Below are 144179 nucleotides of genomic sequence, written 5' to 3' on the forward strand. Positions count from 1 at the left end.
ACCACGTGCGACGAAGTCGGGCACTACGCCTGTAGGTAGGCAGCTCAATGTACCCTAAGAGACCCCGTGTATGTGAATGCTCACTGTTGCCATATGGTTCGTCGCCAATGTATGATGTATTGTCTGAACCTCATGCGGTGACTGATTGCTGTTTAATTTTGCTGTTATGTCACTTGATTATGGTCGCAGTGTTATGTTTTTCGAATATTGCGGCCTGGTCGGTTGAACTGGGAAGCAGCCTCTCGAAGTAAGAATTTGATCCTGCAGTCTGCACAGCGACATAGACTCCCAATTTACGCACACCGTGATTCGTGCTCCCCATTCACCCTTTCCTGCTGCAGCCATGGGCAAATTGTGCCTCTGGCCTTTCTCGGCCGCGATTAGGCATGAACGGAGACCAGCATAAGTGCTTACGTGGTCGGACCTGTATGAAGTTGGGTGGAAAGGCCCGCAAAAGTGGCTGATGAAGGTGATGCCCACGAAAGCGACTTGTCCATATTGAGACAATGTGGGACACCAAGTGTGAGCCACACATTAGCGGCCTCCAAAAGAAAGAAACATGCAGGCTGGAAAGGTGTCAATGCTAAAATGATGGGTAGTCCATGTCACTGTGTAGGCTGCGGCAGCAGATGCCTGCGTCACCCGACTGCTTTGCACTGCAAATTGCTCATCTTTAACAGCGACTGTCGCCGCAAACAGGTGGGACACTCTGTCCAATCTGTTTCTGCTGCTGGTTGTTGCTCGTTAGTAGACCACCACGTGCGACGAAGTCGGGCACTACGCCTGTAGGTAGGCAGCTCAATGTACCCTAAGAGACCCGTGTATGTGAATGCTCACTGTTGCCATATAGTTCGTCGCCAATGTATAACGTATTGTCTGAACCTCATGCGGTGACTGATTGCTGTTTAATTTTGCTGTTATGTCACTTGGTTATGGCCGCAGTGTTATGTTTTTAGAATATTGCGGCCTGGTCGGTTGCACTGGGAAGCAGTCTCTCGAAGTAAGCATTCGCTCCTGCAGCCTGCACAGCGACATAGACTCCCAATTTTCATGCACCGTGATTCGTGCTCCCCGTTCGCGCTTTCCTGCTGCAGCAATGGGCATATTGTGCCTCTGGCCTTTCTCGGCCGCGATTAGGCATGAACGGAGACCAGCATACGTGCTTACATAGTCCGATGCGTATGAAGTTGATAGCTACATGGGTGGAAAGGCCCGCAAAAGTAGCTGATGGAGGCGATGCCCACGAAAGCGACTTGTCCATAGCGAGACAATGTGAGACACCAAGTGTGAGCCACACATTAGCGGCCCCCGAAAGAAAAGAAACGTGCAGGTTGGAAAGGAGTGAACGGCTAAAATCTGGGGTAGCCCATGTCGCTGTGTAGGCTGCGGCAGCAGATGCCTGCGTCTCCCGATTGCTTCGCAATGCAATTTTGGCATTTTTAACGGCGACTGTCGCTGCAAATAAGTGGCACACTCTGTCCAATATGTTTCCGCTGCTGGTTCTTGCTCGTTAACCTGACCACCACGTGCGACGACGACGGTGAGCCGTTTACGAGCTCGCGTCAATGATTCCAGCGTATCTCGACATGCAAATTTTATTTCTGCTATTGCACGAGGATGTACACTGCTTGTCTTCTGCCAATAAAGTCGCGCGTTCTGTTCACTCACTTGTGGCTTGTTTGTATGGGCGTCAGTAGAGGCTCTTGGCAATTAGAACGCACCAGCTAAGCGGCAGCGAAGGCATTGAGGCATGCCGCATAGCCTGCAGGGCAAGCACGGCACGTACCAGCGTACGCGACCGGCAAAAAAACGGCCATATTGAATTTTGCGCTAAAAAAAAAAAGTTTGCACTTCCGCTTCCAGATTGAGCAACGTCATCTGGCGTCCCCGAAAGTTAGTTCCATGCGCTGCCGCTGCTTATTTTCGAACCACTGCCAAAGGTACAGTTTCCCTTCTCTAAAGTTGTTCTTTATTCTATGGTGTATTCTGTGGTTCGTTGTTGACGGCGGATTTCAGCAAGCATGTCATCCTTGGAACTGTAGCCTTCGCCGAGTTTCTTAAGAATATCAGCTGACGATGCCGACGTGCTGCGTACCTGGCTGCATAGTCCGCTATCGGAACGATGTCAACAGTTTGGCGCACCACTTTTTCTGTGCTCCCAGCAATGCGATGCTTCGCTCGGCGTGAAAACGAGCGATTCCTCGTGCCGACCGGGAGCAGTTGTTGTTGTTGTAGCCTGTGATGCGTGTGGCTCCTACCCACGATGTGGCATTGGCCAAGAAATGGGTGGATTATTCGAAATTATTATGGAGCATAAATTTCCTAATAGCTATTGAAATAGCATTGAATAGCGCAGAATTACCTGTTAAATAAAATCAGGAAGGTCATATTGAATGAGTAATAATTAATTTAATAGTAAAAACAAAAAGAAAGGAATTTAGCAGGGCATTCGTGTAGATTCCGTAAGGAATGTTCCGACAGCGAAGCATGCATCCCTGAGGCTGAATCCCAAAGTGGACGCTCCGAACGAAAGAAGACCGGGAACACTGCGAAATCAACGGCACGCGCTCGTGCCACTGCTCCCGCGTTCGTCGTCGTCTTCCACAGCTGGCTGCGTGGCCGTTCATCTTTCCAGCGTAGAATTTCGCTTCACTTCTGTCGTCGTAACGGGGAGGCCGCGTTTGCGGGGGCCATTGCTTAAGGGAGTATGAGCCACTCATTGTCTTACGTAACGGAAAGATTTAATTTTGAAGAAATTTAATTTCAAAGAATCACAAGCGGCAAATCGCAGGCGATGGCTGCTAACCACGCCGCCGAGCAAACTCTAGACATCGAATGCAAGCGACAACTGCGAACTGCGGGCATACCATCAGTGACGTCGTTCTCTCTCGCAGCCGATTGTGTGTGTAACCTCATAGCTGAGAAATACTTTAATGAACCCTCGGGATTAACCCAGTGCTAAACACAGGGGCCGCACGTTTCAGCTTCGCTGATTAAGCATCTTGACGGAATGAAAAATCCGGCTTCTTTTTTTTTGTGTGTGTGTGTGGCTTGTGTGTACAAAGACCGACCTCATCTTTCTTTTTGTAGCGCTTCTTTGGCGTGGTGACAAGCTTCGGTGGGGATGAAGATCATCCTAAAATCACGCACTTTGGCCAGATATTCAGGCTCCTGAGCCTAAACTGCGCGAAACGTTAAGACGACAGGAAGAAGCACACGACATTTAGAGACGCAGCTTCTGCGCTTCGCTGTATGCGTTTCTTCCTTTCGTGCAGTTTACCCTTCTTTGAGTATTAACGAACTGGTGCGATAAATCTTATTGGTGTAGGTGGATATCGCTTTCTCGTGGTATCACTAATTCGGACAAGGGGAACGCCAGCGAGCGTGAAACACGCACCAACGGCGGCCCGTCCGCACGAGCTCAAGGCTGTGACGAGGCGTCTGCAGTGGAGCCCGATGGAACAGCGTTGCCCTCTGGCGGCTGTCACAGAAGTGGCGACAGCGGGGTGTATGCGCGCGGGCGGGGAGTTTTACAACTGAAGCTAGTCTAGTAACGTTGGCCTGAACGGTCTAATTTCGCCTTAATTAACCGCAAAGGTCGTGGGTTCGACTCCCATCAAAAGTACAGGGTTCGCAGCCGAATTTGGTCCATCGTTTGGTCACGCCGACAACGCCAGATTTTCCGCCTCATGAGCCATTTAATGTTTTCGCAATTATAAAGACGGGGAAACGATGACGACGGCATGCATGACGACCACGTACGCAGTGTTCAAGCTGGAACTCACGTCTGCGGATACGTACTGCAACCCTGGTCCGACTAAGTTAATTTAGCTCTACATCCAGTGCACATTTGCAATATGTCCAGCCGCCAAGCCACCACGGTGGGTGACAGTGTATATTAATAGTCTAGACCAGTGGTAGCGTGTTCTGTGTTTACTATACGTGGTAATACAACCTGATAATCAGTGCGGCAAGTGCTCCACCTGAGCGCCGCTGTCCAGAGAAGACAGCATCCTTCGTACGCATCTACAACGCCGGTATGTCGACCGACTCAGCCGCCACGCCAAAGCAATGGCCAGACACGGGAAAGTAGACACTGAAAGCCCCATTGTTTGCAATGACGCAAGTTTTCAGCGCTGGTTCTCTATATGCTCTAATGCTGGAACGAGGTTGCATCGCCACCAAATGCGATTTGCAAGAAGTCTCCAAAAAGTACGTCCATAAATGCTACGTAGGAGGCGAAAAAAGACGACGGACCTGTTTTGCATGTCTCGCAAATGAAGTTTCTTTCCTTTTTGTTGGACAGTATATTTAATTAAAAAGTTAAGTTTTTCTTTTTTTCTACTGCTATGAACATAGCTGGCTTGAACAGAAGTTTCCTTTCGACACCCTGCCACCATCAACCTCAGCCTGCGAACACCAATATGAGGTTCGAGCCCTCTGAATAGATAGTGAAAGCAATCGAGCAGAAATGTTTAGCCTAAGGGCATTCGCACACAAAGGGTAGAGCCATCTTGACGTCGTTTACGACGATTAAAACCGCTGCCTGTTCGATGAAGTTCGATTTTGTAGTTCGGTGAACTGGAATTTCGCGCTGCCTGTAAAATAGTTCTTATTTGCACGTCGGCCGTCGCTTTTGCTTCCGGCACCCGGTTGTATACGTAATAACATCCGATGTGACGTACCGGCGCTGGCGCACATAGGTCCATAGGTGTCCTGTGGGCGCGCTCGCTACGTGTGTGTATGCGTGCTGGTGTGCGTGCTGGCGCCGGTGGTTCTGAACATTTTGCGTATTGAGCTGGCCTGCAAAGAGAAGCTTCGCCAGCTTTATTTTGCAGCGTGTGAGGAAGCAATTAGGTGTGTCCTACGAGATGCGGTCAACGCGATTCCGTTGCGCGTAGTTGTGTACTGCTGTGTGCGGCGGTGTGCTCAAGACTGGCATGGTGGGATGGGCAGCAAGTGTGCAGTGATGCACCGGCTGCTTCAAGTGCGAAGCATTCATGCAATTGAAATGCGGATAAACATTGCAACGAGAGTTGCCTAAGTAAGTGCATGGCGGAAGTAAAAGATTGGAAGTGGATGTGTGTGTGCGTGAAAGCGTCGGTATACGTGCTAAAATTGCGCGACCTTTCCTGTGTTCGTATTACGTTGAAACGGAAAGTAATAGCAAAATCCAGTTACAAGGAAGTTGTGCGTAGAAAATAACGACCGATGGGAACTTAATGTCAAGCACAACCTTCCCGTAAAACAACAGAGTGGAACAGTCGATTGCACAGACTGTTATATTTTAAAACGTGGTATATTTTGTATGTAACGGAGAAGCTTTGTTCAGATTTAAAGATTACCGCGGGTGGTTGGTGATTGCCGTAACTTCGTAACTGCATAACGAAACACAAACCAGCGTTTTCAAACGCAGTTATCCGCCTCATACGGCGTCACTAGTTCATTGGAGAACTTCGTTCTTTGGGATGCATGCTTGTTGCAGACGTACGTTTGCAACAAGCATCGCTTAACCGAGCAGACGTCTGCTCGATTCAGTGCTCTATCTGGAAAGGGACCCTCCGTTTCCGCCTGAAACTTTATTTAAGTTCTGCTCTTGGTGTAGTTATGAAAAGAGTCTACACCACTGGACTGCCAAAACAATTTGCGTCTGCGTGTCAATTTGTGCTTTATCCTGTTCGAACACCGAACGAAATTCTCTTAAATTCCTTACGTACAAAACTCGCGTTAAAGAGCAGCAAGTGCATCAAGAGGAGTGCGTACAAAATGTGTGCACATTTTTAGTGCAGACCAATTAAGTACAAGGCATGCAAAGTCTGAAGAAGTTTGTTCGTCATAGAAAGCACACGATGCATTAATATCAGATTCGCAGATATTTTTCTTCCTTGCCAGCTGTGATGAACGAATAAAGAGTGCTCACGGGGACAGAAGCAAAGATGTGAGCACAGCGCTCCACCTATAATCAGTGCTGTGGTTATCAGCGCTGCCTCTGTCCCCAGGTCCATTTGATTCGCTCTACACTTCGGGAACTAGTTTACACCAGTTCAGTGCCACAGCGCTCCCCCTATGATCAGCGCTGGGGTCATCAGTGCTGCCTCTGTCCCCAGGTCCATTTGATTCGCTCTACACTACGGGAACTAGTTTACACCAGTTCAGTGCCAGTTCCTGTTCATGCATAATTGGCCTGGCACTATCTTGCGCAAGCCCTGCACTACCTTTTAAACGAGTGCAAGATATGCTGTTAACTTGCACTGTGTCAAATCGATGGTGACTCGCAGATGCTGCATGTTGAACTGGTATATGGATTAGCGAAGTGCAGCTCCTTCTGAACTTGTTCTGGAGTGCAGGCGATTTGTACAGACCTCCTGTTTTTGTGTGTGTGCTGTTAGAGATGCACCAACAAGCCGTAGTCTACTTAGCAAGCTGTGTTTGTGGTTGTTGTGGAAGCAGTGGCATTACCCTGCAGCTGTGTAACTCTGAAGTCCACTAATGAGAGCATACTTTCTTGTTCTCACCCGCCGTGGTTGCTCAGTGGCTATGGTGTTGGGCTGCTGAGCACGAGGTCGCGGGATCGAATCTTGGCCACGGCGGCCGCATTTCGATGGGGGCGAAATGCGAAAACACCCGTGTACTTAGATTTAGGTGCACGTTAAAGAACCCCAGGTGATCGAAATTTCTGGAGCCCTCCACTACGGCATGCCTGATAATCAGAAAGTGGTTTCGGCATGTTCTCCAGGTATGGCTCCCTTTGTAGTCAAGACGATGGGAATGGGACCTCCTCATAGACCTGTGACCTCCTGAGGGTCCCCCTTGGAAGATTATGAGGTGAGGAACTTGGAAGATCGCAGAAGTATTTGTATCACAGTAGCTTGGTGCTAACTACGCAGTTGTGAAGGCAGTAGACCTTGCTTTTATAAAGAGCACTCGATTCTGTTTTGAATGAACTGCTTTGAGCATTTTTGAAGCATTGTGGGGCATTGTGACCAAAATTTAGAACACTCTCTCCATGCATGACAAGTAATCAGTCACAAACAGAGTGTTCTAAATTTTGGTGTAGATGGCTGCTTTTCTCGACAGTCACCATCTTGCGTTTTCTTCCAAGGCTGATGTGGATGGCAAGGAACATAACTTCTAGTGGACGGCGTCAAAGTGCGCAAACAAGGCTAGTTTGCATGCTCTCTAGTGATCTGATGGCATAGGTGAGGGACACTACAGCGAGCTGCAGTATGCAGTGGAGTGCTGTTGAGCCAGAGATATCCTCGTGCGACCACTTTTACATTGTTATGCACATTGCCGTCAGCCCTTTTCAAAATTAACTTGGAAGTGAATAACTAAAAAGTTGTGGAAGCAGCTTAAGCATATTCTTAAGATAGCCGTCAGTTTATGTGAAAAGTGACGCTAACTTGGTCTAGATTGTTTCGTTGTCACAGACAATGAAAAGTACCCCTTAAGTTTGTTTAGAATACCGCAATTTGAGATGAAAATCGAGAATGTAGCATCAACATGCCATCCTATCGTATGTGCATTTGTCTCGGTGTTTGTTAATAGAAAAGGGGTTGTTATGATAGGAAATGTGAGCGGACGGTTTTGTCTCTACATACGTGTGTGTGCATCTTTCCGTTAAAAGGTGTGGTACTGAAACAAAAATTTTCATTTTCACAATGTATCAGGCAGTAATAGAAACTGACTTGAAAAGCAATCATTTCCCTGAGCTGTCTTTGGGTCTAAGGAGGGTATAATTGTGTTGAAGGCCTGTTGATGTGGCTGAGACATCAAACATTATACATAACTGCTGTATAGCCAAGATGCACCGGTCTTCAGGAAATACAGGTTTCTGAAATAGAAGTGTGCAAGTTGTTATATTAGGTTCATTGTAACTTGTCATCACTTAATACTCCGATTAAACGTCACTAAAATAGGATGCCAGTGAAATTGTAGTGAATTCCTAGCTTTTTCATTTTTTTCATGTCTGGTGTACTAAGGAACGCAGCGGCCAACCAGTTTTATTGCAAGACTGAGCAGCCCACTTGCATTGAACTCACAAAAGCGATTTCATGTTTGGTGCATGTCAGCCTTTAGGCGAGAAAAACTTGTGTTGTCAAATTGAGAAATTGAAATTGTAAACTGTTCAGGACAAATCGTCAAATATTGTGACGATTTTGTGGCCATGCACTTTTAAAACATTGGAAACATTGTGGCCAATGCACTTTTACATTATTTTTATTTTAATCAGCCATACGAGACAACGTAAAGAATAAGCCGTTTGACGTAAAATACTTTATGTCGTGCCACTAACTGTGATGTATTACCAGTGTTCCTAGGTTTGCAATATGTGCAATACAAATTGTTGGATTGCTTTCTAAACTATTGAGTAATCTAGACAGCTTGTGATGCAAACCTCTAAACGGTTGACCCATGCCTTGACCATGAGTTATCCTGAGCCACCTAAATTCTTTTTTCTAAATTTAATATCATGTACGGAACACAAGTCAAACTACTCTAAGCCTTTGACCAAGGTACTTGATGGGGTAAGGGAATAAAAAAGTTACATCAAATGTCAAACCAAGTTATTTCAGCTTTGACAGGCAATTAATGCTTGTACAAGAACAGCTCGTACGTCAAGCTCTGTGCAAATAGAGTTGCTTAGTTCATTAATTATTTTTTTAATGTCTATGAAAACACTCTAATTGCTTTTTTTTCTTTGTGGAGAAAAAAATTTAATTAGGGCCAACCACATAAATAATTCAAATATGTCTCTCTCCTAAAAACAACCTCCTATTTTGTAGCTTTCATGCACCGATACTGTGGCAGTGTCATTCGTGAGCTGACACAGCTTTGAGGTGAAATGAAGTTCAGCCAGAAGAGATCTGGTTGAACAGTGTGGGCTCAGTGACGACCCATGTGGTTCTCCATATTCTCTGGGCAGAAAATCACTGTCGCTGCTAATGGTTAGAACAATTTATCATTTACTTCAAAAAAGTGAACCAATGGGCTTCTGATACAAGCTCAATTTCACACCCTAAACATTTCTTCCGTATTATCTTGTGATCACAGGTGTCGAATGCCTTCTGTAAATCTTTAAAAATGCCCATACTATATTGCTTTCATCGATTTCTCCATTTACGAAATCGACAATGTCCTCTTGGAAAGGGCTTGTGTTCGTTTTTTTATACTGTGAAATTTGGGCTGAAAGCCTGAGATTTTGTCGCAAAATGAAACCATTTCAGCATAAAGGAGCTTTGGAATATGCAGGCAAAATAATGATGAAACTGCTGTAAGCTCGTAATTTGTTCTGAGTTGCTTTATTTTTAATGGTTTTTGTAGATAAGACTAATTAGGGATATCTTCATAGCCTATCAGATTGGTACTGGTTACAATATCCCACAACAAATTTATGTCATGAGCGTGTTTAACATGTCTGTAATGTTTCTGTTTCTAATGTCTCTGACACAAGCATCAAGACCTCGCGCATGAAGACCTCGAAGTACTCGACAAATCTTTTATTCAGTTATTTCACTCAGCTAAGTCGAATAAGTGTTAGATTTTCTTATTAGCATTGCTTTTTTAGTAACGCTCATAAAACATTGTTTGAATTCATCGCCAAGCTCCCTAACTTTTCTTAGAGGAGAGTTGTTGCTGAGCACTTCATCAATTGCCTACCTGACCATTCATGATATTCAATGTCTTTCTTAAATACTGGAAGTTGTGATTTATTTTACTTTCATAATATTGCCTCCTTTCTCTGGAGCTGTTACTTGCTCTACAGGCATTGCTTTGCCACCACTGTTTTTCTTTAACATAACAGCAATTTATTAATTGCTTAGTTATTCAAGGTTTTCCAAACTTTTTGTTATTTGATAAAAGCCACCTTACAACACCTATAGAATATTGATTTCAGTTCAGTTATTAATCCTTCGTATGCTTATACTTGGCCCTAACTTGAACTGGGTCCCCAATCGAAGTTTCTTTCATTAAGTCATCATGTGGTTTGAAAATTTTATTCTTTTGCCAGTTCACTGTAGCTAGGAATCACTAGCGAGTGCATCTACAGCAACAAATAAGTTTTTCTTGTATAACATCAGTTCTCGTTTGTAACAACCTGTCTGAGTATATGATCTATGCATGACCTTATGAACTTGCTTCCAAGAAGTTATTTGCCTGTGAACCTTACCATTTTGTGTTCTATGCCTTGCCCTGATATAAATGTTAAGCAGGAACACAGGACGAGGCATGCTTTCTTTTGAAAGCATGCTCAGAGGAGACGGGCTGATTTCTGGCTGCACCGGTGTCATGGATCTGATGAACAAATGAGATGTACAGCTGTGGGTCACATATGAGAGCTGCCTGTACAAATTCCACACGGAGCCATAGGCGACTTGGGGTGGAGCGCATTCCCAGTTTCTTGCCTGATGTTTCCCTGATTGCTAAAAAAGCTTCCTCAAAATATTTTTTTTTCTTTTCATTGGTTGTGCTTCTTGATGTGTTTTGCACATTCAGATAGAAAATTAAAATTTTTTTTTTCTGGTATTTATATGTCCCGTTCTTGAAGAGTTAAGGGGGCCCTGGAATGCTGTTTCTGGGTTGCCATATTTGCTCTAGTTCTCTTCTCAGCGTGTTGTAGAACACAATGCAAAAGGAATTATAAAGATTTACCTGCACAAACCACAATTATTGGTCTGAGAAAATTCAGAATACAAGCAAAATGAGAGTTACCCTCCACTTGAATTTTCGCACCTTTAAGGTGTACATTTCACTCTCCCATAACATCAAATGGTGACAACCATTATAAGCAGGGCATTAGTGGAAGTTGGCATGCCATGGTTACCAAGCCCATTCAATTTGTTGATGGTGTTCCGTGGCTTTCTCATAGCCTCTGTTATCGTGCAGCATGTGGTCTGATTTCATAGGCCATGGCACCATGTTTATGGTTGCAACAGCTCCCGTTAAGTGGCCATTGGTGTGCCATAGTGCTAGGCATGTGGTGCCTCATTCCTATGGTTCCAACATTTTGCCTGTGACTCTGCAATACCTAAAATCGTTGTAAAATGCAATGCCATAGCATTTACTTGCAATAGTGTGTCAAACTCTTACATCACGCCCTGTCTACGAAGTACACAACATCGCCGCTATTGGTACTGCCCAGCAAGATTTCCCTGGCAAGTTGCAGGACGCTTTTAACTATTTCTTAACTGCAGTTTTTCCTGGTGAAGTCATTTCAGTGTTGATGTTCACTGCCAAAATCTCATTGTCCTGTTTTTCTATGTTTGATAAAGGTTCCTGTAATTCATTGAGGAATTCTGGTATCGTTTTGGTGGATGGTTCATAAACAGGGCGTAGTAAAAATCTTGCATTCTTGTTTTGTGTCATAAGCAATAGCACCTGAGCTTCTACAAATGTCTTAGTGTGTGGTTCACACACGCAGTTCGTGGGGCAAACCTGTATCACTGTGGAAAATCTGTATGCGAAGTCAAATGTGTGTAGATAAAATACATTGACGTAGGCCAGCTGGTATTTGTTGAAGTCTGCATAGTGCGAAGGATGGGACAAACAAAACACAAATGAAGGCAGGATTTCCTCGTTTGTGAGGTTAGTTTTTTTGGCAAGAGTATATTGAACTCATTGAATGAAAACAAGACTGTTTGCTAAGAAAAACAGCAGGGGTAAAAATATATTTCCAGAAGAGGGTTATAGCGCCGAAAAAACACAACACACAGCAAGCGAGACAGCACAGGCGCAACTTCCAACTGTTTATTCACTGCGTATGCGAATGAATATAAGGACAAACAAAGATGGGTAGCAAGAACCACACTTGCACACGAGGTTTTTACAAAAAGCGGATAAAGATAGGTGAGGTACACGCGTATCTCGCGCCCATATATCTAAAAAAGCAGTTTCATTCTTATATATGGAGATAGATGGGGCGCTAACACAATCGCTACAGTTTCTTTCAATATAGTAGGCCTCCAACAGTTCACGGGCTGTCTGGTCCTTACTTCTGTTTAAAACCTTTGCCTCTTTCAGCCTTGCCACACACTTAATCTTCCTTTCTTCTCCGCAGGCTTTACAATGATGCAGCAAATGAGAACCAGTGCCATTTTTAAAATCACGATTCTGTTCCGCTAATCGGTCATTAATACAACGGCCGGTTTGTCCGATGTACTTCTTTCCACATGTGAGAGGTATCTGATATACGACACCCACGGCACATTTAACAAGCGGGGCTGCATGTCTCTTTTTACAGTCAGTTTTGTTTACCTTGTTGGGATCAGTTTTAACGCACAAGCCAGCGAGTTTCTTTGGGGTGGAAAAAACCACAGGAACCTTATATTTTGTCGCTACATGCTTCAAATTGTGCGCTACCTTATGGGTGTACGGGATGACAACCGGTCTACTTTTGCTTTTGGGGACGTCATCTTGGTCGCCCTTCTTTGTACTTTCTTTTTTCAATTTTCGCAGCAAGGCTTCCGCTACTCTGGTTAAGATGGAGGTTGGAAAGCCTGCTTTTTCCAACTTCCGAATCTGGGTGTTAAAGCTTTCCTCTGCCTTATGGCAACAAGATTTTTTCAGCGACGCTTCCAGGCACATCTGAGCAATGGCGCGCTTTACTGTCTTTGAATGGGATGAATCATAGGGCATTAGTTCTTTTTGTGCGCGAGGGCGATACATCCAGCTAAAGCTTTGGTCATTAAGGGTGATGTCGATGTCTAAAAACTGCAATCTGTTGCCTTGGGTAAGCTCATGAGTGAAGTCTAAACCTTTTCCAAGTAGTTTAAAACCAGATAAAACTTCTTCCACTATTTGTGGGTAAGATGAGGAAACCTGTTTCTTTAAAATAATTAAAAAATCGTCAACATATCTAAAAGTTTTCAGCACTTTGGCTTCGTCGAAAGTATCCGCCAGTGACCTGTCCATCTGCGCGAGAAAGATGTTACATAGCACTGGATCAACGCAGGAACCAATGCAAGTTCCTTTTTTCTGAACAAACAGCTGGTCTTCAAATAATACCACCATGCAAAGCAAGTAATACTCTAACAATGCCAAGAAATTCGCAACAGAAACACCAGCACAGTTCTGGAAGGAAATCGTCCCATTCTTTTCAATGCACGACTGTACAGCGGCTAACAACTCAGTCTGTGGGATAGAATAGAACAGGTCAACAACGTCAATGGAGAACATATAACCTGAAGACTTATTGTCATTCAAAAATTTAGCAACATCAAGAGAGTTCCTGCAAGGAAATGGGTCTTCGACATCTAACCCATTAAGTTGCCTTAACAGGAAACCACTAACATGGCTCTGCCAAGCCCCTCTTTCACTCACGATACAACTGAACGGGATTCGTTCCTTATGTGTTTTGCAGTAAAAAACGCGTGTAAGCTATTTCCTTTACAAAGCCGAATACCTTTAGCAATTCTGTCCAAGCCAATACTTTCACACAGAGAAACCGCATTAGATTTCAGCTTTCCCAGATTAACCACAGTCTTCCGGAAATTCCTGTGCACAGCTTCATGAGCCTTCTCGTTGAACATACCAGACGGAATGATGATGAATCCGCCCTGCTTGTCCGCTTGGGTGAGTCGCAGCTTCTGGTCGGCGAAGAACTCGACGACTCTTTTGGTGGTCGACTCATGTCTAGCTCCGTTGATGGGCGCGGTCCTGTTGAGGCTGTCCATGCCATCTAGCAACCACCTTTCCTGGTCTTCTGGGTCAGCTTTACTGCCAATCCTTCGATTCAAGGAAAATAGCTCATGCCCTGGAATCCTAGGTTCGATGCTGTACTTCGGGCCCTTCCTAAGGATGGCAACTACATCATCCGGGATACTAGTACCCCCCAGAACCCTGAGTGCCATGCTGCTGTCTTGGTTTCTTCTTTCAACACATTTTGATAGTACTGGCAATGTCTTTTTCCACATGAATTCACTAGTTTGGGCGGCCAGCCGCCTGAAGGACTGAAGTTTCACGCCTGCAATGTTCGCAGAATTCTGGGAAAAACATATCCATTGCAGCCAATCGTACAGAAGACATACCTGACGCCAGAGTTCCGCGCATAAAATTCGGCATATCCTCTTGACGTGGCCAAGTGAAGGTCTGGTAGAACCAAACAGGCAGGAGATCTCGTGTGGGACTAGGCCTTTTCTTATGCAGAATCCCATCTTCCTAGCGCGGCAGGAGATGAGGGCGATATGGCTAACTAACTCTGAAAGAGGCAGTGGTCTTGCAGAAGGAACACAAAGAAAGGGGCCCACTGTAGAAGAAAGGTAACTGAGTAATACTTGTTGGGGGGCTAGTTGGTGCAGTTGGAAGTTGCGCCTGTCCTGTCTTGCTTGCTGTGTGTTGTGTTTTTTCGGCGCTATAACCCTCTTCTGGAAACATGCACCAACTAGCCCCCCAACAAGTATTACTCAGTAAAAATATACTTTGAAGAAAAGAAAGTTAATATTAGTGCACAAGAATTAACAAAGGAAAGTGGCACAACTTGCGTAAGGGAAACCAACAGCTGCACATGTTAACCAAATGAGAAAAAAAGGTATGCCTGTACGAAAACCAAGTGTTAACTACTGAAGTCCATAACTGAAGATTCAGAGAATGCAGTGGCAATGTACTGTAGTGAATGGTGAGGACAGCTCACCGAATGATGGTCGGATGTCTCTGGCATGAAGGCTGTAAGGATGGCAGCGGTGCAAGTTTCCCGGTCGCTCCTGCAGCAAGCACCGGGAAGTCTCGAAGTAACTTGGAGCCATTTGGAAGCCACAAAGAAGAGTTGTCTAGGTTCCGGTAGGGGTGAGAAAGCTCTGGCCCAAAGCCCGACGGCTCTCCAGCTTCCGATGGGCGTTGACGCTCCTTGGCGTATGAGCACAACCGCCACATTCCTATCCTTCTGTCCTACTTCTTATTGTGTCTTCCCCTTCTCACAACCCACTTTGGTGAGGGTGCCTGATTGATTGCCCTTTTCTATATTTTTGCTTCTGATTCTTCTTCTTTCCAAATCTTTTTCAGCTCTGCTGTACGTCCTCAAGGGTATTCATCTCTGTCGGTTGTTGATGTTGTGGCACCACAAGCACTGTACTTGACAGTTCTCGCACGCTACACTCTTCACAGTATTCTTGCTTGTCCTGTCCTTCACGCTCTTCAGACTTAAATCAAACGCAGCTTTCGTAACAAAACTTCTTAAGAAAGTGCTAGAAAGCATCATATTTGAGCAATGTATTAAACTATGTGGTTTAATTTCAGGCAGTTGAAATTCCTAATGCAGCTTGCTTGAAAGAAACAGCTTTGCTGGTAATTGGGCTATGATTGTGCAAGGCCACATAAGTGTGCTGCCTGCCTTAAACATCTACCTTAGGACATTCATTTCCTCCCCTCGCGGCTCATCTAATTTCTGAAGAACATTGTCTTGTTTCCGCTTTGCAGTTAACCAATCTATACAGATCTGTCCAAACAACCTAACCTGTTATTGAGCTTTGTCAACGTGGTTGAAATACTGGACATAACATATTCCAGTGAAGGCCCCCCCTCATCAAGCCACCGTCACCATTGCTTGAGTGGTTACTAAGCATTTGCTTCAGTCACTGATTTGCTTCCGTTTTACATGTTTGAAAAGTCCACCAATGGATGTGACTTCTGACAAGGTTTCGACAAGAACTCCTTGTTGTTTTGACAAGAAATGACTGTGTGCTCCAGGTTGTGGTGCTGTCTGGTGGTGATAGTGGCAATCAGCGGTGTGTCCGTGCTGGTGCTGCTACCACTGGTCGAGTCACCTGGGCACCACCCACGGCTACGGTCACGCCAGGGCAGTGCCTCCCGACTCCACTTTCGCGTTGGTACTCGAAGTACAACCAGGGTGAGCATCCCCACTCAATGTGGAGGTTCTTTACCTGATGTAGTGGGCCTTCTCGGTGCCCTCGTTTTCTGATAATTTTGCCCCTCTTGTAGTATTGCTTGTTGTTATTGCTTTGTTTGTGAGCACAGACCTTTGCAGGGCTTTCCAACTCATTTCAGGCTATGTGTGTAACATGTAGGGCCCTATGGGCTATACACAACAGGGAAGTGGAGAGTGCTGGTTAAGAGGAGGAAGTCACACCTCCAAAGGGCCATCTGGGTCATGTACGAGGGCTTTGTTACTTTGCCATCTTTGCAGGAGAGCCGCAACCTTAAGTCTCTTTTCAGTGCTGATGTAGACAACCTTGAGGAGGTGACATTGCAATTGGCAGGTGAAGAGTTGAAAGAAGAAAGGACAAGACAATTAGGAAACAGACACTCACTGTAGCCTTTGCAGTCTTCAATCATTTACTGCCATAAACTTGAAGTTGTTTTTGCTCATTCCACTTCCCTCACTGCTCCTGCATGGATTTCGCCTTCACTAAGGCATTTATGAGACATTCCTGAGTTGTTCCTGCATCAATCTTTTGCAGCCTTTGTATGAGCTTTGCTTTCACCCGGCCTTCACTTATTCCATTTGTAGAGTTTAAAGGCACACTAAAGGCAACTATTAAGTTGACGTGTACTGTTCAAATACCATTCTGCAAACCTTGCGACGTTTGTTTTGTGCCAAGACTTAGTTTACAAGAAAATTGTGTCTGAGGAGTCTGCATACCTTTAGCACAATTCAAGTCACCCACCCCTTGAGCAGGGAGGGGTGACGTATACGCTATCACCGCCCTTTACTGTCATTGGTGACTAAAATGGCGCCCGACAGACAGCGCTATGCTTTTCTGTACAAAATGCAAACGTGCGGCCACAGAGAAACCGAACCAAGACAGAACGTTGGATTCGCTGCTGCAGCTGCTCTTGGTCAAGTGGCATGGACCATTCAAGAATCCCGTTACATCGCATGGACGTGGCATTCTCTGCTACTTGCAATTTGTGTGAGCTTTGTGAGCCAGCAAAACCAGCGCGTCACTACGCGATAATGAAACAACTAAAACGCGAAAACACTGGTGGTGCATAGTGGAGAAAACAAAACCTTTTGATCACCCGCGTCACCGTCAGTGGTAATGTCAATGAGTTCTTTTTGTAAAGATCGAATAGAACTGAACAAGTAACATTTTCTCTCGTCATATAATGCAATACAATCTTTTTATTATGAATGGTTGAATACTAGAACAGAATTTTAATGAGGAGTGCCTCCGTCATTGGGCTAGTACTTGAATGTCCCTGGGGAGTCTCCAACCGTGTCCTTCATTTACCTCAATTTCTTGATTACTAAAGTTCTTTTCGTGATAACATTGGCATCTTAGATGTTCTATAGCACTAATCTTTCACTTTAGCTTTACTTTGCGTTTGCCTTTAGTGCCCTTTAATTGCAATGATATTGTCACATTGTCATGATGGGAATAAATAAAACACTGCCGGATGCATGACTTAAGGAGGTGACTTTTTATTGGTTGAACTTGTGCCCAGCAAAACAAGTAAACACTGAGAGCAGAATGATAGCAAGTGCAGTGTTCGATCGTCGAAATGTGATCTATGGATCAGGCACATTGGCTATTTATGTACGGTTCATCGTACATTACAGTATTATCATTGGTGCTTGCATATGCTCTAGAATGTGCACTACTATCCTTGTTCCCCATGCAATCTGATTACAGCCAAGATTCTTTTGCTGTAGAATCAGCGGCAACATTCAAGAAAGTTCTAGTTCATAAAGGTGTGCTTTGTGCTGAGCCTTAGCATTGTAATAGTCGTGAGCAGGTGAAAAGTGGTCACCAGAAAAAGGGAAGCAGTGTGCACATGTCAATATTGATTGCCTCACGTCATTGAACAATTGCAAATTGTATCATTGAATGTTCGGCTATCAGCATTCCAAATCTTATTACTGTACTTCTTATTTTGCTCACGATGACTGCTCATGAAAGATGTTCAAATAAGCTTGATGTGAAGGGGCATTCTTGGCACTCACCTTGTTTTCTGGGCTATAAGTTGCAATTTTTCCCCCAAATTTTCTTCACTGCACGTTATACAATGGTGTGACTTATATGCGCAAAAAACCATGCATGTTGACGCGACCCATATGAGTGTTCTTTGTTTTGTTTTTTCGGAACAAGTCGTGCTGCAGAAGCAATACCCGCAGTGTGTTGACAATTCCCAATAAGAGTTATTCAGAGATCAACAATGGTCACCCAGCGATGCTGCCAGCTGAAGTAGTTGGACTTTTTAACTGCATCGGAAGACTTTGATGGCTTCAAGTGAAGTGCATTACAGTTGATTTTCTGTGCCTAAGAGGAGTTTTAAATTTGTAAGCACTTCTATGCCTATCGAATGAGGAAAACTGTTTGTCCGCCTGTCTGTCATGTCAGATGAATCGCTATAAAGAAATTAATGTATAAAACAAAATAAATTTGAAAAGAAAAATGGTAGTGATGGTGAGGTTTGATGGTGAGATAGTGATAAGGATGATAAGGAGTGATGAGGCATTATATGGGTCTCATCATGGTTGTTAATGGTTTGATGCAGATGGATAAGATGATTAAGAGCGACAAGGGCTTACAGTGGTCGGAGCAATTCTGATAAGCTTAATAAGCACCGATAAGGGTCAGATCATGGCCAGTAACGTTGATAAGAACAGGTAAGCGTTGATAAGGATCAGATAGGTTGCAGTAAGGTTGATGCCAGGCAATAAGGGTTTATAAGGCTTGGATCAAGTCCGAAAAGTTGACAGCAACCCGCAAGGGTTGATAAGGGTCAGTTCTAGTCTGATGAGGTCGATAACAACTGATAAAGGTAGATAAGAGCTTGTACTTCTCGGATCAAGTTTTATAGCAGATGCGCAAGTGGCACAATACGCATGCTTAAACAACTCCTAGAGGGGTTTCTGCATGAATCTTTTTCTGCTAGAATTTGCACCTCATAAAAATTTTCTTTATGGAAATTTAAGGCCTTGAAATGGGTAAGTACGACATTTTGCAATGAGTGTACAAGTGTGCGTAATTGTTTTATCATGCTCACTGAGTTGAGATAGCTGCATCTTGTATAGCAACTTGTGAGGGGTGCGACTTATACAAAAGTGCAAGTTATAGTCCAGGAAAAACAGCAATTGCACCAATTTGGATAGCTTCATGTCTTTGAAATATTGCTGTTAAAATCTTGAGATTGTCATCTCTATTTCATATCTTGTCTCCACATCTCTTCCTGTCAGCACGCTTGGATGCACACTGCTTTTTCTCGTAAGGTGTAGCAGAGGCATGAGCTCGTGGAGAGAGCTGGTGTGCACTGGTGTGTGCACATCTGCAGTCTCCACTTAATGCAACATGAATGCAATGCTAATGGGATGTGTCTGCACCTAATTTGCTTCGTTATGTCCAATTCCATTGCATCAGCCAATCAGCATGTCCAGAAGGGCATCCCAGATGACCTTTTCGATGAGCTTTATGTGCTTCACGAAATTGTAAAAACAGGAGGACAATGACGCTCTCTCATGAACTCTTTCTACTACCAGAAGTGCTGCATGTTGTTGTCATTGTCATCAGGATATTTTAGGTTCACTGCAGGATGGTGGCTTCTCCCAGCAACCTCCCACTGCCCTTGTGTTTTGTCAGCTGGTACCACCTGTAAATTTCCAAACATTGTAACACCACCCATCCCTCTGCCAACCTTGGCTCTGCACCCCTTTCCTAGGCACTCATTCTGCTACTGTAATAGTAGATCACAGATTATGTGTTCTTTGCCATTTATACTTCCTACCCAACTTCAATATTCCTGTTGATCTCAGCTAGAATCTCAGTTGGGCTTGTTTGCTCTCTAATACGCAACGCTGCCTTGCTTTGACTTCAGCGCTATGCCTTCTGTCATTTTACATTCCATCTGTCATTGCACGGTCCTTAGATACTTCTCCAGTTTCTTTCTTATACTACAAGTTCGTGCCCTGTAGTGTAGTGTTAGAAGAATGTGCTGGTTATATACCCTTCTTTTCGAGAACATCTGGGCTGCTTTTCATGACTTGTATGTGTTTGTTGGGTGTAGCGGTGTGGGAATATTGGAACGTTTCGAATAATGAATTGAATATTTCTCTATTCAAATCACTCCTTCAATTGAAGAGCCACTATTCGTAAATGAGAATATTTTTCGAATAGTTTTTGAATGCTTCAAATCTCCAAATGTGTTCTGATTTCTATTCCGGCGACCATAAAAGACGTAGAACACAAGAAATGGCTGCTCATTATTCGAAAAGTATTCGATTCGAATCATGTTTGATTTGGTTTCGAAAATTACTAATTCATACAACCATAGTTGTTTGCACGTCAGCCAGTTTATTACTTGTCTAAAGATTACCTGCTGATGGATCGGGTATCTGGTTACTGCAATTCTTGTGTATCGCAGTGCACTGTTAAAGGGAACTGTGTGAGTGTAGAGCTTGTACGAATTTTTCCCTCTCGCAAGTGCATGTTTATGCTTGACACAAAACAGTGCTATCAGAGACGAGATCAAAGAAGTCAAGACAGGTTCACACACAAGTGCTGCCTATTTTAATTTCTTAACCTATGTTATGATTTGTCGGGCATGAACGTACGCCAACTTGCCAAGTTTTCCAGCTGCTGCAGGTGTATGTTTGCCCCATTCTGCAGCAGATAATTTGTGGTTGGTGGTGCTGGCACTTTTCCAGGAACCTCTACATTGCATTGACATAGCTTTGACTGGCACCTGCAGCTAGAGTGTCAGCAGTTTCAGGGTCATGCGTCAGAGAGTGTGTTTTAACAGTGATCTCCACTGCACATACTCCTGCACATACATCGCTTGTCACGCAATTTTCTCTACGGTCAACTTCTATAGGAAGCAATCAGTTTGAGAATTCAAGGAATGATTACGCCAGGTTATATCTACAAAGGCGGTGGCAGTCAAGTAATTTTCCAGCCTGCCTTTCACATTGCAGTATGAGATGCAAAATGCTAGATTCACTGAAATAAGCATGATTGAACGTGAGCACTCCTTGCCTTCCAAGATGCGACAATACATTGTGGGCTCCTTCGCAGGCAGGCGATGTCGGAGCTGCTGCAGTCCCCGATGCCTCACGACTAGGGGCAATCTACAATGCAGAGGATCAGCGGATCAAGGTGACTTGCCATGATGACATAACACAGTGGTCAATGTTTCCTTGTGTCACTTGCTGCCACAAGGTTCAGCATTTTTTAAGGGAATATTTTACAGAACAGTTTTTAAAGTTCAACCCTTTCAACCTTAATAAGATAGAGCTGACAGAAGAAGCAGAGGTGGTAAAATAACAAAATTTCACCTTAGATCGAACATAGTAAAGTTTCAGTTAGCCTTCAGGGTGGTTTTACTGGACTGCCATTTTTAAGCAACTGTCGAACTTGTACTAACACTGATTGGTTGGGCAAAGGCAGCCTTTTCTGCATTTTAATTGGTATTGAAACCATTTGAGATCATTCTAGTGCATGGTATTATGATCTTGTGAATCTGTGCGGCAGTGTCGCCAGTGTGATTATGACAGTGCCTGTGTGAGCTTCCTTCTCACAACAGTATTGCTGTAGGCATGCATCTAAATAAGCCTTGTATGGGTGTAGAATCTTGCCCCACATTTGCATGGAATAGCTGTTCAAGGGATAGCCTCTTCAGTGTTGTAAAGACTGTCCCACAAAACATCCTTCAAGTCACAGCTGTTGCAGCACGAACACATTCATTTGTTTGCTTAGCCTCAAGTAACCCATCAGTTCTTGTATGGAAGTAGCCTACACAAACATACACATAAAGTTTTCTTTACATGTTCATCAAACTTTTTTTTTGCTTTAGTTGCGAGCACTGTAGTGCAATGCATGGTTCCAGACAGCTGTGCATGTTCACTTCTGTCAGTGTTGCTTACAGGTCCCATTAATTCGTGATTTTGCTGTACTCCTCTGGGATAACATTTTCTGTGATGAATTCGCTGATGATAATAAACATAGAATTGAGCTTTGTGGTAATGGCTGTTTTATGTTATGCTTAATGTTAAATACTCTTGGCATTGCAATCCTGTACCTAGCTCTACATTTAGTGTTTTATGAGTTTTCCACAACCTCCGTTTGACATAATCTAGTGCAGCTCATGGGTAAGCATACGAACATGTTGAATGCTCAAGGAACTCGCAACAGCTACAACCGTAAGGTGCATGGGTGTTGTTTGGTGGGCTTGTACATGCACACACCCTTCCAGTCTCTTGGGGAGGAGAAGCATGCAGTGTCTAATAATGTGAAATCCAAACCATGCTAGTACAGATTTTTCGTTTTGTTTTGAATGGTTGTGCAAAGTCTAGCAGATGTTCTCCTCAGTAACTATATTTGTTGTTGTTGCAACTACTTCATGGTTGAAGGTTAGTGCAGGTGTTTTGTGTGATACCCGGAAGTTCTTGTTCCTCCAGAGTGCGTAATTAATTTTGAGACTGCATAACGAATTGCTGGTGCACTATATTTGCAGTGAGTGCTGCATAACCAAAAACCAACAAGTTTGTTTAATAAATATTGCTCTGCAACTTCTTCTTTATACAGACTTATTTCATCCTTGGTTTACTAAACAGTGCCTGTCTGCCCCAAATCAATTTGATATATTGAGCAATTGGCCAATGCATGATTGTTTGGCTTTCAGGATCCTTTTGTGGTTGCAATGTGGTTGACTTCTATTGATACGAACCTGATATGGCCGACAAAACTGCTCGAATTATCCGGCAGGTTGAACAAAAGGCAGAAAACACACAGAAACATGCTGTTGATTCACTCGTCAGTATTTGCCTTTAAAGTTAGATTCGCCACAATACAGCCTTGTTGTGAGGTGAAGCCTACCAAATGGGCAGACATGTCATTGTTATGGGACAAGGCACATGTTAATTTACACATGCACATGTGACGTTTGCGGTCACAGTACGAGCATGCTTTACCGCTTAACAAAGCTCTATTAAGGTGAAGCAGAGCGGTCAAGAATGAATTATTAGGTGAAGGCCAATTTCGAGATAGAAATAACAGAAGCTTGAACCCTTAGAAATGTGTGGGCGCTGGCCGGGACTTTCGGTCTAGATCAAATTGACCAAAAAATCGAATTAACTAGAGACGAATTAATCGAAGTCTACTGCATTTTTGTGTGACATTTGATGCCATGCCTGCTCTTTCTGGGGCATCAAATGCTCCTCCACTTTCGTGGAGTTGTCAGCTGTTGGCAATTTTAGTCAAACCAGCATTCCAGCGACTTGTGTGCCTGACAAATGTGAATTGAACTCTCTTGATCGGAAGGTGGAGGGCTACCACCAGCACGCCTTCAACATGCTCATCAGCAACCGACTGGGAAAGGTGCGCACCCTGCCAGATACACGCAACCCCCTGTAAGTTTGAACACTGCATACGTCGCTGTGGTTAATTGAGCTTAACATTCTTTTCTTTACTAAAGTTACAAAAAGAACTATGCTAAATGGGCAAGCACGTGGCATGAAGTACAACTATCAAGTTTCTTGTTTCAATGAGAAAAGGCTTCACCATTTCCCTTTTCTCCTAAGTGCCGCCTTTTTTTTTCACAGAATTAAAACGTGTAATATTGTGTTGTGTTGTGCTCCTTTGTTGCTGCTGCTGGTGTACATCAGAAAATCTATTATTGCTGAATAACTTTAATTAACTTAGTTTCACAAATTAACTTTTCCTAATTTAGCTGCATTGAGTAACTCGTCGCAATTGCCAAATTGAACCCAATCAGTGTGCTGGGCACGTTCACCTGATAGATGTGTACTTGTCCTAATGGCACACAATTACTCTCGCATCATCGGAAATATTTAGTGCTGATAAATTTGAAACAGCGCCGTTTTGTGAGACGTTGTTAACCCCTTAAGTGTTTTATTATTCTGACCAAGAGTGACCTTATTTTTCATTTTTTTATGGCTTATTTTCAAACTTCATCAAAAATCCTTATAAAGCTTTTTCAACCAACTTACTTCATGTTTCAAGTGTGTAAACTTTGTTCTATTTCTCCACTGTTCAATATATATGTACTTGTCATTGCCACAAATGGTACAGTTAGAAGTGATGAACCATGTTTTACTTTATTCTGTTTCTATATCAGCTACTCTTTGAAGTGTGTTCGTTACCGAAAATTTTTTTTTCGTGCATTCCTGCACGATGATCCGCTTCCGGAAATGAAGGGGTGCTGTCCGTGCCCTTACTGCACCACTGTCGGGCCACCTCAATGTTGTTTTCGTTTTCCTAATCATCACTTTGGTACAAGAAGCGATGAGAAGACTGTCATTGTCCTTTGTTTGAAAAACAGTGCTTTAGTGTATAGCTTTCACCCTCACTTTCACTGTCAGATTTGAATGGTGGCTTTTTTTTTGCACGTGCAACTCGCGGGCAACTCACGCATGAGCCATCAGTGGCGGACGCCATCGTTCCAAATGTGCCAGAAAGTGCAAAAAACATGGCCTTTGAGTGCTTACAGAGTGCTGACATCTATATAGTAGAACACAAATACCGCAATAAACGTGCCCCTCCAGCGCTGACAAAATGGCCACTATCTGTGTTGTGCTACATGAAGATCAGTCAACTTGGGTTGCGAAGTGCTGAAAAATCCCTGAGATTTACGCAGTCAAAACGCATATTTCTGCAGATTTCAAGCTCTTGCACTGGATCCATCTATTATTATTTATTATTATTTTATTTATTATTTATTGATACTGTTGACCCTCGCTTGAGGGTCGTTACAGGGAGGGAATACAATGTACAACAATGTACAATTTTGCACAACATACAAAATTCATATATCATAATCATCAAGTTGGGTGCTCCTGACAAAAGATGTCGATAGAACGTTCGAACTTGTGCACGTTAATTAATTAAGTGGACGTACTGAGTTCGTCCAAATAGCTTTGAAAATTAGATTATTGCCGTTGATGATCTCAGCTCACCCAAAGCAAACTTAACTGGTGGTATTGCGTTTCTGCCTTATCTCGAATAAAACCGCGAAACAAGCACTTCAACGTGTACGAACCACACCATGCTCCATGTCCGATCGAGCTACGCAGGCTTTCAAGATTAGTGTTGTGGTCAGTATATCAAAGATCTTTCTGCCGTGTGAATGATTTGAAACATTCGCGTGCAAAAAATAAGTCAACCTTTTGCATTCGACATGGTCTTGGAGTATCAAATTGTTAATTCCCGCTTATCATGATCTCGAGAAACTGTTTGAGAAATGCAGAGGTCTCAGATAATAAGCTTCATATAGGCATATCCTGTATTTTGAATTATCGGTGCCATTGACCCCATTTAGAGCAGTATTCAAATGCCGAAAAAATTCCATTTTTATAACAAATAATTGTTATAACTGGGTTGCATCAGGAGAAGCAAAATAGAGGGATGGCAGAGCTGCTGTGAGAAAACTGTAATGGCGGGGAGGCCTGTGCCCCTCCCCTCCACCTTGCTCCATCTAATTGCAGATTGCTTTGACTCGTTTAACTCTTGAACTCTGCTTCCTGTGTCTAATCGTGTGTAACAAGCCACGGCTGTGGACCAATGCTGAGGCATCACTTTGTTGGTGAGAGCTTTGCAGGCTTCGTGTAAGTGACTGCTGCCTCGGACAAAGCATGCTTTCATAAAGCAGTTCCGCACCATAGAAGCACTTACTTCAGACCATGCACCAAATATAAACTGCACAGCCATCAGTACATTGATCTTTAAGTCTGGTTGCTCCCTGCGTGTCTGTGTCCATGAACAAGACTAACCTGTTCAGGATACAGTGATGACACATGACCTTAAAATTGGCGACCATGCCAGTGCTTATGGGCTGCAAGCCTGCCGTCGTGTCCGGTGGCAGGGAAAGAAACTTCCATGCTTGAGAGTGTAGGCACAGAGTGGTGGGCACTATAATGATCTAGGACGAGAGCCACCTTCCTTTTATATCGCTCGATGCACTGATTGAACTCCAAGAGCCACTCACGGAAAAGTTCTCGTGTCATCCGTTTGCGGTTGTCATTGTAGTTAACTGGTATCATGGCAGTACTGCGGAAGACAATGACAAATGTGGGGCACTTGTAGCTCCTGTTCATCTTGGCACACAAGAGCACAGTGAGGTGGAGCTGGCTGTTTTTAGCGCCTTTACACATGTCTCCTTTGAGTGCATGTGTCTTGGACGGCAATATCTGGAAGAATGCTCCTGTTTCGTCACCATTGTGTACGTCGGTGTCAATGTAGTTGCAGACAGATGCGGGGCAGCGTTTCCTCCACCAACTTCTGCTTTGCCTCCACATCAAGCGAAGGTCGCTCATCGGTGACAGCTTTTTGAACAATGCCGTGCCTGTCTTTGAAGCGCTGTACCCAGCCACCACCTGGCTGGAAGTCCACATTGTTGATGAGTGAGGCAAACTGCTATGCCTTTGTGGCCAGAATTGGCCCGTTGATGGGCAAGTTCATGGCAAGGGTGCCGAGAAACAACTCGTAGAGGGCCTCTTCCACCTCCCTATAGACACCTTGTTGAAGATGTTTGCGCTAGTTGTCTACTGAGTAGTTTTCTTTGTTGAACTTCTCTGCCGAGAAGATGTTTGTCTACACTGTCAGCTGCAATAGTTCATATCATACTAGTTCGGAATAGCTCGATAGCCCATTCGTGTTTGGAGGGGTGGAAAGGCGACGAGAGAGAGGCGCGCCATGGTACCGATGCATAGAAGGCTGGAAAACAGACTCTACTGTACGAGCTCACAGCGGCTGTTGGGGGGTTGAAGAGGGTGCAGTGGCTCGAATTTCTCTTTTTCTTTTTTTCTTTTCAAGGATTTCGCATTCCATTATGTTTCGGCACAGGCACTTAGCAGCCAGACTTCATCCTTCTAATCGATAATGCGGCATGGGGGCATTGTGAATGGGTTATTTCAACATATAAAACATACAAAAGTTGGCAGTGCATCAGCTTCTCAATGTTTTAATCGATATATTGTTAAAACTGGTATTGTTGTAAGTGGGTTTGACTGTATATCGAACTATATTGTGAGCCCCTTCGAGTTCGATATATCTTGTATTGACTGTACTACACTTGGTTATTAAGGTGAAAGCCTTAAGGGGACACTAAAGGCAAATACTAAGTCGGCATGAACTATTTAAATACCATTCCAGAAACTTTGCAGCACTTGTTTCGTGCCACGAAAAGACTTAGTTTACGAGAAAATTGCATCTTAAGGGTCCGAATACCTTTACTGCAATTCAAATTTCTTGCCGCCCCACCGGAGGAGTGGTGATGTTGCATATGCCATCACCGCCCTTTTCTGCCGTCGGTGAGTGAAACGGCGCCCTACAGACAGCGGTATTGAGCCAAGACAGAGCGGTGGATTCGCGGCTGCAGCTGCTTTATGATCAAGTGGCGTAGACCATTTGGGCATCCGATGACATCACATAGACGTTGAATTCTCTGCTACTTGCAATTTGGAAGTTTCGCAAGCCAGCAAAAGTAGCGCAGAACTACGCGATGACGAAAGTACTGTGAAACACGATAGTGTGGGTGGCGTGGAGTTGAGCGAAAACGAAGCCGTTTGACGGCCCAGGTCCTTGTCAAGGGTAATTTCAGTGAGTTTTTCTAAAAATGAAATAGAGCTGAACAAGTAGCATTTTATATTGTCTTATAATACAGTGCAAGTATGTTTTTTGCAACGAGTGGTTGAGTACTAGTGACAGAATTTGACTGAGGAGTGCTTTCGTCATTGGGCAAGTACTTGAATGTACCAGGGAAGTCTCTAATCATGACCTGCATTTACCTCATTTACCTCAATTTCTTAATTATTAAGGCTCTGTTCGCAATAGTATTGATGCCTTAGAGATTCTCGAGCACTAATCTATCACATTAGCTTGACTTAATATTTGCCTTTAGTGTCCCTTTAAGTGGCTCATACCACCGATAACCTTGAAAAAAAAAAAAAGACGTCATTTGGTCCAGTGGTGCAAAAACTGTCAATCACCAGCAATAGCACATACCCCCCTAAACAAGTGAAAAATCCTATGGCTCATCCCTTTGTAATGCAGAGGCTACAAGCACTTATCAAAGTGCCACGTACCTTGCATACATTAATTGAAATCACGCAAACAACATACATAAATGCGGCGTCTAGTCGAGTGGTACAAAAAAACCATGTGACCTTTTCAATGGCTCAAAATCCCATAAACAATGGCTCATACCCCGTTAGCAAGCAAAAAATGCAATGATTCATACCCCTGAAAGGCTGAGGCTACAAGCGCTGAGCAAAATAAAGTGAACAGTGCATATATTCATTGAAATCACCCATGCGACACACAGAACAGCATATGTTTCAATCCCCTGCTGAGAGGATGCAATGTAAAGTCGAAGGGAAACATCGGCGGCACGAGTGTAATCCCGCTATATGAGCGCACGAAGCCGCAGCTAAACGTAAAAAATGAGCCAAAGAAGCTTAACTTCAAAAGCAGCAACGTGACGGCGTGAGATGGCGCATTACCAAGTGTGCAGCAAGCTTTCGCCTTCACGTGTTACTGGAGTGTAACATGCTGCCAAATTTTATTTCATTTAGAAGAAGTCGGAAGTGCACATCTGCAGCAGTAACAGGCAACAAATACACATTTTGCAGGAGCAGTACGATGAGGCCACCTATTACTTAACAGCGAGATACGGTGTGCAGACTGTCTTCCTCTGGCAAGGACAGATGGCACCGTTCCATTTGTGGGAATGTCTTTCGACTACTTCTTTATCTGCCATTGTTAAAGACAACACATGTTTAATATTTGGTCAGCAGGAAATAGACAAGCAGTGAACCCAACCATCGGATCACACAGCATTCACCAGGAAACGCTGCCTCTTTCTGAATATTCCACATTAACGAGCCAGCAGTTTTGCTAGAATAGTCGTAAAGCATATACTTGGCTTCCTTATGGAACACTTGATGTTTATTTTGCTTAGGGTAGCGATTGTCACACATGCTGAGCAACGTTTTTTTGGCTCTTCTGCCAGCTGCCGTCAGCAGGTGTTTGATGAGCAGTCACTGCCGACAGCCAGCGTGGTGGTGTGCTTCTACAACGAGGCCTGGTCGGCACTGGTGCGCACCGTGCACACTGTCCTCGAGCGCACCCCAGCCGCTCTCCTTTATGAGCTAATCCTCGTTGATGACAACAGCACCTTGCGTGAGTACCTGTCTGGCACAGCGATGACTGTGCGCGTCAGAGTTTGCTTAGCTATAGCCACTGTAGAGGTTGGCCGCGAACTGTGTATACATGCGATGTGCATACATGCTGTGCGCAGAGAACTTCACAAGGTGCAGGCATGCAGAGCATGGATGTGAGACTGCGGTCCGTTAAAGGGACCCTGAAATGATTTTGACGATTTTCTACAAACCTACTGAGTCGTTAGAGTAGGTCCTTCTGATCATTAATTGACGCATCTAAGTGCTCCGCGTAAAGTGCGTAATTTATTATACGGTTTTAACGATGTATATTGCTGCCAATCACAGCACACTGCTCCGCGGAATTTTCAGCCGCCCGTACCCATATGACGTAAATCACCCAATTAATGTCATGTGGGCGAGCTGTCCGATTGGCAACCCAGCACGCGCGATAGATAATTTTTCACCTTTATGATGAACAAATGATGTTCATAATAGTTGGAATGTTAGTTAATGTGTTTCTATAAAAAGAATGTAACAGGAAGAGAATGCACAAGAACAATTTCTCACTACAATTGAGAACTTCCGGCACACAGCAATCGTCATCTGCTTGTGTTACAACGTGCTCCATTTTGACGAGAGCTCTGCGGTCAGAGTCAGTCTCAGTCTTTCGCGAGCACTATGATTCGACTTTGTTGCGTTGTGGACTGCAAATGTAGCAACTGGCAATATGTCAAGCTGCGACATTGTGTCCCTCTGCAAGGCAGCAGATGAGCAGACTGGCTGCGGCGCATCAGACTGCTGCTATCCGATCGGTGCCAGGATTTGCCCATTTGCGGCCGTCACTTTACACCGAAAGATTACCAACTCAATAGCGTTTCGCAAGTCCACTATTAGGGTAAACGCAAGTGCAAAGGGACAGGTCCTGGCCGTGTCCCCTTGCGTGTCGTTTCACGGGATGAGCAGAAAACGCAAATGTGAATGATCTGCACGGTGTAGCCACCTGGCGTCACAGAGCTCAACCACACACAGTAGCAGTAACAAAATGTATTCTTCTTTGCTGCTGGTGTAAATTTTTCGCAGGAGTGTAATTGTTAACACATTGTCTTTGTAAATGTTTAAAATGTTTTACACTTGGTTAGAGCAATATTAGCTCTTTGTTTGGGTGGTTAAGCTCTGCCCCAACGGGTGGCTGGACCGTGGAGAACGATCAGGCAGCTCACGTACGTCTGCGGTAAAGTACCTTCATCAGCTTGAGTTTATGCCTCCACCGTTCCGTCAAAACGCCCTGCTAGCCTGTGGTTACCGGAATCTGTAGTTACCGGAATCTGGCCCAGCCATGACCGCTGGCGTCGTACAAGCTGTGAAACGCGCACATGTAGCGTGGTTTACAAAACAAACCCTTCTCACAAATATGATGAGAAAAGCTTACGTACTTAACTCCCCTCACAGCAGCGATCCATTTCTTTCGCCATTCTACTTCGTAAGGCCTGCCAAGAGACATGTGCCAATTTATCCCGAGCTCGCCTTCTTGATTACGAGTCTGTCGCAGTGGTATCACCGGTTCTACAAGTTTTTTTTAGCACCTCTGTAATTTCGGTGCTTGTCTACGAAGCGCATGCCATTGCACTATTGCAAGATATATCAAAGAAAGAAGGAGGGCTAATTAACAGAGCAAAACAGCCCCAACCGCGGCTGACACGAAGAGCAGTGCGCGGGAAGTAATACGCGTCGAGCCGGCCGACCTGAGAGCCACCTTCCTAGTACTGTTGCATCGCTGTGGCAGATGGTGCCAGAGTAGCCGCAAACTCAACTGTACGGAGCCTGTAGCCCACACCACATGTACGCTTGTGATGTGTGCAAGCTTGCATCCACGCGCCCATGCATGCGCAAACAGTGCAGCATCGCATGCGTCGAAGTGCAGTGTGATCTCGGTGGACAGCTCCTCTCTGTTATTGCGCGCTTATCCTATCGCTGTCATCTCGTTGCGGCACACACGAAAGCATCTCCCGTTGCCCTTTCCAAAAACAGCCATTTTTCTCATCAATGCTGAAGTCCTACCTGGCTTACTATATTTCTGCGGCTGGCACAACTTTTCGTTTGAATGCGGCGCTATAGTGGCATCGCTTGTTTGGTACCGTTAGCGTAATGCCACGCCGCATGCCGGTACCATTAGGAACCAGCTCCGATACGACATGGTTCAAAGCAACAACTTTGCTCGTGTACTTCAGTTCGCTACTGGCGCAGCTTGTAGCGGCTGCGATACTGACTTTTCTAGATGGCACTAGCTATGCACCATATTTATCATTTTCAGTTACAAACTGGCGCGCTTTTAAAAATCCTCTCATCTAAGCCGACCCAGAGATTTTTGTATGTGATTATTTGAAAAATAACCATCAGCCTAGATTTGAATAAATACGGTAGTTTTATCGGCCGTAGAAAGTTGTAAACATTAGCTTACTAACTAAATTAACAAGCACTATGTCACATGTGCTCAGGTTACAGGAACACATCTCTCTCAATGACCATGGAAAGTCGCTGTCAAAACGTTGGAATGAGAAGGCGCAACAGCAACAGCGAGCGAATTGACCTTCGTGCTGTCTCTCGCATCAAGATGAACTAAACATAGAAAGCACAGCGCATACGAAGATACTGGCACTGGGTGCACTTCGTCCACATCGCAGATCACTTTCAAGATATGGTGGCCGTGCTATTAACAGTAACCACCCGGGTAGTACCTCCGCCCCCTCTTCCCCGCTCCCTCCCCCCCACCGGTGCCTCATGCGCGGCATACGGCGCATTTCCGCCCCGCTTTCCTCTCTCTTTTGCGTGTACGATATTGAACCGCAATCATCAGCTGACCCTCGCATGTCAGTTGCCAGCCTGCGTCAGCACGGCAAAAGTCAATTTTATGTGCCCTATTTTGAAAAAAATTGCCGGTAATTTCATCTGCTGTAGCCGATAGTCCGTTGTAGCGTGGTCCACTAAAAGTGAACTTCGTTGCATTAATAAAATAGTAAGAGCAAACTAAGGTTGATGTATGGTCCATTATATCTGAAAGTCTGTTGTACGCGGGTCCATTGTAACAAGCGTATCACTAACAAATTTCATGCATGCCATAACCCTGTGGCAGATGCTGGTTGTCGCACCTACAGGATATGTCTGAAAACCTCTGCACTGTATTCTTTTTGCATTTGTAGCGGAGCTGGGGCTGCAGCTGGCTCGCTACGTTTCTTCCGAGCTGCCATACAATGTGCGCCTCATACGCACGCCAGCACGAGAGGGACTCATCCGTGCCCGCATGTACGGTGCACGAAATGCTTCAGGACAGGTGAGACTGAAAGGAGTCATGACAGTGTCATAACTGCGGTGATAAATACTTAGGGTGTCCGGTAAAGCACCAGTGAAATTGTTACTTCATTTTGGTGTGACCATTTTAGTCAGGGGAAGATGAATCTTCATTCCCTCTGAAGACCTTACTCTGGCTCTGGCATTCTCTTAATGTTTGGAAATATACAGTCGACTTTCATTAATTTGGCCCTGAGTGAACTGTCAGAATTGACCAAATTATCCCGTGGGTTGAGTTATCAAAATGCACAAAAAATGTTAAAGCACATTGTTGGTTCATTTGGCAGTGTTTGCCAGCTAACATGCCCCCAAATCAAATGCACATCTCACTTTATATGTGTCCAAAGTAGAAAACTAATGTAGAAACCACATTAGAGCTCCTAAACAAAGCGGAAATTTAACACACATTTGATGTTTTAGCAAGAAAAATATGTGCGACAGAATGGTGGCCGATTTGCCAAAGTCACCATCGCCGTAATACCGTAGTGTTACACAGTAAGGCATACAAATGCTGCGAAGACGGTTTTGGTTGCGTATCTGACTGCACCGCGCAGGCAATTATCGGCCCAGTTTTCATGAAAAGAAAAAAAAAAGAAAGCCCACTTTAGAATGGGGTAAATACCATATTCATACATTATGAGCTACAGTTAATTGCTTGAATATCTTCCTAGGGCAGACGGAAAATAGGCATTTTCGACGGGAGATGGCACGTGTTCAACACATTCACTGTCCCCTATGCTCTGCCAAGACAGACGCTGCCACTAAAGGAGTTGCTATTGGTGTCACTATATTGGTCAGTCATTTGCGTGCTGGCTGGTCAAGTTCGAATTATCTGGCAAAGACCAATTTCAGAATTGAAATAACGAAAGTTTGAGCCCATAGGGACCTTCTGTCAGGATCGAATTAACCAGAGTTGAATGAATGAAAGTTTACTCTGTTTAATTGCAGCATTCCCTGATTTAGGCAGAAACACTGCTGGAAGGTTTTGAGGATGTCTTAGTGAGAATCAAGGTGCCCTTCTGCTACTTGTTCCCAGCTCACACATGTTGGCAGACATTTTTTCAGCCCAATCTCTGGAAACTCCTGCTGCACAAGGAACATGGCGTGGGGACAGCTAGTGCATTGGTGCTTCTCCCTCATGCTGCAAAGTGTGCTTCTCTCTTGTTTTGAGAAGTGTGCCAGCACACGTTAGTGAGATGCACTTTGATTAGCCTCCCTGTGAAATATCGTCTTCTGGGCAACCCTTAAACCTAAGCTGTAAACCCCTGAGCATTTCCTTACCATAGAAGATGCTCCATAGACCCACTATGAAATGTAGAGAGTATCTTTGCTCTCTAGACTTTTTGAATACACTGAAACATACACACTCAACCTAGCACAGCTGCTGCACCTAATCGGTCGCTTTTGCAAGAGCTCTGGCCCATAAGCAGTGACTGGTGCCTTAGCATTTCTTGGATTAAGAAACGCACCTTGTTGGCAAATCCCATTCTTGTCGACACCGTCAGTGAACACTGCTCCAGGGCCCTTTGTGCACTGAAGCGTCTCACCCTCGCCTGGTCATCACTCACTGGGCTCGCCTCATGCTAGTCGCATTTACACAGTATCCCCACCTCTGGTTGATCCGGTGTCTGGTGTGATGGTCTGACTTGTTCCTTTCTCTAGTTCCATGGAGAAAAGTCACACAGTCTCGAATCAGCGCATTGATGCTTTGCGCTAGAAGGCCAGCTGAACCCATTCATGGATGATAAGCAGTATGACCATTTTGGATGCCTGCCACCGCCTGAAGTGACACCGCCATTAGCTGTTGTATGTATTGTTAAAAAAGTTTAGCTTTATGCATTCGTGATTTACAGAGATATATGCACAGTTTTTGAAGTTCTAAATTATTTAGAAATTGCCACTTTGGACTTCTCTGCAAACTGCCATGTTGATTTACAGTAAACCACAAAACTTTACGGACTGCAGGGTCTGAGAAAAGGTTGGACATCTCTTAAACCTAAAAACATAGCCTGGTATAGTAGCACCTTGTTCATACATTCCTATTTTGTATGGTTTTCCCAAGCCAACATTCACGATCGAGAATACAAAAATGACCCAATACAGTTACACTTCTATTTTATCTGTTGCCGGAAAGCACAATCTTTCGGCGCCAACGTTTATTACATCACCAAACTGCGATCGTGATACGTTTCCCAGCTGCTAGACCCCGCATGAACAAGAAAAGATGTGAGCCACGTGTGATTGGGAGCAGTAGGCACCCACCACGACAGCTTCCCCTAGTACTCACCCGTTTACGTTGCACGACAATGCTTGCACGCACTTAGTTTTCTCGTTTGGCACCAGCAAATCTCCTCGTGCGTAGAGCACTCTCTGTTGCGGTCGTCACACGTTGCATTCACAGCTATCGCTGCCAGCCCTATCACGACAAGCATCTTCATTTATCTAGCTGTCTGACAGCGCACATGGCATTGTGCTATTGGAAGCATACTGCACACTTTTAATAGGCAATAACCCAAACGCACCACTGTTCACTGCTGCAGGTGGCGCAAAGTGGGCGTCATGTTTTGCTCTTGTGGCATTGCATTCTGAAGTTGGCCATCAGCTTGATTTCATTACCGTTCCCTGTGGCTGTCTTAACACTTTCCTGCGTGTGGGAAAATCGGTAGTTTTTGGATAGCCTAGGAAACAGTTATTTTTTCTACCACAGAAAATACTGCTTGATACTAAAACGTATAGTATCAAATTACAAAAGAAAAAATTATCTTTTCATTGGGTTAGTCTTGTACAACAGATTTAATAAAAATTGTCTGAAAAAAGTTATCAAAGCAAAAATATAGTTACAGGAGGAAAGAAAGTTTTGTAGATACATCATTGGTGCTTTGCACGAAATGAACACTAAAAAAATTCGAAATATACATTCTTAAGACAAAGGCCATCGACAATATTCCTGCAAATATAAGTTTTGTATGTGCAAAAATTCCTTAAATAATTAGGAAAACATTAGCGCTGGTGACCGCCGTGCGAAGCAGTTCCTCGATCTGGTGAAACATAGGCTTGCTGTCAGTTTTTCGCAGAAAACATTTGTTTTCTGATCACTTTTTTTTTTCTTCGTTGTACAATATACAGTTTATGTAGCTTTAAATTTTTTTTGTGACCTGTGCTGTTGACCCTGAGTTGCATTCCTTGAGGAAACAACAGGAGTAAATTTGGCGTATGCAAAATGTGGCTCATCAAATCTTAATAGCTGTTGAGTGAGTTCCAGTTTGAAGGGAAACTAGTCGCAGCGCAGACTTCTCAACAATTCTGGCACTGTGGGATTCAGCCGGTGATGCTCCGGGCAAATAAACAGGGTAAAACTATTCACTACAGCTATAGTATCACTATTTTACTGCATTAAAAAACAGCGCCTTCCCCTAATGCACAGATTTCATGAGCCCGTTGTAGGATTCGATGAGTTGGCCTGATTTATCAACTCCGAGCATTCAAACATTGTATTTGTTGACAAGCAGAGGCTTCCTCATGGAGACTTCTACCCACGTATTGCCTGCTTTCTTTATTCAATTTGCAAGCACGAATTTGTTTGCTGTGTGTGCTGCCGAGATCATGTTCAGAACCCATCTGTTCTTTCACTGCAGGCACGAAATGTGGCCAGTGAATATCCCTTCTTTTCGCCTTTTCCTCTTGCCAGGTGTCTTTGAATTCACTCGGAAAGCAACGCTGATCTTTCCACATTGTGCCACAAGCAAGGACCTTGTGCTGCAATAAATGCACAAACAAAGATGGGGAAGTGTAGAAATTAAGAAAAAAAATGATGGTGCCCTTATCAAGGTAGTTCTCACACAGCCATGTGACCATATTTGATGCCAAACCACACACGCTAGATGCTTTGTGCCTTCCCGTATGTGCACTAAACTGAACAGTGTATCCAGTTTCCGAATTTGCCAAAACCCATTATTTTTAACTCCTTTTGATCACTGTGTTCTGCATGTACTGCCAAATTCTGGACTGGCCTTTTGGTTTGACCACTTTCTTATTGATGGAAAGGTTCCGACAGGGTTGAAAAAATTTTACGGATGAATCATTCATGTGCTGTAGTAGAGAAGATACCCGATGCAGCTTGCCATGGGATGCGGCAGTAGTCTTCTTTGGATCAGACACATTCAGGAAGGCAAGCAATGCCTTGAAGTGATCTCTTGGTATCACTGTAGGTGGAAGAAGCCCTGAAAATAACTTCTGTGTATTCCAGTAACGATGCAAGCGTGGGACTTGCATGATTCCCATGTATATGAGAAGTCCGATGAACTTCTGCATCTGCTCTGGGGTGACTTCTCTTCATGATACATCTCTCTTGCTGTATGAAGGCTTCTTAAAAATATCCATCCATGCATATTTATTTGGGCTGTTGCATACCGTACTAACATGATTGTAAGTCAGACTATTTTGTTAAATTTGTAAATCCGAAGTGGGGTGGGGGGCATCAGCTTACAATCGAAACCAAAGCATGGCACTGCCAAAAAAGCAAGACCACCGAGATATCAGGGGAGTTACAATGTAGTTACAATTGTACATTTGCCCCACAACCCTACCTGTAGCTTTCTGCTATCCTGTATGTTTGTTCACTTTTCGAAAGGGTTTTTCAACATTTTTGAGGGTTTTATAGTGCACACAGCATTCATGGAGGGGGTGTCAATAGTTGAAGGAAGTTCTACTGTTCGATTCAGCACGGCACCCTCAGAACAGCGGCGCTTGCAGGGAGTATCGATAGTTCATGGAAGAGCAGACACCGCACATGTGTTTCTCTGTCCCTGTAGCTCTTCAGTTTCAAGCGTTTGATTTGTCTGCCGGCTACGTGCTTCTTCTATGCTTCCTCAGTCGTCATGGGTGCTCCGAGTCCACTAAACATCAGCCCTCTTGAACACTGCTCGTTCACAGCAGCGTTCAAGAGGGCTGCCATTCTTTACACTGAAGAAACAAATTCCATTCTTTACACTGAAGAAGCAGGCTGCAAGTTTGATGTTTCTTATTGGGTGGTGCGAGAGTGGTGACTGCAGCGAAGCAAAAGTTTCACCTGTGACAGCAAGCGAAGAGGTTTCCGCAGGCCGATGTCAAGACACTTTCCGGAGCTGGAGGCCAAGCTTGCGGCATACGTCGCTGAAATGCGTGATGGGTCCCTGCCAGTGACGTACGACATGGTCATGAAACAAGCCTGGATCTTCGCCTTTTAATGACTTGCTCTGCCGTGAGTATGAGTGACTGGCGACAGAAGACTGGTGAACTTACGCGAAGCGGACGTATCAAAAGAGCCTCCCTGACGGCTGTGTGTGGTTGGGTGCTTTCGGCATGGGCGGCTGTTCTACAATATGTCGTGGTGTGGTCGTTTGCTAAATGTGGAATTTCGCTGGACGACGACGGGCTGTGGGACCGTAGCAGTGATGACGATGGCAGCCCTAGTGAGGACGATGCCACATGTGAAGATGAGTAGTCCAGTGACCATGCTAGCTACTAATAAATTTTCTTTATGGAATGCACGCTCGGGCATGTCCATCTTTTTTTTTTCTGTCACATGCGATGTAGGAGGGTCGACTCATATTCGAGTCGACTTACAATCGTGTGAATTTGGTATGTCCTTTATGGTTTCTGCGATGAAGAACAGACAGAAATTGACGGTGCTGCACGGCACTCCAGAGCACAATGCTAACGTCTGCTCCATGCTGTCTTCGTGTGCAAGACTCCACTCTTTCGTGCCCCCTGTCAAGTGGTCCAGCCCAAACGATGTTGACACCCTGCATATAACAACTATGATATTTAGAACACGCAGGATATCCTTCGGTCAATGTAAGACAGCGGTGAAGTGGTCCGGAGTAAAAAGCAAAACTCGCCTGTAGATGCCTGTTGACGTTCCGGGATAATTTGACGCACTTTTGCTAGAAAGTGCGTCAGAAGTTAACTTCCGAGTCTGCTGCTACCATTGGCAGGAAACTCGAGCTCAGGTGCATTGGAATCCATTGAAATTTCTCGTTTCTGTGGAGCAGCAGCTCATGACCTTGATGCCATATTAGAAACTACGAGAGCTGGTCACCCAAACTAGAAAGGCACATTGAAATCCCCGCGCAGTGGAAAACAGAAACGCAAAAGTGGAACCTAGAAATATAGCTGTTGTTTAACCCATTCGATGGCTCTCGCTGTATAGAAGCACTCGGAAAGCATCAAAATATGAATTTGTAACCATCAATAGTGGGATATTGATAAGAATGGCTGTGGACAGGAAGGTGTCGAAACACGCAACAGGAAAACGATAACGCACACCTCAGGCCCCATCAGGTCGATGTACGTCAACGTTTTATGCCAAAACGACTGGGAAAGCCAGAATGTCCCATCAAATGCCCTGCCTGAAGAAACTGTTGATGTAGGCTCAATTCGAGGAGTGCAAACGTAAGCTGGCCAAAGCCACAAAAACAGCAATGTGTCCCTCGGTCCACTCGGGCCCCACCAGCATGGTGCATGCTGGCATCTCAGGCTGTAATAATTTGCATTATGTAGACGTCAACTGCAGTGGAGTTGCCAAATTTTTCAGTAACTTCAGATCGTATGTTTTTCTGCTTGGTACACTTTTCCAAGCAATATGAACAAGGTTTCACTGTATTCGGATTTTCACTGTGTACTGTAGCTTATGCAAGCATCACAATGTGGTATGGTTTTCGTGGATGCAGACATGAACTGCTAGAAAGTTTGACTTTTTCTCAGATCCTGCTTACCGTAAACTTTTGCACTTGACTGAACAGTGATGATACAAAGCTCAGCTGTGTCAGCTTTGCAACATCACTGTACTATCGCCATAAATTTGAATGCAAACTAATTGAAAGTGACTAGGCCTCATTATTGTGTTTCCGGCTTCGCCTGCATATGTAACACTGGCTTTATACAAGCTCCACAATGTGCATCTGGGTTCCTGCCATGCTTAAAGACTGGCTACAGAATGATTGCATATTGAACCTCCTTTCAGTTTTCAAGGAACAGGTGTTCCTATCAGTTTTTTCGTGCTTTCTTTTCTATATATGTTGATGGTACATGTCTATGGGCCTGTCACTTGTGTAGCAGGCGAAGACCATATTGTGCACATCACAATCTTGTTGAGCTGGTAGGGATTCCCACTGTGAAAGTCCTTAACGTTAAAACTTGGCCACTTTCATCACTTTTTAGCCATTGTAGTTGCATACAGTAAGGGGGCTGAGCAGGATAGCAGTGATTACGTATTAGCAAAAACTTAGTAGACAGAGAAAAGGCACCTGGTTTCGATGGTATTGTAGTGTTCATGGCGAAAAATAACATAGAAATCTTGGCGCATACTATCACTACATTGTTTAAAAAAGACTTTTACATGGGTACATACCCAGATGTATTAAATGTAGCTAGAGTGACACCTGTTTATAAAAGTAGGGAACCCAATGATATAAATAATTACCAATCTAAATTGGTGCTTAACTGTGTAAGTATAACTTTCAAGAAGCTCCTGGCTGGTACAATAACCAAACCTTTATATAAAAATATCCTATCCTTGTGTGCACATGGCTTTCAGAAGTCTCGATTGACAACTACGGCTATTTTGTCTTTAACTGATATAATAAAGGAAGCCTTGAACACCAATGAAATATGGATAGGAGTATTTTTAGATTTAAGAAAGGAATTTGACACTCGACTATCGTGTATTATTTATGAAATTTGAAAGACCTGTATTTTGAGTCATTTCCTTAGACATTTTAAAACGCTATCTCGTTGGCTGTAAACAAGCAGTGGTCATTGATGAGCGTGTCTGAAGTCTCTCTGACATTACTATACATGTACCACAAGGATCGGTACTTGGGTCGGTATTATGTACAGTATATATCAATGAACTTCCGGGCTGCCTAAATGAAGCACATGCCTTCATGTATACCGGTGACACTGCTCTTGTGGTCAGCAGTAATTCTTTAAATAAGGCAATTAAAGCAATCAACACTAAGCTTCAATACATTAGTAAATGGTTTGAAAGTAATCGGCTTTCTTTAAATGCTAAAAAAATGAAAATGATTCTTTTTAGATCCCTGTTTAAGAAAAAACTTGCGGTACAGCATTACTATTGGCTGTGATGAAATAGAAAAAGTCGACTCGGTACTCTGCTTAGGGGTAACCCTTGATTCGGTTCTGAACTGAGAGCCTCATATCGACAGGCCATGTGGTAAGCTCTCTTCCGCATGCTTCATGCTCACGAAGGCGCAGTCATTTCAGTTTCAAAACATTGAGAATCTTATATATTTGTCTCGTTCATTCTCACGTAGCTTATCGCATTGAAGCCTGGAAATTTACCTACAAAACATACTTGGAGCCTGTAATATAGCTTCAGAAGAGAGCTTTGCGGATAATCAATTATGCAAGCTTTGCTACACCATCAAGAAGTATTTTTCTTGCGAACAGAGTAATTTGATTATCCCACCTGGTACATTACCGCATTGCCCTATTAGTATGCTTAATAACTAGATGTAATGTGCCATTTCCTGCCACTATCTTTAATGCACCGACAGTTAACAATAACTCAGCCTATCACAAGAAATTGCTGGTTCTGATGTGTCACAACTAATACAGCCAGTGGCGCATACATTATGTAGGTGTAAAATTATGGAACTTGCACCTTACAAACATTAGGGAGACAGGTAATTTTAATACAGTCAATGTCCGATTTTTCAGACACCCTAGGGGCCGTGAAACGCGTATGAAAAATCAGGCAGTCTGAAAAAATGAATGCATGCCTTTTACTGCCCCCAAGGGCTCCAATCGGCACAGGCACGTCCAAAATAGCTGTAAAGGCCTGCCAGTATACTTATTAGGCATATGGGTGCTCGTACTGTGTTAGGAGGTGCATAATTAAGGTGAACATATCGTGTCCCGTGACAATTGCCCCTGCTCACTTCTAATATGGTTCGCCGCAATACATTGAATATGCTTCACCGTGTAACAATGCTATATTGAGTCGAGGCTGACTTTGAGAAACTGGCATTATGCAACGCTCCGTGCTTTCCGAGCTTCGAAGCCATTGGCGAGGAATTCTAAGGTGGAGTCGGCGCCATTGCAAACAGCAGCACATTGTTTCAATGAAAAACATGGCACCGAGCAGCAAGAACCTTGGTAGTGAATGTTGAGGTATCTACGCCTAGCATTGCCACATTGGTGGCAGCGGCTGGCAGCTGATTTGCGTGCGAGAGCGCCGGTTCAAGGCGACGAGATAATCAAAATGCTGGCGGTGGCGATAGCTTTGATAAATGCCATTTCGTACCTGCGGTAATGCCGAAAACCCCGGAAAATCAGACTAGGAAGGTTTTTTGCATGTGAAATTTCAGACGTTCTTATGCATTGACTTTATGGGGTACGTGGCAGTTCTGCAAAGGCGTCCGAAGTATCTGGCATGTCTGAAAAATTGGGCTTGTCGATAATAAGTTGTTGACTGTACTATGGTAAAATAGTCTTTCTGATCTAAAATGTGTTTTATCTACGGTTATAACGATGCCAGCTACTAGCTATGGCGTTACTATTATACTTGCTTATTGCTTCTGTGTATGTGTTTATGGATGTACAGTAATGTAAGTGCAAATGTGTGTGTACCCATGTTCTTACTTGACATGCTGTGAATCAAATGCATCACAATGTATGTATAGCGTATCAGTGTACATTATTGCCACGTTGATGGAATATTAAGTAGGTGTTAAGTCTTTTCATAAACAGCTAAAACATTATAATGTTTAACCAGTTCTTGTAATGTCACATGTGTACAACAATGACGTTATGTGTAGCAGTTGTATTCATGCATCCTTATTGCCAGCATGCATGTGTGGGGACAGCCATGGGTCTTGTCTCGGATGTACACTGGCTCACTGGCTTTGAGGGGCCACCATCGTGGGTGCCACGGATCAGTTTTGATGGCAGCTAAGCCTTTCTGCTTTTGAGTGCTGATGGTTATGTCGCCGGCTTGTGGGGTCTGGTGCACGCTTGAGCCGGGAGGGGTTGTGGCCTTTTTGTTCCTGCGGCGGTCTGCACCATTGTTTGTTGGTTTTTGTTTGGCTGCTTTTCTTTCTTTATTTATTTTTTCTCACAAAGTATGGGACTTTTAAATGCGAAAAAAAAAATGAACGTGTGCATGTCCAAATAAATTATTTTTCTTCATTAATTGCATGTATCCATAACTAGCCTGTAACAAAGGATCTAGACATTGCGTAGCCATCTTGTATATTGATCGAAATAAAGTTATTATTATTATTATTATTATTATTATTATTATTATTATTATTATTATTATTATTATTATTATTATTATTATTATTATTATTATTAATTTCGGACCAAGTTTGGGGCATTGGCAAAAGTCAGAGGGGCAGTAAATGAGTACAGAGTTGAAGGAATGGCTAGTCTGCTTAAGTTTCCTGCCATGGTCCTTTAGGATATAGAAAGTGCAGGCACTTGTTTTGAGAGATTGCCATCTTCCAAACCTGTGAAAATAAAGAAGGCAGGTGCTGAAGCAAGGCAAGCATGAGTGTTTCCCCAACCACAACCGGGGAGAGCTAGCTGGACAGTGTCCAACTTTCTATTCTACTTGCTCGTGACCTACAGAATTACTTCACGCAAGTGAGGTTCTGCCTCTGAATGTTCGCGGCACTCTGCACACAGGTGCTGGTGTTCCTGGACAGCCACTGTGAAGTCAATGTGGGCTGGCTAGAGCCCATGCTGGCACGCATTGGTGCCAACCGCACCACGGTCACTTGCCCCGTCATCGACATCATCAATGCGGACACCTTCGAGTACAGCGCATCGCCCATTGTGCGCGGCGGCTTCAACTGGGGACTCCACTTCAAGTGGGAATCTCCACCCAGGCTGCGGGGGCCGCGGCAAGCCATTGACCCCATACCGTGAGTGCATGCGAAAGCAATGAGATAGTGTCGGGACATACAGGTGTTGGGAATGTTAGTGTACTTTTCTATATAGAAGCTATGTTTGGAGGCTGACATATGTGTGTCCTCAAAATAAGAATATGTATTGTACTTGATTACAACTTGATTTAGTATAAGCTCCGTCCAGAAAACTGCACTGTACCCTGGTGCCTCCGTGCTCCTAATCATAGTGCCCCAGAGACAATAACGTTGAATGTAGTTTGCCTTCACTGTGGCATCATGGAAATAAGTGAATGTAATTGGCTGGCACATCCATACAGGATCTTTTCAATTGGACAGTGCTGTATTTGCTGTTGCAATCTTAGGTTATACATATTTCTTTTAAACTTCTATACAGCCGTAGGAAGACTACGGCATACCCTAGACAGCCAATTGCTGTATCCAGTATCCTGGCTAAGATTAGGAGAAGGAAACTGGGTTAGGCAGTTCATGTGTTGCATAGGGCAGACAAATGGTGTTGGTCTCAATATTTTAGCTACAAAATGGGTGCTAAGTAGGGGTGTACAAATATCGAACATCACCGAATCAAAGAGTGAATGTTTGAGTAATTCGATTCGCAAGTCGAATATCTACTATTCGACTTTTCAAATATTTGGTGTAGAGACCTGCGCAGTGCCACACGTCGCTTGTGCTGTGGAGCCCCTCATGTGTGATGCCACATAAGTGAGCATGTTACTTCGTTTTTGGTGCAAAAGGAACGCTTTCGGTGAAAAGGAACGACGGGCCGCCTGACTCACCCTGAGGTGGGGATCGCACACACAGCGCCCGAACATTGCAGTTCACAGACTGTTGCCGTGAGGGCTGAGGCTGCCTCTGTTGCTACAAGATGCATCCCAGTCGACAGGACCAGTCAATAACAATGCAACGTGGACGGAGGGAATGGAAACAGAAGCAGCATGTATTCGTAAAGTGCAAAGCATGTGTGAAGATCGAGCCAATAAGCCACTGATAATCTTGCAGATCTTGTTGAATACATGCTGACTAACTTCACACCACTTCAACAGCCATCCATCGATATGAGCCGTCAATCTAAGCCGCACTCGTCACCTCGGGACCAATTACATGACGATCCACCCATAAAAACATATTAGCAGCAAGTGTTACGTGGCGACTTGAGGTTAATTTTTGTTGTGGCCAGACTGCTCAGGCCATTAGGCCTAATCGGCGTCATCAAGTGTCACTGACCAGTGTTACGGTTTGGTGCCAATCTGACGCGTATCCTTTTGCAGCAGCCACGTGACACTCAGAAAGCCGACAAACCGCCTTGAAAGTAGTGAAACCAAGTGTCCTAGTACAGCACGCAGCATATACCTGGGCAACATAGTCAAAAAAGCCTTTGATCACGATAAGGAAATGTGCAGGCGAATAAAAATGGGGTTGCAGTGCATTTGGGCTGGAAGTTTGAAGTCATAAGTGCTAGCGTACCAATATGCTTGAAAAGAAAAGTATATAGGTATTGCAATCTGCTAGTACTAACCTATGGTGCTGAAAGTTGGAGCAATGTACTTGAAAGGAATCTAAAGACTGTGCACTGGTTGATGAAACCACAAATGATAGCTGTAAACAGGAAGGTAGCATGGATTAAAGAGCAACCGCAAGTACAGTGAAACCTCATTGATTTGAACTCCAAAGGAACCAGAAATTTATTTGAATAATATAAGTTTAATCTAGCTAGAGCCCTTCTGAATATACAGCGAAACCCACGTATAATGGTAACGATTTGAACAATATGTCGGATATAACAATGAGGAGCCCATGCACCGTCCACTTTTACATGTTTTCTACAGTAAAATAAACCGCTTACTACAATGAATCCATGCCACTTCATTCACTAAACAGTTAAATTTGGCCACAGGGTGTGTGTGCTCTGAAAGGCAAAAGAATGCTAAATCCTGTGGAAAAAATGCGAGCCGTTTATCACACCTGCCTTTGTAGCACACCCTGCATGGCTGATCACGCTTTTGTTGCTCCCTTCCACCTTTTCGCCGTTGTCAGAGTAGTGGAAAGGAGACTGGAAAGGGGCGACTAAGGCGTGATGTGCGGGTGCGTAGCGCAAAGGGGGTAGTGGTGAAGTGGCCGGCGTTCTTTTTCTTTTCCTGGATTTTGCATTCTTTTTGTTTTTGGCACAGACACCCACTATCCAGATTTATTTGTAGCCAATAATGCTGCGTGAGAGCATTGTAGTAAGCGGTTAATTTTACCAAAAAACACAGACAAATGTTCAGGTTGGGGTAGCTGCTTGTTGTTACTTTCGGGTATTGTTAAACCTGCATTGCTATAAGTGGGTTTGACTGTGCTTCTTTCTGTCTAAAATTGTTTGCGCTTTTGTCCCTCTGTTTTCTATGTGCAACCCGGTTGAACAGTTATTGGCTATAACAATGGGATTTCCTTGGCCCCCGAGTATTGTTATAAGTGGTTTAGACTGTAGCACCTAGTGGCACCTGCATGGTACTGCACACAATGCTCTTATCAGAAACGTATCACTGAGCACTAGCGGAGGCCTTACCGTGCTTTAAGGAAGTGTGGTCTTGAGAAGTGCAAGTTGTTGAGTGATGAAAGCTTATTTGAGGTGGTGGCATGAAGATAAAGACGACAATGTCCAACCAATTAACTCACAAACTCTTGCTGCATCTGAAGCATAGCTTGTGTTGAGCATGGCCAGTTCTTGTTGCTCTGAGCTTGTGTGCACAGCAGTGCCCGTATGCATCTGCCTCTCACCCATTGTGCCTCTTGCAGTTCACCGACCATGGCCGGCGGCCTGTTTGCCATGGACCGGCGGTACTTCCACGAGCTGGGCGACTACGATGACGGCATGGACATCTGGGGGGGTGAGAACCTGGAGATCTCCTTCCGGGTGAGCAGTCCCAAAAGAAATACAATTGCCGTGTGATGCAGCTTACAGGGCTATGAGCTTGTTATTAAAGTTGTTTCAGCAGAACAAAGGCATATGAAGATTTCTGAGCAGCCCGAGCCAGATGTCAGCTCTTGTACCAGCTAGTCAATCTGCGAGAAATATTGCATCAGGGCTCGAGCCAAGCCAGTGTTTGTGTAGACATTACTTTCAGTCATTTAGGGAGCCTTCTTTTTTTGTTTCACATTACCTTTTTGAAGCTCTCATTAAATCCTTTATTCCTATGAAATATCATTTGAGCAATCCCTACAGCTGGTGTGAGATGGTAAGATTATCCTATTGAGGCTCGCTTAAAATACTGTATTTACTCGTGCAAGGATTTGTTACAGGGTGCAGGCCTTACATGAGGCCGGCAGGTCAAGGGTTGTGATGGTGTGCAGATGACTCAGCAACAGTGTCAGTTTAGGCTATGCTGTGTAAAAGCAGTTGAAATTTATCGACATTCTGCATGCACGCAAGCTTATCCCGTTCCATCCAATAAGCATATGCACAAACTTTGTAGGCATTCATGGTAGTTGCCGGCTCATTGCCTACGGATCCAAACTCTTCTTCACACGCATCGGCTAATGCGGGCACATGGACATCACCCAAAGCTTTGCCAGCTACAATCATTCATGCTGTGCTGTTGATTTTGTTTGAAGGTCTGGTTTGAATTCGAAGACAGACCAAACTGTCTTCGAATTGTTCATTATGCCCTACTGCTTACATAAACGAATGCTGCAGCCATTAGGGTCACCATTGCTTGTCACCATTAGGTTTCGGGCACATGCGAACTGACCAGTGAAGTTGGAACTTCAGTCAAATTCGACCGTGACGGGACCGTCACAATCGATTGAATTATCCAGTGGGTTGAATTGAACAAGATGCAGAAACAATGGCAAAGCATGCTGCCGATTCATTTGGCAGTATTTGTGCCCAGCTCTAACATGTTCCCGAATCAAATGTGCGTCCACATTCTATGTGCCTGAAGTAGAAAAAATAATGTAAAATGACATTAAAGCTCCTAAACAAAGTAGAAGTCAAATGTACATCCAATTTTTTAGCAAGAAAAAAGAAAAAACTCGCTATCCCGGCTGTGCAAAGGTGTATGTCCAGCAAAGCTGTTGAAAACCACCACTACAACTCATGAGGGTGGTGTGCAATGCTTTATGGCTTTAGAGTAATGGTAGTAGTGATATGTTAGTTGTGGTAGGAATGGGAGTAATAGTATTTTCAACATCATACCGGCACCCATGGCGGTGCTGCAACACTATTGAAATAAGTTGCTAGGCTGGTAATTTTATATACCTAAGGCTAGGAATGTCGCACCACATGTTGCAGGCTGGCATCGCTGCGGCTGCTTGTGCAGCAGTAATCTTCACTGGGAAACATATGTGGGGAGTGCTATGTGCTTTGCATTGCTATCACGAGTACCTCATCATCAATTATGTTGTTTGGATGCTTGTTTTGAGCTAGTTCTTTATTGAAACGTATGCTGTTCTGTATGTTGTATGCATGATTCCAAAGAATGTAAGCGTTGTTCGCTTCACTTTGCCAAGTGCTTGTAGCCTCTGCTTATGGGGCTATGAGCCGTTGCATTTTTTGCTTGCTTGCGGGGGGCTACGAGTGCTTATGGGGGTTTGAGCCGTTGATGATGATAGTTTTCTGTCGACAGACATGAAAGGATCTCGGGATCCTAGCCGTATACAGCTTCACTGTAAAGTAGGCGAGGGTCTAATGTGTTGCATAGTGGTGGCCGGTTTCCTAAAGTCGGCTTCTCTGCTGTACACTCATGTTGTGCGATAAAACATATAGCCATCGTGAAAGCAGTATTGGTTTCGTATTGGATTGCACCACGCAGGCAATTTACGGCCCAATTTTCAAGAAGGAAAGGTGCGCATTATAATCAGGTGAATACTGTAATCAGGCATTGCGAGCTACAGTTATTGCTTGAAAATCTCTTTAGGCCAGGCTGGAAATGGGCGTTTTCGATGGAAGATTGACATGTGCAGCACATTCAATGTCCCCTGAACTCTGCCGAGACAGATGCTACCACTAAAGGGGTCGCTGATGGGATCACCGTAGAGGTCAAGCACGTGCATTCTGTCTGGTAAAATTCAAATTATCCAATGAAGGTCAATATTAGGATTGAAATAGCATCCGGGACCTTTGGTAAGAATTGAATTGACAGAAAAATCAAATGAACCTTTATAAAACAATGGGACATATACAGTTGAAACTCAGTATAATGAACTTCAACATAACAAAATTTTCAATATAAAAAGGTATACTTAACCTTTTATAACCTCTCTTCATATAACACTATGTATATTTTTATGGCCTCGCTATAACAAAGTGCATTTATACATGATTTTACTACTGTAACAAGATTTCACTCCCACCGGCAAGGGATAATGAGACAACGAATAGAAACTTCTGTGGATGCAGGTAATCAAATGGTTGAATTACAAGCGACTGCTTGCGAATGCACCTCTCAATTGTGCACCGTATGACCAAGAACAGTGACTGAAGCAGAGCAGCGTCATGTTGCATGTAAGGTCCAAGTGCAAAAACTTCCTGTCGTGCTCTGCACACTGTAGGCTTTGGGTGCGAGTGAAAGCGTGCGAAGGCGAGCTGCGAACAACAGTGGTTTGATTAAAATTTGTGGTTTGAAATTAAATTTAAATTTGTGGTTTGAAATTAAATAGTTTTGTTTATACATGTTTATATACATAATTTTCTGCACTAGTAACTCCTGTTTGTTGAATTTACCCGTTTTTGCTTGTAACCACTCCCCTCTATAATGCCGTAATGGCCCTGAGGGTATGATAAATAAATAAATAAACACCACCTTCCCACAAGAGCAAGGGGAAAGGGGGGAGGCAGGGAGTCGTGTGAGCTTTTGGTAATGTGATCACATGCGCAAGAGACAAGGGGGGGGGGGAGGAGGAAGTAGGGAGTAGGTTGGTTCACATCTCACTTACAGCGTAAGCTGTTATGGGCTCATTCAAATAGCTGTTTCAGTTTGCAATGGTGTCTGCTGCTGCTGCTGCTGGTGTCTGCTGTCCATCACAGCTATCACCGAGAATCAGAAAAAAAAAATACCTAGTTGCCACTGGGATCGATACCGGGCCTGTTGCGTGGGAGTCAGCTACTCTACCACTGGGCCACACCAGAGCTTGCCCTGTAAACGCAATAGTGTCCTATAAATGCATCCTAGCACGAGAGGAGACACGCGACGTGACATGTGCGCCGTATAGTGTATATATGTGCACATTTTGCATTTCATTTTGCATATTATTACGCCAGGTAGAACTCTATGTAGCAGATGCACGGGTAGCGATACGAGGTAGTTAGAAAAGGTTTGAGGAAATAAAGGAAATTTAAAGGGCCCCTCACTAGGTCCCATAGCAAGTTTTTCGTTATGCACTGGAAGTTGTTACGTGTCCTATAGGGAGAGTTCTGCCGCAAAAATTTTTCAAATCGGCTCATTAATAGATGAGATAGAAATATTTCAGTGCCGCAAACCAGTGATTTCAAGAGGCGAGCTCCACTGCCAAGCAAACACTCTCTCCACTCGCCCGTCTAGCCTCCGCATGCGAAATTCCTTCCCTGCATTCTCTCATACCCGACCTTGAGGATTGCGTGACGCATACGTCACGGGCCCCGCCATCATTTCTTTTTCTCCTCGCTTTTTTGCGGCATGATGCACTTCTGCTGACGGTGTCACCTGCGAGCTGTTGGCGTTTGTCTTGTTTCGCGCACCGCACAAATTTTCATGCTGTGCACCAGGACACCTGACTAGTGGTATAACTAGTGCTACATGAATACTGCGGCAGACACAAATGGATCACAGAGCATGATCCTGCACTGGAACACGGTAGAAAATAACATTGTTTTGGTGTCTGCGTGTGTGACTGCACAATGTGGGAACAAGCGGACGAAACGGAAGTACATCTCTCTTGCTGCAGTGCAAAGTAAAACAAAAACATGCAGACATTTGGTTTATGTGTTTTATTATTTTTCTAAGCTTTAATTTGTCTATTCTAGCAACATAATACACAAATAACAGATGTTGGCTTGAATAATTCTCAAAGTCCCGTGTCTCCATGAGCGACGTCACAGCGAACATGTGTGCTGTATTTACACGACTGTAATTCGACATATCTTTAAAATCTTGAAAATCTGAAGTGGGGGTTCGACTTATAATTGAAACCAAAACATGGCACTGCAAGAAAAGCGAGACCAATGAGATATCAGGGGAGCTACAACATAGTTACAATTTTATGTTTGCTCTACGGCCCTACCCATAGCTCTCAGCCATCCCGTGTCTTTGTTTGCTTTTTGGAAGGGCTTTTCAACATCTTTGAGAGTTTTACAGCACACAGGGCACTCATGCGGGGGGGAGTGTCGATAATTCATGGAAGTGCCACTGTTCCACTTGCGGGGCGGCACCCTCAGAACAGCGGCGCTTGCGGGGAGTATCGATAGTTCATGGAAGAGCAGACACCGCACACGTGTTTCTCTGTCCCTGTAGCTCTTTAGTTTCAAGCGTTCGATTTGACTGCTGGCTACGTGCTACTTCTATGCTTCCTCAGTCGTCATGAGTGCTCCGAGTCCACAAACATTGGGCGCTCGTTCACAGTAGCGTTCAAGAGGGCTGCCATTCTTTACACTGAAGAAACAAATAACTGCGCAGCAGGCTGCAAGTTTGATGTTTCTTAATGGGTGGTGCTAGAGTCGTGACTGCAGCGAAGCAAAAGTTTCACCTGTGACAGCAAGCGACGAGGTTTCCGCAGGCTGATGTCAAGACGCTTTCCGGAGCTGGAGGCCAAGCTTGCGGCGTATGTCGCTGAAATGCATGATGGGTCCCTGCCAGTGATGTACGACATGGTCATGAAACAAGCCTGGATCTTCGCCTTTTAATGACCTGCTCTGCTGTGAGTATGAGTGACTGGCGGCAGAAGACCGGCGAACTTACGCCAAGCGGACGTGTCAAAAGAGCCTCCCTGACAGCTGTGTGTGGTTGAGTGCTTTCGGCATGGGCGGCTGTTCTACAATATGTCGTGGTGCGGTCGTTTGCTAAATGTGGAATTTCGCTGGACGACGACGGGCTGTGGGACTGTAGCAGTGATGACGATGGCAGCGCTAGTGAGGACGATGCCACATGTGAAGATGAGTAATCCAGTGACCTTGCCAGCTACTAATAAATTTTCGTTATGGAATGCGGCCGCGGTATGACCGTCTTTTTTTTCCCCTGTCACACGCGATATGGGGGTCGACTTATATTCGAGTAAATACGGTATGTAGGTGCACTAGCGCGTGTACGTCATCCTCCAGCTTGGAGCGTTGCAGCCGCTAGGAGAAGGGAAAACGGCGACCGGTTTGAAATTTTAGATCTTTCTATGGCACGTAGCGATGTAATACTGTGCAGACAGGATCATTATTGCGCATTGTATCCTCTGTGTTTGTCAGCTCAACATGGCCAGACCTGGTGCGAGGGGCCCCTTAAGCAGATGTATACAAGAATGCTGAAAAATATATATATGTATGGTGCACCTGATTAAATCAAGCTGGCTAGGTGACTATGTATGTCACTGCCACATTTCAAAAGGGATGCCAATAAACCATCGTAATAACCATAATAGCATCGTATCATGCCACTTGTCACGCAATTTGACATGCGTGCCACGTAGCATTGATACATACAAACTTCGCACTACAGTTCTGTTATATTCCATCAGGTGTCCCAACATGCAGCAGTTGCATATAGCATTTGCATGCTACATGTAGCTGAACTTGGTTAACTCAAGCAGGCTAGGCGACCATTTGTCACAACCTCATCTCAAAGGGCATGCCAATAAACTGTCATCATCAGCAACAGCATCATATTGTGCCACGGGTCAAGGGGCGTGACATATGCACCACAAAGTCTGGATACCTGTGTTTACCCTTCGGTACAGGTCATGGCGCCTCCTTGCAAGGTATGAACCACTGCTGAAGAAGCGAATCGTAGAGCTACGCGCATGGCTGCAACCAGGCAACATCGGACTCAGCAGACCGCTGTGCGGAGAGCAGGACAAGCCGCAGCTTGCAGTTGATGCCGGGCATGCAGTTCAGATCGTTTTCGTGAAAACAATGCAACGAGACTTTGCCACAAAGGCCCTGTAGTACGTGGTACCAAAAATGGGAGTCCTATGGAGCCACTCCTCCATCTTGCGCTATGACTGAGCTGTGCAGGCCTGTGACTTTCTGTAGTGCGGCTGTAGCTGCGCATGGCTATCAGCACGGCTGAGTGCGTAGGCAGCCTGCACGCCCTGCTTTAGAAGTAATCTGCCACACGTGCAAAGAGTGGGTGTGCTGAGATGGTGTGGCATCATGTGTGCTGTCTTCCTGCGCGTTTAGTATTGGAGGTCGCGTAATTCCAAGTTTCGGAGGCGCATCAAACGGGAGGCAGGTGGAGCAGTTGCTCCCTGCTGCCGGTCCTTTTCATGACAGCGTCGTCCCACTGCAATCGACACCATCAGCCAAGGGGGGTGAAGTAGACGTGAAAGCGTGACTGGCTTCGCTTTGTACCGCCCACGTGAAGACATCACCGACACGCTGTGAAACCATTTCATTGCCGACTTTCAAATTCCATGCAATTAATTTTTTTATCATTCAGATTTGTTGTTTTTTTCGATTGCCTGATAATTAAGAAATTTTTGTGACCCCTTCCGTGTATAAAAATAATTGATGACTGTACTTATTTGCTTAAAAGGTCGAATTTCAAAATAACAAAATTTCGATATAACAAAGTATAGTGCCTGTCTTGCAAACTTTGTTACGTCGAGAATTAACTGTACATGTATGACTTTGAAAGCTTGAAGAAACACAAAAACAGCTGAAGAATGCAGGATGACCACTATTCAGAGGTATTTTGTGTGTCCTCTTGCTTTTGTTAGTCATGAGTTCACATGAATTTGACCAGTTTGTAATTTTTAAAACTACAGAACACAGTGAAGTAAACTGTTGCTGCAAGTCCGTGTGCTTGATGTTACAGAGAAAAAAAAAAAAAAAAAAAAACGCAAGATGCAGCAGTAGGGGTAGGGTTTCAATTCACTTATTGTCACGGTAAGTAACTGTAGGCATTACCTTATGGGGAGGGGTAGGGGGTTGCATACAACGAGGGCTCTGCAGAAGCATTTTCTTTGTGTTAAGCATGTTATGGAAAAAAAAAAAGCTCAGAAAAAGAATGCTACACACATCTGTTTCACTATGCTTTTGAAATATATACAGGAAAGCCTTGTAAGTTCTCACTTTCAGAACTTGTGTCTTCGGATAAAGAGTATGTGTTAATCCAAGGCAAACCCCCTGCTTTGTTTTTGACGTCCGCTATGTAGGCTTGATATGTTAAAGTTCAGTCATCACCCCCAATTGTGTCCTGCTCCCGTGTGCAGATCTGGATGTGCGGAGGGCGGCTGGAAATCCTGCCCTGCTCACGGGTGGGGCACGTGTTCCGGCGCAGGCGCCCCTATGGATCCCCAAGTGGCGAGGATACGCTGACTAAGAACTCGCTTCGCGTGGCGCACGTCTGGATGGACGAGTACAAGGTGGGCACCCTCGTGTCTACGTTGCCGTACGTGCCATAACGTCGCATGCTCCTCATTCATCATCCAGATATAAAGGCTCACTGAAACAGAACCTTGATGTTACGGTCAACAGCAGTCGCTGTTCCCCTTCTTTTTTCTTGGAATGGCTTGGTTTCGTGGCTTTTTGCTGCAGTTAAACCTCGGTATAACAAAGTCAGTAAATTTGGCACTTCGATTACTTCTAATGAAATTTTGCTACATTGAAATTCGACCTTTTATGCAAGGCAGAGTGGCCTGCCTTTTCTTTTTTTTGCATACAAAGGGCAGTAATGAACGCCCGAATACTCAGGCAGTTTGAAAAACCGCATTTTGAGAAAAAAAAAAAGGTATTGTTGAGCTTGAAAGCCAGCGACTACTTTTTACAGTGTCAAGTACAGTAAAAGCTTGTGGATTCATGACTCGTTAATTCAAAATTTTTGATAATTCGAAGTAGCTGCCGCAGTCCGTCCAACAATGTATTGAAAACAGTATGTAATGCATTCCTCTAATTCACACTGAAATCCGCACAGCCACCGATAACTCGAACTCTGCGCCATCGTGGATGGGGAGATTGCTAGTGCACTGGAGCACAATGGCGGCGCTGGTGTCGCCATGCGGCCCGCGCAGTGTTGCTCTTTCCAACTGCGGCCCTTTGTTTAGGCCTGGCTGAAGAGAGATGCATTTGTACCTGGCCAGGCATGGCCAGTGCCTCTGTTGCAGGTCGGTTCTCTCCCTCTCTCAAGACCTTCAAGATAAAAATGCAGACACAGCGCTGTGTGTTTCTTTTTATTTCTTTTATTTCTTTCTTTTTTTCATGTTACATCTTGGAGGCTCTCCTGTCAGCATTAGGCTCAGAGACTTGAATGCTATCCGTTGCTTGACGTACCAAACCTAATAGGCTCCTTTCTTGAGGAGACCTGTCAGGGGTCTGGCCTCGTCAGAAAATGAGGGGATAAAATTTCTGTAGTATCCTATCAAGCCCAAAAACATTTGGAGCTCCTTGGCCATTTTAGATGGAAACTCTGCAACCGCTCTCACCTTGTCTGGATCAGGTTGTCATTTGCCTGGAGAGATTACCTGTCCAAGGAACTTTAATGCCTGTTCCCAGAATGCCTCTTTGCTGGGATTGATTGTCAGACCTGCAGCCAATTCTTCACTATACCTCATCGGCTGATATGTTTTCCGGAGCTGTGAAGCACACCATTATACCTCATCAATATGTTCTAGGTGGTCATCAAAAGTCTGAATAAATGAGCATGTCGTCACGAAATGCCATGCAGTAGTTGTGTTTTATGCCATCTAAAGCTTTCTCCATGAGAGACTGAAATGTTGCCGGCCCACCTGCTACCCCAAATGGCATTCGCTTAAATTGAAACACTCCTCTATGGCACAGGAATGCAGTCTTCGGTACATCTTCGGGAACAACCGACACTTGAAAGAAGCCCTGGGCAAGGTCGAGGCTCATGAACCACCTGGTGCGGCCGAGCTGAGCCAGTACGAAGTCTGTGCGGGGCATGGGATATACTGGCATAGTTGTGATTGTATTTAAAGGTCTGTAGTCGACCGGAAGGCGATATCCTCCAGTTTTCCTCTTTATTAATACAGGGGCACTGTTCCAGGAACTGGAGCAGGGCTCAATGACGTCTTGGCCTGGCAGATGTTGGATGCACTCATCAAGGATTTCTCTTTTGACTGTCAACAGGGCACATCTTGCACCAAACTGATGGGTGGCTGCCTGTGTCTATTTTATGAACCACCAGCAGGGGCGTAGCCTGGGGGGGGGGCAGCTTTTGGGGCTTCAGCCCCCCCCCCCTGAAATCTTTTTGGGCTGTCATGCACCACCGACCAAACAACCCCCGGTGCCAGGAATCATTCTGGATTTTGTCTAGAATGTCTTTTTCACGCTCGAAAAGACATTTCAGCGCGAACATTGCAAACTCGGGCTCACTTTTATGGCAACGGCCATGCACCAGGAGCCACATGACGCAATGAGCCCCATCAGAGCACAAAGTTTCAAGGGCGTTTTGATGGCGAGCAGGCTTGTCGCGGTATCTCGCAGAGGCTACGGAATCTACGGAGTGCATGGATTTAAATTCCGAAACTTTGTGGCTATAAAGTTCTCGTAAGCATTTGGTGCAAAAGGTGCATTGACACTTCCAAAGTTGTGCTTTAGTTTCAATTCCAGAAATTTGTGGGTTTAATGTTGTTATAAACATTTGACGCCAAATTTGCGTTAACTTTTCTAAATTCGTACATCGGACCATACAACGAGACAAGCGAAATTAACACACTATCAGACAAGTTGACAAAGCATGCAGCAGGGACCGATGAGACGAAGCGTTGTGGTGGTCCATTTGAGCCGTCACGTCACAGAAAAGAATATCAACAATTTTTTCACCTGCACCAAAGCATCCATGTCAAGACACTAAAGCCAGCAAATGTAACTATGTTCTTATTTATTTTTCTACTTCGACCTTAAGTCACGAGGACGCTTTGAGCGTCTTCAATTTTCTTCTCGCTACCCGCGGGCAGCCAGAACCAGTCCGAGCGCATGCGTCTTTGCATAATTGCATAATTTTGAGTTTCAGAGGCCTTAAAGCGAGAGGTGGAGGAAGCATTCCCTCCCCACTGCTGGTGCTTTTCATGACAGCATCGTCCCACTGCGGGCGAGGCTATCAACTGTGGGGTTGGAGTCGATGCGAAAACGTGACTCACTTCATACTGCTAGTGTGAAGATATCGTCAACATGGCACGACTGTTTTTCATTGCCGACTGTCGTATTCAACGAAGTGAATTTTTTCCTCGTTCAGATTTGCTTATTCCGGTTGCCCGATAATTCAGAAAATTTTTCAGCCCAGTCCACGTAAAAAAAATCTATCAGTGACTGCACTTGCATAAAATGTTGAATTTCAGTATAGCAAAATTTGAATATAACGAAGCAAATTGCCGATTTTACTGACTTCATTATATCAAGATCAAACTGTATTAAAATCATCTTTAAACTCTATTTGTTTTATTGAAGGTAAAATTACATAGTGTGTTTCATGGACATTTTATAAGAAGTAAATTAATTTGTTATATTGAGAATTTCATTATATGGAAGTTTGTTATATCATGTTTTATCTGCATTTCTAGTGACATGTGGTCTGTGAAGCAAGGAACAATGCTTGATCATTGTCTAGGGCAGCCCCCATGTCTGCTGAGGCTTTGTTGCATCAGCCATCCCTGCAGTAAGCATTAACATGAAATAAGTCCACATGAAATTATTCATTTTGGCAACAAGAGCACGAACATGCCCAACCTAAACAAATGTGCCAAGTTACTGGAGGATCCTATGGATGGTTTCCAGAAATTGAACTCGGGTTTACCTACTGTGGGCAGAGCTTGTCACATCTATCGAGCTGCCGCCATAGTGTTTAGCATCAGTTGTTGCTTTAAAAAAATAAAGCAGTAGAAGCTAGTTTGGTTGAATGTTCCTTAATTTTATTAGTGTAGCACAATCCTATTATGAATAATAGTTTACTAGCCTCATACAGTCATACTGAGATGTAGCCACCCTTCTTTATTTTGTACATACTGTATTTACTCGATTCTAAGCACGCCCTTTATTTCACAATCGCGATGCCCAATGTGAGGGCGAGTGCTTAGATTAGAAAAATCTAGAATGACCCCCCCTTCTCCCTCTTTTCACTGCGACATCACGACGAGACGGGTGCGAGACATAACATTTTATTTTGCAAACATTCAAAAGAAAAATCGGTGCAGACAGTGAACCCACCACTTGTGTCGGAGGCTCAGTTACTATCACTGCTACTCGAGTTCGTCGCACCGCTTGAACCGCCGCTCTCGGTATCCCACAGCAGGTCGTCTTCCATTCTGTCGAAGTGGTTTGGGATCGAGCACTTCTTGAATGATTTGACCGCAACGTCCACTTGGACCTGCTTTCACGTGTCCAAAATCCACTTTGCCATGGTTGATGGGGACGCTCTCTGCAGCTTTCGGCGTACAGCCGTACAGTCTGGCTGTACGGCGTACTCGCGCCGCGGCCGCCGTGCCACCTTGGGACTCTGACGGCTCTGGCTCGATGACAGAGTGAGCAAGCACGCTTGGCGGCCTTGGCTACACACTCTTCCTAACAAATAGGGGGGTGCTTAGATTCGCATGCAAACTCTTTTCCCAATATATCTCGCGAAAATAGAGGGGGGTGCTTAGAAACGCAAAAATACGGTATTCTGGCTCAGCATGCTCTTGGTAGAATTTAGGCCTTTGCTGTTTGAGAAATGCTATCTGAAGATTTAGCTTGAGCTAAAAAATTCAGCGGATCTTGTTTTTTTTTTTTGCTTACTTATCTCGCCCTCTCTCCCTATTCCCTCATCACCACAGCATCAAAGCTTCTCCTGCGCCACAACGGAAGCTTTGATAAAATGGAGGGAGAGACAGAAGAGTTTTGTCATATGCAGCAACTTACAATACCTGAGCACCAATGCTTCACACGACAACTGTTTCCTTCTCCTTCTTTGTGTCGCAGACGTACTACCTGCAGACACGGAGGGATGCCCGCAACCAGTGGTACGGGGACGTGTCGGCACGAAAGGAGCTGCGTAAACGGCTCAAGTGCCACTCCTTTGACTGGTACATGCACAACGTCTACCCGGAGCTGAGGCCACCCAGCCCCGAAGACCTGGCACCCCGCAAGAAGCGCAAGAAGTTCCCTCCACCCAGGAACCTTGACCTGCTGCGCCGGAAGACGCCCACCGTTGTTGGCCGCTTTCAGGTGACCGTCTCTCCCCGCCATCCTAACGTGACATGGCCATGACAGGGTTGTTCAACTATATTGTCAATATATCATGGTAACTATATGCAGAGGTGCCAATACGGTTGTACAGTCCAGGCCCGTTACAACAAATTTGCATACAACATTTTTTTGGATATAACAGACTATTCTTTTCACTTAGTTTCGTCTGCCTATATTATCATTGCAACCAATTGCACTTTTAATGTAACCGGCTATAAAGGACTGTGGGCTACACAAGACAGATTTCTGGGCATATTTTGGCTAGATGGTGTAAACATAATGCACTTTGATGCTGCAGCGGCACATGCGTGTGGCAGTGCACTGCACACAACTATTTCCGAGTGCTTGCAGAATTTGCAAAAACACACTTTTTCTTATGGAACGAATGCGCTAGTGGCAAGCTTCCCATAACGAAGTGCTGCATCACGCCCTGCCAGCGGATAGTATTCGTATCGACTGCACAAGCGAACCGCAGCTGCCCACTGCTGTCTGCTCTGGCCCGAGCAGGCTCTGAAGGCACAGAGTTCCTATACTCACTCTATAGGAAAAGCTGGACAAAAAGAGTGGCAACTGCAAGAATGCCACCATGTTGCTACTTCTGGTTTTTGTAATGCTAAAATTAATAGATATATAATGCAAAAACAAGAATTTGCATGTAGCACGTACATATGGACAAGGTGTAAAGTTTATTCTTAATTTTTGAAAAATACGTTCTGGCTATTTGTCAAATTTCGATTAAAATTTATGGTACATGAAAGGATGCGTTTGTAGGTGCCTAAACTAGATAATGCCACCGTACTGGGGAAGGCTCGGAATTGCATTGATTGCGCGTCTCGTGTGAATGCCACCTCATTGTCTGAGTAGCAACGTGGCGGCGCCCTCATGGTTACCGATTTTAATGTGTGGGTGCTATGGTGAGTTTCGCCTCAAGAGTTGGATTTATTAACTCTATGGCATATGGTTCTGCTAGACCTAGCAAGCTTCAAAAACAACCGCAGATGATCACAAAATGCACTGTTTTGAGGACTCTCTATTTTTCATCACATCAACTCACAAAAAAGAGAAGATATCCTGCTATTTGCGGTGCACGCACTGCATGGCACATGTGATGTGGTTGAGCCGTCTCGCATGCAGTGCAGCGTCGTCCAGACGTGGGCTCCGAGTTGAACTTGCCTCATACCGCAGCTCTCATTTGTGCAACAGACTGCACAGTAGTCATTGCTTGTCGCGAATGTAAAATTAGGACGTCGGTTTATACAACTGGCCACTGTTTCGTGTGACGAACAAAGTGTAGCCGATGTTTATCATCGACGACGGCAACATGCTCTGGCTGTGTGGCTGGCACGGCTGAGCTGGCTGGCTCGTTTCCCGCCATTGTGCTGGCCATTAATCTGTGTGGGCATGTATATGCTGCAGTATGGCGAAACTGCCATCTGTCAGCAACCAGCATCTGCATTACGGTGGACAGGAAGACGCCGTACCACGTGGTTGTACGACTATCACGTAAACCTGTTTGTCTGTGGTCATTTATTTTAATTTTGATGTTTTTATTGCTTTTGAAATCGCTTACGGATTGGACAGTGGTGCAGTGCAGTCCACTAATAACAATATAAAAACAAAAAGAAAGATTATATGGTTATAACTGATCATCGCTACTATATCTGGACTGCTGTAAAAAAAAGGCTGCTGAATGTACCTTGGTAGCTACAAACACAAATTTGCTACTTGCGCTATAGAATAGACGTTCTAGAAATTAGGCTGCAAAAAATAAAATGTTTATTTATACCTCTGAACTGTGTGTCAAACATTAAGTGCACTGAAATAGTCAGCAGTCTGCACTTGCTTCCGTGGCATTTTCAGGTTCACAACTGCGGTGTGCATTGTGTCCAGCAGCTGCGCGAATACTGGCGGTAATCCTTTAGCATGTGCGAAACCCATGAGCGACTGTATCAATGACAGTGCACATTGTGTAAACATTGGGATTGGTGTCAAAGACGGGCCATTTTCAATCTTGTCACTGCCACTGCTGTCGTTACGGCAGCTAGTGACGTATGGAATTTTGACCTTTGGTTCGGATTTGCCTGAAGAGAGGTGCATGAAAATGAGAGATTTCGTTTGAAATAACCATTGCATGGTTTTTGGAGTTCAAGTTCGTGACGTCCTTGGCGCTGTAGTGCACATTTTAATATGTAGCACAATTTAAATATAACGCACAGGACGCTGTGCGTTCTAACTCTTGTTTTATTCAAATAAATCACCTGTTCCCTTGGAGTTAAAATAAATGAAATTCTACTGTAGAATACTCCATTGAACTAAAGCATGACCAACGAAATTTCCTGTTTATTATATCCAATGATTCGTTATATCCAGATTCATTATATTGAGGTTCGACTGTAGTTGCCAAGGGAAGAAGGGAAACAGTCCAGGACATCAGCGGATTAGATGGTGCCAAGGATAGGACATTTGCAGGCATAGCTGGATGTTGGCTGATGCAAGATAGGGTCAAATAAAGGTAACCAGGAGGGGTGTTCGTCCTGCAGCGAACATTAGGTGATGCCCTAAAACACATGTGTGTACTGGTCTGTCAACAAGCCCCCAAATGCCAATCAAAACTCCTCTTTTTCACTTACTTATTCTTTCTTTGTTTTTGCATTTATAGTCACCAATAGAAGTCCACTTGACCCACAGACAGCTTTTAATCCTCTTGGTGTAGTGCTTGGTTTGTGGGACTGGCATTGAGAAAGTTGCAGGCTCCCTGTAGTGGCAACACATGGCTGGCCCACGAATTCTAAACATTGTCTCAGATATAAAGGCATCCTCACCCCCTTCTGATACAGAATGGCATAACTAAAGGTGGGTGCTATCGTTTAGTAGGCGGGAGAACACTGCTGATTGTTGTCTCACTGGTGTGCATCTTTGCTCTCTCTGCATGCAGCTGCAGCTGTCGGGTACTCATCTGTGCGTAGAGTCGGAGGATGACGTCACCACCAAGGGCACTGTGTTCTTGCTGCAGGAGTGCGCCAAGGTTAAGCGCCAGGTGGGTTATCACACTTCACTTTCTATCTTTCCATGTGCCGTGACAGTGTGAACATTGGCCCAATGTGACATAGGTATGACGTTGGGTTTGCTGCAGTAGTCTTCCATTAGTTCAACTCTCAGTTAACCCTTTAAGGACGATACATAAAACGTACCTGAAGTAAATGTTAATTTTTCGTAAAAGTCTGCAACATACACAGAGAAAAAGATACCGTAGTTACTCGCCTAGTGAACGCATTTGCATAATGAATGCTTTCCCCTAATTGGCCACTAAGAATGCACATATTATTTCCCTCATATAGTGGTCACATCTGAACTTGTTGTCGAGTGTGGTGACCTGGTTTCAATTTTGACTGATGGTGGTGGCCCGACTGGGAATGGCGAATGTTCCCTAGCGCCGCCTTCAGATGGCCGTTATTCCACGATGTTTTTCTTTGTCAATTCGGTCAGGTTGTTGGTCATGTTGGCATGTGTGGATTGATCTGGCTGCTGAATTGTTGCACAGTGGAGTAGTATGCAAGCTACACCACCGGCTTTAAGCTCGTAGCTGTTGAGTATGGTTTGAAGAATGACAGCCACACATCAGGAAGGTATTTCAGCATTGATGAAGTGTGCATGTGCATTTGAGGACAGCAGCACAGAAAGGTGAAGGCTACCAGCAAGACGCGCTGTGCTGTACCAACTGAAATGATACAGAAGAAGGCTCACCGACCTGCAAACAGGGTGTCTACCAACTGGGAAAACCAGGGATTCTCAGGGATCTTGAGTAGTCTGGAAAAACTCAGGGAATTTGTGCTTCTATCAGGGAAAATTAGCTGTAAATTTGTTCAAAGGGAACAAGAGTTGTGGGTAATCTGGCCTGAGTAACAGACAGCAATCATAATGAATCGTCATTGACGGCCTTTCGTCGGCTGGAGGAGGTGCCACTGTACAGTCAACGACCGACTTTCCGGATGCCCAATAATTCGGACGATTTCGCGGCAACACCATGTACCCCATAGAATCACTGTATCAGAACGTCTGAAATTTCGCACGCAAAAACTCTTCGCCCTCCAATTTTTCTGACTTTTCAGTGTGACTGCAGGTCAAAAACGGCATTAATCAAAGCCACCACCATTGCTGTTTCGATTACCTCGCCACCTCAAACCGGCGCTCTCGCACACAGATTCTCTGGAAGCCATAGCCACCACTGCGTCAATGCTAGGCCTAACTGCTTAGACGTTTGCTATTAGGCTTCTTGCCATTCGGTGCAGTGTTTTTCATTGAAAGAATTCGCCACTATCAGCAATGGCATTGACTCCGCCTTTGTGGTCCTCGCGATCGGCTTCGAAGCTCGGAAAGCGCTGTGCGTTGCTGAACAGCGGTTCCCGAAAGTTAGCTTCGTCTCGATACAGAAATGTTACTTGGTGAGGCATACGCAAAAGTATTGCAGTGAAGCATAAAAATCATGGAAAGGGGCAATTGCCACGGACACAGTATGTATTCCTTAATTATACACGCGTGCACCCAGTATCTCCTGTCACAGTATGAGCACCAATATGCCTAATAAGTGTACCGACAGGCCTTCATAGCTTTTTCGAATGTGCCTGTGGCAGGAGCCTTTAAAGGCAGTAAAAGACATGCATTCATTTTTTCCATCTGGCCGATTTTTCGGACGTTTTTGCAGCCCCTATGGATCAAGAAGATGCTTCAAATGGTCCGTGGGGTGAACGCGCGATAGAAAGAGGACGAGAACAGAAAGGACCTACGCATTGAGGAATTAATGGGAAAGGAAGCATGCTGTGGCCACTTTGAAGGAGCTTGAGCTCAAAAAAGTTTTGGCTGATGCCGAGATGCAGGTGTCCCTCATAAAAACCAAAATAAACTCTTTAAAGCAGTGCAGCACCACACTGAGGCGTCATACGCGGGCTGAGAGTATGTCAGGACAGTTGAGGTTGGCTTACGAGCTGTTGCGAGAGAATCTCAATTATGACAAAGTTTGGGCATCATACCATTGAGCTTCCTATCTGTTGATGGAAATAGTTCATATTCAAAAATGCTTGCTTCTGTATGCATCTTTTTTTTATTTGTATCTGAGAATGTCCGACTTGATTTGCAATTTTTTTCGAAGACATTTTATTTGCTGTGCATTTGAATCTTAGAGACGTAGAGGATGATTTATATGACACTGTCATCATCTTCAAGAGAACTGCCATATCAAGGTTATTTGACTCTACTGAGGACCACTTGTGCTGAGACAATCCTATTAAGTTTAAGCGGTTGAAGAGGCAGCCAGCTGTGTGAGTTCCTCGTACACAGATTTGGATATGGAATTAGTGTTTTCAAGGTAACAGAAATAGAAGACTGCCTGTTCCCATTACTTATGCCCACTTCATTGGTAGCTGTCTTTTGGGGGCACAATCTTACTGCCATAGCTAGATTAGGCTTAGTAATGGCCACATAAAAGAATTAGCTCAAAAGTCTACTAATTAACTCACAACTTTGGGTAAATTTTTGGGGGAAAGTGTGCATATATTATGCGAGTACATAAAGTATTCAACAAAAAGAACAAATTTTGAGGGGAAGTTTTTTTAGCAATAGCCTAAATTATTGCCTGTGGGCAACACCAGGCAGAATACCGTTCAAGCGAGCTTCAGTGCCATCAGAGCCAGCATCATTTTCATCACAAGATGGCAGCAGAACAAGTTTTCTTGAAGGATTGTAGGATTAAATCAGAGTGCTTATTCGTCATCACATCATTCATTCACATTCATTCATAATCAGCCTATAGCATGTCCACTGCAGGACAAAGGCTTCTCTAGGTGATCTGAACAACATGTGGCTTTCTTCCTATGCATGCAAACCTCATAATTTCATCGCACTACTCAATTTATTGCCATCCTCGACTGCATTTCCATTGCCTTGGTACTAGTGCTTCCATAACCAACCACCGGTTAACTGCCCTATGCATTACATGGCCTGTCCAAATCCACTTTCTCCTCTTGATCTCAACTGGAGTAATGGTCACCCATGTTTTCTCTGTAATCCATATTTCTCTTAGCCATTTTCTTAAAATTATGTCTGCCATTTTCCTGTTGCTTTCCTTTCTGCATAGCTGCTAGATTTCTGTGTGCGCTGTTCCACTCCCCCAAAAAGCGGCTTTACCATATTTAGTCAAGCCCACTTACAACAAAATGGCAAAAACATTATTTAACAACGTAATCGGTAAGCTATCTTTGCTTCTTGAATGCCGACTGTCTCGCTCAAAGCAAGCAAATGCGCATCACTGTGAGCTTTGCTGAAGATGAGCTTGCACAGCTGTACTAATGTGTTTGTTCTGAAGGAGCTCAGAGCTCCGAAAACTTGGTTCTATCTGAAACGTGCTGCCACAGACCACACGAAAATTGACTCTCATGCTGTGTTCATTTGTAATAACCGAGCATGCGTTACAACTAGGATTGTTACAAGTTGGCTCGACTGTACCATTATTGCTTCAACTGTTGCAGCTGTGGTACGAGACAGCACTGCACGACCTGCGCTTGGCGCAGCGGCTGTGCCTGGATGGGGGCGATGAGTACCCACGACTTGCCAAGTGCCACGAGATGGGCGGCTCCCAAGACTGGCGCCATTCCAGCAATGTGAGTCACTTGCTGTGCATGCGATGATGGCCTGCCAGAGCTGTCAAACTACACTTCTGCAAATTACGGTGAAAAAGATGCGAAGCCATATGGAGGAATGGCTGTATGGGACAGACCCTCTTTCCTGCCTGGTTTTGAGAGCTAAGCTTTCCTTTCCTCTTCCTTCAACTTCTCCACTGCTGCTGCTGCATCACTGTCGTATCGTGGTTGTGGTGGTGGCGCACGTCGCATCAAGAGGTGGTTCATAGCCTGTATAAACATGGCAGGAGCACGACAGAGAGGGAAAGCGTCATGAGAAACGTGTTTGGACCTTTCCGTTGCATCGCCACAATGCCTCCTCGACTGCCGTATTTATTTGTGACCACCATCAAAAGCATTGAGAAAATGCAGTGCTTACCTTTCTACTAATGTGCAACAGTCTGGAGGGGTGGTAGATCAAACGGCATAGAGGAGGCAGAGAATGGGTAGAAATAACTCTGTCAGAAAACAAGTGACTAGCAGCCTTGCCACTCTAGCCTCTCAGGTTGCATACATGGGGGGGAGGGCAGGAAAGAGAAAATGTGACACGAAAAAGCAAGGAAACGCTAGTACTAGACATAGCAACGGTTTTAAGCAAACTGGATAAATTTAAATTCAAAGTATGCTATGGTATGTTTAGACTATTTCTAAAAGATAAACCTGGCGCGTGTTTGTTAAAGGGGCCCCGAACCACCCCTCGGGCTTGGTGAAAAAACATAGTCCGCGGGTGGCATATGCTGCTGTTAACATCTCGGCCAAGTTTTGCTGTTGTATACAGTGGGTGGAGCTCGTAAGGGGATCGCGAAGTCACCTTTATCTCAAACTCTCTTTTTTCATCAGCAGGCCCTGTCCTCGTTCTCTTCAAGACGCATTATTTCATCATCAGACGCACTATTTTGTTATTCTTTTAGACGGCTACTATTGGCCGATAGCTGACATCAAGCTGCAGCCGGCCACAAGTTCACTGGCTAAGCGCACTGTGGCTCGCTGATGTCAACCACGTTTGGTTTATATTTAGCACATCGAAGGCACCAAAGGCGGAAGTCATGGCACCTGCGTTAGCATCCAAAACGGAAGTTGAACTGCATTCCACGGTGACACTTAGAAGGCGGGAGGTTGTGAGCACGCCCCCGCTGTGTCGTAGCCTTCCATGCGCAAGGCATTGAAGAAGGAATGTGAGCACAGCAGAGGCCATGTTTGATTACCAATAACACCGCTTCTGCTGAACACGTTGAAGTACTTTTTACGGCAAAGTATTCCTGAAATAGCCTATTTTCACTCCAAATGCCTTTCTCCACATTGATAAAAAGTGGTTCAGGGCTCCTTTAAGCGAACAGTTGACGTAGGGTGTGCAGATGCAATGCCGCATTAAAGCACCGCACCGTCTAAACGACACTGTGGAAGCGCCACGGTAGTTTTGTGGCAATAGCGTTGCCGGAGGTCGCGGATTTGATCGAAACTCAGGCAGCTGCCGCATTTATACGGGGACAAAATGCAAAAACGCTTGTGTACTCAAATTTATGTGCACATTAAGGAATCCCAGGTGATTGAAATTAGTATGGAGTTCTGCACTACCATGTGCCTCATAATCCAATTGTGGGCTTGGCAAGTAAAGCTCCATAATTTATTTAAATTTAAATTTAAATTAAAGTTTGCCATGATGTGTTTCACTGTGGGAGGCAGTGACAGTGCTAACCTTCTCACAGGCTATGAACAATGGTGCACAACATCGCCTTAAGCAAACACGTCTCGCTGTGTGTTCTGCGTGCTGTGTAGACAAACATAAGCGGTGCTTGCAAGTAACGCTTAACATTGGCTCGCCACTCTAGTATTGCACTAAATGCTGATAAACTTAAACGTTCGCCGTAAACATCACCACCAATTATCCTCAATCAGCGCAAATGGCACAGAAAGCTTCACTTATATCGATTCCCATAGCGTGTGGGATCTGCATTAATTTTTTTCTTCATATGGTTTCACATCTTTTTCACAATAATAAGTAGCGACCAACTAGCCCACCAACAAGTAGTGATACATTCGCAAATCTTGCCTTGTTGCTTCAGTTTAAAAACAGGTGTATTGATTGGTTCACAGTTGTAAATTACGTTCTTTATTTCGGGAAGTCCTCGACGCACACAGACACATGCAGTCTGCGTTTCGTCCCCCCGCACCGCACACGGCTTGCTCCGCCAATTCCTTCACTCACTCTGTTCGCATGCCGACCACGCACACACACCTTCCATGTTCTTCCTCCCCGCCACACACCGTTGCCTACCGTTTCGTGCCTGCGACTCTACGCTGCCTGGCATCGGCCTGGTACCCTCACAGATCTCACCCCCCCCCCCCCTGCCCTTTATCCTGTGAAGAGGGCTTCCAAGGCACATGATTAGGGCTCAGCTGGTCTGCATTAGCGAGGCCTTTCTGTTTCCCTGTAGCCAGGTCTCTGAGTATGTAAGTATTGTGTCCAATGTCTGCAGTCACTCTAAATGGCCCTGTGCGTCAAGGGGCAAACTTAGCTGTGAATCCAATGGCTGCCTTACTTAGCGAGTGTATGTCCCGGATAACCAAGTCTACAACTTGGAAGGTAGCTGGAGTGTGCTTTTTGTTGTAATACTTTGTCTGGCTGGCTTTTCCCAAATTTTGGTGGTCCTGTGCAAAGGTCCAGGCATCTCGAAGGTACTCATCCAGTTCAGCAGCTAGGGCATGAGGCGCAGCAGGGGGCACCTCATCGGTGCCAGCGGCCTGATTATGGTGGCTCCACGAGTTCCGTAGTTCCTGTACATAGCACAGAAAGGCACGCATAAAGCGAGTGACTTCATTTTGAGACGTGTGCATTGCAAACGCCACCTTGGGCAGCTTTTCGTCCCAGTCCCTGTAGGAAGTGCAGTAGCCTTCCAGGCATTGTTCAACCATTGCTTTAGGGCATTCCACAGTCTATCCTGCTGGTCTGTATGAAACTGTGTGGCTCTCCTCAATTCCCCAGTGTTGGAGGATGCCTTTCCACAGTTTGCTTATGAATGGTTTGCCATTGTTGCTAGAAATGTAGCTATGTACACCATGCCAGCAAAAAGCATAGATAATATTATTGATGAATAATTTGGAGGCAGGCGCACCTAATTGGGAAAAGCTCCACAAACTTGGTGAACTTGTCAAGCACCACCAGGATGTACTTGTCGCGTCGAGGGGTTGTGGGCAGTGACCTAATAAGATTCATACTTAGCTGCTGCATTGGGTGGGTGGCCTATGACCTGTCCATCAGTCCTTTTGGTTTTTGCCGGTGAGGTTTGAAAGCCTGGCACTGCTGGTAGCTGCGGATGTAACGGGAGATATCGGAGTGTATACCGAGCTATGTGAACCGGCTCTTCACATGTTTCCAAGTTTTAAAGAAGCCTAAATGCCCACTTAGGGGGTGGTCACGCTCCATTTCCGGTGCCATGTCTCCCAAGTGTTGGGGAAGCCAGGCGACCTTACATTCACCGACGTTGTATATAAGGATACCATTGTTCAAGATTTCGCTGTCATCAGCTAGATCCTGTACCCTCTTGGACTCTTTAGTGTCACCAGGTAGCAGGCCAGACTTTAAGTATTGCAGCAGCTGCAGCAGCAGTGGATCCTTGCGTCGTTGCAGCTGTAACTTAGCACTTTCGGTGAGGGGAGACATATCAGTCACATCAACAGGGCCTGCTAGTTCGAAACGAATGGTTTGTTGTGGCTCGTGCACTTCGACTGGAAACCAGTCCTTGCCAAACAAGGCTGAGCAGATTCGGCAGCAGGGATGGGGCACCTGCTTAGTGCATCTGCTGGGATGTTGGATTGTCCTTTACGATGCCTTATGCTACACTTGAACCGTTGTGATCTCAACACCCAAAGTCGCACTCTGCACGATGTCTGCTGAGTCGTAAACATCCAAGCCAATGATGCATGGTCACAGTACACCTCAGATGATGCGAATTCTACATACGGCCGGAATCTATCGACAGCCAACACCGCAGCAAGGTATTCGCATTCTTGGACAGCATAGTTTTTTTCAGCAGCGCTGACGGTGCTGCTTATAAATGACACAGGTCTGAGTTCACCTACAACTGCCCGCAATAACACTGCCGATATGCCAGTGACACTGGCATCTGTTTCAATCACAAAGGGCCTGTTCAGATCCACAGCCTGCCAGAGTTAGCCTCAGTCTCGAATGCTGTCTGTTGCTCAGCACTCCAAACCCAATGGGCTGCTTTCTTGAGAGCTGTCAAGGGTCTGGCTTTGTCAGAAAACCAGGGGATAAAATTTCTGTGGTATCTCACAAGGCCCAAAAACATTTGGAGCTCCTTGACTGTTTTAGGGCATGGGAACTCTGCAGCCACACGCACCTTGTCTTGGTCAGGTTGACATTTGCCTTGAGAGATTTCATGTCTAAGGAACTTTGATGCCTGTTCACAGCATGCAACTTTGCTGGAATTGATTGGCAGACCTGCAGAGCCAATTTTTCGCAGTACCTCATCAATATGTTATAGGTGGTCCTCAAAAATTTTTTAATAAATGAGCACATCGTCAAGAAATGCCCTGCAGTAGTTGTGTTTTATGCCTTCTAATGCTTTGTCCATGAAAGACTGAAATGTTGCCAGCCCACCTGCTACCCCAAATGGCATTCGCTTAAATTGAAACACTCCTCTGTGGCATAGGAATGCAGTCTTCGGTACATCTTCGGGAGCAACCGACACATGAAAGAAGCCCCGAGCAAGGTCGAGGCTCATGAACCACCTTAGCGCGGCCGAGCTGAGCCAGTACCAAGTCTGTGAGGGACATGGGATATACTGGCACAGTTACTATTGCATTGAAGGGTCTGTAGTCGACCACAAGGCGATATCCTCCAGTTTTCTTCTTTAGTAATACAGGGGCACTGGCCCAGGAGCTCGAGCAGGGCTCAATGAGGTCTTGGCCCAATAAATCTTAGAGACACCCATCAAGGATTTCTCTCTTTGGCTGTTAACCGGGCGCAGCTTGCATCGAACTGGTGGGTGGCGGCCTGTGTCTGTTTTGTGAACCACCAGGGACGGGCAACCTGGCAGAGTGATAAAAATACGGTTATGGTCTGCAAGGATGTTATTAAGTTTCTGCTTCTGCTCCTCCTGAAGGTTCTTTAGATTATACTCGCCACTCTCAGTGGAATTGTGGCACACACCCTGTACATCTGCAAAAAAGTGCCTGTAGAGAGCTGGCAACATCTTCATCAGGATTTTGACCTTGCTTATCGCATAACAATGCTGTCTTACAGACTGACAGGGGTCAGTGTTCAGCATCCGACGCAGATGGCCGCGTCGGTGCCTTTCTAAATTTGATGAGCCCATATGGGTCAGAGTGCAGTGGCCATCTGCCAAGGCCCATGTAGAGAGAAATATCTGCCACCTCAAGAAAATCCCACCGAAGGACAACATCGTGACACAGCTCTGGTCACGATGTTGTCCTTTGGTGGAATTTTCTTGAGGTGGCAGGTATTCCTCTCCAAATGAGCCTTGGCAGAAAGAAGAAAATGCTGCCTCCTGGACCCACCTTGTCAACGAATATGACAGCGAACCATCTGTGCAGTTTGTGACCAGTCATGAGCGAGCAAGCCTCGGGGTTTGTGCTTCTTCGCTGCAGGTGACTCCTGTGCACTTGGCCGCTGTGATGGCACGGCTGCCTATTAAGCTCACATTTGCCCTGGTGTGCACGAGTGCATAAAGGATGCCGTTACCAATCCACAGTTCAAGCAGTGGTTCTTTATTTCCGGCTGTTGCGAGCACTTGCAGGGACGTCTCGGAGCCGTCGGCCGGAGAAGTGGCTACGCTCGTCCATTTCCGGGCAATCTGCTTGTAGTATCCCGGGGAATTGCAGGGATAAAAGCGTGGTTGGCTGCGGGGTCTAGCAGTAGCTCATTGACGTGCAATGTGGCCAAAACCGCGACAGTGCCAACAGGGGATACTGCTGTTTGGTGGCTTGAATCGCGGGATACCTTGCGTAACTTGAAACCCGAAGGTCTGAGGCGCTCTCCAGAGTTGTTGCGGTGCCGAAGTGTAGTTGCCCCTTGTGTTTGGCGCACGAGCGAACGGCACAGGTGAGGGGTTCCACTCCGGGACTCCAGCATGAAGCGTCGTTGACCATGGACACTCAGAATCCGAAACTGCCGCAGGCTGCAGCTGCCACTCTCATTGCTGGGCCGGGAGGGTTTGGTTGGGCGTTGCAGTGGTGTGCGGAGATGAATAGACGAAGGCCAAATCAGCTGCTGCTTGTGCAATATGCGGTTGTGGTGGTGGCGCGTAGTGCAGGGGATACCAAGCGCGTTCCATAGTAGGGTCGGCTGTCTTTGCCATTTCTTGCAGGTTTGCCAAGCTCATGCTGGCTGTTAGGTCTTGGAATGTCAGATGCATTTGTCTCCACATGCATTCCACCTTTTCAGCATCTGAAACAGGCTCTCCTATATGGTCATAGTATTCGGCATTGACATGAATGAACTGCTTGAGGTTTTCTGCCGGATGCCGAGTGCACTGATGTAGCTCTGGTTTTAGTTTAAACTTGTAGTCAACAGTGGTAAACTCCGCTGTAAATTCGGACGTGAAGGACTGCCAGTCGGGGTGCTCACCTGAGAAGCGCCACCATTGTTTGGCTGACCCCTCCAACGCTGCTGGAAGCAACTACAAATGGCGGTCAGGGGGGATCCCCGCAATATCGCAGTAGTCCGAGTACTTCTCCAGAAAGTCTTGTGGCGAGTGTTGGTCCTGAATTGCCACTGAATTTCGGCAGTAGGACAGGTGCCTCTTTGATGTTAAGTGCTGGCCCCGAGCCAGTTGTCTTGTCGGGCTTGGCCATGCCGGTTGTCTCGTCAGGCCTAACCGTGTCGTTGAGCGGCGGGGTGGCCTGAATTTGAGCTATATCAGCCGCGAGTCTCTCCCTTTCCCTTGTGGCCCCGGAGGTCGAAGCCAACAGTCCTTGGATGATTGAAGAAGGCAGGAGGGGCTGCGCGACTGGCTGGGTGGCACTATACGATTCTTGGTCCTCCATGTTAGGTCCTGTCAGACGAGCTCCCACTTGTCAAGTATGTTCTTTATTTTGGGAAATCATCGCCACATGCACACACACAAAGTCTGCATTCTGTCCCGCTGCACTGCACGTGGCTTGCTCCGCTGATTATATCACTCACTTAATTCGTTGTCACGTGCTCCCTGCATGCTGACCGCGCACACACACCTTCCATGTTCTCCCTCACTGCCACACACCGTTGCCTACCATCCCGTGCCTGCGACTCTACGCCACCTGGCGTCGGCTTGGTACCCTCACACAGTTCAGAAGTCTACTAATAGGGACCTCGCCTGTGACAAAAATTGCTGGCACTCCCATAATTGAGAGTGGATGTGGACATGAAATGGCAACCAGCAAAGCAGATTGGGTGGAGATGATGCTAGCCACAGCCTTAGAATGGATGTAGTGCATGTTCATATTCTTGATTAAAACGGACGTTTGGGCAAGTTGATAAGCCATATTTGAAACTGAACAGCGCAGTTTTGACAGGGTCAGCAGGGAGAAACAACACGGACGTGTTGTTTCTTCCTGCTGTCCCCGTCAAAACCGTGCTGTTTTGTTTCAAATCATACACTTGAATTGTAGTGCGAATAGACAAACATATAGACTAGAAGAAGGCAGGGCGAGTGCTAGTGAATGTTTGCAACGGCACACTCCAGCACACTACACCGCACCATGCCATGTTGTGCACTGGTTCATATGGATGCTGTCCAGCTAAACGAAGAAAACAGGCTGAAGGCCGCCCGACAGGCAGCGAAATCCGCCAGAGAGACAGAGTGCACTGCTTAGCTAGAGGAAGAATGAATTTAATGATTTGGTTTTACAGGCCAAGACCACGATTTCATTTTGAGGCACGCCATAGTGGGTGACTCCGGATTAACTTTGACCATGAAGGGATCTTTATGTACCCCCAATGCAATGGACACCGATGTTATTGCATTTCGCCTCCATCGAAATGCGGTCACCGCAGCTGGGTTTGATCCCGCGACCTCTTGCTTAGCAGCGCAACACCATAACTGCTGAGCCACCGTGGTGGTTTAAAGCGTCTGAAGGAGGTGCCATGCAGTGAGGCGCCATCTCTTGAGGCGACTCAAAACCCGCACTGCGGAGCTCGTGGGCCGCTGGTCTTCAGCGCTCAGCAGCAAAAGATGACAAGGAAGTGTATATGACTGAATAAATGCACACTCGCCAACTGAAGACATTTTTTTTTTGTAAACATCCACCTTTTGAATGTCGCTGTTGGAAATGGCAAATAACACATCAGCGTACTAGAAGTCACAGCTTGAGTGATATTGTGAACAAACATTAGGAAGAACTTGGAAGCAATATATTTTGTAACATGTTTGGGCAGTAATTAGCGTATGTAATGCAGTCCTGTATAAAGGGTTGGGGGGCCAAAGACCGCATTTTTTAAGTTTTGATTGGTTGCCTTGGTGCTCTTGTTTTGTTCTCGCAACTTGCTTGGTTCTTCTCGTTTGAGTGCCAAGGTAACGGCTCTAGGTTTTGGCTTAAGGTCACTTTAAGGTCACCGACAGTGGGAGCTAAAAGTATTTCATGCTTTAAAAAATAATGTGTGTATTCAAGGTCTTGATTCCCTTCCAAGAAAAATATAAGGGTGTGTTCATGTTGCTTCATTGGAGCTTTTCACTCAAGCTCAGAGTGGAAAGGTCTGAGCTTATCAGCATTGAGTAAAACCTTGTTAATTCGGATTTCTTGAGACCAGAAAAAATGTCAGAATTCACCAAATGTCATTTTATTAAATGTACTAATTAAGAAAACAATAAGCAAATGCTTAATACATCAACATGCCTTTACTCACTGAAGAAATCTGCAACCCTCATTTCTTTTTTGCACAGAATTAACGCACAAGTTGCGATTCTCATTATTTCGTGACCGATTGGCACTTGCAGGGGCGAAGGCCTCACGGACTTCCTTTGCAGTGTTGCTATGGTGCGAGATTTGCATCATCCGAGTAGACGTGCGTTTCACTGCTGCACACACATCCCGGTTATATTTCGCCAGTGATCTGGTCAGCAACAGATTGTTCATCACAGTGTAGCCGGTGGGTTCGACACAAGCGGCGCAAGCCACGGTAGAGATACTTTTCATTCTCGACGGCTTCCACGGTTTATGTGACATTGCACGTTGCACGCACCTTCCGCTGAGTCAAAATGAGACAGCTGCTCGCTGCAGCCACTGCAGAAAAACCCGTGGTTTCTTTCAGTGGGACCAGAGGAGACCCCAGACACTCCTGAAGGCATGCAGCCAACCCGGTGTCACGCGCGGTGGTAAACGAAAGAATTTAAAGGCACAAACCGTACCTGGTTGTTTCCATATGGTGCTGCCGATGTCAATGGCAGCGTGGACTCTGCCACTTTATTTTGGTTCTACGCTAGTGCCTCTTTCGCCCCTTTTGCATGGCACGTTTGCGGCAAGCGGTGCTCGGCGCGCAGCGAGGGTCTTCTGACTTAACTGGTAGGAGACGAGATAGGCTTGAATGAACAGAAGTTTGATGACATTAAGTGATGCACACAGTCACCATTACCAAAGTGAGAGCATGAATTATCTAATTTTCTGAATCCACAACGTTTGAATTAACAATGTTTTGCTGTACTGCTTACTAAGTTTTGTGGGATCTTCATGGCAGCACATGACGCGTGCTGCCATGGAACTTATCACTCGTGTGTTAGCTCAGTGCACAAGCACCGCCTGATGCAGTGCTGCACGTAAGTCCTACATTCAGTGAGCTTCCCTTTAAGTGGAACTTCGAATAAATTTTCGGGTCCTTTTGAATGCAGTTATTCAAATTTGACAGCACCTCTGTGATAGAAAGCATAACAATAATAGCGTAACATAGTAATATCCACAAATAAGAGAAAGAAAGAAAGGCTTAGCACCCTGTAGCTAATGATGCAGCACCACTGTCGCTGTGCTTTCTACACAGTTTGCACATGCCTGCAATGAAAGCTATGCTGCGCTTGTACCATATGTCGTACTTTCAAAGACTAGTGGAAGAAAGCTGCAGATACATAAGGGAGACCTCAGATTTATATCTCATTATTACTACTGTTCTCTCTGTACTTGTCTGCATCGTTTTTGTATGTTATTCTGCTGCCTTACACCATATCACATGCTTTCGTGGTTTGCCTTAACAAAACGTTCGTGCACATTCCCACTAAATTGTGTAAAACAATGCCTTTCAAATTCACATTCCTGCTTGCTTGGCTCGGATTGCATGTTTTTTGATGAAGCTTCACAGCTGTTGGTAATGAAGCTCCCAAGCTTGCCAGTGGAATGACACCTCCTGATGTGCCTGTCAATCTGCAGCTAATGCTCAACACAAAGGTGTTAGTATATTATGAAAAGCGTGTCTACTCCGCCCCCTCAGCTGGCAAGTTCAGGGACGCGATCTCGAGCAAAACAGTTTCTGCAAGATTCTCATCAGCATATGCATCGACTGTTAGACTGTGAGATCTCACAGCGACCTTAAGTTAGGTACCCATGTCTTGCCTCAGCTGAAACCATCCTATATGTCATTCATATTGTTGTGTAGTCAATAAACACACACACACACTCAAAAACATTCTGTGCTTGCAAATTTCCTTACTGCATTTCTCCAATAGGCCACTGCTTTATCTGCTGTGCACCATTGTATGTCCTGCTCCAATCTCAAATCCACTTTTTGCTCTTAATCTCAACTAGAATATTGCTGCATACGGCATCAGCTTCCCTTTGTCTTTTTTTGTGTGTGCTGCTGTAGCAATGTCTTATCATATTATAGACAGTTTTCATGGCAATCCCGTGGGCGCCGCCAAGTTTTATCAGGTGGTGACATGTCCGTTACTTGTGTCAGCATCCTCTGTGCACCTAATGGATGTGCGTGGCGCTGATTTCTAGCAGATATCGTAGACGGGGACTGGGTGGACGACACGAATCTTTGGCCACAGCTTCAGAGCACATGTAAGCGCTTTTGGAGCTCACGACGCCTGTCGAAACGGTGCGAGCATTGTATTTAGTGCTTGTACTATAGCAAAAGGTCGTTCATTCATATTTCATGGGTTTGAAAAAAAAGAACTTCCAGCTTAATTGAATGTCAAATTAATGAGGAAATCAAGAAAACAATAAACAAGTGCTGACTAAGGCCAACACGCTTTTATTTACTGAATGAATGAGCAAATTCTGTTTCTATTCTGCACAGAAATGGTGCAGAAGCTGCAATTCTTGTCGTCTTTTGACTGACTAGCACTCTCTGTGGCAAAGGCCTCGCAACTTTTTTCGCAGTTCGGTTGTGGTGTGTACCTTCATCTGAGATGCTTTTCAGTACCATGCGCATATCCGGATTATTTTTTCGCCAATGAGCTGGTCGCCAGCAGGTGGTCCTTACATCACAACGTAGCTGGTGCTCTTCAGCCTTGAGAGATTTGCAATGAGTCAAAATGAAACAACCATTTGCTGCAACAGCTGCGGGCGAAACCGCGGTCGCTATCGGCATGATCTTGGATAGCAACATTGCAGTTCTGAAGGCAGGTGGCCAACGCACGTGCCGAGTCAAAACAAAACTACTGTTTACCGCGACCATTGTAGACGAAACCGTGGTAACTATCGACGCAATCACAGATGGTGACTATGCAGCTATGATGGCACTCGAGCAACGCAGTGTTATGTGCAGCGATAAATACAAAATAGAAGAATTAAGGCTTTAAAGGCACCAATAAGCACAAATTGCTCTGGTGCTGCTGTCATTCACATACTATTCCCGCCAATGACTATGGTAATGGAGACTCGCCTGCTTTGTTTCGGTTGTACGATGGCACCATATTTTCGGTTTTGCGGCGCTGCTTGCTCACCGAGCTCCGAGAGTTCATTGTCATTGAGAAACTTCTACGTCACATATACATAAGGGCTAATCAAGAACTGCTGCTTCATTTGGTTCAGTGATGTCTGCTGTGCTTCTCACAATCGTTGCCACCGAGTTGTTCTTTTTTCTTGTGGGCACAAGTTTGCCCACTAAATGTCTGTCCTTAATTGTTCAGTTAATTCCTTTGTCGTCAACTCACTTCTACATTGTGTGACAGTGTCACTTACCAGTGTTTGCCCACTCATTCATGCTTTCTGACCTGCAGCAGAGGATAAATGTTCAGAAGTGCTCGCACTAATGCTATGACATTATTGTGCGTGCCCTTGCAGAAAAGCACTGCCCTGTACAACCTGGCGGCTGGCCTCTGCCTGGGCGCCAAGAAGGCCAGCGCTGGACAGCATGTCACGCTCGAGATGTGCAATGACTCAAAGGTGGTGCACCACTGGGACTTCCGCCTGGTGGGTGCGCACTGACGCACCGAGTCTTAGCAGTCACCATGCAGAATCTCTGTCAGAGTACGTGAGCGATCCCGTGACAAAACATACCGGTGCGCTGCATGTGATCATGTGGACATTCTTTGTGATGACACCCTTCTTCGCCTTTGTGAGGCGTTATGAGAGACTTTGCACGGAATATGTTTGTTTAATGCGTGTTCAAACCATGTCTGAATCTCAGCTGCCACGCACAGTAGCGTGTGCAGTTTTCTGAGCGGTTGGTGTTCTCTGCGGCCTCTGTGTATTTGGGTGACTCATAAGTGTAGAAAGTTGGGAGAATTCTGCATTTGAGGCAAACTCAATCGTACTTGCTTTTTGACTGGTACTAAAGAGACACTTAAGTAGAATATTGGATCAGCTTTATATCGGTGCAGCATTCTTCCAAATTTTGCCAGAGATGTTGATTTTTCTAAATGGGAAAAAATCGTGGCCGAAATATTTATTTCTGCATTTAGAGCCCAGACTGCAGTCACTGTAGAGTTATGGACGTAAGATTTCTTATTTTATATGGGACCATTCTGTGCAGGAAAATGAGATGAAGATGGCCAATTTGAGCCTTTACTTACCTTCGAGTGCAATCTATTCTCTTGATTGATTAAAATGAACTAGCCATGAATAGGCCATCAAAACCTATGGTGTCGTGGGAAGGTGGCTCAAAGATTTCAAAGCTGTGTCACCAATTGTCTTTTGTTTATTTATTAATCTTTTTCACTGGCCTTTCAAGCCTTCACTGATGATAAGAGTGACCTATTTGCTATTGCTACATGTTAATCTGGCAATGTAGATTATCTTAATATTTCGCTCCAGTGTGTCTTAATGTGTGGTTGTGCATAGATATTAACACCTTTACTTTTTTTCAGTAACTGTGATAAACATCATGCAAGATTAAATGACACTTTTATTTAGAATTTGGCGAGAGGCAGAGTCAGAACATAAAAAATGCAAAAACCCACTGCAAGCACCCATAAGGGAACACTTATGTTGGTATGGTGAATGTATGTAGTCGGTGATGGCGTGTCTTTATACCTGAACCTGCATTATTGAAGTGGCTGCCGCCACAATGTCAACCTTCCTGTGCCCATTTCTGACTACCCTTTTAAATGTAAGGACAATTAATTGATGTGTCTGTGGGCTGCATAGAGCTGTACATTCTTGATGACAAAGGATATTCGCCTCGCTACTTATGGATGTGCAAAGACAATGTGACGTCTCATGCACTCAGCTAGCTTGGAAGGCGCTTGATCTTTTTTTTTTCGCAAGCAATATAAATAGCCGAATGCAAGCCCTCTTGTCTCGTGAAATCAATGCCATGTTGGAGCCTTGCCTAGCGTCACTCCATATGGACGTGAGCTGAGCTTTGCCCTTTACAGGCAGGGAGCTCTGCAGGGGTTTTCATTGTGAGCAGCCAAGTGTGCCTGTGGCCTACTACAGTTGTAGCAACTGCCAGACCTGCTGTTATGATTAGGAGCCCTGACAGCTGTGCCAGGTTGCGGTCTTTAATCATGCGACTTTTGTAAATGTGCTTTGTACTGTTGATCCGTCGCAGAATCTGTTGACCTACCGTACATGCCATCAGTCAGTGACAAAATGAAACTGCTTTGGTGTGTTGTAGCCTATGAAGTGCTTTAGAGTGCTGAAAATGGCAAATCTGGCTGGTGGGAAATGCCAAACATTATGCCTTAAGGCACATCTCCATTGCGATTACAAAAGAAAAGGGAAAAAAAAAGAAAATGCTGTTTATTTAGTATTTGGTTTTGCTTAGAGTGGGCTCATAGATCTGTTTTTCTTCTTCTTGTTACTGTGCCGATTTAGTCTTGTCATCCATAGGGATGCAAGAATCGGCAGACCTCCATGCTTTCTGCCAATCACCATGTCTGGAGATGAGGGCTATGGATTATTTTGCAACTGGCATGACTGAAGAGCTGTGGCACTATGTACACCAGCCACTGCATGTCAGATGCTGCCTTGCCACGTCTGGGGTGTTTATAGTGGTTGGCTGTGGATAAATTGGCTCTTCACCTTGCTTGTGGAGTACTTGAAGTGAATCTCATGCTCTTCTCTTAAGAATCTCCTAAATGTTGCACGCAACTTTAGGTGCGTGTGTCTGTTGCAAACGCGAGATACTAACGCACCATAGGATAAAGCCATAAATTTGATGGGGCGTGCGGAGAAAGCCGGGCACATGCTTGTGCTGGTGATAACAAGTTTCGTGTATACTGCTACCTATTGGAGATGATGATGACTAAGTCTAGCTGTAATTACACCCACCGTTTGATGTTATAGCATGAACAAAAGTTCACCCAGAAAACACTCGCATTTAAGTCTCGAATGCAGTGCCATGAATGAAAAAGTTATTCTCCAGTTAAGCGTTTGATCTGTCAGATATGAAGGAAATAAAGGAGCTTACTAAAATGTGTGGCTCTCCTCTAAGCTTAGAAGGTTTACTAGGGGCATCTGCCCGAGAGTGGCAATTACTACTTGAGGCTAATCATGCAAATTACACTCTCCACTTCTTATTGCTCCTTTGCTGCCTATAACTGAGACTGTAGTATAGTTTGACATTGTTAGTGGTACTGTGGGTTTGTTGTATGTGACATCGTGTACGAACTCTTTTTTTTGTTGCATGTCTGTACAACTGGTTTTTTAGGCAGGCCATGTGCTTACGTATCTGTCGTCTGGCATTTTTCTATTTTAACTGTGCAATCTCCAGACTACGGGTGTGGGGCTGGGAGAATACAGGGGCTTCCTTTATTTGGTACCTACTCAGGGTTCTGCAGGTTACTGGTCACCTGTACTTCCCGAAACTATTGTAGCGGCGATAAGAAACATTGCATTGTAGTGGGAAAACCCGCTTGTCGTGGCTGAAATGTTAGAGTGCACTGCTGTCGGAGTTGCACTGTAGGAATCACAAGAGGTGCCAAAAATAATTTCATCACATATTTTGGTGCCTTGGCATTAAAAGTTATAATATTGGTATGCCAGCAAATGATGCCCAGGAACAGAGTGCTTTGTTTGAAAATAATTTTGCTTGTAAATATGATGCTTCTATTGTTTTGAAAGGGTGAATTCATGGAAACAGTAGACCCTCGTTGATACAATCTGGTTACGTACAGTTTCTCAACGCCAATGTTCACGATCGAGAACAAAAAAAATTACCCAACACAGTGGCGCCTCCTTTTTTTCTGCTTAAATGCGTTCCTGCGAAAATATGTTCTTTCAGCACCAAACTGCAATTGTATATGTTTTACAGTTGCTAGATCCCATGTAAACAAGAAAAAGTGCCAGGCAAGGTATTGAGAATGGTAGCAGCCTGCCACAGCAGCTTTCTCACAATACTTGTCCGCCTGTCTCACGTGAATATGCCAGCGGGCACTGAGTTTCCTATTATGGCAGCAGCAAATCTCCTCCTGGCCTGCCACCTAGGAGGAGCGATGTCTACTCGGGTGACGCAAATCTCGCACCATAGCTACACTACAAAGGAAGTCCGTGAGGCTTTCGGCCCTGCTAGTGTTGCTATCGTCATCAGCCCGATTGCAATAAGCATTTTAACCTATCTGTGTCACAGTGCGTTGGGCATAGTGTTGTTGGAAGTTGACTACCCGCTTTTAATAGGGGATAAACCTAATACGCGCTGTCATTACCTGCTGCAATGCAAAGTGAGCATCATGTTTCATTCTGGTGGCATCGTAGGCATCATAGTATTCCGATGTCTCCCACCAGCTCGATTTCGTTTCGGTTTCCCGTTGATTTAGGAAAACGAGAATGTGCATCTCGCATCACTTGGGCCCCATCAGCTCGACGCGCATCGGCATCTTGTGTCACAACAATTCACGCCAAGTGGGCACATCAAAACTTCCCAGGCCGAATTTGAAGATCGCAAGCATGAACTCGCCAAAGCCTCAAGAAAAGCAATGCCCATCTTGAATTGCTCAGGCCCCACCGGTTTGCCATGCGTTGGCATTTCCTGTTGCAATGCTTCGCAGCACGTTGATGTAAACCACACTTGAGCCTGTCACATTGTTTAGTGATTTTGGATCTTATTGCTCATCATAGTGCATTCTTTCTTGCATTATTCTCCAAAACGTATGAACGAGGTTCTGCTGTAGTCACACACTCATATAGAACTGCCTTTTCTTTCTCTGTGTATTACACTCAACCAGGCTTTGAGTGGTCTTTTACCTTGATTTTACCATCTGCTTAGGTACCTACCACTCATGGCAGGTCACACTGTTGTTGCCGTGTTGTGGGTCACTTAAGGGCCTTTTATAGTCCGACGTAACGCCCGCACGCACGCACGCACACTACGTCACGTCGGCGAAAACAACCCCTCTATAGTCGGGCGCACCGGCACAGCCAACGTAACCGACGGCTTCTGACACTCCCCAACGGGCCCAACGCCGATATGGCTCCTGAGCCATTCGCGCGTCGGAGTCGGCGGAATTCTCACACCGCAATGCATTGCGCGCGAAGAAAAAGGTGCCAACACAACTCTGCAGACGGCTTTTGCGGACGGCGCGACTTGGCGAATGTTCTGCGCATGCTCTGAAGATAGCAGCCGACAGCGTGCGCGTTGAAGGATAGAGGGGATGGCATCTCGGCTGGCGCAGCGCAACCGACGTAGCGTGACTGACCGTGAACGCCGCTCGCCCGCTCGCCCATACCGTTGGACTATAAACGTGCCTTTATTCTGGGTCACTGAGCAGAGCCACTGCGCGTAACAATGATAAATAGGTTGCACATCAATACAGCTTCGAATCACAGGTAATGGATAGCCTGTACCAATCATTTACCTACTATCTGTGGTTTGAGCTTATCTGAGAAAAAGAGCTTGCAGTCCAGGACTTGAGGCTTATCAAAGCAGCCAGAAATGGCAGGGGAAATGCAGGGTCTCATAAAGGGGAAAAGGTGTATTTCTGTAGTGAAATATTTCATGTGCAAGGACCATTTGGCCAGAGTGTTATGCTCGTCACTGCTTCGAAGGACAACATCGCCACTGCCTTGTCCATGCTTGTTTGCAGTGCCCCTCGTCGAAACTTTTTCATTTGACTCTACAGATCACGATCCCTTAAGAAATGGGAGTAATTCTGTTCTCGGGCCATTTTCCCAATGCAGAATAGGAATAGAAAAAGTAAGAACCTAGATGGCACAAAAGCCAGGAGGAGGTTAGCACATTCACGGAATTTACCATTACGTACTTCCATCATCTTCGTTTCTTGCCACAGATTCCTTCCCCTTGTAGCGGGGAAATAATCTGCTTTTGCGCAAGCCGTATCACTTTTCAAGTGCATGTTTGACACCGTGCTAACACATCAGGCCACGGCTGTTCAGGGTGACAGCAGACACTGAAGGGGTTACTAACACAGTGGTTGGGGTGCTCACTGGCAGAGGAGACTTCTACATCACCCTGGGTTCATTCATCTAGCACTGTGGTTACTTTGTAAAGCTGGCTTTCCATCTTGCACTGTACGTCTTTAAATAGGTGTTCTTCGTACTGCGTGGAGCAAATTGCTCGTGCAATTAATACAAAGCTACGACAGTTGGGGTGCAGTGAGTTATGGTGTGGCATGCTTACAGTAGTACAGCACCTCAGGAAGTGACAGGCAGTTGCAAGCAAAGGTGTAGAGGCCACAGGTGCTGTGAAGGAAAGAAAGAAAAAAACTTTGCGTCATGGCTCCTTGATTTGTGGCACATCAAATCGAGTGGCACAACATACGTGTGCATGTTCCATCAGTGAGGTGTATGTCTGAATTTCAGGCTGCAGAGCTACACCAAAAGAAAACCTTAATTTTTGGCCACCACTGTTGCCTCCAATGTTTCACCCACTACGGTACAAGCATATCCTGCTTTTAAGACGGCTTTGCTACTTTTTGACACTCTGCTAAGTCACTCCAAGAGCAGAAGTTTTCCTAGGCTTCTGCTGTTAATGATTGTATTGCGCTTGGTATTACACAGAAGGAATAACTAAAGAATTAACATAACTTTATGGTACAAGCATTGTCATGTGGACAAAGCATGAAACTGCCACAAAGGTCCCTGATCAAAACATTGCTCTAAAACTGGATGTGTATCAATCGAGGTAATTTTACCCCACATGGAAAGACAGTAGCGGTAGCAGTGCCCTTTCTGCCGCACGTGCTACCTGACAGGTGCTTGGAGAACTGCATGCCATTTTTTTCTATGCACAGCATTCATATTTATTCGAATGTAGGCACCGCCTTTAAGTGTCATGTGCATGGTAACAGTGAATATTAATTACATAATCGCAGAATGGTTATGGAGCCTCTTTGCTCCATGTGTGTACCCTTACTCCAACTGCCCCATCTGTTTGATACAAGGTAAAATTGAAATCACTGCTTTGCTGTGCCGTATCTCAAAATGACTGCTTTGCTGTGCCGTATCTCTTGAAGACATGATTTATTACCTTAGCATTACCAGGTTCACTTCCCAGCAGCGGTGACTGCTTTTGAACAGGGGAAGAGTGGGAAAATTCTCTTGCATCTAGCTTAAGTTGTACGTTTGAGCACTCCATTTATTCAAAATTTTATGGAGCCCTCCACTACAGTGTTCCTTGCTGTTTCTGCATCGCCTTGAAATGTTAACTGGCATCTAAACAATTAGTCAGCTGCTTTAGCTTGATAATGTGGCACTAGGATCGTTTCCTTGCTGGTGAAAGAACGCAGTGGAAGGAAGTGCAGAGTGTCTTCTGTCAGTCAATTGCAGTTCTTTGTGGCATCAGATTTAATCCACCGAGAGCCTTTGTATTCACAGAAAATTCAATAAGAAAGTAAAGTTTGTTAGAAGCTTTTGGTTGCTGGGGTGATCATCAGTGGGTGACAGAGAACAAATCACAAACGTGCTTAGCATTTAAAAATGATTTAAATGGACAGCAGCCAGCATTTCAGTGATAGGGATAGGCATACGAGAATGCTATAATAAAGGCACAAACATAGACCAGAGGCAATGTCTGATTTTTATGATACTGTTGTACTATTTAAAAAGTACCATTTTTACTTGAAGATACGTCAAACACGAATATTGTCGACCCCTGTGTACTAAATTCACCGAGAAATAAAAGAATATATGAATATTAGTCGACCCATATCTATGTAAAATAATTAAAAATAAGAGAAACTAACATGACACACCTTTCTTTACCGTAAACTTGGCTACTGAGTCTTGCTAGTCGGTGCCCCAAGCTGCGTCCTCGTCGGATGCTTTGCTGGCAACCTCAGCGCCCCAAAGTCGCCCTCGGGGCTGCCGAGTGAATTTCATATGCAGTACTTCCTAAACGCAGTGCGAATAATCTCGAGGCTGGCATTACGGCGGGTGCAACAGAGAAGTACTACTAGCTCATACTATTGCTAGCTTTGTTTACGAATACAGGTCGAGATTCTTTGTTTGCGAATTTCGGTCGGTAGCTCATTTTGGGTAATATTTTTCTAAAAGAAAAGAAATGCTGACCTATATTCGAATAACCATGGTAGCCAGAAAGACCTGCCTCACTGACTGCTGTTGCACTGCTGAGCTCGAGGTCATGGGTGAAATCCCAGCCTCGATGGGGGCCAAATGGAAAAACGCTTGTGTACTTGGATTTAGGTGCGCATTAAAAAAACCCAAGGTGGTCAAAATTAATCTGGAGTTTTCCACTACAACACACCTGTAAGCAGGTCGTAGCTTTATCATATAAAACTCCAGAATTTATAAAGGTGTGCTAGAAAGTAGCAGAGCACTAGGGAAACTGAAATTTATGTAGCTAAGAGTGCCTAAAGTTTAGCTATTACCTTACTGCAAGCTATCCAAACCTGGCAATCCTGATCAGCAACATGCATTCACTATGGCTTTAGCTGCGTATGATGCCTCAGCGATAAGCCATTCTAGTTCTGGACCTGCAGTTGGTGGCAGGATGAACCAAGTATTTATAGCTTAGAAAAATGGTGTATTTGTTCATAAGCCTTCTCAGCATGTGTGCTGTGGGTCCAACGCTTGACTATATGCTCTATGCTGCAATTTGCCTTGTTTCTCGTGGTCTTGTCTTGCTGCGTGCTAGCAAGTTCACAAGTTACACTTGCAAATGACCAAGTTTTCAGTGTTCAGAAGAATACACTAAGAAAATGTTTTGATCTGCAGGATATTTGGACCAGACTATATTGGAGAAAGTGGTCATTTCCACCGCGGCGGTGTGTTAGCGAATCGGCAGTTTCCTCACGTGCAAAGCATAATGTCTACTTCACAGATAGTGTCTCAACAGCAAGACATCGAAATAATAGTGATTCAACAGCCTTTCCACCAAAACTCACTAAATTAAAAAGGCAAGACTACGGTAAAACAGGAGCTTTCTTTTTCCTTTTGTAAGGACAGTGAGACAAAAAACTTATTATGTCCGTGTGATGTTCCTGCAATGGGCAAATGGCGTAATCTGCACATAAGCTTTCTGCATGTTTTGTGCCTTGCCATTGATGCCATGTTTGCTATACAAGTGATTTGCTTTATAGGAGGGGCGTACAATCTCCCAGTATAGGACATATACTGATTCTGATCATATGATCTACTTTATGATCTCAACGTATCTTCTCTCGCTATTGATCAAGTAGGAGAAGCATGGAAAGCAGGAGAATCAGGTCTGCCGAGAAGCTCATTTCTTTGAATACAATAATATGAAGCCAAGGAAAGGATTCCACACTTCACTTAGAAACAGGTAATTTTCTGATGCTTTCGTTGACTTATAATCCATGTGCATAGAAGGCTATGTTTTAAGGGTGTATTGCCTTCTCAGCTTGGCCTGTGGCCTCTTGCTTTCATGGCTGCTCTTTTTGGAGTTAGAAAGCATTGCTCAGTTTCAAGACCAACTAATTGTCATTGAGTTGCCGGGTCGACTTTGCAATGTGGTGCAATGGCAGGCCGCGCTAGTGCACTTCTAGTCACGTGTTACGGACATCATGGCAACAAACATTACCACTTTGTAAGTTCCGTCAACTTCTCACATTCCCCCCCAACCATGTGTGTTGGGTGCCATGCACATGCATCAGGAAGGCACGCATGCCTGATGCACTGCTGCATTTGCTTCATACTTTGCAAAATGTGAAAAGCTTTTCATGACGTCAGTTGTGATTTTGGAGCATGTCTAAGTTTTGTACTGTTCAGCATGTTCAAGGCATTTCATGGCGTTAATTGTTTAATATAAGATCAGACAAAATGCCTGTCACAACGAAGATCTAGCCCAGATTTGCTAGTGCAAATGGACTAAGCAATCATTGTCTAAATTTCCCAAGGGAATTGAATTATTTTCCAGGGCTTATGATTAGTTGCTGTAGAGGAGCCCAGGACATTGGTGCCCATAGGCGGAGAGCTTTTATTTTTCCGGGGGGGCTGGAGCCTGACCAGCTTTTTGAACCCCATATATATATATATATATATATATATATATATATATATATATATATTGCATTTGAAGAAACTTCATCTGGCCTTGAAGAATTGATTGCTGAGGTGACGGCGTTATATGAGTATATACAAGACCTCATAGTAGGAGAATGAATGAATAAAGCCTTTATTTTAAGGAAGGCGACGGCTCTAGGCCGCTGGTGGGAATTAGGAGGGAAGGGAATGTGGGTACCCAGACTGTTGGCTGAAACACTTCTTCATCTCAGTCTGGGATCTTCCGCTTTATGCAGGCTCAGGTGCATGTTCATTTCCGCCGCTCTCACATGGGCTGATCGACCCCTTCTACACTACTCGAAACAGGCCACTTTGTCTGCCATATGTCGCTATGGCTTTCTGTGTTTCAGGGTTAGTTTGTATTGCAATTCCTAGTGTTCTAATGTCTCCGTGTAGTAGATGCTGAATGTTGGATCTCCCTTGTGAAAAAGCTGCACAGCTCCAAATGAGGTGTTGCAAGTCTGCTCTGCAGGACTCCTGGCAATGTGTACATCGGGTGTAAGTATTCGCAATCGTAGCTTGTCTGGGTTGGTGCCATTTCTCAAGTATGTGTGGTGTGTATGCAGCGTTGGCCATAACCTTATTTAAGAAAAGCTCTTCCGTGCGGGTAAGCCCGCCCTTGTCGTCAAACACATGTACTGGTGTAGGTTCTAATAATCTCCGTTTACTGTCTGCTTTTATTTTAGTACGAATGTAATGCATCAGTGCTCTGCTAGGAGAGCCTGCGGCCAATATCTTGAGGTATGGGTTTTGCTCCGCGGGGTTTGGCGAGGAAATGGAGTGTGGGGAGCTGTACGTGTAATCAAGCCCACCCGCTTGCGCGGTAGCAGCGTGAGCGGCTGAGTTTCCCCCACCATCCCTGCCGGTGTGCCCCGGTGTCCATAGGATTTCAACATTTGTCCCATTGTCCTGTATTCTCTTTAGCTTTTTTCTGGTGTCGTTGGCCACCGCACCATCTGTCCTAGGACCTGTTAATTCGGCCACTGCTTCGTACGAATCAGTAAGGATCCGATAATTATTTCGCACACTCTGCTCTACAATGTCTCCCATGTCAATGGGAATGGTGTTGACCGCTCCCCATATAGCTAAGAGCTCAGCGTGCAAGGTTGCACCCCCAGGAAGCTGACATGTGTGATAGCCATTGTGTGTGCTAACCCAGGCCATGCTTGCTATGTCGTTTGTGATTGCAGCGTCCGTGTAGATGTCAGTGGTGTGCTGCGGCGTGCTTAATCCCAATCTCTTTTCAAATATTTTTCTAGCTTCCGCGTTTCGTCTGGCGATAGGGCATTATTGCCTCCGTATGCCCAGTGGTGCTTCCCATGGTGGCGTTATGGTCGCTTCCGCGGGCTCTGGCTTCGCATGGACTTGTTTATCCCATGCCATGATCTATTTTCCTTGGGTCGTGTTTTCCAACTGGGATCGCATTCGAATTCGTGCTTCACTGATTATGTCCCGTATGGGTGGAATCGCTACGAGCTTGAGCAGGTCCTCGTTCCTCGTGTGCTTTGGTAGCCCAGTGATCGTACGGAGGGTGGCCCTGCGTAACTTTTCGATGTCGCCGAGGTCTCATTCAGAGAATTCGTACAATGGTGCCCAGTAAAGAATCCTTCCAACCGCGACCGCTTTTGCAAGCGTTTGGCACGCTTTCTGACGCGCTCCGCCATACTTGCTCGATATTCGTCTAACCATGTGCAAGTTCAATTTCACAGTGTGAGTCCTTCAATTTCACAGTCTGAGTCCTCTCGATGGTGTAATCTTCCTCCGTGTAATTGTTGTATACTTTGCTATCACTAATACTGCTTCACCTTTCCAGCAAAACTGAGGCCTCTCTCTCTCTCTTTATTTTTCTGTGAGTGCGAGTATAAGTGCACCTGCGCATGTTTGCTGTTGATTCTGATTTCGAGTGAATCTGGCTTGGCCTCATTTCGGTTACTGAGGGAATTATACAGTGTTCCCCAACTGTCATGCACTAAGACTTAAAAAAAGAGCAGTTGCTTTCCTCGAAGGAAACCTAGTGCATATTGTTTCCAGTACAGTGCAGTAGCCGCCAGTAATTCTTTCGTTAGTGAGATCTTATTTGGTAATTGCAATTGATTATCTAACTTGAGAAGAATTGTCCTAATTATCAAAGTCTCAATGAGGCGTTTGTTGGCACCAACAAATCGCATCTAACTGCAGTGTTTTCAGCGATGTAATAATAGCATACAATTTTTTCCAACTGCCAGAGAAACCTCACAAAATATGACAAATACCACGTGAGTACACTCCCACCCTTGATCATAAAGCAGTGCCTTCATATAAGCACATTAAAAGCAACTGCACTGCCTGTCGCAAACCCGAAAAGGCACCCTTGATGGTACGTACCCTTGATAATGGTACGGAAGGAGCACCAACAGCAGGTATCGCAGGTTCCCAGCTAGTCCTTGCTCTCATTTCAACGTCACACTAATTATCCGTCTCTCAAGGCCGACTGATCACATTTATAACAAAAGCCGCTTGCTAATGCGGCCGAAGTGCCACTCTGACCACGCACGAAATGTGAAAAGCAATCTAATAGGCACAGAACATTTCAAAATCCTCGCTTTGCTCACGCCGCATCGAAAGAGTGCATGCAAAGCCATATTTTGTGCCAAGAACTTGTTTCGGGCCAGAGCCAAATTAAAGTGACTGCCTTACTTTTCATGAAAGTGTATACGTGCTGCAAAAACAGGTTTGTGTCAAAAAATAAAAGCGAAATGATGCGACTGGGAAGCAAACAACATGTAAAGAACAGGCCAAACCAATGCGTTCAAGAAAGTAAATATACCACTTCTAAATGAGCCGAAAGACCTTGCCAACATACAAACATGGTGTGACGATTGATTAATGAAACTTAATGTACAAAAATGTAAAGTTATGTCTTTCACTCGTAGTAGTAATCCCCTGGTATTTCCCTACCAAATTAGAAGCATGCCTCTCGAACTAGCAGAGTCCTATAAATACCTAGGTGTCACTGTATGCAATGATTTGTCTTGGCATAAAGACATTTCTAACATCATATCATCTGCTAATAAAACACTAGGTTTTTTAAAACGTAATCTCCACCAGGCACCTAAAAACGTAAAACTGCTTGCCTACAAGTCCCTTGTTCGGGCAAAACTTTAATATGCATCTGCCATCTGGAGCCCGCACTAAACATATCTTATCACCTCACTTGCATCTGTTCAGAACCGCGCTACTAGGTTCATTCACTCACGATATTCATATGATGTCAGTACATGTATTTCCGCACTTAAAACGCAATCCGGACTAACACTACTATCTATTCGCCGACGCATTGCTAGTCTTGAGCTCTATCACAAGTTCTTTTTCAGTACCCTTCGTCATGCACCATACATCGTTGCTGCGGCACGCATCTCTCACCGCACCAGTCATCTACAGCAAGTCGCACGCCCACGTGCCCGAACCACTCATTTGTCTGCCTCGTTCATTCCTCGAGCAGCTAAAGACTGGAACGGCCTTCCTGCTTCCTGTCTTTATTCCTACAGCGTGTGATTGATCACTTTGAATATAACTAATGAAGTGTACCAAATGTGGTACTTATGTTAAACCCACCCGTTATGTAATACCCCCTCTGGGGGTCTTTAAGGACAATAAGCTGAACTGAAAGTGAATTCGAAAGTTCTGTTGAACACCAGCTGCTGCCAAGAAAATGTGTTCAAATAGGTCTCCTTTTGCAGCTACGCAGTACTGAGTACGCTTTATCACATCTTCAGTAGCTTTCTTGATGACCAATGCTGGAATTCTATGACAGACATCCATTATCCTTGCCTTGAACTAATCTGACGTCTGTCTCAATCATGTAAGCACAATCTTGCACATAACCTCAAAGAAAGAAATCTAGTCGAGAGAGGTCAGGTGACCTAGCCGGCCAATTTACTGACCCGTACCTTCCAATTTATTGTGCATGAAAGTCGCATCCAGCCAGTTTCGTGCTCGGCTGCTGCTGTGTGCTGTTGCTTCATCTTGCTGATACCACAGAAGTGGAATACATGACAGCAGGACTTCCCTAAAAAACTCATCCACCACCACTTCAAGGATTTCATCCACGTAACCCTCTCCAGTCAGTGTGTGATCGCATAAGATGGGACCGATTATAGCACCGACATTATTCCGAACCACACAATGAGCGACCACTGGTATTGGTGCCTCCAGTAGTGTGCATTATGCAAATTTATCTAGGCGTTTCTGTGAAAATTGGCTTCATATGTGCAAATAATATCACTTCGATAGTCCGGTGACTCATCGACTTTTGTGAGGACCCAATTAGAGAAATCTAGACGATTCTACAGGTCCCTATCCTCCAAGCATTGGTGCTGGTTAAGGTGGTACGGGTGAAAAGCGATCATTTAGAATCCTCCAAACTGATGACTTGGAAGTTGGTACCTGGGCAGCGACGTCCCGCACGCTAGCATGAGGGTTTGAGGCCATAAATGCGAGAACATCTGTGACTATGACTGATAGATGGAGCCCTCTGCCACTGTATCTTGAAGCTGCCAGTTTGTCTCAGGTTTCCATAATTTCTTATGATAGTCTGTGTTTGGCCTACCACCACTTTCATGACTAATATATATTTGCCACCTTCCTCTTGTTGCCATTTGCAGCTCCCAAGGCAAGGATCATGTTTACCTCCTGTTCATTACAGAAAGAGATGGCGACTGGGACGAAACAAAACAGGCCTTTAAATCTTTGCACTGACATCAATCCTCTTTTATGGTGATAGGTGGCAAAAAAAAAAATGCATCAATGCATTTTATCTACGCTAAGACAACAGCTATCACAGCTTGTTTCCAACTAACACTAAACACAATGTGTTATTTCGGCCGGGGCGCAACAGATAAGGCACTAGCTCAATCATGATGTTTCTCTTCATTTCCTTTATTTTGTTCTGGATAACTCTGAGGGAGCCTGTTCGAGGGCGCTGCTTAAAATTCGGGTGGGAGCACAGTCACGTGGCATTCTTCATATTTGATGGGGTTTGTTTATCAGTTGGAAAAAATTTGTACGTAATTAGTACATCGCTGAAAATACTGCAGTTAGATCTGTGCCTACAAATGCCTTAGCGACACTTCGATAATTAGGATAGTATGTCTCGAGTTAGATAATTAATTACAATTACCAAATTAAATGTCAGTAACGAAAAAATTACTGGCAGCTGCTCCGCTCTACTGGAAACAATATGCACTAGGTTTTCTCCGAGTAACGCATTGCTCTTTATTTTTTATCTTTGTGTCTGATAGTTAATGGGACACCCTGTATATATGTATGACCTCTGCATGCAAGTGATGATGTTTCTATCCAAAATAAATGTGGTGAATTATTAGAAATGTTTTTTTTTTCATGAGTCATTAGCATTGCTTACTGGGAAGAGAAAGCATTACTGAGACACACATCATTCACATGCATTTCACATGCCGTTGATAAAATGCTCTGTTGAAGGTGTCACTGAAGTCTAGTTTTTTTTTTCATGGTCAAAAAAGCATGCAAAGCAATTTGAAGCAAGGTGAACATACAGTAAGATATTCATTTCCTAGGCATAGGCTGTTCATACCTTTAGAAATAATTTTGAATCGGCTACCTCCATCTCTTTCAAAGATATAATAAACTTTGTCCTGTGTGTATACTTAAATATATTGTATATGTGCATGGTGTTTTTGCATGGTGTTTATAGTGGAAATTGAAGACAATGTTGAAGTTAGAAAATATGGGTGAGGCAGCCACCGCTAGTGCTTCTAATGCGCTTGCCCTCCTATTGTCAGGATTTTAAGAAATAAAGCAAAAGTATGAATTAAAAGCTGTGCACATTTGCGCCAACAAGGATGCAGTAAGCTATTAGCACATATGAAATTTCAAGTGAAAGGGTCGAGGCAAGTCAAAAGAAACCTCAAATGATGTGGTTGAGAAAGCTCTGGTAATGGCACTTTAGGTATGTGTGTTTGGGGGGGTGGGAGTTGAGGGCGCTTCAGCATCGCCACAGCGCCCCCCCCCCAGGAGAACTCTGGAGGGGGCTCGTGCCCCGGAGCCCCACCCCCACCCCCCTGGTAGTCGGCACCTATGTTGGTGCCCAAAACTACTTTCAAGCTCATTCTCAGCCAAGTGAACTAGTATCAGCCCATTGAGCATCATTCCTGTAGTGATGACACCGCTGCTAGCGTGCATCCAGGTAAATTGTGTATGATACAGTGTTCCAATGTGCCAACGTGGGCCCATAGTAGGTTTGGCAACGTTTCCGTCAAGTGCTACTCATAACGAGACTTTGCGGTCACTGAAACAGATGGTCAACTGCGGTACATGATCCATCACCAGCATACTTACCAACATGAAGCTGTCAACAAGAAGTTGATATCTTCCACTGTCTTTTTTCTTTGTCGTATGTTTTGACTGCTGTAGTAAGTGCCATGTTCATCCTCAAGATGTTCACAACCATGTAGCTTCTGCTGCTTCAAAATGAGGGTCAACTAAGTCATGCCCAGCTTGTTTCCACGTGAACTCAAGCTTTACTCCAGATGTGAAGATCTTGTATAGCCTTTTGCCGCATTACCTCTAAAGGTGCACAGTTTTTTGTATCAGACTGTTGGGCTTGTTGACACTTATTGTTTTTCTGGCCATGCCTGAAAATGCTAACTTGATTCATTTTCTTACCTTTCCAACTTCTACCTCACGATCCGATCGTTAAGTGGCTTCGAGTTATACATTCACTGAAACATGGTACTTTTGTTTTAAATGAGGGGAACAACGTAAAGGCTTTCATTGCTTAATGCAACATAGCATTGCAGTCAATAAGAGTGGCCAGTTCTTGGTCACTTTAGGTATAATGGCGACCTTTGTTTCCAACTCATGTTGTTTATACCTCAGGCGGTACTATATAATTTTAACTCTGATCACATCATCCCATGAGCTCATCCTTTAGATAAAATATCGTGCTTGTTTTGGGCTGTTCTTAGATGAGCCATACTGCTAATTTGTGCTTGCTCTGAAAAGGCCATCTGCTTGCCAGCCACAATTTGTCTGGTTGCTCATGTTCTAATGCACCGTGCTGTGAATCACCTGCCTAAGTTTTTCTGAAAAGCCCAAGCAACTGCTGAAGTTACCAGGTACCTGTTGTAGCACACCTGTTGCCGAGCGCAAGCTCTCGTGAGCCTGTCATGGCTCACGAGAGCTTGTCGGCGGACATTCATCGGGGCACAGGCTTATTGTCGGGGGACATTCGTCTGGGCAACCACGTGTGCTTTGCCTTGCTGCTGCCTTCCACTTCTAAAATATTACGGAGGTAGCTGTTATGCATTCTTTCAATTAATATTTCTACCAGTTTGAGAAACTAAAAAAAAATTGTGAAGGGCAACAGCAAAAGCTGTTTCCCACCTTGGTTTGAAGTGATGCGCAAGGTCACATTAGCAACAAGGTAATCACAGCAGCAAGCCATAGCAACGAGCCATAAAAGCAAGTGGTTGCTAAAACCTGTTGGGGCAATGGAGAGAGAGACTTTAATGTAAGCTTTCTACTTCATACGAGGCACTTGAATAGACATGAAGTAGACTCGAAAATAAACAACAGTTGAAGAGTAATAAAAAGCTATGAATAAGCAAACGAGTTAAGTCCAGATGCCGAAAGGTCAAAGACTGTCTGTAAGTCCAGACTAGCGAAAAATTTGCCATAAAGCCTCACACTGCGCTATAAATCTCTAAGGGGATTTAACAGGTAACTTCACTTTGTTGTATGCATTATTTCATTATACCTGATTTCATTACAACAAGGTTTGACCGTATAGGAAAAAAGCCAACGCTATCAATGGTAGTCCTGAGGTTCTCCTTTCAAGGATCTTTATATCACTTTATGCATTCAGTAGAATATGCTAGCACTTGTGATGCCATTACCACACCACTGATGCCACTGAGTCGCTTAAAGGCCAGCCGCAGTGAAATTTCTTGCTGCATATCTATAGGGTATTCATAGAACAGTTTTCTAGGTTAGAAATACAAGTAGATGCACCATGATAACCTCGTGAAAATATAGTTTTTTCAACATCAAAATTATAATGCTGTCATTACTGCTCAGCAGAAATGATGCAGTATCTGGAACATTCACAACTAGCCTGAGAATGACCTCTGAGATTAGCACTCTTTGGCCAGGACTGGCCCTTGCGGTGTTAAAGCCCATTAATCAATCAATCAACCTCTGCGATCATGGTGATGTCTGTATAAAGCACTTAACCTCTCAGAAGCCATGTTGTGCGATGTGCATCGTATCTACCAAGGTGATACCTTAAGGCTGTTAATTTAAAATTTTGGCTATTTTCATTGCTACAGCTTTTCGGAGATTACTTTTGAATTATACTGATTTATAACTAATTTAGCCAAAGTGAAATTTCTATGCAGTTGGCCTTTAGAGGGCTGGAACAAGGGAAATGCAATGTCAAAAAGCAGACTGTTTTAAGACACTTTGGTGGAATATGCCAGGTTTTCACGAGATTTAAGTTCAAATATGCTATCGAAAGTAAGTCAGAATTTTTCAGGTGTAGACTGCACGCTGCCATAGCAGGGGAGCTTCACAATAGTGAGCTTAGAAAGTGTCACACCTAGTGCAGGTGTTCAATTGACTTGAAAGTACTTAACATTTTTAAGATACTGAAACAGAATAGAGTAATCTGTTTATTCACAGTGCAAAATCCTTAGTCTACCAGCTTTTTCCCTTTCATACCTAGAACATTCGTGTCCTTTTAAAAAGGCCTTCCATGAAACTTTATGCCGATGGTCGTACCTGACTATGCCAAGCCTGCAATGCACATCCAAGCATGGAAGAAGATGGAATGATGTGAAACTTTGTGGTCCCACGTAGCATAGCAACCTACAATGCTTCCCACAAGGCCTCAAAATGTGCACTGTTAAATGTGCACAGGGTATTTCACTTCTGTCTCAAGATTTTTGTGAGCTCTTTATTCCCTTTCAAACCACACCATAACAAGCACATCAATTTTGTCCTTACATATAATGCTGTTTCAAAGCAGTTATAGGCGGTTTATTTTATTACACAGGACATGAAAAAGCTAACAATTGTAACAACTGCCCATTGCTATATTCAATCGGTGTTGTTATGAGTGGGTCTGATAGTAAATGTCTTTTGGCGTTGTTCCCTGGAATAAACCCTGGCTTTGTCATCATGACTTGCATGTGTCATGTTAGTGCCTATCACGCATGCTGATCTGTGCAGCTGTCATAAGGTAGCACATAGGTCTCTCTCATGCAATAAAAGACAAGCAGCATAAGTTCTCTATAGTCTGTGCACAAGCACACAATTTTGAAACTAAAAGCACAGTTTCAAGATTGTGTGCCATGCGAAGGCTATAGAGAACGTGTGCTGCTTGTCTTTTATTGCATGCTTTATTGTTTGGTGTGCGTGTTTACCTGTATGCTGAAAAAATTTGAAAAAAATGCATAATGCATAAACCCTGGAAATGATTCGATGCACCATGGTAGCAGCGAAAAAGAATAGAGAAAATGAGCATTCTCACCATTGTCCTGAGTAAGCATTGTACAATGCTTGGATCCACCTCATGCAATCAGAACCTATCTCTTACTTCTAAAGTGCACCTTTCAATTCTGGGCTGCTGCTGGGTATGTCAGAAAATTTTCTTCAAGAACTTTTATCAGTTCTGTAAGTCACTACACATGATGTGGAAACAGTGTTACGGTAACCTAATCAGAGGTGATTGAGTCGTTCGGTGTGACAGTGTTGGCATATGCAAGGGCATGATGTATGCAAATCAAAGCAGGACATGGTGTCATGCAGATAATTTCTTGCTCTTCGGGCAGAACAAAGACAAGTGGATTGTTAGTGGTGCCACTGCCCTGTGAAAGAAATAGAATGACTCGTCACTGTAAAACTATCATTTTGTGACTTCTACATGTTTGTGCATGCAAAATTATTGTGAACAGTATAAACAGTGTGTGCAGTATGCATGCCAAATGCTCACTTGTAGCAGGTGCTCACTTCAAGTTGGAACAGCCATGCCGTTCCTTGCTCTCTCTTACGCTGTGCTGATGTTGTGACAAGTAACATGCACCCGTATTGCTTCACAAAAAGTTGCAAAAGGCAAAAAATTGGAGTCTTGTATAAAACCTTGTTTGCAATATGAAGAGCTTGGATAGACACTTGACAGCCATGTGTTGCACTGTGAACTGCCTTTTGATGCCTGTATACAAGGACCAATGATGATTCAAAACTAATAAAGGCAAACATCATACCAGTATACCAGTATGAGATGCCATGAGTGCTGCTCATCTGCCATGCTGTATCGCACTTTACTGTGTGAGCAACGTGTAAGCTTATCTTGATTTGTGGCATTTTGCAGCACAACTCTGGTGTGGTAGTAACTACACAAAGGCTGTCGCCTTGGCTCATATCACTTGGAGCAGGTTGTTGGTCATCATTGTTGGTCCTTGTTTCACAATGTGTGAAATGGGTTCCCAATCCCCATTTGTGTGGCCCTTTGGCACAAACCTGCTCACGTTAATCATGCTCATTTCATGGTAGGGAAATAGGCTGGCCACTTTCTCTCTAGGCTTGTGATACCCTTTTGGACATGTGTGATTCACAGAATAAAAACTTGTCACCTCTACTATGCCTGCGGCCTCATTCACTGTGTGTGACTGTTGGCTCAAATCAAATGACACCTACATCTGCACAGCAAATTAGTTTTGCAGAAATCCACACTGTGGAAGAAGTTTCACAAAAGGGAAAAGATTGTCATCTGTCTTACTGCAGCACAGAGCTATGAAGGCAACCTGGGATCAACAACTTTCTGGGGCGGTTGCTCTACCAATTGGAGTAACCAGAATAGCAGATCGCTTAGCAAGGCCAAATGAATAGACCACTTGAAGCGCAGGTACACTGATTATAGTGGATCATTTCTGTGGATATCCATAAGGCTGAGGCAGTCACGGGTAAGCAAAAATTGTTGTTCACCCAAACGCAGCACAGAGGTTCAAAGCAGAGTGGCAGAGTGGCAGAGTGGCACTCTGAAGTGGCAGAGTGACTGCCATGAAAAGGTGTTAATTCCAAGTTTAATCTCTTGTCATTGACAAATTTTGGCACAACTGCGTAGATTTTGGTGAAGCAGCAAAAAGACCTTCAACTGCAGCCCAGGGCCTCACCTTGGACAGTAGGAGAAGGAGGCCCATTTATTCTAACCTGCTTGGTATATGGAACCATGGGCAACGGAACTTTGAGCGAAAAGTATGAAGTGAGAAAACCAGAACGAGCAGACGGGGCCCCCCGCCTAATGTAACAGCATGCGTTCAGCCTGATCATTTGGGGAGAGCTTGTCGAGCTGCAAAATCAGGAATCCCCCGCCACCCCGGTGAGGCCCTCTTTCTTACGAAGCGAGGTGCGTTTGCTTGGAAGAGTTTTCGTGGTTTCCTATCAGTCCATCTGTCCGGTGCTGTCTGGAGAGGAAGGGCAAGGGGGAAACACCTAAAACATGTAATGTGGGATGAGGACCTAAATCTCCCTTGCCCCTCGTCACCACCATGCCACCGTCCACCTCTCAAATAGTTCCGCCGCTGTCCTTCTCATAGAAAGGATGTGCTGCAGTACCCAACAGTGCCTTCCATCAGGCACGTACCCAGGATTTTTTTTCGGGGGTGCCCACCACCTCCATCATCATCATCATAATCATCATCATCATCATCATCATGTTTTAGGTCCACTGCAGGACGAAGGCCTCTCCCTGCGATCTCCAATTACCCCTGTCCTGCACCAACCGATTCCAACTAGCGCCCGCGAATTTCCTAATTTCATCGCTCCACCTAGTGTTTTGTCGTCCTCGATTGCGTTTCCCTTCGCTTGGTACCCATTCTGTAACCCTATTGGTCCAACGGTTATCTAACCGGCGCATTACATGACCTGCCCAGCTACATTTTTTCCTCTTGATGTCAATTAGAATATCGTCTATACCCGTTCGCTCTTTGATCCAAACCACTCTCTTTCTCTCTTAACGTTATGCCTAGCAATCTTCGTTCGATCGCTCTTTGCGTGGTCCTTAACTTGCTCTCAAGTCTCTGCCCCATATGCACTGGCAAAATGCACTGGGCAATGCACTGGAAAATGCATTGGCACTGGACATATTGCACTGGCAAAATGCACTGATTGCACACTTTATTTTTTTAATAATAATGGTAAGCTTCCAGTCAGGAGCTGGCAATGACTGCCGTATGCGATCCAACCTATTTTTATTCTTCTGAGAATTTCCTTCTCATGATCAGGGTTCCCTCTGATTAATTGACCTAGGTAAACGTACTCCTTCACAGTCTCTAGTGGCCGACTGGCCATCCTGCTCTCTTGTTCCTTTGCCCGGCTATTTATCATTATCTTCATCTTCTGCATAACAATATTCAACCCCACTCTTACACTCTCTCTGTTAAGGTCTCCAATCATTTGTTGTAACTCGTCTGCATTGTTGTTGAATAGAACAATGTCATCGGCAAACCGAAGGTTGCTGAGATATTTGCCGTCGATCTTTACTCCTAAGCCTTCCCAGTTTAATAGCTTGCATTCTTCTAAGCACGCAGAAAATAGCTTTGTAGAAATTGTGTCTCCCTGTCTGACCCGTTTCTTTATAGGTACCTCCCTGCTTTTCTTGTGTAGAATTAAGGTAGCTGTAGAACCTCGTAGATATTCTAACGCGAAAGACGACTCAGTAAGACCACAAACTATTTACAAATTATATTTACAACAACGGTTGCAGCGCTGACCGGTTAGATTCACAGCGCGAGCCCAGTTCGTTCTTCCCCCTCTTTTCTGGAGTGATGGCGCCTACGCGCCTCGTTCAAACAAACAAATACCTCACGCATGTAGCAATATTTTCCAAGCTTTTTAAGTAAGCGTTCTGTACTCCTTGATTACGTAGTGCCTCTACGATTGCTGGTATCTCTACTGAATCAAATGCCTTTTCGTAATCTATATAAGCCACGTAGAGAGGCTTATTGTACTCTGCAGATTTCGCGATAACCTGGTTGATGACATGGATGTGATCCATTGTAAAGTATCTCTTCCTGAAGCCAGCCTGTTCCCTTGGTTGACAAAATCCAGTGTTAACCTTATTCTATTGGAGATTATTTTGGTAAATATTTTATATAATACTGGGAGCAAGCTAATGGTCCCATAATTGTTCAATTCTTTAACGTCTCCTTTTTTGTGGATTAGTATGTCTGCATTCGTCCAGTTTCCTGGGACCCTTGCAGTCGATAGACACTTCGTATAAAGAGCCGCCAGTTTTCCAAGCATTATGTCTCCTCCATCTTTGATTAAATCGACTGTTATTCCACCTTATCCTCCCGCTCTTCACCGTTTCATGTCTTGCAGGGCCCTTCTGACCTCATCGCTAGATATAGGAGGGTTTCTGTATCCCGTTCATTACTGTTTCTAAGTGAACTATCGTGACTCCTCTTGGTACTGTATACAGGTCAGCTTAGAATTTTTCCGCTGCTTTTACTATATCTTCGAGATTGCTGATGATATTATCCTTCGTATATTTTAGTGCATACGGGTTTGTCCTACGCCAGGTTTCTTTTTTACTGATTTCAGGCTGCGTTCATTTCTACGGCTTCTTCAGTCTTTTTCATGTTATAGTTTCGAATATCAGTTATTTTCGCCTTGTTGATCAGTTTTGACAGTTCCGCGAATTGCGTAATGCTGCGCGGCCGCCAGTCCCATACAACCGCATAGACCGCAGGACTCTGCGATTCTAGACGCACTGCGCTCACTGCGAAAGGTTAGAAAAACACCCACATAAGCACAGCAGAGAAGTGGCTACGTGAGGCGGTTCGACCGATAACTGTAGAAGCGTCATTCAAAACAAGTAATTGTTCTCCACTTCCGGCGGCGATTTCTCTACTTCCTTTTTAAATAAAAAGATGTTGATCCATAAATATTCTCATAAACAACGGTTAACTTTTTTATCATTCGCTTTTGCTTGCAGTTTGGTTGTTGCCTTGGCTCTCTCCCTTAGTAGATCGCTAAATATCTCAACCCCTTGCGATTTTTGTTTCCAGTTGCCAATTTTGCACGAAAAGTGCTATACAGTTAGGGAAAAACAGACGAGGTAACGGGCGACAGTCATCTTGCTTATGGGTTTAATGGTTATTGCAGGGTTTTTTCAAGATGGACGCTCTTTCACGTTATTTTATTTCCCACCTTATCTAACCCATATCACGTGTATATGGTTCCGGTCAGCGTCGCGGCGAGCCGTAACTCAAGGAAACAATGAAGCAAAGGGATAAGTTAAACGCAATTGGCGTTTTCTCCGGCCGCAGCTCGTTCCATGAGAGTACAGACCAGCTGAGCAACAGCCGCATCCCTCTCCTGGTCCCAGGATCAGCCTGAACAAAGAAGGTTGAACTAACAAAAGCAACAGCTATGCTCGTGACGGTTGAATAGATGGTGACAACTGAACGCACCTCGAGTTAATCGCGCGGGTGCGGAATCTACGAGAAAACTGTCCTTCACATTACAAGAGGTGCTGATAACTACCGCCATCTAAAAGGAGTGAAAAAGGCAGCATAATGCTGACCGATGAACAGCTGCGAAGTCTCAACATTGATCTGGCGGCGCTTTAGGGATGTGTGAGGAGTGGTGGCGTGGGTGGGGAGGGGGGGGGGGTATGCCATTTGATTTCGGGGGGGGCCCGGGCCCCCCTGGGCCCCCCCCTGGGTACGTGCCTGCCTTCCATGTGGCTTTTCTTTACCGTGATGGTAATTTGGGCGGGGGAGGACAAGTCTGATAGCAGATGATGGTGATTCTGATGGCAGAGTCTAGGCAGGAAAGGAAAGAAGACGTCACACGTGCTTTTGTCCGCCTGCCGTGGGGCATGGAATGTTCACTGTTCGGGCAAGGTTTGTGGAAGAGTGAAGGGGGAAGTTAGAGAGCTGGACACAAGGGCCCGTCTCCAGGGCCCACGCCTGCCTAGTGGCAGCGCACCTTCGCGCGCGCTCGACGGAAAAAGTAGGTCAGACTGGCAGCCGAACTTTCCAGAAAGAAGTATAAAAAAAGATGACTGAGGCGACGGAGGGCGCGTAACTTTGCCTGGGCGAGGAGCCGCCCTCTCACCTTCGTTCTAGCTCTCGGTGTCGACGGGGCGAAAGAAAAATAGAGAACCTCACAGAACAGACGACTGCTCCTAGCCAATAGGAAGATGAGACAGGAACGGGAGGAGTGAGTTTGTACGGAGAAGGGAATTTGTACAAGGAACTCTATGCGTATGGGAACGCCTGCTTTGGCGCTAGTAAGAGACAGACGCGGCACTCGTCTATAAGCACCACACTCGCGGCCAGCCACGGACCATCCAGGCTGCGTGCTCCAGTCATCAGGACGGCCACCGTTGGACACCTGCGGTCGCTTCAGACTGATGAAGTGGCCGGCGAACAAGTAGCATCCATTCATGCGAAAATGCTCGGTCAGAAGCATCAAAGTGGTGCGTCTAAACGAAAGGCGAAGTTAGAAAGAGAAGAGCGTGAAAAGAAGCTACCAAGGATGACGAAGTACCTACTGAATGCAGCTTCCTTGGAGCAGTATGATCGCTCTACCCAGAGTCCGTGTCAAACTCCCAGTAGTACCGACTGTGCTTCTGTGGAGGACTTGCCAACTCCATCATCACGGTTTCCTGGCAAGAAGCAAGGTTTAACTCATCTTGGTTGTCTGGATCCTGTGAAAACGGTGCCAACCTCGGTCTTCCATATTCCTGTCCTGTTCCTGAGTCAGCACGGTCTATGCTACTCGGCCGGGCCCCTGCCACAGAGCTCCAGGTGTCTGGTCGGCCACGCCCGATTTCTACTACTGCTGGTACCAAACACAGGTGCCTACTACAGGTGCCAAATATCCCCGATGAGCCTCCTTCTACTGACCAGCGCCAGGAAACAACACTCCAAGAACCGACTCACTTGTTTCCTGTTAGTTTGGCTTCAAATAATCATGTTCCCACCCAGAAAATGTGCCTCGAGAGAACGAATGAGACGGCTTCTCAGAGAAGTACAGATACCCACCCCCGCAGCAAGAGGTACGTTGCGAGATTCTCCGAAGTGACCCTGCTAATTGTTTTACGGTACTATTTAAATGAGAAAGTTTACGAACGCTTTCTTGGATTTGTTCCAATTGAATCGCATACCGGCTTGTATCTTTTTGATACCGTGATGTCCCTGTGGCACCTCAATTGATAATTGTAGGGGCCGAGCTTATAATGCGAGTAATATGCCAGGAAAATACAAAGGACTGCAAGCTCAAATCAAACACCTGAACGAATTGGCAGTCTACGTCCCGTGTGCTGGTCATTCGATCACTGAACTTAGTTGGCGCGTGTAGCGTTGACAGTTGCCTTGAGGCAGTCAAAATTTTCACTGCAATTCAGAGACTATGTGTTCTTTGCTGCCTCACCTAAACGATGGAGGTATTTTTTGGACAGCATGGGCGAAACTGGCCAGCAGCTTTTTTGAAAAGTCTCTCTGAGACCAGGTGGTCAAAACACGCTGAATCATGTAAGGCCATTCTGAAAATTTTCAATGCAGTCTTGTGTTGCTTTGAAGCTATATCAAAGATTGAGGAAGAAAACGGTGACACAAGGAACGAAGCGCACTCTCTCTTCAAGAAAATGATAAAACTATATAGAGGCTGCATTCATGGCGATCTTCTGGAGTGAAATCTTGGAGCGCTTTGACAAAACGAGCGTAGCGCTTCAGAAAACAGGCCTAGACATTTCAACTGCTGTAGACCTGCTGAGCTCTCTAGAAGGCTTCGCCAATACTTTGCGACCTCACTTTGATACCTTCGAAGAGAGACCACGCACGCTAAGCACCAATCAATGTTATCAGGATGAGGGCAAACGCATCGTTTTGAGTAAGCACCCGGACGGAAAAAGCGATAGTGCGCTACAGGGTAGAAAAATGTTTATCGTAGAGACCTACAATGTTGTACTTTACAGTCTAGGTTCTGCTTTGCGAGTGCGAATGGCTGCCGGCCTACACTGAACTCTGCGAAAGGTTCGGATTCTTAAAATTGGTGACAGAAGTTGGGAGCGAGGCCTCTCTAGCACAGCAGGCTTAGAAGTTGGTGAAAACCCACAAAAATTATTTGGAGCCAGCATTTTCCACGGAAATCGTTCAGTTTGCGAACTTTCTGCACAACTCCGTGTGCCAGGACGCGAATGTTGCTGCACGAAAGAAAGCTTATTGATGTGTTTCCGAACCTTTGTATTGCTTTGCGAATGTGCATGCCCGTGGCAAACTGTGAGACCGAACGATAGTTTTCGAAGTTGTCGCTGATAAAAAACCGCCTTCGTTCGAGCCTCCTTGACGACGAGGTGAACTCGCTTGCTATCATGTCCAATTTATGTGACCTCCGCGATCTATCCTTCGAACAGACTATATCTGATTTCGCCAAAGTGAAGCCGCGAAATATGCCATTTTAAGAGAGGACTGTTCGCGCTAAACATGAATAGTTCCAATAAGTTTGTTGTGTCGCCTCGCAGCGCATGTTGCCAATAAAACGCTGAGCAGTGTAATTCAAGATATGCTAATCTTCGTTCGTGTCTGGTTTGTTCTTGTAATATTTAGCGTGCTTATAAAGAACTGTATTTTTGTTCTTTTTGATAGTGCCACGTTTATTTAGTGTTGTCCTTGCTTGTCTTACCTTTAACGAAAATATTTTCAAATAATGTTTTGTAATTACAATTGGTAATTTTCATATGTCTTCTAGTGCATTTTATGGTGTTTGTATTGCCTTAAGTATTGTGCATATCTATTGCATATTTATAGAGTAGCGTGTATAACGATTACTGCAGTCTGATGCTTGAATTTTAATGAAGAATGTTTTGGATACAAGCATGCGTCTCCTCACGGGATTAAACTTAGTGATGCAAACAAAGCCTCGCTTCAGAAGGATCGACATCTGAGCTTTGTTGTCTTTTCTACGTTCTTGTTTGTCTTGAGTGCAGTAAACTTTTCCTTAAAGCCTAGCTTTTGCTGAAAACAGAATGCAGATTAATCACAAAGTGAGCTTATATGTGTTGCTGTTTACAACAGCACGCGTTTCAATCAAGTTTTGTTGTTTTCCTTATAATAATAACAATAATAATAATCCCGTTGATTGCACTTCGTTTTTTTAATTTTGTGGAATTAAAATGAAACCTGGCATATTTCCAGTAGTGTAGCAGGCGCAATTGGGGGGGGGGGGAGGCGGTCAGTATAGGGAAAGGGGGGCCTGCATGCGCATTAGCCCTGGGCCCCCATTTTTCTTAATCCGGCCCTGACGGTGACGGGGACACCGGCAGCAGAAATGGGCTTGGAGTGTCCATATAATTGCTATCGCAACAAAATGCCGACGAACGAGCGGCTTCGCTGCAGTCTCGCCGGAAAGACGAAGCAGTATTAGTAACAGTTGCACTTGAAGAAATTTCGCTTGAAATCGAAGGATTGTTCACTGAAGTGACGGCTTTAGATTAGTATTTGCAAGACCTCATAATAGGAGCCCGTTCAATTTCACAGCCGGAGTCCCCTCGCACCACCAAGAGACTGGCGTCTCTCGGTGGTGTAATCTTGAGGGTATTACGTATTGTAAGATTTGGCAGACGCTCATACCGCTGTCAAGCAGATGTAGGAGTCGTCGGACTATCTCGCCGCTGCCACCATTTGAGGGAGTCGAAGGTCGTAGAGAGGAACTCAGTGAACAGGATTTATTTACATATTTTACATTTTAAGACAAGACATACATCGGCAGTCTAGCGCGACTCCCATATGGAGCCCGCAAAACTAACATACAGCAAGCAGTTTACGAGCACACAGCTCACTACTACATTTCGAGCATGACAACGAGCACTCAGCTTCCAATGACGAGCACGACACGAGCACACTCTAGCAGCCGGTAAACGCAGCTTATAAGCTCTCCGCTTGACGTCATAGTCCGACGTCATCGTTCGGCGTCCACTCTTCGAGGTCCACGTGGTCGGAGTCCCAGTGGATGGAAACGTTCGTCCAGTCGTTGTAAACTTGCCGCCGCCCCGCAGTACGGCCCACACACACAAAGGCACACACATTCCGACGTCCGGCGCCGACGACAGAGGGCTTCGTGGAACTCTGCTCCGTCCCCGGTGGCGCTGCCGAGCACCACATTCCTGAGCTGACCGCGCGACACGTGGCTGCCGGTCATCCGCAGTTCTCCGAAGGGCGCCCCGTCTGGTGGGCTTGGAACACGTGCAGCGGGCCGAAAGCTGGCGCGTTGCCACCCCGTACGGCCATTCCTAACAGCTCCTCCATGGCCCGGAAAATCTCGCCTGGCCAGTGCTGGCAACCGCTGGGCAGGAAGAGAATGGCTGGCGAGCAAGATGACGGCTTTGCTCTCTGCAACCCCTGCGTACTTGGAATGCCGTCAACCATCTTACAACAACTGGCACAGAAGAGTCGACCCGGCAACACAATACCGCTCAGCGTTCAAACGCCCGGAATTAGCTGCTAACCCACCAGGCCTCCTATCACAATTTCCCTGCGAGTCACTCAACTGGAAATCCCAAATTTTGCCCCAAAATTTCGTGCCGCCAAAGCGAGCGTTCACGTTCCTCCTGAGTTTGACCAAACCCGACCGTCGCGCTGCACAAGAGTAAAGGTTTACGCAGAATTAAACGGAAGGCTTTCAAATACCTATACCCAAACATAACTTAAGCAGCTTAACTTCACGAACAGCCTGTTCTTACCCTATCGCAGTGGCGTACTTATTTCATGTACTGCTGCCACTGAACCGTCTGGCCAACTCCACAGGTACGTTATCACAAACGCGCTAAGTTTGTGGTCCCTATTCCGAACACGTGCTTGCATCATACAAAGTTTTCCTCACGCTGACTCACATTTGTTCCTTTAATCCACACAGGACACGTTCCTTAAACGAACAACCACACTTGCGTAACTTACGCAACACAGAAGAACCTTTGAACAAATGTGTCTTTTACTAACTAGCTCTTCGCACGCGTACTAGAGAAGTCAGAATACGGCTGCCCTCGACACACACGAGCAACCCAGTCATCAACGTTCTGCTTCCTTCCGTCCGCGCAGGACACGCGCTAATGGACCTAAGAGCTCTTCTCAGTGCAAATCACGCACTTACTGAAAATCGACGCGCTTAACCTTAGAAAATTCAAAAACACTTAAAAAGAAAGAAGGTTAAATAACACACACGCGCGTTACGATAGACTTCTCAACGGTAACCTTGACTTTCAGGTTACTCACGCAAACACAAAAAAGAAAGCCTATATACTTATTAATGAACACCTCGCGAGACTACAGGTTTACTTTAAACGCGTCTTTCAAATCTCGAGCTTCTCCAACAAAACATAAACAGAGCTCATACCTTACATATTGAAAGAAATCCTAGTCTAATATCGCGAAAATTTGCAAATGTTCAAAAACAAAACAAAACAACACGTTTTCCTACTACGGAAGCTCTCTTGGCCTCCCGTTCCCGATTGCTTGCGACTGACTCATACTTTCAGCCGTACCCGAGGTGGCCGCGGTTTGAAAGCTATTCTGGCTGCCGAGGAACAACAAAAGGGCTGACTCAGTATCTGCTCCCTCAAGACGTTACAGTCCCCTGCCAATTTGCGTCCTGGCGCCCCGCTTTCAACATGACCTCGACTGACCGCGTCGCTACTCCCCACCTGGTCTCGTCTTGCCACCTTGCGCTTCTTTGTACTGCACGCTGAGCTTCGAAGAGAACGACGGAACGACGAGGAATTTAACTGCCCCGTGCCCTTTGTCCGCGTCCGTGCAGAACATGCTTCTCGGTCCCCCTTTGACCGGTGGCTCGAACATGTTTGATGCGTCAACATCGTCCGTGACGACCGCACCTGTCTTTTCTCTGCGCCCTGCCCTTCTGGGTCTCTCGCCGTCTTTGGCGGCGCTACATTAGTCACCGCATTCCGATCTTTTCTGCGCTTTCTCTTTGACTTCTCTTTCATACCGTCATCTCGCGCCTCGTGCTGGCCGTTACACATCTCGACGGCCCGGATCGGTCTCTTACGCGCACAGTCTGATTGATTTTCATTTAAATCAACATTCTCTCTGCCTCGACTGGCGGACAGCTCAACCGACTCTGGCACAATGCAGCAGGCTTTACTCGAGTTATGCAACTCACTCTCTGGCGAACTGCCCTCTACTGCATTGTCCAGCTCACGCTGTGCATCGACACACAGTCCGTCGGTCTCGATCGCTGTCTCACGCGCACAGCCCGAATGATTCCTAATTAAATCATCCCTCTCTAGGCTACCTAGACTGGCGGAGAGCCGCACCGATCCCTGGACAATGCAGTTGTTCTCTCGTGAACTACGGAGCTCGCCATCCCGAGAACTACTCTCAACTGCATCGTCCAGCTGGCACATTACTTCTGCACGCAGATCTGACTCGACATGGGTGCTCGCGTCTGTCAAGTCCGTAGTATAATGTACCTCGCTAACGACCTTGCTACCATGAGATGCGACGCACACGCGCGGTAACTGTGCCAATTTGTTCGCAGCTGGCCTAGCTGTCTCTACAGTCCTCTGTTGGCACAGCACCTCGTCGCTCTCACTCTGGCCTTTAACGGCCTCTGTTGCCACTAAGGCATCGTTAGCTGCTAGCACTTCGAGTTCACCGATGAATGTGCTGCTACTCTCACAGGTACTACTACTTTCCTCGGCTTTTGACGAAAATCTGCAATCTACTTCCTCACACTTACGCTGCGTCCAGCCTACAGATTTCTGAAGCCGCTGTTGACTTCCTGCGTTTAGCTGCTGCAAATCCGGTATCTGTTTCTTTACTGCTGTAATTTCTTTTTCAACTTCCTGCCGTTTTTGCTCACGCTCTTGGCGTTTTCGCTCGCGCTCTTGGCATTCTTGCTTAATTGATTCTTGTTCCTGTATTTTTCTTAGAATTCGGTTACCTAGGTTTTCGATTAGTTTCAAATCATTGCTACTTGCGGGAATGGTTTTCCGAATTTCTGCTTCCGTCAAGTCCTTCTCTACGTCTACCTCGAGCTCTTCACACAACCACAACAGGTCAGCTCTCGTCAAACACATTAGGACCATAGTCGCTACTTTAAGCTTTGGCTCTACTGTCACACAATACTTGCTGCGATACCCACACAAATCAAAATACAAGTAAAAGATCCCAGCGAATGAAATCCAAAAACACAGTGAAATTAAAGCCTGGTCAATCTTACAGCCAAAACCAAACGCTTACCCACTGAAGCAGCACCATATCACCAGTCCTTCCCCGCCGTATCCAGTCAGTTGCAAGAGGTGGTCAATCTCAAGTAGCCTCCAACTTGATCAGGATACCGGTCGGTCACCATGTGCCAACGTCCGTCAGCTGCCGTTGCTGTCTCCGAGTCGTGGGCCGATTTACGAGCCGCAGGCCGATCTCACCGCTGCCATTCAGTTGTAGGAGTTGAAGGTCGTAGTTGTCTGGAAGGACCTTGGCAGGAACTAGGCGAGCAGGCTTTAGTGGCAGTCTTTACATTTTATAACATGAGGTACATTGGCAGTCTAGCGTGACTTCCATATGGAGCCCGCAAAACTAACATACAGCAAACAGTTCACGAGCACACAGCTCACTACTACATTTCGAGCATGACCACGAGCACTCAGCTCCCGACGACGAGCACGACACGAGCACACTCTAGCAGCCGGCAAACGCAGCTTATAAGCTTTCCGCTTGACGTCATAGACCGACGTCATCGTTCGGCGTCCACTCTTCGAGGTCCACGTGGTCGGAGTCCCAGTGGATGGAAACGTTCGTCCAGTCGTTGTAAACTTGCCGCCGCCCCGCAGTACGGCCCACACACACAAAGGCACACACATTCCGATGTCCGGCGCCGATGACAGAGGGCTTCGTGGAACTCTGCTCCGTCCCCGGTGGCGCTGCCGAGCACCGCATTTCTGAGCTGACCGCGCGCCACGTGGCTGCCGGTCATCCGCAGTTCTCCGAAGGGCGCCCCGTCTGGTGGGCTTGGAACACGTGGAGCGGGCTGAAAGCTGGCACGTTGCCACCCCGTACGGCCATTCCTAACAGTATATAGTCAAAGCATAAGAAGCCAACAAAGAAAGATACCACGGACAGCATTGCACGTGTAAGTGAAGACGTGGGTTCGTGCCCCAACTGCAGCCAGTTGGTTTTTCATCGACTTTCCATAAATTAGTTATTTTCTTCAATTCAAATAAGTACCTGGAATTGCACCTTATGCTGTCCTTGGTTTCGTTGTTTGTTGGCTTCTTATTACACGACTAATAACAATCACACCTTCGATCTCCATTATCCTTGCTAAAACACACATTCTAGAGAAAGATAGGAACGTTATAGTTGTCCTCTTCAGCGCTCTTGCGCGTGAATGCCGCTCGTGCTGAGAGTCCGTGACCTGCTCTAACGGTCGGTCCGAAACGCCGGCGACTAATACACGCCTTTACAACATATATATATGTTGTGGGAACGGCGCGGTCCCTCAGTTCACGCCAGCAGGCACCAATCCTGGCCGGCCACAACCAACAGCGCTCAACCGAGCCTCGTACCACCGCTTGCGATCACGAGTCACTTTGTCCTCCAGTTCTTCGACTGCTGGCTGCGATGCCGGAGTTCCCATATATACATATATACCGTATATATATATTATATAGGTGGAATCCGGAAGGCAGGTCGCGCCCCAGAACCGCTCCCCCTCCCGAAGAAATGAAAGCTTTCCTCCTATGCATAGCGCAGTAAGAACAGAAGACAGGTATAGACAGTACTTGTCCTGTCTCGACCTGTCCTTTGTTCTTACTGCGGTGTGTATTCTGTATAAGGACCATTAGAGTTACAGAATGGGTGCCAAGGGAAGGGAAGCACAGTTAGGTGGGGTGATGAAATTAGAAAATTTGCAGGCACAAGTTGGAATCAGCTGGTGCAAGACATGAGTAATTGGAGATTGCAGGGAGAAGCCTTCATTCTGCCTCTGGTTCTGCCCTCCAAGTGGACATAAAAATAGGCTGATGATGATGATCACGACACTGATATGCATACCCTGCTGAGTGACTGGTAAACATTACTCCTTCGTGCGGACACATGTTTGCCTAACATTTGTTTCACTCTATTGTAAAGCGTTGATGCTGACGTACAGGAAATCAGCATCGAGTTCCTGAAGCTCATGATCATTGTTTGCACTGTCGTTACCAAACTGAGGAGCCGTTCCACTTTGTGAAGGTGGATGACCAGCGAAGCTGTAGCAGTGTACATCGCGCAAGGTTAGACAAGGGTACATGTATTTATTTTCAACATTTGGTAATGCTAGGGATGATAGCTTTGTGATTACTGTGATATACACTGATTGGTTCGGTTACAACCTTAGACAGAATCTTGATCAAAGTAATATCTCTACACGACCGTTGTTCAGCAGTTGAGTGACTTGGATTGGTTTGGCACCTCAAACCAAATTCTTCCAGCACAAGCTAAGGGAACCATTTCTTGTTTGGCTTTTAAATGCCCTCGTGGAAGTCTCCAACAATGATCACAGGGGCAGTGTCATCGTGGTTAACCCATGCAACGTGGGTAGTCATGAATTAACTTTTCGATATCTCAATTGGGTGTGCCTGGAGATATACACACAGCGGATATCGCAATTCTGTCTTTCATTTGTATGGCACGGACATCCACACAGTCGTTGGCATTGTCCTTCAGCGAGTCAAGGGTGTATGGTTGGACATACATCTGCAACAATGCATATTTATTTATTTCAAATTATTATTAATATTGTTATTATTGTGATTATTATTGTTATTGTTAGTAATATGATTATTATTATTGTTGTTGTTATGGGTGGAGGGCCTGAAGCCTGCTTCACCTCCGCCGTTGGCCGGTATTGCACTATCTCCGGGTTTGTTCCACGCTCACCTTTTTTTATTGCTGACGCAAGGACATGAAAAACGTAGGAACCCTAGCCATATACAGCTATGCTTTTATGTCTCAGTCTGTTTATGTGACCTCAGGCTAGCACTGTACACACGGGGACAAAAATATATATATAATTCGCCATCCCCACAACCAAAACTGCCGGATCATTCTTTTTAATAAAGTTAATTTTCTTCTCGCCATCCCGGCCCTGCAAAAGTGGATGTCCAGCGAAGCTGTTGAAAACCACCACTACAACTGTGGTGAGGGAGGAACTAAAAATAACGCGTTGCTCATCACTCCCTGCTGTTCCAACTTTGTCGCTTCTTTTGTGCTGCGTCTAAAGTTAGATCTCCCTTAATAAATGCGAGGCTGTATAGGGGCCTGGAGCTGAGGTGGGTATGCAAGGCTTTATTGCTTTAGAGTAATGGTTCAATTTTAATTTGGAATAATGGCAGTAATGGTAATTTTCCCAGCATGTCCCCGCTGATCGTATTGCCGTTTTTTTTTCCTTTGCCGCTCCTCGTATTCGCGCTTCTCCTCGGCAATCCTAACTAAGCGTTCCCTACAAATAGTGGTTCTGCAACAACAATGAAATTAGTACTTTTTTTTGAAATAATGGGGTTTTTCGCACCAAAATCCCGATCGGATTATGAGGCACACCGTAATGGGGGACTCCGGTAATTTGGACCACCTGGGGTTTTTTAACGTTCACATATATCTAAGTATACGGGTGTTTTCGCATTTCGCCCCATCGAAATGCGGCTACTGTGGCTGCGATCTGATACCATCACCATCTAGTAATCCAAGACCATAGCCACTATATAAGCAATCACATCGGGCACTGGTTCTTTCATATACGAAAAGCTAGTGACGTCACTTAATTACCACGTCGCACGCTGCTGTCGCCGCGGCATCTCGCGCAAGAGTAATCTTTACCAAGAATGTAAGCGGGGATCGCTATGTGCTTTGCATTGTTATCAGGAGTGCCTTATCATAAATTATGCGGTTTCGATGCTTGGTTTGTGCTTGTTCTTTATAGAAACGAATGCTGTTTTGTATGCTGTTTGCGTGATTCCAAATAATAATTATGCACTATTCCCTTCACTTTAGCGAGTGCTTGAAGCCTGCTTCACCTTCGCCGCGTGTAGGCCCGATATTGCACTGCCTCCGGGATCTGCCGACAATTTTGTTCACGGACGCGGTCACGAAAAATGCCGACAAAGGAAAGGCTAACAGTTTCGCTGTAATGATACGAGGGCAAACAGCATTCTTGCACCCTTTCACGAAGCAAGCATGCACCTTCTTTCAAAAACTGGGCATTGCGCATCCTTCCATAGGCCTGCCGATTCGCTGTCGGAACCGCGATGCATGCAGACGATTGCGCCCGGAGAGCGGTGTCTGTTTTGGCCGCTGTGGCGCACGTCAATGCGCAGGAGGCCGAACCATGCATGGATTATAGTTGCAGTATGTTTGTTACCATTGCAACATGTGCCAACCACGTCGTGGTACCTATTTGGTAGTTTTTTTATATATCGCACATATGTATGCTTTCGGTAGTGTACTAGCGTGCTGCCCAGCCATATACATCATCATGCTTTACGTAGAGTACAACACAAGCATACATATCTCTCCATGAGTATTTAGGAAACGAAAGCGAACTTCACTGAAGCTTCCTTGTACCTTTATTACAGTTCAAGCAGCAAGTATTGTATGAAGCACTTTATCCACAAATTCACTTATGGTACATCATAGCACATAATTGTGTGGTGTTTCTACGCTAGCTTTGTTAAATCACTCGCACTAGAGCACGCAACCAAGCACCTGATATCATACCAGTGACAAATCATGATGACTTACAATTTGTGGCAATGTTACAACAGCAAGGTGACCAATCGATTTGATGTGATAGGGAAACCAGAAAACAAGAGGCACCATAGACAAAATGTATTTACAAAAGATTATTTGATAATGAGAATGTTATTTAGGCGAATAATTAAAAAATAAGTACTTTTCCATTATGAAGATGTTTTAATTCGTAAGACACCAGTGCTTTATAAACCACTGCTGTGTGCTGTGATTGTGTCATGTCTGGTGGTTCCTAAACTTCCCGATCTGTGCATAACACTCCTGCATATAGCATGCTTAGAAGGTTAAAAAATAAAATAAAATAAAGCTAAGCAGATATACGGTGCATTGTGGCAATCTATGCTAATGTGAAGCACTTTCCGCTCAACGTAGGACGAATTATGACTGAGGGCTTCGGGACCGCGACTTCCCCACACTGCACTTAAACTCGGGGCCCCAGAAATAATTCTAGATCGATCCTTGGCATGCGGGAAGGCACAGCGCTTATTGTTGCCTTCCCTCATTTCATGGGTTAATCAAAGAATATCGCTGGGGGCTCACTTTCAGCGCCAGTGTGCGGAAGCCACCTGCTTTTAATTTATGGCCGGAAAACGTTCGCACGTCGAAGGTCGATTCCTATTATGGAGGGCCCCGCGTGAGTGTCACTGCGGGAAAGTTGGCTTTAGAGGGACAAACACTATTAAAAAGAAAAAAAAAAGAGTTATTAGTAAATGACGAATTTGCAGTCGTAACAAAAGACACTCTTACCTTGAAAAGAGTCGTCGTCAGCCAGAAAAGGCGCGAAAACTACAAAGACGGGTGGCGAAGCTGCCCTAAAGTTCCCCCACTAGCATTGCCGTGGGTGGGCATGCTAGCGGGCTTAGTTATTTTCTATCGGCAGAGAAGGACTACATTGTATTGTAAAAAAGTCAAGACACAAGTTGGAAAGTTCCAAGGACTTATACACAGTCACAACGACCCAAACGCTATAACATACTATGGACTCCGTGACGTCACACTAACTTACCGGCGTTGGGGTTTCTAAGCGAAATTCAAAGGATGGAATTGTAGACTTTATTTCTTTCCTCTAGTAACCCTACATATCACTTCGACTTTGATGAAAGTAAAGCTTAGTTTTAAAGGGCCCTTTATATGTCTAATAGGATTTTATGTTTTTCTTCAGAGACTCTTTGAGTGCCTCCAGACACGTAGCCACGTACTCGCCTGAGCAAAACAAGTATACGGACCAGGCCTTCCGCAAATAAAGACGAATATTTTTGTGGCGATAGCAATAATATGGCCACTCCAGATGCATTTCTGCCATCGCCGTAGACTTGATGTTCTATATAAAGTCCAAGGACGATAACATTGCTGCGCGCCATACACTCTTTAAAAAAGTTTACACCCTTTGAGGCTTATCTTGTCTTCCAACAATAATGATCATTTGCCTCGCTTGCGGTTCCTTTCTTAAAAACTCGGCACTTGCTACTTCCTGTTGAAAATGCCGTGTGACGCTGATAACGCGCAAGCCGCTCGTGACTTGGAAGTAACGGACCCTTAGCGTTAAGGAAAGGAAATGTGGGCAAGACATCAAAATTATTGCTGTGAGACAAGATACGACCCAAAGGGCCCAAATTTTTCAAGGGTGTATGTTGTACGTGGAAGTGAAAGCTTCGGGGGGTAGCCGAAGATTGCTGCTCAATATTATGCGCGCAAGGGGGGAAAGTGGGAGGAAGCGCTCCGTCTTCCGTTGCGCGCAAGGCGCCGGTTGAAGGGGAGGGAGGCGGGGAGGCGTTCTACTCCGGTGGCTGCTGCGTATGGCGCGGCTGCGTGGGCCTTATATTGAAAGCGATCTACGATGGGGTCAGAATGCAGGGAGTGCTGATAGCTTCGTGTGCGCTGTGTTTTCACCGCTTAGCTGAAGCGAGAGGCAGCGCGAATGCCCATTCCCTCGCTTGTTGCTGCCGTGCTTCCTCACTACAGCGTTTTCACAGCCAGTTTCTGCGGTCATCGAATGAGATATGTTCATGTTTGCTTGTGCGCGCGTTACGCCGTGATTTTCAATTTAGTTAGTAAGTGGATGTTTGCAAGCTTATGTGGCCAATAAAACTACTATCCTTACTTATAGCTGCCTACTAATTTCCATCATCGATGGTTCGCCTTTCGGGCGAAACTGCGGCATTTTGGTGCACATATATATACGATTGTTATCTGAAATTGAGGACCACAGCCAAGCTTGGCATTGCGGACGTATAAGTTCACTCGTCAATTCCAATTTGTGCATCTGGATGATGAATAAAATGAGTTTTATCGCCGAGGTAATCGACCGAACACTTCTCTCAGACACGTATACGTCAACGCTTGCGTGGTGACGAGAGCGTTAGAGTAGCGCCGCGTGCGCTTTGTTATGTGTCAATAAAATGCAGCTTCTCTGCAGTACTCAACTGCCAGCTTGTCTTGCCCTAGATGGCCTTCTTCCCTATTTTCTGTTATCCTGTGCTTACGTTCCACAAGTCCTCGTTCTGCGATCATGTCCGCCTTGTACCACACCCCTCCTACATGCCACACTTTGCTTGGATGTGCAAGGACTGCATTGTGTTGCTTTGGCACATGTTTGGTGAGGCCGTCTAATAAGAATCACTGTGAACATGCATAAATATCGTGGCTGGACATTGACTCCCTTTCATCGCCGCGAGGGCGCCTACGAGTAGTCCCTGTGCCGTCAGACTCGGTGGCATCGCGAGCCGAACATGTGCAGCCTGCCACGCGTGAGCGGGGCGTTCTAGAAGCGCGAAAGCAGTTTGATGTGCCATATTCGAGAACGCTGCTATCAGTGAATGAACACACCGGAGACGCCGTGCTAGCAGTGCCCCCCCCCCCCCTAAAAAAAAAGAATTGCTGGCTCTTTCGTAGTCGAGAGTAGATGTCAGAATGATTATGGCAACCGGCAAAGTAGATTGGTTGGAGATGATACTAGCCACAATCTTAAAATGGGTGTAGTGCATGTTCCCAGCGGCACACCACACCACACTGCACCACGCCATACTGTGCACTGGTCCACATGTACGCTGCCCTGCTAGAATGATAAAATGCTGGCTCTCCCGTAATGGAGAGTAGACGTAAGCATGAAATGGCTACCGGCAAAGCAGGTTGGTTGGAGATGAGACTAGCTTGAATCTTAAAATGGATGTAGTGCATGTTCGCAACGGCACACCCCACCACACCGCACCACGAGATACTGTGCACTAGTCCATATCGACGCAATATTTTTTTGTCACAGACAGAACCTCATTGCAAATCTGTTCTCGGTCAAACAGCCATCTGCGGTGCACCGGACGCTACCGGCTTGGACGCTGCCGGCGCTGCCGGACTCGCCGGGGGGGACCTCGCGGACCACTGGCGTGGAAAAGAGCACAGGCAACTCCGTCTCAGTGCCAAAAGATGACAACCAAGTGCATAGCGCCCTGTATCTGCATTTTGAACGTTGTTAATGGGAACGAAAAATAAAACCTCAGCGTAATATACGTTTCAGCTTGAGTGATATTGTGAACAAACATTTGGAAGAACTCGGAAGCAATATTTTTGTAACTTTCTTTCTTGGGAAGTAACTAGCGTATATAATGCGGTCTTGACTGGTTGCCCGAATGATCTCATTTTGGATGATCTCGCCCTACGGCGTCCGACAAATCGCCTACTACGCCGTCAGTGAGTCGCGTGGTCAACGCCGTAGTAGACGCCGCGGTTGTCTCCACTCTGTACGGAGCGGCGGGCGAGGAGGGCATCGAGGCACCGTAGCAGCCGGCGGGGAAGAACGCCCATTCTCTGTCGCCTGACCGCCGGCCTCGCGGACCACAGGAGAGGGCACGCATCCGGGCCGCGTTCCTCGCTAGCGCACGCGAGATTGAACAGCGTTCGCCGGCTCACCCTCACACGCCTTCACTCATACGGAACCTTACGGTGACGCCGACGGCGACGGAAGAAATGCGCCTGGAGTGTCCATATAGTTGCTATCGCAATAAAACCGGATGAAGGCCGCACGACAGGCAGCGAAAGACGCCAGGGAGACAGCTAGAGCTCACTGCCCAGCTAGAAGAAGAAGGAATTGAATTCTGGGGTTTTTTGCGTGCCACAACCATGATTTCATTATGAGGCACGCCATATTGGGGGACTCCGGATCAATTTTGACCACCAGGAGATCTTTAACGTGCCCTCAATGCACGGGACACGGACATTTTTGCATTTAGCCTCCATCGAAATGTGGTCGCCGCGGCCGCAATTTGATCCCGCGACCTTGTGGTTAGCAGCGCAACACCATAACCGCTAAGCCAGCGCGGCGGGTAGAAGCGCCTGGAGTATGCGCCACGCAACGAGACGCCATCTCTCGAGGCGACGCGAAACCCGCGCAGCGGAACTCATGGACCGTTGGCGTTCAAAGAGCGCTCAACGCCAAAAGACAATGATATGTATGGTGCCCCGCATGTGCCTTTAGAACGTCGCTACTGGAAATGACAACTGAAAGTTCAGCGTTCTAGAAGTTACAGCTTGAGGGATGTTGTGAACAAACATTAGGAGAAACTCGGATGCAATATTTTTGTAACTTGTTCGGGCAGTAAGTAGCGTATGTAATGCGGTCCTGTACAATGGGTAGGGGCCAGAGACCGCGTTTTCTTAGTGGTTCTCTGGATAATCTCGTTTCGTTTTCGCAGGATACTATACAGAACGAACAAATGCATATACTAGGCATAAAATTTTGTACAAGTGGTGTTTCATCTCATACGTGGCGAGACATTGTCAGCTTCATTCAAGAACAGTCGGAAGCAGTGACCGCGTCACCACTACCACTGGCAGAAAAGGCTTTCTTTATTAAGGACGTATTGTGCAGTAAACTATGGTATGCTCCAAGGGCAGCTCTCCCGCCATCACCAACAGTACGCGTAGTAAACTCACTTATTTTTTCATGGTTCTGGCTAAACCAGACGCACTATGTAGCGCAGCAGTTTTTGCGTATGCTGAAATCCAGCGGAGGGTGGAGCTTGCCGTGCATTGGCGCATTTGGTACGCTGCTGTGCACTAAGAGTACGTGTGATCTACTTGATGATGATAAGTACCCAGGTAGGCCGCTGCTCCTTGATTGGCTGGGCCATTACCATCGAAAGCTTACGCCGCGAAATACAGGCAACTTGTTTCCGACAGCGGTAACGCCAGCACCGTAGTATGCGGCGGCTGCGCGCTTGCAAAGCCAGCTTGCACGACTAAGGAATACAAAGTGGCGTGCGACACTAGTTTCAAGACTCTGTGAAATGTGTAAGACAGCTGTACAACCAGGGACAGCTGGCACACAAACATGGGCAGCCGTGTTTTCACCTGATATGCCCTCTTAAATGAAGGATTTTCATTGGCAATATCAGAGGGGCATTCTAACTACACGAGACAGGCTTGAACGCTGGCATATGGTAGCGAATGATAAATGTATACATCGCGCACAAACAGACCAATGCGTATGTAGTAAAGGAGTGGGTTGTAGCACTCACCTTCTGGAAGCTAGTTGCAAGAATATTTGGAATATCCATCGTGCGACCACCACAGCGCCGAGATCGGTTTGTAAGTCTCGTCTGCTACAGCACTAGCTATGTTTTGTGGTGCTTCCGCAAAACTTCAGAACGATCTGGACAGTCAAATAGGGTAATGTACCCCAGAATGCGCAAACTACGGATTGCAGAATGGGGTCATTTTGAAGCCGAGTACCGAGTTTCTTCGCCTGTGGTCCATGCGGTGCCTAACCGTCTCCCGAGGCATAGCTCTTCCTACAGCCAAAATGATGCTCAAATTCTGTTTGTCTGAGTAGAGACTTTGTATTTGTATGTGCCCCGGGTGTTATTGATGAATTCGAAGCTGAAAATAATGTTTTTGCATGGACGTCGTAATGGTGTTCTTTTTTTTTGTTGCAAAGCCAGTGTCAAGCAGACATCATTTACTGTTTCATTTGCTAACCTGTTTTGTTTATATAAAGTATGACGTATTACATGTGCTATACGTTATATTACGCCTGCCTACGGGTGAATAAATTTTCTTGTCAACTAACCCGGATGTTCTCGTTTTAGTGCCCGGATAACGGCTCTGGCTTTTGGCTCAAGGTCACTTGAAGGTCGCCGACCACAGGAGCAGAAGCATTTCTTGCTTAAAATGAAAACCGGGACAGTCAGTGTCACTGACCGGCTTTCTTTCAAACCGTTATTTGGGTTTACAGGGCGACTTGGCTAGACGGGTCGTTGATTCAGTCCTCTGACAAGCGTGACACGTATCAGTGCCACTGAATCCCGCCACGCACAAGGACTCTGCGAACGAGCTGCGAGCGGCGCGATTCGTTGCCGCCCAGCCTGATCATGCTCGTCAGCGGTCTGGATCAGCGAACAACCGCCCTGTCGTGTGAATCCAGCTTTACGGAATGAATGACGAGTAGTCCCAGATGCATAACGTCCGCGTCATGCCGCGAAACGCTTCCTCCAGCGGCTACTGAATGCGCAGTGGCGCTGCTCTTACGGACAAAGCTTCCGCGTAGCTGGCCCTTAGAGGCCCAACCACTGGCTTCGGCGAGGGTTCTAGTCACTCGCGCAGTGGCTTCTGATTCAAAAGTTCTGGAAAAGGCTGCGAGCACTTCACAAGAGCATGTACAATGATTGAAACACGTATTTATTGAACGCTGGCAACACCACATAAGTGTCCGCACACTTCATGACGCAATCCTGTACTTTGGCCACGTGCCCAGGTGACTGTCGACGCTGCGTTTGCCGTGTTGCCTGCACTGGCAGACGCGCCCGATACACCGTCCCCAGCGTCCGCCGTCGCCAATGCACCGAGAGTAGCACTCCGAAGGGTCGCAGGCCTGGGCCACGGTTGCCACCAGCATCACGATAGCAAGGACTGTGACGCCTGCCAAGGTGGCCTTGCCAACCATTCTGGCGATGGATAGGATAGCTGCAAGTAAAGGTTTATTTATTCATTGAGTGACTTATTATTTATCCTGCATCCCCGCAGGGGCTATTTCAGGAGAAAGGGATGAAATGGAGTAACAAAAATGAGTTAAGGGCAATGAGCGAGCACCTCAGGTAGAACACCCTTACATTCTGCAGCAAAATTAAGAAAGAAACTCTTTATTTTACTGCCAACTTGGTCAACTTTAAATTCGGAAAATCACACACACACACACACACACACACACACACACACACACACACACACACACACACACACACACACACACACACACACACACACAAAAAAAAAAAAAAGGGGGAGAGGAGGGGTTGCATGAAGTTTCCTTCTTTTTTAAAGCTTACTTTAAACTTTACCTGCATACGTCTTTAAAAACTTACGTACTGCTTTTGAGGGATGCATACCCAACGTCTCCGGTAACGTAGCACCGTAGGTCTTATAAGTGTATCATGCACCGCGTTTTGTGCTTTTTTTTGTTGTTGAACAGCTTCGGTAACATTAGCTTTGACAACTGATATATACATTACTGACGACCCTTTAGACCTTTCGAACCTGTAGATGCAGCAAACTTGGAACACGTGAGACTGACAAGCAACAAAACAAGTAACAGTGACTTCTTCAGCGCATTTGTAGTCATTAATTTCGGCTTCTTCAGGAAATTGTCTGTATAAACATTCTCAAATAACGTACCCCTCTGGAATCACTTCACCATGAGAAGACTTCAAAAGGCAAGTCACAAAACCGATGAGAGAACTTTTTCGCACATAATTTATTTTTCTTACAACTTGATGCAACATTCGTGAAATCGTAAAAGGATCTCTAATATCTGAACTTTACGAAAAAGATTGTGAGGGCAGGTACGCTGTTAGGCATGTCGGTTCTAGTCAAAGGTTTAAGCTGCGACAGCTACGGGAACGAAGAGGTTTAGTGATTATGTATTTATGTGAGAGGCAAGGAAAAGGAAAAAACTGGAGAAGGAAAGACAGGGAGCTTAACCAGTTTAGGTCTACCGGTTTGCTACCCTACGCACGGAACGGGTAGGGGGTAGAAAGATGGGGAGGAAAGAGAGAGAGAGAGAGCACGTAGCACAGCACACACACCGTGAGTTACAGTCCGTCACTCTTGCGTGGTACGTGACATCACTGTCACAGCCGCTTGTCAAAGTCCGTCTCTTTCAAAAACCGAAGTAGTCCCTTCGTTGCCTTCAGCAGCGATATCTTCTGTGCACCCAATGCAAGGTACGCGGCCGTTTTTTCGCGTTTCACCCTCATCAAAATGTGGCCGCCGCAGCCGGGATTCGATCCCGCGCCTTCGCGCTTAGTATCGCGGCACCATACCCACTACGCTACCAAAGCGGCTACACTTAACGTTTTCAGTCACGCTTTTGACAGTGTGTTACTCCGCGCGGTGACGACAACGTGACAATATTTATGTCTACTGCGGGACGAAGGCCTCTCGCAACGATCTCCAATTATATGCGTGTCCTGTGCAGCTGACACCAGTGTTATCTTTACAAATTTACTAATTTTATTACGCGACCTGTCTTCCTGCTGTCCCTGACTACTCTACGCATCAATTGGCACCCATTCTATAACTCTAATACACCACCGGTTGCACGCCCTTGTCCAACTGCATTTGATTTAATGTCAACTAGAATGTCGGCTACTCTCGTTAGTCCTCTAATCGAGACAGCTGTCTTCCCGTCTCCTAACGTTACGCCTAGCATTTTTCGTTCCGCCGCTCTTCGCGCGGTTGTTAACTTCTCGACCTTGTTTGTTTGCCTCCATGTTTCTGCCCCATATGTTAGGCGTGGTAGAATACAATGATCGCACACTTTGCGACGACAGTGACAGGCTCCCAATAAGGAGTTGATAATACTTGCCGTATGCACTCTAATCGATTATTAATTTTTTTCTTCTGTAAATTAATTTCCTATGATCAGAGTTGCCTCGAGTAATTGACTTATATAAATGTACTCCTGCATAGACCAGACTCTACAGGCTGACGGCGATCCTGAATTCTTGTTTCCTTGCCAGCCAATTGAACATCATACCTTTAACTCCTGCATGTTAATCTTTAACCCTACTCTCACACTTTCTAGGTTAAGGGCTTCAATAATTTGTTGCAACCCCAGTTCTGCTGAACAGAACAATGTCATCTGCAAATTGTAGGTTGCAGATATATTCGCCGCTGATTCTCACTCCTAAGCCTTTCAAGTCTAATAGCTGGAATACTACTTCTAAGCAGGCAGTAAATAGCACTGGAAATATTGCGTACGCTTGCCTGACCGCTTGCCTGATCGATATTTTTTCGCTTTTCTTCGCTTTTCTTGTGCAAAATGAAACTAGCTGTGGATATTGGCTAGGATATTCACGTACGTATTTTTTCACGTAGTCCTTGACTGTGCATTGACTCAATGACTCCTAGTATCCCTACTGAATCAGACGCGTTTTCGTAATCTGTGAAATCCAGTAGAGAGGTTGGTTGTACTCTGAAGGTTATTGATCGCCCGACTGATTGTCTACGGTCACTTGGACACGTGGCCAAAGTAGAAGATTGCGACCTAAACTGTGCGGAAAATTATGTCGTGCCAGCGTTCAATAAATGCATGCTTCAAACATTGTACATGCTCTTGTGAAGCGCTCGCAGCCTATTCCAGAACTTGTGAATCAGAAGCCACTGCGCGAGCGACTAGAACCGTCGCCGAAGCCAGTGGCTGGGCGGGGCAGCTATCCGCGGAAGCCTTGTTCGTAACAGTAGCGCCGCTGCGCATTCAGTAGCCAGCGCAGGAGACATTTTGCGGCCTGACGCGTGTGTTACGCACTTGAGAGTTCTCGTCATCCGTACCGTACAGCTGTATTTACACGACAGGGCGGATCGCTGGTTCAGACCGCTCACGAGCTTGATCAGGCTGGGCTGCAACGAATCGCACCGCTAGCAGCTTGTCTGCAGAGTCCTTGTGCGTGGCGGGATTCAGTGGCAGCGAGCCATGTCATGCTCGTCAGAGGACTGAATTGACGACGCTTCTCTCCGAGTCGCCATAACACATCACAAAGGTAGCTCCTTTTCTGAGTCCACTGTTGCTCTGATTCTATAGAAAATTATGTTGGTGAATATTTTATACATTATTGAAAGTGGGACAACGGGCCTACAGTCCTTCATTTTTTTTAGTAATCTCTTTTTATGGGTTGGCCGGCATGATGCATTATCAAATTTTCTTTAACTTGGTCATCGTTTCGGCTTTTCTTCAGATGTGTAAACTTAATTTATTTCATATCATTTTTGAATAAGATTCCGAGCATTAGACTCATAGTGGAAGATTGGGTGGATTATCATTTTGTATGTTTACTGCTTTGGTTTTATAGGAACCGCACGAAGGGTTTGTTGGAGGTAGCCAAGCTCTTGTAGTTCATTTATTGCATGTTTCTTAATGTGCGCGAGAGGTAGGTATGCTTGTTGCAAGACATATTATGAGGGAAGAGGAGTCCGAGGTACCTGAACACCTTTAGAACTGCGAGGCTTTCTTTCTGGGAAATCCGCATGGATTTCCTTCGGAGCTTCGTGCTACAATTCGGGTGGATGCCAGTTTTACTTTTCATACCGTTAGTTGTAAAGAATTATTTGTGTATTCGATGGGCATGAACAGCTTCGCCGTAATCATTAACGCCAGATAACGGCTTCTGGTAACGAGCCCAGAACAAAATACGTTTCCTTTTCTCGACAACTCGCGCATGACATTTTTTGTAACTTTCCGGAAACAGCGTCATTTTCTTGGAGTAATTATCTGGCCCCGCGAGTCGTATACATGGTGCTGGGGTGCCCCGCAAGCCCATATTAGAGCATGTGAGGGCTTCTATACAGCTTTTGCTAGCACGCGAATGCGATCAAAGAAAGCTTTGTTGCCACACGACTTGCATTGGGTGATCAGGATGCACATCTTCCAGTTGTTAAGTTCTCGCGACCTTTCATTCAAACAACTATGACTCGTGCGCTCAATGCAAATCCACAAGTGTATCGTGTGTACACAAGTGTATCGTGTGTCACTGGTAATGAAATTACTTCCATTGTCTCTTTTTTTTCAATGCTTGGTATACGTGTACGCAACATACTTTGAATTAAGTCGGCAGGTTGGCTGTTTGAATTTATATTGTAGTCAAGATGAAGTTATCAGTTGTCAGTGAGCCCTTCTCCCTCTGCGCTTATATGTCGTTTGCTTATCTCGTGTGCCCCCCCCCCCCCCTTTTTTTTTGCACTGCAAAAAGCAAAATCGGTCCCTGCTGCTACGTGCCAGATCTACGGTGCGAACACGTGTATGCAGCGAAACTGCAGACTGGTGAGGACAGGTTTTCGCACATCTAGGTATCATCTAGCTGAAGAGGCACTGAAGTATTAAGAAGTACTGCAGTACTTAGTACTGTACTGCAGTAATAAGTTGCCGAAACTCTACCGCAGGTATCTCACACGCGAAGTGATTATATTTGGCAAGTATGAAGGCTGGAAAACGCACTTAAGATATTTTAGCGTGATACTAGATTTGGTGTGTAAATGCAGATCTGGAATCATCGATGTTAATTTGACGTCGTGACGCAAAGCAAAATTTGCTGACACCGTGCAGCAGTAAGGCGAAGCACGGTGGCATTGCTCATTAAAAACGGTGTGAATGAAACAAAACAGTGTGAACATAATTATATGCCGTGCACAATGCCTGAAACTGTCTACATACATATTATCAACCTGACAGACCACGGACAAATTGTGGTATTCAAAAGTTAACATTTTAAGTACCGGTGTTGTGAAGCTCTCATACTGAAATTCTTGAACTCGCACATAAAAACTCCACTCCACATCGTTTTAAGAAGTTTGTTCATGACTTTGCGTTGAAGAGGCTTATTTTCTAACCTGGATTGTATATGTCTTTCTTCTTTCTTGATATGTTCACGTTTCACTTTCACGTACTTCCTTTAATTTTAACATATGGTAGATTTATTAGCTTTGTATCCTTTTCGTATACTGCACTGTACTGAGCTGCAATTTTGAAGTTGCAGCAGGAGTCATTGCTGCGAGATGTGTCTGTATAAAGTGGGCCTGCACGCTTATATTTAAATTCATACTGACGTTATGCCCCGTGGCCGCCCAAGCGTGGAAAGAAATATGTATATTTTTCATTTATTTATTTTTTCTTAAGGGAAAGGATGACCTTATATAGTGAGGCATTTTGGTTTTCCATGTAGGTTTGCATCCTATAAACCGAAATAAAGTCATTCTTAAAAGCGCTGTGCGCTTTCTTGCTGCACTCGCACGTGACAGCCGCAGTTATCGCAGCAATGGAGCAAGCCAGTGACGTCATGACCACCTCACCTACGCACTGGGTAATGAAACTAAGAGTAGCTCGTAGAAATAAGTAGGGTAGCAAATTACTGAGGATGCCCTGATACATGCCACTGTCCTATAAAGTTTGTAAACAGGGACAAGGTGCCTCAGAAAGGCTGGCCAACGTTTCGATAGGGGGACCTATCGTCGTCAAAGGCGGCCCCGTCATTCTCGGCATGTTAGTTTTAAAGGGTTAGTGCAGTGACGTCACGTGTGGTTGTTGTCGCTGGCGGCTGGTTATAAAGGGAGAGACAGGGGAGAGAAAAGGGAGAGAAAAGTACAGCGTCGAATTACGCACACAAGGTAACTTTGGCTTTCACCTGCACATCAAGCAACGTAGTCTACTGTCTAGAATGTGCCGCTTGCAGCAAACAATACATAGGTGAGACTGGACAACAAATTCATACAAGACTCAACGGTCACCGCGCGGACACAAAACACAATTTACCTAAAGCAGTAGCCATCCACTCTAATGAACATGCTCATATATTTGACAAAGCAAGGCTCTATATACTACAAACCAATTTCCGTTCACCTCGCGAAAGGTAATATATGGAATCATACCTTATACACAAGTTTAATTGCCTACACTCGACGGGAATTAATTTGGCACGTGGCAACTGAGAGTATTTAAAAGCGGTAACCTAAATCTGAAATTCTCATGTCATCAACCAAGACACAAAACACATTATGCCACCAGCTAACCTTAATTCTTAACCTCACCTACTCTTCCATTTCGAATTTCCTTCCTCCTTACTACACAATTTAATATACTCTTTCAGGTTTTTACCTTTACATCAGCTGTACCACCTCCTTCTCCCATGTACACTTGCCCCGCCCGCTTATGCGCACGTCACCCTCCTATTTGTTATTCCAGTTTCGGTCCCCCCCTCTCTTTTCCTTTTTTTAACATATATTTTTTGAAACACCTTCACCAACACATTCCGAAGTCAATGTGCCTTTTTCGGCGCCTCAACCCAGGGTATCGCCATTTCTGGATGCCGCCGTAACGACGCCTACGTTGAGCGACTGGGGCAGTGCCCCTTGAAAGACCATGCCGCTGCCTTTCAGTCACCCCATACATTGCACCGCAGACTCCTCGTTGCCATCTCAAACACTTCAAAATTACTCGACGTATTGCTGCTATGCTACTCAAGTCACTCTTTAAAATTAAAGAATAAATTATGGGGTTTCACGTGCCAAAACCACTTCCTGATTATGAGGCACGCCGTAGTGGAGGACTCCGAAAATTGCGACCACCTGGGGTTCTTTAACGTTCACCTAAACCTAAGTACACGGCTGTTTTCGCATTTCGCCCCCATCGAAATGCGGCCGCCGTGGCCGGCGTTCGATCCCGTGACCTCGTGCTCAGCAGCCTAACACCATAGCCACTGTGCAACCATGGCGCGTACAAGTGACTCTTTCAACTCATGTGTTTTTTTTGTCTTTGGCATCAAGTATGACCTGCTTATTGTCTGTTCTTCACCAGCTTTTCGTTCCGGCAGCCCGAGTCACTTATAGAGAGCGTAGTGCCCTCTGTGTCCTCTTCCTTATATAGACTCTGAGGTCGTCTGCACTGCTTCGCCATAATTAGTGCAAACCAATTGGCCAGCTCAAAAACCTTGTCCGAGAAAAGTGTGCACCTTACTTCGTCGGCAGCGTGAAAAGAGAATGAAAACACAATGAAGAAAAAGTGTACGTTGCGAGCGCTGTTATAAGATTTAATTTTACGACTCAATAGACGACAAGGCATATAGACCAAGCATTCCGGAACATAAATAACATACAAAATAAGCAGTGACGCAAGAAGGAAAGATACAAGCATCTCTCTTGACTCTCATCGACTATCACAAGTGCAGCCAGCGCACTGATCTGTAAAAAATTGCCATTTCTTACACGAAATATTAAGTATATGACGGGATACCGGTGTACACCTGTCTTGGAGCCTTGAAGCCTCATCAGTGTCTAAAATTTACCGCCCATTTTTCTCTGGTCTGCCGCTAACAAAGGTTGCTCCCTCTAGCTTTGGATCGCATCCCTATTGTCTGCAGTGGAAAGCGAGAGGCCCTGACCTGATGGATTCTGTGTTCTGTTTATGCTACTGGAACTTAATTATGTGGTGGTGGCCTTTGCTGAGATGTCCACGACATCACTGTAGGACTGCAAAGTGTAGCGGAGTCCATCGACATTCGTGCGTGTATGAATGAGTGTAATCTTTATTTAGAAAATCAGCAAATTGATCCCACGAGCTGACTTAGGGAACAGGACAGGAAATTATGGAAAGCCATGCGTCCAGGGCGCGGTAACACTAGTAGGCATTGGCCAGGTCAAGACATCCTGACGGCAGATAAAAGCCGCCGTCGCAGTGTTTTAACCCGACGTACATACCTAATACTGCGTGAAAGCCAAAGGCGATTCATTTTGTCGGAACGTGATCCTTATCGCCAAACGGGAGCACTTAGTTTTAATGGTTTAGCCGTGCATTTAACCATTTACACAGCCGTGAACGCCTAGTGCAGACAGGTCACATAGCAGTGCCGACATTTCGACTATCAAGCGTGACTTGCTGTATGGCAGGGGCGGTATATTGTAATAGCCCATTTTATTTATTTATCTTATCATGCGCCACGCCAGTGGCCGATTCCAGCGATAACAACTACGCGGTGTAGTATAGGAACCAACGAGGAAGGTAGGAAAGAATGTAAACTGAAAAGAAACGTTAGAAAATTTGTTTCCACAATGGCTATAAGCCGCCCAGGTCGCCTCTTATGCCACCGCTATTTGAGTATGCGTAAAAATTTGCAAATGAATTGTTGTATAGGTGGTGTTGATAGCGCTATCGGAATTAATTCTCAGTTCGCCAGTTATCTGATTAGATAAATAATTGTTGATGCAATGGTGTAAGATCCAAAGCTGCGATTTCATAAGGAAATTTCCTCCGATTCTGCTGATTTCTTATCAGCCGAGCAGCCTACCCTGGCGACAGCAGGGGCCCCGCTTTGGGCGAGCCAACGATTAAAGGCAAAAATAATGGCAGATGAAAAAAAAAATATAACAAAACACGCGCCCAGTGTTTTAGATGATTATACAGCGTTTTGTTTCTTACTCAGCTACCTGTAAATTGTGTCGAAGGCAGTAAGGTATTGCTAGCCGGCGTGCTTCCTGTTCACTTATTTGATACAGTTTCTGGTTGTTTCCGACTTCTTTTGTGCCTTTACAAACTTTGAGCATCTTTCCTGCTTAATCATTGGAGAAAGAAGGATGCGGTATCGTCACTTACGGATTTACTGCGTTCCAAGAGCGGTCGGCCCGCAAGGCGCCCGGTGCCGATGGTTGGACGTGGCTGTCGCTCGGTGTGGCCGATGCTTGTCTGCCGACAGGAGTTACGCGCGTCATTCAGCATTCGTTTTTTTTCTTTTTATTGCCCGTGCAGACACCAACGTAGGAGAGTAAAGGTCTCCGCGCGCCTACGGGCATGCGGTTGTAGGCGCTCGCAACAAACAATTAGCAAAAAGAAAAGCGAAGCGGTTGTTCCTATAACTTGTTTCTCTAAGTGACACACGTTCAGAGAAAGAGGGCTTGGGGGTCGCGCAAGTACATCCGGCTGAGGGAGAGCGCTTACGAAACGGCACCGAAGAGCCGCTCTGGCGAACCGCGCACGCCGGCGCTGATGCGTTTTTGAACTTGCTACACTGGGAGCCCAAATTAGGGCCCACGGTCTCAGAGATCCGCTTACGCAAGCGCCGGCGGCGACCGGCGTGCCACGAGGCTAATTGTCATTCCTGGCTTGCGCGTGCCTGTCAACGAAGGAAGGCTTTTCTGTGACAGAAGTTTTGTAAGCACTTCGTTTCTGGGCTTAAATGCTTTCTTACAAGCCGTAGATTTATTTATTTATGGTCAGGTCAAGACATGCCAATCAGGATCAAAAGACAGAGGGGAGTCGAGAGTTATAGAGTACAAAAGCGAATTCAGGGTTAAGGGGAGGTCACAAAATTGTTTCGATTTTTTAAATGTTAGCTGAAACTAAAGACAACGGACAAAGTAGAAGCGTGATAATGAGAGCTGCACTTGACGTCAAATATGCGGTCATTATATTGTTATAGTATTGAATGGTTACCATAAGTTCAGGAAAACACGCCCAATCTTTATGCTCCATCTCGTTTGCAGCACAACCGATGGCACGAGGCGTACATAGGTAATACGCTTGCGTAGTTCCGGGTGTAACTGTCTGATCGTTCGAGCGATTAAACAGCTTTATCTTTGCCTGCAAAGGAACGCAATACGTACGCGACACGTACGTGACGCGTGACGTGTTGTGACCTTTGCGCGTGCACGTCGTGTAGCGCCAATTACTCTGGCGGTGAGCAGACGACGCGGCGCGGAGAAACACGTGGAATTCGGCCTTCCCATTGGCTACGAGCCTTGCAGCTTCCATAGTGCCGCCGACAACTTCTGAGATGGAGTATGGATGTCCACGGTAAGTGTACGTATATGTGTGTGTGTGTATATATATATATACATATATATATATATATATATATATATATATATATATATATATATATATATATATATATATATATATATATATATATATATATATATATATAAATATATATATATATATATATATATATATATATATGTATATATATATATATATTTTTCAAGTGGTGTGAAGTTTATTGGGCAGAAAGACTACTTGATTGTGCAGGTAAGAACGATGCAAAACTTTGTGAAAGACGATTAGTTCAATGATGTTACGTCTACAAGCAATACAATGCAGTTCAAGACACCTTTTTATGTATTTGACCCCCGCGGTTCGGTTATATTTACATTATGTTTGAGATCATTATAGTTAGAAAAAGATGATTATATAGAGTTGATTATAGAGATGGTTATAGAGATAGAGATGATTACATTTAGATTATGGAACGGACCGATATATTTCCGAACAGTTCGCGAGATTATACTAAATCAGCGTGACATGGATATTAGACTGTATGTTCTACTTTTGTATGAACGAGTGTTTTGTGCAGCATCAATTTAACGACAGAAGGTGACCTGGCAAAGCTATGGCGAAGGTATCCGAACAATCAGCGTTGTTAACAATGTAGGTTATGTGGTTATTTTATGTTGAATTATTACCTATGTCAGCGCCAAGGTGTTTATAAGACTGCACACTGTCTATTAAGATGTTATTGAAGTTACAGGCATGTAAATTATCACCTGATTTAGACAGACGCACAAATTTAGACTTGTTACTTTGATTTTAAACGCCTCACCATTCTGAGACAGCGCTAATGCGTGACTGAAGGATGTTGTGTTAGGGCATTTTGTTTCTAAGAAGAGTTAAAGTCCATGTCAAATGAATACACGAAGAAACTCGAGATGGCAAACTATTAATTATAGAATGAGGAAAAAAAAAGGAGGCGGACCAGTACCGAGACTCGTGTTACGGCACATTGCACTTCGCTTAATTCTGAATTTGCGTTGTTAGCCTAAACGAACTTAGAGGGGTTAGCGAGAAAACTTTAAATCTGCTTAAGAAGACTATAATGAAGCTTTTATATTCTAATTTTATGCATACTTGCGTACTTCCAACTAGCGATTAAGGCTTAAGTTTACCGACTTCAAACCTATTGTCAGTTGGGTACTAACCATAGGTCAAATATAGCAGCTTGGCAAAAGTTTTAGGAATGCCTTTGCGGGCTGCGTGACATTGCCCACAGAAATAGTTCGTGTGTACGTGCGTGTGTGTGCTTAGGTTTTTTTTCCTTTCTTCTTTATCCTTCTTTCTTTCTCCCCTGTTGCATCCCCTTTCCCCTCCCCCAGTACAGGGTAGCCAACCGGAGATAATCTCTGGTTAACCTCCCTGTCTTTCCTTTGCCTTTCTCTCTCTCTCTTGGCAAAAGTTTAATAAAGCAGCTGGGAAGTTACGCTCCTAAAAGTACCAAGCATGATGTACACATATATATTTTTAATGTATGCTGTATCTAAATTCTGCTGTCCGTATGTTGCGCAATATTCCCTTTTTGAGTTCTTTTTATTCTTTCATTTTTTTTTTCAATCTGCTTTTCATAGCCTCCAGTGTGGCCCATAAGCATGAGCCATGTTTTGAACCAAGAACAACGTCGACGACGACAGTCACGACGGCCCCGAAATCAGACTGTAGAACGAAAAAAATTATAGGCGTAATGATTCTTGTCTGTACTCCCTCAACACTGCGCCTAAACTTTCTTTGTTGCCTATTGTATTTCTTTCATGTATTGTATTATCCACTCCTGCTCCACTCCTATTATCCACTCCATTTACACATACTGCAGCCCCTGCAGGGGCTGCAGTATGTGTAAATAAATAAATAAATAAATAAATAAATAAATAAATAAATAAATAAATAAATAAATAAATAAATAAATAAATAAATAAATAAATAAATAAATAAATGAGACAGAAGCAGGGCGTATGGCGTACAGAGCGAACTGGTTGAGACGACGGTAAAGGAATGGAGTTGAGCAGGCCACGCAGAGCAGACCACTGCAGCCTACAGAATAACAAAAAAAGTTCCAGGAAAATTACTTGAGGATTTGCGGGCATATGAAGAGGTCGGCTGGCGCGAAACATGAGCAATTGGACATCGCTGGGGGAGCTCACCCCCTAGCAGCGACGCCGTTGTGATATAGGTTAAATGTAATGACCACGAACTCTTAGAAAGCGCTCTATTTTCTCAAAAGCTTATTTTTTCTCTGTTGGCGCACATATGCGATAACAATTTGTGAAATCTTCCCTCAATGAAGCCCTTAACGGGCAAAATAAGAAATAACGTGCAAATACTTGTTAATCACCTTCATAAATATATGACTGTTGTCAAAAATGTATATCGAGTAAAGAAGAAAAGCGCCAACATTAAAAAAAATTGTGAGAATTTCTCAATTTTGTGGGCTGGTAATCAAATGCGCATCGAATATTAGACTATTCGATTCGTACTCGAAACTTTGAATATTCGCAACTTAAACAAGAAATCTAATTCAATAGGCACATTCGAAGTATGCGCTTGGAATATCAAATTTGTGTGCCTTTAGACGTAAAAGTCAACATGACATGGAGAGGATAGATAATACAATGGCATCCTGTTCTCCCTTCCAAATGTACATTTGGCTACGCTACACAAATAAAAGTTCGTTTGGCTATGTCTCATTATCCATTTACTTTCATAATAGTTCTGTAGTTAGTCGAATGTAATAATAATTATTATACTTTTTTACTAGCATGTGTGCAGATGATTTGTATTAGTACTGCCAAACCTAAACCAATACTACGTTCGCTGTTTTTTAAAAATATTTTACACTATATTTTGCAACTGTTGTTTATATTTTACTTATACGCTGTACAGGAGGTCTCATTACAGTCTTTGACCTCGGGACCTCCTCCTGTGTAATATTACCTTGTACTGTATCCTGTCTATTATTATTAAAAAAAACTCATTCGCCCTGCTTGTTTCCCGGAATACACCGGTGCTTCTGGGAAGTGCCTTAAAATTGGCGGATGTATAGTAAGCGAAGGATCATTGTTGTTCCTTAGACTCTCACAACACTTAGCCGGAGGGATCATATACGTGTGTGATGCTGTTTCCTTTGCTGCGATGCTTCAGCAATCGTAGTAGCCTTTGTACTCAGCCGTACAAATCTCAAGGTGATTGCGGGTATTACATAATCGTGTGGTAGGGCGCTTCATTCTTGGACGTGCAACAACCATAAACACGATGAAGAAGAAATGGAACTTCAGATTTCCGAATCGAATACCTTGACTCGAATAAGTGTATTCGATTTCAATAACTTCCGAGCGGCCCAAAAAGGCTGTGGAGCACAATTATGTTCAAGCTTCGGCGTCCTGTCTAGCACGTATCTAAACGACGCGGATTAAGCTAAACATAGAAGAGTGATAATTTATCTCGTGCAGATTTCGTCCATATCTTAAGTTCCATTGCCTTGCTAATTTTCGCAACTTTATATCGTAGTTCTGTCTGTTTTGTTCCGCACATATTTTGTTATTTTCGCCAAGAGTCTCGAGCAAAGACAGAGATACACGGGACCCTTCGCTGTAGATGCGAAATATTCCCGATTTGAAGTAATAAACTTTTATTTGATTTTACCTTTTTCCACAAGAAACAGGACGCAACGCGATAAGCAGTGCTACCGATTATTGAGGACGAAGGACTGAAGAACAGATGTTTACAGTATCTTTGGGAATGAGTAAAAGAATTTCAGAAGCTAAGCAGGCACTGAAATCGCTAATTAAAGCGACGTTGACTCGGTTTGTCAGGTGCATGGGGATGCTCTTTGCTCTGAAGGCCGCCGCCATGTTTTTACAGGTGGTCAGTATTTATACATCATACACGATGTTCCAAGCAATGCGCGAAGCGCGAATGCTGCTAAGCTTTCCGGTCACGTGGAGTGCGCATCCGTAGCTTGATCGCGCACCGGTGAATGTGTCACGGCATGCTGCCCAACTACTCGTTCTTGTAACGTGCTTCACCCTCTCAGAAGGTCCGGGTAGGACGCGTCCCATATACCTTCTGTAATGGCGCAGCAGGTACTTTGAACAATCGAGCTGATAGCGTCGAAGCGATAGGATTTCCGGGCCACACCAACAAAGCAGAAAAGGGGGGCGAAGGGGCCAACAGCCACAGAAACGCCAAAAAAGAAAGAAAACGAAAGGCAGCTCTAAAACGCGCCTGTTTAATGTACATTAGGCAAAGCATTCTCGAAAAGTTTCATTTCAATGCTACGCAATGACACACCTAAAATATGAATTTCCTATTCGATTTTGATATTTCATATTCCATATTACTGTTAGACTCGTTTAAATTCGAGGATTAACTGTTAGATATTGTCGAACATTCGTTCCTTGTCGAATGTAAGGAATAACGGCACCTTTCAGTGCCAGGATAGTAGACAAGCGGACGCAAATAAACACTAATTCTGGTGCAAGAGAACCGCGGTTGCTGCGCAGACGGACCAGTTCCTGAACCAAGGGAACTTTCAGCGATTCAATAGGAATAATTCGATTTGAGGCAACCTATTCGCGTAGGGGATCGATGGATGGATGGATCTTATGAGCGTCCCCTTTTAACGGGGTGGTGGGCTGTGCCACCAAGCTCTTGCTATTATACTGCCTAATGTCCTACCCAAGTTAAAAAAGGAAAAGAAAGAAAAAGAAACCACTATGAACTCTCACAAGCACATTTTCTGACCCCCTATTGCGAACTTTGCTTTTGTATGTTACCGCTTTTTGTCGTTTCCGTACTTCCACCAATTTTTCAATCGCCTCTTACTAATCCCTATTGCGGACACGTTTACTTTTCCCCTGCTCTCGCCGAATCCAAGGGCTTCAAGGAGGCCAGTGGTGTTTAAATTTACCGCAGGGTAGACGTCTCCACATTCTATTAAAACATGCGCCATAGTTTCCCTAGCTTTACCGCAGCAAGCACATGCTTCTTCTTCCTTCTTATATCTCGCTTTATAGGTGCGTTTTCTAAGGCATCCCGATCTCTCTTCGAAAAGTAATGAGCTTCCCTTTGAGTTATCATAAATTATTTTCTTCCTGATTTCGTTTTTCCTCTTAAGTAGTTACTCATGCAGTTTTTTTTCCATTGCCGCCACCCATTAGATTATTTCAACCTGTTTTTTGTTGCTGGGTTACCCACCCTACTGGCCGCATACTTGCTGGTAAGCTTACTAGTTCTTTTCCTCTACTGTGAGTCAATGATTTTCCAGTACAGATACCTCAACACTCTCCCAGCCCATTTACTTTCTTCCATATTCCTCAGTCGTTCTTCATACTCAATTTTACTGCGAGCTTCCCTCACTTCAAAACTTCTCCAGCCCATATCACTATGCACAGCTTCATTTGTAGTCTTCTCGTGAGTGCCCAATGCGAGGCGTCCCGCTGACCTTTGGTTCCCATCGAGTCCTTATTGTACCCCTGATTTCAAGCAAGCAACCGCATTTCCAAAATTAAGCCGTGGAACCATTACACATTTCCACATACCTCGGAGCACCTCGTACCTATTGTATTTCCATGGCGTCCTGTGCTCCATTATGGCTGCCACTTCTCTTCCCCTTCACTGTTATTGTTTTTTCCTGTGTTTCCATATATCTATTGCCTTCGTTTATCCATATACGAGGGTATTTAAATTCTGTTACCTGAGGTATTTCCTGGCCCTGTATTGCCACTGTCTGTTCACTGTTTTCATTGAAGGCCATAACACCTGATTTTCTAGCACTAAATTTCAAACCTAAATTACCGCCTTTCTGCACACAGATATTAGCCAGACGTTACAAATCACTTTGCTTGTTAGCTAGCAAAACAATGTCGTCCGCATAGTATAAACCTGGCAGCTGCTGCTCTACTACTGTACCCGCCTGTTTGTATGAGAGATTAAACCCGATATTACTTCCTTCTAGCGCCCGTCACCTAAGCCTTCCCCTTCCACAATACCCACAAAATGTTGTGGTCTACGTTGCCATAGGCTCCTGTAATGTCTAAAAAGGCCACATATAACAGTCTGCTTACTCAGTTTGAGTTTGAATTTATTGATGTGATTGAAATTGTGTACGGAAAAAGTAACTCCAGGAGCTCCCATAGTCAAAGACTGGGGAGGGACCTCGAAGTCTTTTCTTGATATTTCAATACACTGAGTAAGAACAAATAAGTTATCATCCAAACGCCTACCTATTCTTAAGCCATTCTGGAGTATTCCCAAAATGCCATCATTCTCTGCACATGCTTGAAGCTTTAATTTGATTGCCTGCATTGCTAGCCTGTATATTACCGATGTAATGGTCAACGGTCTATACGAGTGAATTCTATCTTTCTCCCCCTTACATTTATAAATTAAATTATTTCTACTTTGTCGGGAGCTGTCTGATATTCGCCTATCTTTTAAAGTTTTTTCCATTGCTTTCACCAGAGCTTCCTTACTTTTTGGCCCTAGATCATTAATCAGCCTAACGGGAACTTCGTCTAGCTCTGTGGCTGTGCGCTTAGGAATTTTATCTTCGGCTTTCTTCCAGTTGAAATTTGTCAGCACCAGCTCCTTTTTCATCTGGTTTTCTTTCATGCTCTTTTTTTCTTCCAATGCAACCTCGGTATTGCCTGGAAAAGATATGGCTGGTATTTTTTCGGATGTAATATAATGCCGCTTTCTCTTCGAATTTGTTTCCATCTTCGTCTGGGATATGCTTTTGTATTGTCGACTTCCTGCCTAATAATTTTATGTGGTTCTAAAGTACTCTAAGTGCAGCCTTCTTTTTCTCACGTATTTCTCACAACCAACGTCCACTTTCACCTTTTATCTGCACTTGTACCATTAATTGAACCATACACTTTTTTCTCCCGGCATATTTCCCATTTACTAGATACTTCATCCTGCGGCAACTGCGCCTTCTTTGCCTGCCCGTGTTCTCGGCATGCTTTCTGTCGTTCGGCGATCGCTTCCCATATCTCCCTGTTCCACCAGCTTTTCGGTTTCCTTTTTCTTTTCCAATGAACGTGTTGTTTTTCTTTCCGTATTTCTGTCGTTATTACACTTAGAAGCTCACTATATTCCCACTCTTTACTTGGCCATTTGCCAAGTTCTTCCTCGACTACAGTGACTATAATTGTTATTTGTTCAGCGTTCAAATGTGGACAGGCCATTTTGCACTCCTTGCTCTCTTTCCTAACTACGTATTTCATTTTCAAATTGGTACGTTTATGGTCAATCCCTATGCTGCTATACCCTTCCTCATCAATGACCACTTTTCTCAACTTATCATGAATCCATTCAGTCATCAAACAGTAATAAATGATTGATTGCCGGTTTCCCACTTCCCACGTGATCTGCCCTTCACACTTAGGCCCTGTATTTACGATAACGAGGTTATGTTGCTCACAAGGACTACCATTGACTTCCCGTTATTATCGGTATAGCCATCTAAATCCTGTATGTGGGCATTCATGTTACCTACCATGATAATTTTGGCATCATTCCTGAAACCCTTATAATATCAGCACTTACGCATTCCACTAACTCTTCGTTCTTCTCTGTGCAATTATTTCCGGTCCACAAATACGTAACGCCGAGCCAAGGTTTTTTCCCGCTCATTGTACATGATAAGCAAAGGTGCTCTTGACATTGTGAATTTACTCTGTTCTACTTGGCTCCCTGATGGATGAGCATTCCGACTCGCCCGCCCTTTCTTTCCGACTTAGTTCTGTTACACACTTCCGAAACATCATTTTCAATCACTGGCGGCTCTTCCGAATCTCTAAGGTGCGTTTCTGTAACCGCACACACCCCTATTAGTTCTCTATTTAACTGCTTCTCAATATGACTGCGCGCCGACGGACGCGCCACTGGTGGCGGCCTTGCGCAGAACACTCGGGTAGGGAGCCTGCCGCGCGCCGTAGTTTGCGGCGTCGTTGATCGTGCTTCTCTGTCTTATTCACGTTTTCAGAGCAAAATAAGCAACAGCCTTCACATGTGTGGAGTGGCGAAAGCTTCAAGGAATGTCGAAGAAGAATTGTTCCATGGCGGGGGGCTCAAATACCGGCAAAAGCGTGCTGGCGATACGGTCCTAATCATTCCCCGCAAAGCCTCATCAGCGGGAGCAACGGTAGCAACGGATCGCCGCCGTTCGGAGGGAAATTTCTTGTTCTCATCCTCTCCTTTGTCGCGTCGGTGTCTTTTCCACTCGATCATGTTTAGACGGGTAACCGACGAAGTTAGTCTGCCGTGCAGCAAGCGGTTTGAAGGGTTTTCGCTAAAGTTCCGAATGCCATTTGTCGCTTCGATTGCTCGCCGCTTCTTAAACGCGTTGCGCTAGTTAGACAGCACGACTACACGAGCACATTTTGTTGTATGTTAAAGGTACTGAAGCTTGCAAGAACTGAAATTGTTGCTTTTATGTGGCCCGGTAAATCCTCGCACTAGCTGTCAAGCACTTAATGTTCTTGCATCTATTTTATGTGTCGCTTCGCGCGTGTTGAACTATCTCTAGCCGTTTCATGTATAACTGTTGTTGATTTTTTTGAGGTGCGAGGTTTTCAGCCTACTTCGTTTGTAAAGGGTCTAAGTCATGATGTGTCTTATAGGAATGATACGAAACAAACGCTTCTTTAACAGCTTTATTCTTTTCGCCCGAGGGCATCATAGATATTGCGTTTTTTTTTTGGGGGGGGGGGGGGAATGTGTTTAGATTATAGGTAGTTCAGGGCGAGAATTGCTAATAGTCGCTGCATACGGTATTTTTGTTCCATTTTTCGCTGAAAAGTTCGCGTCACATCTGGGAAGTCATCACACCTCGATGCTATCTGAGCAGACTGAACACGCCGAGTGGTTTGTTTGTTTCACAACGTAGTCCCTTCTTGCATGAGAATTTTGTACTGAACGAAGTTCTTTGTTATTATGGTTATGCCGCAGAGGACTAAACCCGGCCTTCCCGCCAGCCGTCATTTACTTTAACTGGCACTGCTCTGCCTTCAAATATATCATGTGTACTCTCTCTCTAGTAACATTAAAAAAAGTACTGAAAAGTTGGTGAGACTGTAGCTTTGTACGTTGCCAAGTAGCTCCCTTGGGAAATTTAAAATTGCAGAAACTGCAGCGGGAACAGAAGTTCATCGGCGTATGCAGCAGAATTGCATAGGCGGTACGGCGCTAACACGAGCTTTTATTAACCCGTGCGTTTGGTGACTTTGTTGACTTGTGTACACGTTTCCATCAATAAATTCGCAATTACTCTTCTTGAGGCGACTTTGACTGCACTTATTCGGCGATGCCACATGTATTATTCGGAAGAAAAATAACAGCGGCATGTGCAAACATTGCACCGTGCAGATTCGTTTGACATAAGTCTGCACTGACGACGGGTGCTCATTGTTGAGGTACAGAAGCAGCATTACGGCAAGGGTAGAACTAAAAAAAGAAGAACCATTGAGACATCGCATTACTCAACAAAATTTAACAGCTAGTTAACATGAGCTCCATTTAATGTAAACGGGGTTCATGGAGTTTGTCTGCGGGACGCACCTGGCACGCATGTGACCATGTTGTCCCAAACACCGCTAACATCGTGTTCATACCCGCTCCCACAGAGGCCAGCGTTTTCCCTACAGCTCTCACCGCAGAAGAAGCAGTCTGGCACCCGAACAAAGGAGAAATCGCAGCCGCGAACTTCAGCCGTCCTTGCTGCAAAAGATTGTCTGCTACGGCTCCCGAGCCCACTGTTGGATGCGCCCGCTAAGTGGCTATCAGTGGCACCTCTATAGGCGGTGCACTAGACAAATAATTAAAAATCTGCTGTTCGAAGTCAGCCGAAGGAATTTATGATTCGGCCATATTAGCCACGTTTGCGTTCCTTTAAAACATTGTGAGTTGCTGCAGTATCACATTTCTGTCCTTCAGGAAACACAGAACTCAATGTGAATCTGGTGAGTTGCAGTTCACTTTTTTTAATCACTGCCATTGTCCTGATGCACCAAAAAAGTGAAAGCAGTTGTGTTACAATTAGTCACCTCTGTGTTGACCAAACGGCCATTGCATGCACTGCAGATGCATGGATGGCATAATTAAGCCTCTTTCAACGCGAAAGCCTTAACGGCACCGTGTCTTAGAAAATCCGGCGTCCCGCGTGCACCGTCGACCCTTGTTTTCGCAAAAATAATTTTGAACCATGCATAGCCAACCACACAGGCCCTACACGTATCGCGAGGACATTACTCAAATAATTGAATTTGTCATTGTAAAATACGCAAAAATATCTTAAAGTATGAGTTACACGCAACCTGCAGACATGAGAGCGTCGGATTGTAATTTGAATGTACAAGAAAACATAATTATGTTACGCGGAAACTCAAAACAGAAACCCCCTTTGTAGTGTTTCTGCTATTCGTAAAACAGCCATGGCCTCCAAGATTTGCGCGTGCCGGCGCGCAAATATCAAAGGCCGCAAAGCGGCGCCTCTGGTTCCTTGGGACACTTACAGGTGCCACTCACCTACGGCGCATTGCGAGAGCTCGCCATGGAATAGGCTACATAAACATGCAGGGCGGCAGAAGAAAGAAAAAGTGGGCAGAGATTGCGGAGAAGTTAAATGGATAACAAATAGGGGCGTGTGCGGTTATTGAAACGCACCTTAGAGACTCGGAAGAGCCACCAGTGATTGATAATTACGTTTGGGAAGTGTGCAACAGAACTAAGTCGGAAAGAAAGGGAGGGGGAGTCGGAATGCGCATCCATCAGGGAGCCAAATGGAAAAAAGTAAATGCAAAATGTCAAGAAGATGTTTGGTTATCATGTACAATGAGTGGGAAAAACTTGGTTGAGCGTTACGTATTTGTGTACCGGAAATAACTGCACAGAGAAGGATAACGAGTTAGTGGAATGCATAAGTGCTGATATTAAAGGTTTCGGAAATGATGCTGAAATTATCATAATAGGTGACATGAATGCCCACATACAGTATTTAGATGGCTATACCGACAACAACAGGAAGTCAATGCTAGACATTTGTGAGTAACATAACCTCGTTATCGTGAATACAGGGCCTAAGTGTCAGGGCAGATCACATGGGAAGTGGGAAACCGGCAATCAACCATTGACTATTGTCTGATGGCAGAAGGAATTCATGATAAGTTGAGATGATGATGATGAAAAGCTTTATTTATCCCTCTTTAAAGGGAAGGGGGCAATGGAATAGAGGGTGAGGGTAGGAACTACTTGAAGTAGGCCTCCTTTATTCTCTCAGCCCACTCCAGGATGGCCTCCTTGAAGATCGGGCCTGGAGCTGCGCAAGGCAGCCTCCCACTGCTCCTCACTAGATATTAATTGCTTGAGAAAAGGGGGAAGGGGGTGCTTAGGGCACCCCCACATGATGTGGTTTAAGTATGCTTTGGGAGAGACACGGAAATTACAAGAGGGAGAAAGGTAAATGGCTGGATGAATGTGGTGGAGGAGTTAAGGGGACGGAAAGGTGCGAGTCTGCAGCTGTCGCCACAGAACTTCACACCTACGCGGGGATTTGCCCATGAGTGGCGGAAAGGTTAAACGGTCTAAACGGTAGTGTGTGCAGATGTCGCGGTAGGTAATAAGTCGATCCCGCGATGTAAACGGCGCCTCCTCCGTGGCGAGGTCCGACACATCTGATGCCTGAGCCCGGACTGTAAATCCTCGGGCACTGGCATGAGCCGCCTCGTTTCCGGCAAGGCCCGCATGCGAGGGAGTCCAGATTAATGCCACAGTTTGATGGAAAGGATGGGCCAAGAGGAGAGAAAGGGCTGGCTTGGAGACCCTACCCGCTCCGAAATTATGTATGGCTGCTTTGGAGTCACTAACGATAACTGATGAATTTTGGATTGTGAGGGCCAGGGCTATGGCCGCTTCCTCCGCCTCCTCCGAGGAAGGGCCAGGAATGAAGGCGGCCGCAGCGACCTGGCCCTGAGAGTTAATTACTGATATTGCGTAATGATTTCTGTTCCCATATTCGGCGGCATCAACATAGAGCACGTCTTTAGAGGTGGAGAATTGTTTTTAGAAAGCCTTTGCTCGCTGCCTCCTGCGCTGTTTGTGATGCACAGGGTGCATGTTTTTAGGAAGTGGGGGGATGCAGAGGTTCTCGTGTATGTGATGTGGAATGGTGTATTTAGTCTTGATGATGGGTGCCGGAGTGATAGAAAGAGTTTGTAGAATGTGTCGACCTGTTGCGGTGTCAGAAAGTCTGCTATATTGGGATGTGAGGTGGGCTTCTGTGAGTTCAGTAAGTGTGTTGAAAGTTCCAGTAAGCATTAGCCTTACAGTGGAGGTACGTATGGGGACCCCCAGAGCGAATTTATATATTTTGCATAAAAGAGTGTCTATCTTGTCTGATTCTGATTTAAGGAAACGTAGATATGGGGTTGCGAATGTAATCTTACTGATAACGAAGGCCTGAATCAAGGGGAGAAGTTCGGCCTTCTTTAGTCCGCCATGTTTATTGGAGACTCGCCCTAGAAGGCGCAGGGTGTGATCGACTGTGGTGGGGAGTGTATGTAGGGTATATGTGTTGGGCCGGTTGCTTTGAATGTGTAAACCGAGCACCCGGAGTCTGTCCACTCTAGTAACGGGGATGTGGTTTAGGATGACCTGTATACTAGACATGTGTTTTCCGGCCCCCCGGTGGGATGGCAGAAGAAGTAGCTCGGAGTATTGAGGGGATCATGTCAGATTCATAGCCCCGGCATGAGCCACGACGGCGTCTGCTGCGGCCTGTAGAGTGTCTTGAATCTGTCCATCGTTGCCGCCAGTCGTCAAAAGAGTGATGTCATCGGCGTCGATTGAAAACTTGAGGTCGGGAATAGACCGCAATGCTTGCGCCATCGGCATCATAGAAAGAATAAAAAGAAAAGGGGACAGCGCTGAGCCTTGGGGCGTGTCGTAGCTACCTAAAGCGTATGAAAGGGATTGCTCTGTGCCTATGTGTATCGTCGCGGTACGGCTGGATAAGAAGGTACATATGTAGTCATATGTCTTTCCGCCAACCCCTATGAGATTAAGCTCTCAGAGGATGGCGGAATGTGAAACGTTATTGAAGGCTCCGTGGAGGTCCAGACTGAGAATTGCTTGCGTATCTAGACTGCTATTGGGTGTAATGATGTCATGCTTCATTCGAAGCATGATATCTTGGCATGAGAGAGATTTTCGAAAACCTACCATTTCTGATGGATAAAGATTGTTGTCCTCCATGTATTTACTGAGTCGGTTGAGGATGACGTGTTCGAGTGTTTTACCTAGACAAGAGGTTA

The 144179-nt window shown here is 45.1% G+C and overlaps 1 protein-coding gene and 1 long non-coding RNA gene across 6 annotated transcripts; one reads left to right on the top strand and one right to left on the bottom strand.

The window, feature by feature from the left end:
* The first annotated feature begins 3603 nt into the window (after positions 1 to 3603).
* LOC135912764 (polypeptide N-acetylgalactosaminyltransferase 11-like) lies at positions 3604 to 84554 on the top strand. 5 transcript variants are annotated; one of them, XM_065445329.2, is made up of 14 exons: positions 3604 to 3881; positions 6737 to 6825; positions 15682 to 15841; positions 20967 to 21047; positions 23211 to 23299; positions 28918 to 29087; positions 32266 to 32396; positions 43106 to 43344; positions 46123 to 46240; positions 53716 to 53868; positions 58415 to 58660; positions 61617 to 61718; positions 65203 to 65334; positions 77587 to 84554. In XM_065445329.2, the coding sequence occupies exons 2-14, from the start codon at positions 6821 to 6823 to the stop codon at positions 77728 to 77730; spliced, it is 1770 nt and encodes a 589-aa protein (XP_065301401.1). In that variant the 5' UTR covers positions 3604 to 3881; positions 6737 to 6820; the 3' UTR covers positions 77731 to 84554. The 5 variants fall into 5 exon arrangements, with proteins under 5 accessions (XP_065301401.1, XP_065301378.1, XP_065301386.1 ...); XM_065445306.1 differs by lacking the exon at positions 3604 to 3881 and adding an exon at positions 3901 to 4037; XM_065445314.1 differs by lacking the exon at positions 3604 to 3881 and adding an exon at positions 4069 to 4212.
* Positions 84555 to 120662: 36108 nt separating this feature from the next.
* LOC135912283 (uncharacterized) lies at positions 120663 to 129942 on the bottom strand. Its single transcript, XR_010567595.1, has 2 exons — positions 129637 to 129942; positions 120663 to 120968 (listed from the first exon to the last, which is right to left on the bottom strand). It is a non-coding gene; the product is annotated as an uncharacterized lncRNA (long non-coding RNA).
* Positions 129943 to 144179: the final 14237 nt, after the last annotated feature.

This window comes from Dermacentor albipictus, chromosome 1 (genome assembly GCF_038994185.2).
Source record: "Dermacentor albipictus isolate Rhodes 1998 colony chromosome 1, USDA_Dalb.pri_finalv2, whole genome shotgun sequence".
In the NCBI taxonomy this organism is placed as follows: Eukaryota; Metazoa; Arthropoda; class Arachnida; order Ixodida; family Ixodidae; genus Dermacentor; species Dermacentor albipictus.

What these genes read in the sequence shown, in the direction of transcription:
- LOC135912764 (XM_065445329.2), top strand. An exon ending in GCGCCAAGGTTAAGCGCCAG is followed by an intron (nt 61,719 to 65,202) that starts GTGGGTTATCAC and finishes CAACTGTTGCAG; the next exon opens with CTGTGGTACGAGACAGCACT. An exon ending in ACTGGCGCCATTCCAGCAAT is followed by an intron (nt 65,335 to 77,586) that starts GTGAGTCACTTG and finishes GTGCCCTTGCAG; the next exon opens with AAAAGCACTGCCCTGTACAA.